The following is a 144,179-nucleotide window of genomic DNA, read 5'->3' as shown; positions in this document are numbered from 1 at the left end:
GGCACATGGGCTACTAACAGCTTACTGCGCAACATAAATGGAGTATTACTTTCTTAGCTGCAGTATACACATCTCCCTGGCATATAATTTTTGCAGCAGAATACAGGACATTTTTTATTCACCTTGTTGTGCTGTGCATACTTGAACAGGAAGGTGGCGCAGTGGTCCTTTGTGGAAAATGTTCTCATCAAAGTTTGGCATTTTCTGGATTTATGGTGCTTTCAACACAACTGGGATCTAGAGAAAAAAAAAGAATCATGATGATGTCAGTAATCTTCAGGTTGTAGCTCTAGAAAGAGGCTCAAGTTTTTTCCCAGTATCTTCCCAGTTCACAGTTGTCTTGTCAGGACCCGGTTACGAACTCGGGTCTCCGGTGTGAGAAACAGTGACTTAGCAAAACCTTGAGGCGAACTGGGGACCTCTGTCGGAAACCATATCTTGAGGAATGCCGAAGACTCGGAACACATGGTTAGTCAAGGGGACGAACCTGGCTGCCTTAGAAAACCTGTCGATGATGACTAGGATAGGAGTATTACCATGGGACGGAGGAAGGCCAGTAATAAAGTCCAACGAGATATGGGACCAGGGTCGGTGGGGAATAGATAAAGGGTGAAGGAGTCCTTGAGGGCGGAGGTGAGAAGATTTGCCCTGGCAGCACACGGGACAGGCCATGACGAAAGTGGCAACGTCTTCTTTTATGGTGGGCCACCAGAACTTTCGCTGGATGAACTCCAAGGTGTGACCTACGCCCGGGGGACAGGTGAGGCGAGAGGAGTGCCCCCACAGAAGGACCTGGGTCCTCGCTGCCTTGGGGACAAATAACTGATTGGCAGGACCTCCTTTCGGGCCCGGTTCGATAGCGTGAGCGCGTCTGGGAACTGGCTGCCTCTGGGTTCATTTTGGCTCTGTGTTTCTGTCAGGACCCGGTTACAAACTCGGGTCTCCGGTGTGAAAAACAGTCACTTAGCAAACTGAGCCACTAATAGTCGGCAGAACCCAGAAGATGAGGCAGACACAGCAGTACTTGAGACGGAAGGTTCTTCAGGCAAAAATATAAATCGACAACGTCAAAAGTACTTCCAAGAGGAAAAGGTAATCCTCTAAGTCAAAAGGTAAATCCACAAGGTGGTAGGTACAGCAGGGGAAAAGCTTCAAAAGATAATCAAAAATAAATAAACAAGAACAAAAACAGTACCACAAGAGAGTCCAACTGGAGTAACAAATGTTCACAGCGTCGCTGGGGCTGGGTGCTAACATTCAAACACAGAGCAAAGAACTGCGGAAAACTAAGGGTTTAAATACATTCAAGGGAAACGAGGCACAGGTGCAAATAATAACTGGAAACAAGGGAAAACAAAAAGGATAAAAAAAGCACAATGGGGGCACCTAGTGGCCAAAATAGGAACAATCCTGGCCAAATCCTGACATGTCTTGAACTCACTAAAGTCAGATTTTACAGTTCCGAGTTATCAGTTGTTTTGTGCGCAGTACAAATCATGCTTCATTGACCGCATGGCCAATGTTGAATGTTTATCATTTTAAACTAGGAAAAGATACCCTTAATCTTAGACTTGGGACCACACAGCCACTCCACTGAATAGCAGTGAATAGCAGTGAACTCCACTGAATGTAACTCAATGCCAGCACCCAAATGGCTTGAATTTTCTAGCTCTACCCTTAGACTTGGCGGTGACATAGTGTCCCCATGAGTGACAGAACACTGAGCCAATCACCGCGCACTTCGTATTTTCTGCTGGCTTGCCCCACCGCAACAAAAAGCACCATTTTGGAGCTGCCTTACTCAAGAAAACAAAAAGAGACCATGTTTGTATGTGGCTTTATTAATTCAATTATATATTTTATTTTACATTGTTTGCAAACTGATATGTGACAGGTATTTATGTAAAATAACATGCAAAGCAGGAAAGCACCCCCCAAAAAATTTGGGTCACCACTGGCTACATTGCTATTTTATCAAGAAACAGCAACTTTGTTGCCTCTTTTGTCAAGTAGTCTAGATACTTCGTTCCAACTCACAAAATACCTCATATATTGGTTTAACATGTCACTAATCATAGTTTAAAAACCGTTAATCATAGATTTAAATCTGGATCAGTAAATCTAAGTGGTGCAACATCTCTGATTAATTATAAACCTAGATTTACAAAACCTAGATTAGCTATAATCCTAGATTAATTTAAACCAGGTTGATGCAACCCACTTGCATATCTGCATCGTCCGCATCTCACACTATGTCTTGACTTGTACTTGTCTCGACATGTACAGGTTTAGTGTCGATTTTGTCCATCCCTCACTGGGCTTGAACCCGCAATGTTCTGTTCTCAACTATTATTATTTTCCACAAAAATAGCAAGGGACACAATTACTTTTGGGTTGCAGACCAGTGATCACGGATGGTCGCTGCTAGCGCACACACAACTAACTAGGTAGCCATTCCGCATCGGCTACACAGGTGCCCAAAGTCTTATCACCATAAAGATTTGAAGTCTCATCAACTCTCTATAGTGTGTGTCGACGATCTGTAAAGTACCATAAATGTAAAATACAGACTAACTACCTTATTCATTGTCTTTTTCGTCTTGTTCCATTGTATTCCTATGCAGTTCTGCATATGTCTTGGTATGTCACTAAAATCTGGATAATGGAGATCGATGATTCCAAATCTTGTTGTTCTAACCTCGTCCTTCCCTCATGAATTTGGGACATAGATAATTTAAATAAAATTCAAAGCATCGTTAGTGTGATTTATTACCCTTGTCAGGAGCCTCTGTAAGGATCCAAACCCCAGGTTGAAGATGATTGATATGGAGGGAGGAGAAGACAGAAATACAGGAGCAGTCTGTTGCTGTCCCTCCATCCGTCACTATGTAGAGCTTCCTACTAGCGTCCACTCGTGGATGCAATATTAGATCTATCTATATTATATTTATCTGCGATAGAATCATGACAACATAAAACCACTGTTAGTGAACTTCTGTTTTACAATATGGTATGTTAGTGGTCTTGTGACTAGTGTCAGCCCTGAGATTGGAAGGTTGAGAGTTCGTTCTCTGGCTGAATTATATCAAACACTGTAAAAATGGGACCCCATGCGTCTCTGCTTAGCACTCACCATTCCAGCTCAAGGCTACTTATCTACTTTGTTGTATACACAAACTATCAAATGCAGGATAGATGGAGAGGCAAGTTGAGTGTCTCTCCACATACAGCTTCATATCATCAAGAATGACTCATTTGACATACAGGTCATTGTTTGAAAACATCCTAGCCCAGATTTAGTTGTAGAAGCCATGTTTTGGATCACAGTACCATGGCCCAGTAAGTGCAATACCTGCACTCCGAAACTTTGCAGTATGTGCTTCATACAGAGAAAGCCCCTGCCCTCTAATCAATTAACAAGCATTTCGCTACACCCGCAATAACATCTGCTAAAACACGGGTATGTGACAAATAACATTTGCTTTGAAGACCCCCACCCTCCCCACATCAATCAAAACGAAAGGAACCCTGATGAGGCACACTATTCTTACCAAGCAGATGGAGTACAGGTATTGCACTTACTGGGCCTTGGCACGGTGATCCAAAACATAACATGGCCTCATGAGATAACAAAAACTTGTGAATTGGTTTGGTAACTCTTGAAGTTCCTTGGTTCTCCACCAAACTACTGTAGGTAAATCCACTTTTAGTTTAAAAGCACCTCAATGCTGGAATCAACTACAAAATACATTACAATTGGATGTTCTGGTACCGCTCATTTAAAATAATGATTGAATATTGGTGTTCTGCTGTATTTCAGCAAATTGGAGTTATGCCGCGGAGGCAATTATGAAATACAGCCGATGCGTTGGTGAAACTATTCATTCCGCGCAGGCTTTGTACTCAGTCATGGAGGATAAAGATTTATTAACTTTGAGTTAGTCAAAAATAAGTACCTAAACACATGTAATCCATTCCAAATTGGCCATCATAAAAACATGGGAAAGTTGAGAACTCAGGGTACCGGCCTGCCTGGATAGGCTGTATTCACACAGTACCATGTAACTTATCTGGCACAGTTAAGTGAAATATGCTTTCCATAGATCAAATTCCCCTGACGAATGATTCAATGGTCACGTACCAATGGCGTGGTATGATGAAAGATGCTGAATGCATGTGCTTCTATTTGTAAATAATTTAATAAATCAATGACTCAGATGCAAATGATTTGATACGCAAGTGCCCCTTTGGTTGCCACCATCATGAAAACTATTTGGCAGCATTCGGATTCTCTACTTTTTTCCCCCTGAAGTGTGCACTTGTAAACTCAGCAAAAAAGAAACGTCCTCTCACTGTCAACTACGTTTATTTTCAGCAAACTTAACTTGTAAATATTTGCGTGAACATAAGATTCAACAACAGACAAACTGAACAAGTTCCAGAGATGTGACTAACAGAAATGGAATAGTGTCCCTGAACAAAGTGGGGGTCAAAATCAAAAGTTAGTCAGTATATGGTGTGGCCACCAGCTGCATTAAGCACTGCATCTCCTCCTCATGGACTGCACCAGATTTGCCAGTTCTTGCTGTGAGATGTTACCACACTCTTCCACCAAGGCACCTGCAAGTCCCCAGACATTTCTGGGGGGGAATGGCCCTAGCCCTCACCCTTCGATCCAACAGTTCCCAGACGTGCTCAATGGGATTTTGATCCGGGCTCTTCGCTGGCTATGGCAGAACACTGACATTCATGTCTTGCAGAAAATCACGCACAGAACGAGCAGTATGGCTAGTGGCATTGTCATGCTGGAGGGTCATGTCAGGATGAGCCTGCAGAAAGGGTACCACATGAGGGAGGAGGATGTCTTCCCTGTAACGCACAGCATTGAGACTGCCTGCAATGACAACAAGCTCAGTCCGATGATCCTGTGACACACCACCCCAGACCATGACGGACCCTCCACCTCCAATCCACCTCTGATCCCGCTCCAGAGTACAGGCCTCAGTGTAACACATTCCTTCGAAAAATAAACGCAAATCCGACCATCAACCCTGGTGAGACAAAACCGAGACTCGTCAGTGAAGAGCAGTTTTTGCCGGTTCTGTCTGGTCTAATGACGGTGGGTTTGTGACCATAGGCGACATTGTTTCTGGTGAGGACCTGTCTTACAAAAGGCCTACAAGCCCTCAGTCCAGCCTCTCTCAGCCTATTGCGGACAGTCTGAGCACTGATGGAGGGATTGTGCGTTCCTGGTGTAACTCGGGAAGTTGTTGTTGCCATCCTGTACCCGTCTCGCAGGTGTGATGTTCAGATGTACCGATCCTGTGCAGGTGTTGTTCTGGCACTGCGAGGATGATCAGCTGTCCATTCTGTCTCCCTGTAGCGCTGTCTACGGCGTCTCACAGTACGGACATTGCAATTTATTGCCCTGGCCACATCTGCTGTCCTCATGCCTCCTTGCAGCATGGCTAAGGCATGTTCATGCAGATGAGCAGGGACCCTGGACATCTTTCTTTTTGTGTTTTTCAGGGCCAGTAGAAAGCATTCTTTATTGTCCTACGTTTTCTTAGCTCTGACCTTAATTGCCTACCGTCTGTAAACTGTTAGTATCTTAATGACCGTTCCACATGTGCATGTTCATTAATTGTTCATGGTTCATTGAACATGCATGGGAAACAGTGTTTAAACCCTTTACAATGAAGATCTGTGAAGTTATTTGGATTTTTACAAATTCTCTTTGAAAGACAGGGTCCTGAAAAAGCGACGTTTGTTTTTTCAGAGTTTATATCCCCCATTATGGATTTAAAAGGAATGGATTGGACTTTTTTATAATGATTGTGCAAAATAAAAAACTGTAAATACAACTCTACATGTGTTTATCCTCCATTACACCACTGACTACAACCGTAGGAGTTGACTATAGCACAAACAGATCTGAGAACAGGCTATCTGCCATCCCCTCTCCTGACATGACTGGGCCTTTTTCCTTCCAAAACAGCATTCGGACTGATATTTATGGAAACATACAAAGGCTTATTTCTTAATTTTACACTGGGCTACATGTCTCTTGAACTCACATTTGTATTTATTATGCATCCTGGGGGCCAGTAAAATATAACATGTTTAACTACGCAAGCCAGTTAAGAACAATTTCTTATTTACAATGACAGCCTACTCCGGCCAAACCCAAACCCAAGCTTTAAGCACCAGCTGTCAGAGCAGCTCACACAGATTACTGCACCTGTACATGACCCATCTATAATTTAGCCCAAACAACTACCTATTTTATTTATTTAGCTCCTTAGCACCCCATTATTTTGATTTCTACTTTGCACATTCTCCCACTGCAAATCTACCATTCCAGTGTTTTACTTGCTATATTGTATTTACTTTGCCACCATGGCCTTTTTTTGCCTTTACCTCCCTTATCACCTCATTTGCTCACATCGTATATAGAATTGTTTCTACTGTATATTTTGTTTTACTCCATGTGTAACTCTGTGTTGTTGTATGTGTCGAACTGCTTTGCTTTATCTTGGCCAGGTCGCAATTGTAAATGAGAACTTGTTCTCAACTTGCCTACCTGGTTAAATAAAGGTGAAAAAAAAAAATAACCTAACGACGCTGGTCAATTGTACGCCGCCCTATGGGACTCCCAATGATACAGCCTGGAATCAAACCAGTGCCTCTAGCACTGAGATGCAGTGCCTTAGACTGCTGCGCCACTTGGGAGCCAAAAATAATTAAGGCAGTTATATAAAAAAAATAACATTACAATGCATACACAGATTTAACAACACACTGTGTGCCCTCAGGACCCTACTCCACCACTAACACATATCTACAATCCAAAATCCATTCATTTAAATTCTGCCAATATTTTTTTTTTATTTGGCTTGGTCGTACCTACTTTCTTTCTTGACTTGAGTGAAATCCATAGTGTGGCAAGAAGCCCTTTCATTAATCAGTGATAATGATGACCAAGGTAACAATAGGCCATTAAAGTTTGACTCTTTATAATGGGATTCAGAAGGCTGGACCAGTTAACTCACCTTTTTGGGTATACAGATAGCCTGGCCTTGTGCCGTCAATGCAGATAACTGGTCCCCACTTTAGTAAAAGTAACCGGTCAAGTCTTACTTAAGCTTGGGTTAGCCTGTGTCTTTCCAGCCTAGAGTCAGCGTAGACTAGAATAGACGATGCAGAGACAAAGCCCATGTGATTTACCCATGCGGTAGAACACAGTCTTAACAGCATCTCCACCTGTGGTCTGTTCTCTCAGCATCCAGCCACATTTCAAATATCTCAAAGGTGACGGCAGGGGCAGAAATAAAGTCAAATTAAAGTAATGAAAGCCAGCCAAGTATTTGCCGAATCAAAGCTTCTCCATTTCTCATGTTCTTATTTTCCAATCAAGCAAATCTCAGGTGACATCGGACTGAACACCTCCAGTAATAATAATTAAAGCCGAACCCCCTTTATGAACGTGATTTATGCACTAATTGAGAGGAAGAAAGGGAGGAGAGCATATCTGTGGTGGCCTTGCTTGTTTAGAGCCAGCCCAGCAATATTGCATTGTGCATTTAGTAGCTCATAATTTGATCTGATAATGATAAATGATGGAACATTTCCAAAAGATAAAACATTACCCAGGTGCTTGTTCCAAGCGGGAACTGTAAACATCAAAATGAGATGTGGGGAATGGCCGTATTCCCAGAGCAGGGATGGGTGGGTGGGGGGACTCGCTGGATTTTTGTCAATGACTTTTTTTCGGTTCACAAGAGGGAGAATTACAACACTAAACAATGGAGTAACTTGTGGGGGAGTAGATAAGAGGCAGTAAAAGTGGACTTTGTTTGAACCAGAAGTAAAAGAGAAAGAAATTTGGGAATGTAACGGGTTGGTCTGAATGATCTGCTTAGTCAACATTACCTTCATGGTTGGCGCTTACAGAGCAAATAGCGTGAGGTAAACTGTAGTTAAGATGCAAAAGCAAGCCACGCAGACATTATTAACAAGCTCCAGGAACATTGAGTTGTGGCCGGGTCCCCTCGCAGCTCTCGGTTTGCCAGAGATGAGAGTTGAAGGGAGAGGAGGAAAGAGATGGAAGCTACAGAAGTATGACCCATCAGTCAAAACTGGAAGGGGGAAAGCATTAGATATGAGACCCTGTCGTCAACTGGTTAATTACTTTCAGCATCTTGATCACCCCTTTGTGACAGCTTGACTGTGCGCCAGTCTTGCATGTTTGTTACAGCCCCGTAATGAACGCTATGGATCGGTCCATCTCATTCCATGGAGATGAGGGGGATAGTCTGAAAAGGGGGTGTTTGAGTCGACTAAATCACTACACATACACTGACCAGGTGAAAGTTATGATCACTTATTGGTGTCACTTGTTAAATCCACTTCAATCAGTGTAGATGGAGAGAAGACTGGTTAACACTAGAATCACTAAAGAAGTCATGCCCCCATCTGTCTTTGACTTTTCCTATATAAGGCTATATAACACGTTTTAGGAGGGCATTGTCACGACTTCTACCGAAGACGGTTCCTCTCCTCGTTCAGGCGGTGTTCGGCGGTCAACGTCACCGGTCTTCTAGCCATCGCCGATCCATTTCTCATGTTCCATTTGTTTTGTCTTGTTTTCACCCTCACCTGGTTTCAAATCCCTAAATTACATGTTGTATATTTTCCCTCTGTTTTCCCCCATGTCCTTGTCGGGAATTGTTCGTTGTACGTATTGGTGCCAAGTATTATGGTGTGCAACGGGTTTTTACCCACTTTCTTTATTTTGTATGTTGGTTTTTAGAGATTGTAAACATTTATTAAATAACTCAGTTTATACCAATTTCATTCTCCTGCACCTGACTTCCCTGCCACCAGCACGCTATTTTAATGGTTTTGCCCCATTGCCCCTCCTTATCCTAACAGTAGGTCCTGCTACTCTCCTTTTTCTGACAGCTGAAAGTGCAGTGCCCAGCTGATAATTACCCCGATAATTGTATCGAAACTGAACCAAAACTAATTTCACACATATAACAGATGAAATAAATTAAGTAAAGTATGGGGAGAAAGTGGGAGAATGGGTGAGTTGATAATCACCAATTGTGCATGAAGAACAGGGTGGCCATTCTATTGTATTGATCCATTCTAATTATAAACGTTATGTACCCTATATCAGCCCATCAAAATAAGGCACATGCACAGCCGTTTTACTTCACAATGGTGCTGAAGAATTACAAGACAACAGGAACACAATAAAGGGAGACCTATGCACTACAGCCAAACAAAGGTATGTCAAAGTGTGTCAAGCAATTGAACATTACAAAAATGGTGTCAACTGAAATCGAACTGATGCCATTGCATGAAGATGCACACAACCTGACAGTAATTCACTATTTTTGACTGCTTTCATATCGACATTTACGTTATATATGATGCCATTATTGCTTTTGTACCGAGCTTCACTATTTATCAGGGGCACTTGGTGTCTTTTGACCAGGGAATTTAAAATGTTAATAAAAATAAGCTGTTACTGTGTTCCAACACATATGTTTTCTGTTTCATAGTCGTAACAAAGGCACTACACAAAAACAAAAAAAATGATACTAAAAATGGAATTTATTGATATTTTACATTTAGCCTACAGTAACAAAACTAAAGAAAATGCTATTGTGTTATTTGAAATAAAATAAAAATTGTATTTTAAATTTTACCCAAGGCCTGCATAAACACAACCAAATTATTATTTTCATATATGCTATGAATTACAGTCAAAAGCCTTAACTAGTTTCCCGGTTAATCCAAACAAGTTTCATAAAAAAATATAAGTATTTTTGCACTACAAGAATACACCAGTTTTGGATTTATACATGGCATTGTCATGCTGGAGGGTCAACAAAACAACATGTGTAAAACAAAAATAAACAATAATACTCAATTGTATGCCAGGGGGAGAAGAGGGCAGGAAAAGAGCAGAGACCAGAAGAGGAAGTAGAGAGAGGAGTTGGCTGAAAGGAAAAAGGCAGGACAGGAGGGTGAGGAGGTCAGAAGAGGAGCACATGAGGGCTTCTAAGGAGAGAAGTCCATAAAAATAAATCCCAGTTGAGGGATTCTTCCAAAATAGAGAGCGAACGGGCCAGAAAGAGATGGTACGTTGGCTTCCATGCCAAGTGTGTGTGAAGATATGTATGCTCATGTTGGAACCAGAGAGAACCATCAAAGTTCTTGGTGAGATTGAGATTCTATACAGAGGGCTTCCTCTCTTGGTGCTCTTGTCGTATCAGCTTCCAGCTTTCCTAATTGATTCAGTATACAATTGAGATCCAATCCACCTTATTATTGTTATCACCACATAAATTAATTTGACAGGTTTACTTGAATAGGGCCCATAATGTCTGCCTGTCAAATGTGCTTAAGTTTCCCAGCTACATGAAAAGGGGTGGGTGGACGGGAACGTAAACTCCTGTATTGTAAATTGTAATCCTGTTGTCGCTTGCGTTAAATCTGCACCTGCTTGTGTTAATTACACATTTTGTAAAAACCTAACACACACAATTTTCTTTGTGCTAAAGTTGCTGTCACCCCTGGGTCAATTCCACATCTCTCCCTCTATAGCTCATCCTGTGGAACCGAAGATCAACCAATGAGTCATTGTAGTGTCAAGCGGCTAAACAGTCTCCCACTGAACTGACAAGAGACACCATTAGTTTAGTTGAGATAAATGCCAGCTTCCTGACCGAAACGGCAAATCCAATTCTTGCTTACTTATTCTTCTTCACTGGTCATAGAGATCCTGTCTGAGGGTCACTGATCCCTTCCGATCCCATCTCACCTTGGTCCTGAACATCCAAACGAACCACTACTGATTAAGAATAGACCAGCTGGTAGTGGTGTAGGAAATACTCTTTTACTTCAGAATCCAGACACCTTTAATCGATTCATATACTCTCAAACAAAGTACATTGATGTTAATTTGAAGATTGCATATTATTTCAGCGGTTAGGCACAGTCCTAGATAAAACTATATTGTAACTCCAACACATATGGCATATGCTCTAAACAAAAAGGATTACAAATATTAACTTTATTTCACAAAGAAAACACATCATGACCCTATTGAGATGACCTTTCAAGGATAGCATGTTTACCTTTTGCTTTATCGCCTGGTACTCCTCTGTCTGTAATCAACAAGAAAAATATCAATAGGATTGTAAACATATCAGGTAAAATATTCAGAGCTCAGTTTGTGGTTACAAATAAGTGTACATCATACAACTCATCTCCACTTTTTCGGACGAGTTTCATACAATGCTTTTATTTTTGTCTCCGTTGTCATTCATCCGGTGTACTCTATTCCGAACACAAGCCAATGAATATGCATCCAGGACTTTCTTTCAGACTTTGTTGTGTTATGAAGGCCTTTGTTGAAACGTTAGTAAGTGTCTAGGGGCATGAGATTACTCTTTCACAAAGAGTAATCAAATATTGAATCTCCATCCTCTCATCAAGAATATAGTAGGCCAGTTATTATGCCCATTATGCTCCAAGATGTCACATCTCAGTATTTCAGAATATCCAGATAGACCCACCATGAAGAGCTACTCCTCAGGACACCCCCTACAGAGCAACCTCAACCAGCCACAAACAGAGCACCAACCCAACCTAGGTCTCACATCTATATTGCTTTCTAGCAGGTCAAAATAACTTGTCAGGTCAAATAAAAACACCCTCTGATATACCCCAAGAAACATTCCCGTTTTGTTTTAACATACCCGTAAAGCTCTTTGGTCATTGCCTAATTCAAACTGCTGGCATTTTCACACCTCTAGAAAGGCAGACTTTGTGAAAGCATGCTCGTGCTCTATGGCAGTGTGCACTGAAAGACTAAATATACCCATCTTCATCTCACTGCGTGGCCATGCACGACTCCAACACCATCAAGTTTGCAGATGACACGGTGGCGGCGGCAATGAGACAGCGTACAGGGAGGAGAATAGAAATGACTCTATATTCAGGGTAAGACAGGTAGATCTGACTAAACCAGATGTGGCCAGATACTATGGGGAGCATTCCCCATTTACACTGATTGGCCATTCATCATTTTAACTTGTCCACGATGAATACAGAGGAAAACAAAAAAATAACTTCAGGAAAAAGGAATAGGCTCTTGCCTCTCAATCGCTTTCCTTTATTTTGGTGTGGTGTTTGCCATGGCAGGTATGAGATGGGCATGTCCCAAATGGCATCCTATTCCCTACACATTCAGCAATAAAAGGTTTAGAATATTCTTTAAGCGGTACTAACGCTTGTCACTATTGGTATGCTGTAATGTATATACTTTCTACCTTTAGTTGTAGGTACATAATTGTACCCTTGCAATTCGTACCTTAGAGCCAATAGTGTACCGTAGGACAGAATTTCCCAAACTCTGTACAGGAGCCCCCACTAGGTGCACATTTAGTTTTTTTGCCCTAGCACTACAAATGCCTTTTTAGGGTACCACCACAGTGACAAAAGCTGTTTGTTTCTTTTAAGTGGCAAAAATGTACCTCTGAAAAACACTGAAGGTGTAAAACCTTATTTTCATATTTCCCAGTGTGCCTTTGACGTGAATTTTAGGGTTACCAGTACCACCCATGACAGTCTTTGTCACGTTCTGACCTTAGTTCTGTTATTATAGCTTTGTTTTATTATGGTCAGGGTGTGAGTTGGGTGGGCAGTCTGTTTTTCTATGTTGCTTTTTGAGTTTGGCCTAGTATGGTTCTCAATCAGAAGCAGCTGTCAATTGATGTCCCTGATTGAGAATCATACTTAGGCAGCCTGTATTCCCACTATATGTTGTGGGTAGTTATTTTCTGTTCTGTGTTTTGTTGCACCGTTCAGCACTTGTTTGTCTTGTATTGTTTTTGTTTAAGTATTCATTCTTTATTCAATTACAATGAATACTTACCACGCGGCACCTTGGTCCTCTCTCCCGACGACAGACGTTACAGAACTACCCACCACCAAAGGACCAAGCAGCGTGGTGAAAAGGAGGAATGCAAATGGAAGGACATCTTGAACGGCAAGGGATCCTACACTTGGGAGGAGATCCTGGCTGGAAGGGAGTCAGGAGTCAGACCTGAGCCAACTCCCCGTGCTTACCGTAAGGAGCCAAGGATGGAACCAGAGCCGGTCAGAGCGGAATTGGAGGTGAGCGAAGGGAGCGAAGCAGAGACAGTGAAGGAATACATTTTATCGCTATTTCTGACTTTTGTCATTCCTGGACTTGGTTGCAAAATGTTTGTATACTTGTAAGAGGGGCGCTGTCCTCAGATAAATCGCATGGTATGCTTTCGCCGTAAAGCCTTCTTGAAATCTGACAAAGCGGCTGGATTAACAATAAATTAATCTTTAAGCAGATGTATAACGCTTGTATTTTTTATGAATGTTTATGACTATTTTGAATTTGGCGCTCTGCAATTTCACTGGATGTTGTCGAGGTGGGTCGCTACCGGAACACTTGCGCAAGAAAGGTTAAAGACCTGGTGAATAAACACTCTTCACAGCTGCCCATGTCCCTTAATGTTGATGATTTGGTTGTTACTGACAAAAAGCACATGGCTGAGCTCTTTTAATGTCCACTTCATTAAGTCAGGACTCCTATGACTCAGCCATGCCTCCTTGCCCATCCAACATTTAATCTTCCACCCCTTCTAATATGACTATCCCTGATGCATCTCTTTTTCCGCTGTCCCGCAACAATGTTTCTCCCTGCAGCCATTCACTGAGTCCGAGGTGCTAAAGGAGCTCCTTAAACTTGACCCCCAAAAAACATCTGGGTCAGATGGCCTTTGAAGATCTTCATATGGTTGCAGTCACAAGAGTCGTCCCAGCTACACAATAAGTGTTTGTTCGATAAAGTCCCTCTTTATATCCCAAAAACTAGCGTGTTTTGTTCAGTAATCCACTGGCTCAAGGCAGTCAAAAAATGCAGACCAATACATCCTAACAGTACCGGTAAAGTTTGGCGAAACATGTCAAACGATGTTTATAATTAATCCTCAAGTTGTCTTTAATATTTCAACCGGACAATATAGTCTTCAATAGAAAGGCAAAACAATGAAGGGCGCGCCCTCGGTCACGCGCGCAAACCAACTCTTCATTCTTCCTCAGTCCACAGGCCGAAAGGTCTCATTCTTCATTTTTCAGAAAACAAGCCTGAAACAATGTCTAAAGATGGTTGACATCTCGGTCCTAACCCATTAGATACTCTATAGGCATTCAATTGAAAATATCCACATAAAAAAAATGTGGGTATTTCATAGCTTTTCACCTGCCATATAATTTCTGTTATACTCTGACATTATTTTACCATTTGGAAACTTTAGTGTGTCTTCTATCCACATCTACCAATTATTTGCATATCCTAGCTTCTGGGCCTGAGTAACAGGTAGTTTACTTTGGGCACGCTTCTCATCCAGATGTCAAAATACTGCCCCCAAGCCATAAGAAGTTAACCATTTTCCAGAACTTCTTGGGGTTAGACCCACAGAGGGAGAACTGCTCCTTAAAGTAACTTTGGCCTTCCTGGATAGCCTGAGTGCACTTATTTCTCATTTGCCTGAACAATAGCCAGTCAGCCTGAGTATGCATGTATCGAGCCTTTTGCCAAATGCAATTCTTGAGGTGGAATAACTCTAAGATTTTGGAAGAACCAGGGGCTGAACCTGTAACTACAGTGAGTCAATGCAGTTCCTGCCCATTGTATCCCCTCACGCACACGTGGTTTTGGGGGTTGCATGGCTCCAGAGGTGCAATCCTCTGACTGGGCTACTAGTTCTCTCATGGGTTGGAGCCCGTTCTGCCATTCACATTGCTCTGCCCTGGGATGTCTTCCTGCAGGCTTGAGAGAAGCCTCGGATCTCCACCATTCCCGCGGAGTACCAGGACCCCTGGGAGGTTTTCAAGAAGGCCCTCGCTACATCTCTCCCTCAACCGCACAGTCGACCTTCTCCCAGGTACTACAATGCCTCAGGGGTGGCTTTATTCCCCGATGGGTCCAGAGACCAAGAAGTGATACATTAAGGATTCTCTTGCTGCAGGGAGTATTCATCCATTTGCCTCTACCGCATGGCTCTTTGTGGAGAAGAATGCGCTGACCAACTGGCAAGTGTCTTCACTGACATTTTCACCCTCTCCCTGTCCGAGTCTAATACCAACATGTTTCAAGCAGATCATGGCTCACGTCAACACCAATATCCCAGAAACCCTAGACCCACTCCAATTTGCATACCTCACAGATGACGCAATCGCTACTGCACTCTACACTACCCTTTCACACCTAGACAAAAGGAACACCTGTGAGAATGCTATTCATTGACTACAGCTCAGCTGTCAACACCATAGATGCCCTCAACGCTCATCACTAAGCTAAGGACCCTGAGACTAAACACCTCCCTCTGCAACGGGACGCACCTAGGTGGTAAGAGTAGGTAACACATCCTCCACGCTGATCCGTAACATAAGGGCCCCTCAGGGGTACGTGCTCAGTCCCCTCCTGTACTCCCTGTTCACTCATGACTGCACGGCCAGGCGTGACTGCAACACCATCATTAAGTTTGCTGATGAGTGGTAGGCCTTATCACCAACAACAAGAGCCTATAGGAGAGGTCAGAGACTACAACTTCTCCCTCAACGTGATCAAGACTAAGGAGATGATTGTGGACTACAGAAGAGGACCGAGCACACTCCTATTCTCATCGACTGGGCTGTAGTGGAGCAGGTTGAGAGCTTCACGTTCTTTATGTCCACATCACCAACAAACTAACATGTTCAAAGCACACAAACAGTCGTGAAGAGAGCATAACAAAACCTTTCCCCCCTCAGGAGACTGAAAATATTTGGCATGGGTTCTCAGATCCTCAAGCCTCTACAGCTGCACTGTCGAGAGCATCCTGACGGGTTGCATCACTGCCTGGTATGGCACTGCTCTGCCTCCTATTTATTTATTCATTAACAAATTAGTAACAATGTCTCACCCCATGTTCAAGAATGGCCTTATTCCTCACTTTAGGGTTTGAAAACTAAGTCTCCAAAATGTCATTATTTTATTAAACAAAGCAATATTAACTCATTTAGAATTATGTAAAAGCCCCTTAAATATTCTCACAGATCTGATTTGCCCTAATGAAAACACCCCATATATTAATTTAGAATCCTCCAAATCTTGGTCATTGAATGATTTTAATATACTGTATGTGACATGAGACTCACAAGTATTGAGTTATAGGTCTTATTTTAAAAGCAAATTGAAGTTACAAGCAATAGCCTATCCATGTGTGGTAATCTACTTCAGCGCTGCTCTGAGACAAGCATAGAGACTTCTCTTGAGAAATCAGATTTGTCACTGAATCTCCATTTGGGTATTGGTTAGCCTACAATTAGTCTGTCAAATGTTAGGATTTCTTTGCTCTTCACTCAGTAACCTCATCCTACTCCCGACCGGTCACGTTGTACAGTGCCATATTTTCGGAAACGCTAAGGCCTATATTGGCTACTGTAAAATACATTTGTTTTTCTTGGAATAGAAACACCATAATATTAAGAAAAGTGGTGCATGCAAATGTATTCCCCCCCCTTTTGCTATGAAGCACCTAAATAAGATCTGGTGCAACCAATTACCTTTAGAAGTCAGTTAAATAAAGTCCACCTGTGTGCAATCTAAGTGTCAAACGACACACCTGTTTTGAAAAGCCCCAGATTCTGCAACACCACTAAGCAAGGGGCACCACCAAGCAAGCGACACCATGAAGACCAAGACGCTCTCCAAACAGGTCAGGGACAAAGTTGTGGAGAAGTACAGATCAGGGTTAGGTACTAAAAAAATATCAGGAACATTAACATACCACAGAGGACCATTATTAAACAAAATGGAAAGAATATGGCACCACAAACCTGTCAAGAGAGGGCCGCCCACAAACTCATGGACCAGGCACATAGACCAAATATAACCCTGAAGGAGCTGCAAAGCGGCAATTTGGGCATCTGTCCATAGGAACTTGCACTCCACAGAGCTGGGCTTTACAGAAGATTGGCAAGAAAAAAAAGTTGCAAACACATTTGGTGTTAGCAAAAAGGCATGTGGGAGACTCCCCAAACATACAGAAGGAACTCTGGTCAGATGAGACTAAAATGGAGATTTTTGGCCATCAAGGAAAATGCTGTGTCTGACAAACCCAACACCTCTCACCCTGAGAACATCATGTAAATTTAATTAACTTTGAAGTCAGGGCACCACAGAAAATCTTCAGATTACAAAGTTCTAATCTTCTGAATATAACTTCAGATACTTTAATATCTGATTAGTCTATTAATGAGTTATTCTTTACCGTAAGTCAGTCTCATTTCAAAAGTCGTGGAATTCTTGGTTATCGACACAAACCCAGCCTACACCATGAATCATCAATTGGCTTAATAATTTATTTACAAACTAAAGAAATGCATTAAACAGTAGATATTGGTTATTAACAATGATAGGGAAGATCCCCTAGTGGGCTAAACCGATATGACGGCTTGGTATACAAAGGAAAGGGGGTGTGGACTGAAAGGAGCGGGAAAGACAAAATGGATTCATTACACAGTCTATATTTCTATTCATTGAGATGCTAATCCTTCGCACATGAACAGCCGCTCATTTGAGAAAAATAGCAAGTATATATTTAAGCCCGCATGTCATCGTCTTCTCTGTTGGAATCCGGTCTGTCTGCTGGAGAGTTCAGCGTCTCTGGTTGCGTTTCCCCGAAGATCAAATCATTTGTGGTTAGAATGGATCTTCAGAGTACCATTCAGACATTTTCGGCGGTTGTAGGTATTCACAGCCTAGGTTTACATCATTTCTAGTTGCAGTCTAGTAATTAGTATCTAAGATTTGCTCTTAGTCTGTAGAGATCGATAGTCTCAGAGTAATCATTTCCAGCCGTGTAACCAATGCTCCACGTGGTATGGTTAAGAATTCAAAAACCATTGCAACCTTGGCTTACACCGGGGTTTGCATGGTCTGATGTGAATTTCCTCAGGAGTGGGTGTTATTCGTAAGAATAGAAAAGGCGGTTCCATGATGTCAGACCACGCCTGTGCTCACAGTGAAACTTTACAGGGAATACAATTCTCTCAAATTATAGGTTAACCTCACATCATTTCACAAATAGTGACATCTTTACTCATTCATTTTATACAAGAATTAGATCCAAACCACATAACTGAGGCACCTGTATTTCTCTTTTTCTAGGCAAGTCAGTTAAGAACAAATTCTTATTTTCAATGACAGCCTAGAAACAGTGGGTTAACTGCCTTGTTCAGGGGCAGAATGAGATTTTTCGATTCAATCTTGCAACCTTTTGGTTACTAGTCCAATGATCTAACCACTAGGCTACCTGCCACCCCATAAACAGGGTTAGGCTAACATGGCTGTATTGTCTTTCATGAGGTCACAAACATGAAACAAAATGGACCGGGTCGTAGCTGGCTTCTCCACTCACCGTTTACACATTCTACAAAATAGGAATATTGTTCCAGTCTCAAATTCTGGGGATTTAGAAATTCGGCCAAGTGAAATCCTTTGGTCACTCTGTGGTCTCTCTCTGCAAGACCAGGTGGATAGGAATTTATGGCCTGACATAACAGAACCTGGGTGTAGGAGATAGGGAAGCCACAATCTACACCCAGAAAGGGTCACGTCATGACAAACTAGTTTACTGCAGTGTCTAAATATTGATAATGAAAAGTGGAGGGAGCTCAACCAATGGGAGTCAAAGTACAGTCAAAAAACCACAATCATGATTGAAAATGAAAAGGCACCACGCGCACATAGGTTAGGCTACTATGGTGAGCGAGAGTTGCTCCTTTTGTTTTCAATAAGTATGGATTACCAATTTATTTGTACCTGCAAATCATCCTCCTAAAAGGGTAGGCTATGTCCTATAGGACTATGCAAAATGTAGCAAGTGTCTGTCAATCTTGCTGCTGCCCAGTTCAGTAGCCATACCGGCAAGATCAGGTGCTCGTGTGGTCTCAATTAAATAGAGTAAGCTATAGCCCATGTATACATGGGCGGAAAATAACGTGGCAGTTATCTTGCCAGGGAAACGTACTTCCTAAATAGGCCTCCGATTAGGCTATCGTTTTATTACATTGCCTAGTAATAGGCTTAAATATTGATCACACATTCCTCCGTCTGAAAATCTATAAAATAAAATGGTTCTAATGCAGTTCTATTATTTCAAACTTACAGTATCAGATGTTACATGAATTTATCAACATAGGCGAGATGTAAAAAATGTCACTCAATTATCAATGGTTATTTTCACGCAAGTCTGGAACACTGTTATTACCTCATTTGTTTAACTAGCAGTTTGGCCATAGTCTCCTTCGAAGCTGGCAATTTGAGAAATAACAATATGATTTAGGGTATATGTAACATGTACACTAAGAATCGTGAAGTAAGTACAGATGTGAATTTAATAAATGAACAAAACTGGCTACAACCTTTGCTGGACAACACATGACAGTATCCCCTCCTTGACACGTGACTCCAGCCGCAGGACACTGATCAGAGGGACGGTCCTGGGGACCAGGAGCGGGCTGGTCGCCTCTGCTGAGGTGCGGGAACCTGTAGAACCAGCCGAGGCATAGAAGCATGATGAGCCAACCGAGGCTTGGAAGCCTGACGAGCCGGCTGAGGTGTCCTAATAATCAGGAAGCAAGTACAGGGAGTGAAATTCAAAAAATAAACATGGCACAAGCCACGTACAGACATGAAACACTGCGACAGAGTCAATAACACCTGGGGAAAGAACCAAAGGGAGTGACAGATATAGGGGAGGTAATCAGGAAGGTGATGGAGTCCAGGTGAGTCTCATGAGGCGTCGGTGGGCATAACTATGGTGACAGGTGTGCATAATAATGAGAACTGGCGACAACGAGCGCCAGAGAGTGGGGAGTAAACATGACAGTGTATGACTGATTGTGATTATCCAAAGAGGGTTTACATGTTGGTGGTATAGATTTACTATTATGGGAGTAATTATTATTGACTATGAGAAATGTATTTTTATTTACCTTACACAATAGATTGTTCTGTCTTGTGTAAAGTTGTCAACTGTTTCTTCGCAAACAATTGTTTAGGATTTGCATTCGGTGTGAAACCAATGATAAATTACAAACTGTTGCACAGAAATGTATTTGTTTTGGCCCTCTGATTCCTAATTTCATTCCGTGTTCAAGAAATCAAGAAAAACTGTAAGATGGTCTTCAACTGCAGGATGGCTGTAAGATGTTATGCTTGCCTGCCATCTAGAGACCACGGTGTGTATTTGTGCATGGTGCGAATTACAGGGGAGCCAGGGGGGGCTCAGCTCCCCCGAATGAGACGTTAGCTCCACTAAATGTCTCTAAATAATGCTAATTCAACCACTCGTATTTGTTAAAATGCAGTGGTAAATATGTTTTACAGCGGTAAATATGAACATTTTCCAATGAAACGAACACCCCCACCTCTCTGTCATGGTTTAAACCATGTATTTCTACGGGGCGGTGCTGTCCATCCAGTAGTGCTGAATTTCGGCCTCAGCTGAGCTCCTTTAGTCATACAGTATATTTTCCTTTGTATGCATAGCTACTTCCTCAAGTTCCACTCAGGGAATCACAACCATAAATCCGCAGCATTATCATCATACTGCAGGCCCGGAACTGATAACCATCATTGACTTTGTTTTTGGCCACATCCTCACTCAAAGCATAGGCCCAATAGTACAGTTCTAGAAAATATTGTATCTATGCCAATTCAAGCTAGCCCTATGGTAATTTTCAAATACCAAGTGAGAGAACACAAACTGAGCATAGTATGCTTGTATTAGAAACTCCATCTGATCTGAAATACGACAGCTGCGACATTGGACTGATTCATGTAAATGCCAGAAGTTTGATCCCAAAAATGTGTTTTATTATAACTCTGGCCTCTCAAACCAATGTGGACATTCTGTTCATTTAATACCTCTGGCTGGTTATAGTGCTTTTTGATCTGACAGTTGGCAGAGGTGGAGGTGTCACCATATTTACAAAGGAAAACTTAAATGTTTCTGTATCTCTCACTACCTCTCTCCCAAAGCAATTAGAATGTAGTCCTAACTGTGGGCCTTGGTAAAAATGCCCAATTTACACTAGTGGGAATTTATCGCCCTCTGTCTGTGCTATTAGCCAACTCTCTGACTTGCTATCTAACTATGCTAAATCTGAATTATTAATTTTGGGTGATCTTAATCTGAATTGGTTGATGCTCATTTCTGATCTGAAAGATATCTTCATTGAGCAAAATTTTACTCCGCTGATAACTGAGCCAACTCTGCCAAACTGTAAACACCCCGAAAAATAGACTATTTTAGGTATTATTTTGACTAACGCCCCTCATAAGTATACAGCCAATCCTTCAGATGCTTGAGAAATAGATGTCTATCCCTGATTAGAAAAGCAAAACTGACATACAGTACTTCTTGAACTGTGTATCTGAGAAATGCAGCTGCCTTCTGGAAGGTAGTAAAACCTCTGAAACAAAACTCCATCCCCTCATTACACCAGCAGGTTATGACAGCCTCTGGTCACATAACAGCTAGGTTGGACATTTATGGTGCTTTTAATAACCACTTTGCCTCAGCTGGCCACCTATTTGATAAAATAGCTTCTTAATAATTCCAGCAGAGGGAGTCTTTCACTCACCTTGAGCCAGGTTGCAGAGAATGATACACATTCCTCATTTTCATTTCAGCCATTTGATGTCTATGATGTACTAAGTGCCTTATTGAAGATTGATGTAAAAAAAAATAACAAAACATTAGCCGTGGCTGACTCACTTGACCCTTTTTTGCTGTAGCTTTTTGCCCCACTTATTGCAGAATCATTAACCTATATTTTGTCTTCACAAATATTTCTGGGGTTATTCCTAAGATATGGAAAACGGCATACACAAAGGCGGAGATCCTTCCGACTTGGATAACTACCGTCCAATTGTTTAATAAAAACTATCAAACAAACAGGACACAATATGTGCTTACTGACGGCATCGAATCTAGTTTCCTCAATATTACGAAAGGCTTGCCGCAGGGGTCGTTATTGGTCTCTACGTGGATGATACAGTTATTTACTCCTGTGCCCCTTCAGTACAGCAGGCCATTCATGACCTTCAGCATGGTTTTGACTCGATTCAAAAATCGCTTACTGATTTTAAACTAGTGCTAAATGCTAATAAAACCATGTTTATGTTGTTCTCTAGGTCTAATATTGACCATGATGACCTGCGTATTTGCACATTAAAGAGAGCCCACATTGAGCGAGTTCCCATTTTACTTATGTATTGGGATTGACGATCAGCTCTATTTTAAAACACAGTGACAAGAAAGTTGAGAATTAAGATTAGTTTATTTTATAGAAATAAATTCTGCCTCACTTTGGAAAGTAGAAGGAAGATTGCTCAAGCAACGCTTCTCCCAGTACTTCATTATGGTGATACAATCCACATGCATGTGGCAGCCTCTGCTTTAAAACCTTTACGTTCAGCACTGCATTTTATCACTGCGGACAATTCTAACACATCAGTGCATTTTGTGTAGTTCTGTTAGCTGGGAGTCTTTGACCACCAGAAAGCCCCAGCATTGGCTACTTTTTGTATATAAAGCGATTCTTCAGAGACTCCCCCACTACCTCAGCTCACATATTAACTGGAGATCCAGCAATTGTCAGACCCGCTTTCTGGACTGGGTGGTTTTGGTGGTCCCGCGGGTATCCACTGAGCTGGGGTGAAATGCTCTCTGATTTTATGCCCTCAGCTCATGGAATAGCCTTCAGACCACCGTGAAATTAGACTCGCTTGTCTATATTGGACAGTTTAGATCGAGTTTAAGGGAAGTGCCTGCCAGCAACGTTCCAGAAATAGAGATGAATGGGGATCGCAATGTTGTATCTGTCCCATTATGGCGTCTTTAACTTCATCCCCAGGCTTGAACTACTGGCGCATAGAGACGGTAACAGTGTGCTGTTTGGGACTTAGGGAGTGTGGATATACTGAGTGACATGATAATCAATTCAAATTCTGAGCGTGGCTCCAAATCAAGGGGAAAAAGGGGTTTTATTTTTTATATGTACTGGCTGATCCAATAAAAACATCCTCTTCGGGGGACAAAAGTAAATTTGTTTTACATTATTGTTTTTACAGCTTTTTTGTTACACATACTGCACATATTACATACAGTGCCTTCGGAAAGTATTCAGACCCCTTGACTTTTTCCACATTTTGTTAAGTTACAGCCTTATTCTAAAATGTATTAAAGTTTTTTTCCTCATCAATCTACACACAATACCCCATAATGACAAAGCAAAAACAAGTTTTTCTCTAATTGATAACAAAAACAAAAACATTTACATAAGTATGCAGACTCTTTACTCAATACTTTGTTGAAGCATCTTTGGCAGCGATTACAGCATTGACTCTTTTGGGTATGACCCTACAAGCTCAGCTCACCTGTATTTTGGGAGTTTCTCCCATTCTTCTCTACAGATCCTCTTAAGCTCTGTCAGGTTAGATGGGGAGTGTTGATGCACAGATATTGTCAGGTCTCTCCAGAGATGTTCAATCAGGTTCAAGTCCGGTATCTGGTTGGGCCACTCAAGGACATTCGGAGACTTGTCCCGAATCCACTCCTGCATTGTCTTGGCTGTGTGCTTAGGGTTGTTGTTCTCTTGGAAGTTGAATTTTCACCCCTGTCTGAGATCCTGAGCACTATGGAGCAGGTTTTTGTCAAGGATCTCTCTGTACTTTGCTCCGATCATCTTTCCCTCGATCCTGACTACTGTCCCAGTCCCTGCCGCTGAAAAACATCCACACAGCATGACACTGCCACCCCCATGCTTCACCGTAGGGATGGTGCCAGGTTTTGTCCAGGCCTGATGCTTGGCAAGAGGCAAAAGAGTTCAATCTTGGTTTCATCAGACCAGAGAATCTTGTTTCTCATGGTCTGAGTCATTTAGGTGCCTATTGGCAAACACCAAATGGGCTGTCATATGCCTTTTACTGAGGAGTGGCTTCCATCTGGCCACTCCACCATCAAGGCCTGATTGGTGGAGTGCTGCAGAGATGGTTGTCCTTCTGGAAGATTGTCCAATCTCAACAGAGGAACTCTAGAGCTCTGTCACACTTTCCATTGGGTTCTTGGTCACCTCCCTCACCAAGGCCCTTCTACCCCAATTGCTCAGATTGGCTGGGAGGCCAGCTCTAGGAAGAGTCTTGGTGGTTCCAAACTTCTTCCAGGTAGACGGAGCGACCTTCTGGCCAGCCTTCGGATGCGCGCACACCATCCACTGCTTCCGAGTATATTACTCTCTAATGTCCAGTCTCTAGATAACAAGGTAGGCTAAATTAGGGCAAGGGTTGCTTTGCAGAGAGACATCAGGTATTGTAACATACTTTTTTTCACAGAAACATGCCTCTCTGGGGATACAGTGTTGGAGTTGGTACAGCCACCGGAATTCTTAGTGCGTCAAGCTGACAGAAATAAATATCTCTCCGGGAAAAAGAAGGGCGGGGGTGCATGTTTCATGATTAATGACTTGTGGTGTAATTGTAACAACATACAGGAACTCAAGTCCTTTTGTTCACCTGACCTAGAATTCCTCACAATCAAATGCCAACCGTAATATCTCCCAAGATAATTCTCGTTGGTTTTTGTCACAGCCGTGTATAACCCCGCTCAAGCCGATACCACGACGGCCCTTAAGGAACTTCACTGTACTCTATGCAAACTGGAAACCATATATCCTGAGACTGCATTTATTGTAGCTGGGGATTTTAACAATGCAAATTTGAGAACAAGGCTACCTAAATTCTATCAGCATATTGATTGTAGTACACGGGCTGGCAAAACACTGGATCACTGCTACTCTAACTTCCATGATGCATACAAGGCCCTCCCCCGCCCTCCTTTCAGCAAATCTGACCACGACTCCATTTTGCTTCTCCGCTCCTATAGGTAGAAACTCAAACAGGATTTACCAATGACAAATACTATTTAATGCTGGTCTGACCAATCGGAATTCACGCTTCAAGATAGTTTTGATCACGCGACTGGGACATGTTCCAGGTAGCCTCAAAGAGTAATACTGATTTATACACTGATTCGGTGAGTGAGTTTATAAGGAAGTGCATAGGAGATGTTGTACACCAGCCAAACCGGAGTAAGACATTTAAATATGTTAACTCTCGCAAGGCTGCCAGCACAGACAGCATCCCTAGCCGCAACCTCAGAGCATGGCAGACCAGCTGGTTGGTGTGTTTACGGACATATTCAATCTCTCCCTATCCCAGTCTGCTGTCCCCACATGCTTCAAGACGCCCACCATTGTTCCTGTACCCAAGAAGGCAAAGGTAACTGAACTAAATGACTCACATCTGTCATCATAAAGTGCTTTGAGAGACTAGTCAAGGATCATCTCACCTCCACTTTACTTGTCACCTTAGACCCACTGCAATTTGCATACTGCCCCAATAAGTCCACAGACGATGCAATCGCCATCACACTGCACACTAACCTATCCCATCGGGACAAGAGGAATACTAATTTAAGAATGCTGTTCATTGACTACAGCTCAGCATTCAACACCATAGTACCCTCCAACATCTCCACTTCGCTGATCCTCAACACTGGGGCCCCACAAGGGTGCATGCTCAGCCCCCTCCTGTACTCCCTGTTCACCCATGACTGCGTGGTCATGAATGCCTCCAACTCGATCATCAAGTTTGCAGATGACACAACAGTAGTAGGCTTGTTCGCCAACAACAACGAGACAGCCGATAGGGAGGAGATGAGGGCACTCAGATTGTGGTGTCAGGAAAACAACCTCTCACTCACTGTCAACAAAATAAAGGAGATGATTGTGAACTTCGGGAAACAGCAGAGGGAGCAGCCCCTTATCCACATTGACGGGACAGCAGTGGAGAAGGTGGAAAGTTTTAACTTCCTCTGCATACACATCACGGACAAACTGAAATGGTCTACCCGAGCCACTGCCTGTTCACCCCACTACCATCCTGAAGGCGAGGTCAGTACAGGTGCATCAAAGCTGGGACCGAGAGACTGAAAAATTGCTTCTATCAAGGCCATCAGACTGTTAAACATCCATCACTAACACAGAGAGTCTGCTGCCTACATACAGACTTGAAATCATTGGCCACTCTAAGAAATGGATCACTAGTCACTTTATTAATGCCACTTTAATAAATATGTTTACATATCTTGCATTATTCATACCATATGTATATACTGTATTTTATACCATATATTGCATCTTGCCTATGCCATTGCTCATCCATATATTTATATGTATATATTCTTATTCCATCTCTTTACTCGGATTTGTGAGTATTAGGTAGTTGTTGTGGAATTGTTAGATTAGTTGTTAGATGTTGCTGCACTCTCAATAACATCTGCTAACCATGTGTATGTGATTTGAATGTTGGAGGCCACTGTGTTCTCAGGAACCTTCAATGATGCACACATTTTTTGTTACGCTTCCTCAGATCTGTGCCTCGACACAATCCTGTCTCAGAGATTGATGAGGGGGGGGGAAATGATTTAATCCATTTTAGAATAAGGCTGTAATGTAACAAAATGTGGAAAAAAGTCAAGGGCTCTGAATACTTTCCAAATGCTCTGTAACTTTGGATTGAGAAAACAATCTCATATATGTTTGATTGCTGCATGTGTGACATAACTCCACCATTCCCATTCATAATATCATTCATAAATATAATACGTTTTATTATTCCATAAATTGAAATTGTAACCAGCTTCGTATGGCTTGTTTAAAAAAGGATTAGGGTTAGGGTAACCCTAGGGTAACCCTAACCCTAACCCTTTGAATTAGCCGAAAATTAGAAGGCCATTATTTAACAAAGGGTGAGCCTTTCTAAGTAATCTACTGTAGAACCAGTTCGGGTTTAAGTATAACTTAACATTTTTCAGCCCCACAAACCCATATTCAATACATAATATGGTACATTTTTCATAATTGGGTATTAGTCCAAGTGATCTTCATTGAGACAGGGATCCTGTGTCTTGTCTTCTCTCTCTCTCTCATTATTACTTACATTGTCAAAGGCTTTTCACACAATAAATATTAGATTTTTTCTTCATCTTTTATAGTTTCAAATTCTTTGTATGGAATTATAATTTGGGGAAAGAAATATTCTCTTAGGTCTGAGTATTTGTCACAGTGTAATAGGAAATGCACCTCTGTCTCTACCTTTCCCCTGGAGCAGAGTGAGCAGAGCCTGTCCTCTCTGGGCAGCCAGGTTTGTCTGTGACGACCGGTCTCTATAGCCAGACTGTGCTGGAATGTTTTGGGGTCACTTGTTTTTAGATGGTTGTACAATTTGATGGCTCTTTTTTCTATTCAAATTAGTTTTTTTTGCCCAATTCTGATCTACATGCGTTATTTGGCATTTTTCTTTGCACTTGCAAAACTCTGCATGCAGTATTTCAATTGGATGTTTGTCCCATTTGGTGAATTCATTATTAGAGAGTGGACCCCATACTTCACTGCCACAGAGCAATTGGTTCTATAACCGATTGGAACATTTTGAGCCACATTCTAATTGGAATTTCGATTTTTATGTTCTTTTTAATGGCATGGAATGCTCTTCTTGCTTCGTCTCTCAGCTCATTCACAGCCATGTGAAGGCTACCTGTGTTGCTGATATTTAGTCCTAGATATGTGTAGTTTTTGGTGTGTTCTAATAGAACTGTGTCCAAATATAACTTATATTTGTCATCCTGATTTCCAGACCTTTTTTGGAATATCATTATATATTTTTTTAGGTTAACGAGCCCAGGTCTGACAGAACCCGTGAAGACTATCTAGGTGCTGCTGTAACCCCTCTTTAGTGGGAGACCGCAGCACCAGGTCATCTGCGTACAGCTGACACTTGATTTCAGTGTTGTGTAGGGTGATACCAGGTGCTTCCGATTCTTCTAATGTTTTTGCCAATTCATTAATGTAGATGTTAAATAGTGTTGGATTTATTGGGCATCCCTGTTTCACTCCCCGTCCCTGAGAGAAGAAGTCTGTTTGCTTGTTGCCAATTTTAACCACACATTTGTTTTTAATGTACATTGATTTAATAACATCATATGTTTTCCCTCCAATACCACTTTCTATTAGTTTGAAAAAAATACCTTTGTGCCAAATTGATTCAAATGCTTTCTTGAAATCAACACAACACGAGTAGATTTTGCCTTTGTTTCGGTTTAATTGTTTGTCAATTAGAGGGTGTAAATGTGGTCTGTTGTACGATAATTTTTTAGAAATCCAACCTGGCTTCTGCTCAGGACGTTGTGTTCGTCAAGGAAATGGTGTAGTCTGCTATTTATAATAGTGCAGAGAATTTTCTCCAAGTTGCTGTTAACGCAAATTCCTCAAATTATTTGGGTCAAATTTGTCTCCATTTTTATAGATTGGTGTGATCAATCCCTGGTTCCAAATATCAGGGAAAATACCTGCAGTAGGGATAATGTTGAAGAGTTTGAGTATAGCCAATTTGAATTTCTGGTCTGTATATTTTTTCATTTAAAAAAATACCATCGGCACCACAGGCCTTTTTGGGTTGGAGAGTGCGTAGTGTTCCAATAATTCTTCTTCTGTAATTGGGGTATCCATAGGATTCTGATAGTGTTTGACTACTGATTCAAGGATTTGTAATTTTTCTTGTATATCTTTTTGTTCTGGGCTCTTTGTTATATTGCTGTAGAGGTTTGCAACTTTATTTATCCACATATCCCCATTTTGGATAGCCAATTCCTCCTGATGAGGTTTGTTTAATTTATTCCAATTCTCCCAAAAGTGGTTTGATTCTATGGATTCCTCATTTCCATCCAGCTGTTTTCTAATGTGCTGTTCCTTTTTTGTTCTTAGGGTGTGTTTGTATTGCTTCAGTGTTTCCCCATATTGAAGGCCTATATTTTTGTTGTCTGGTTCTGTGTTTTTGATTAGATATATTTCTCAATGACTTTCTTAGATTTTTGCAATCATTATCAAACCATTTTTCATTTTCTGTCATTTCTGGTTTGCTCTTATATTTCTTTAGATTAGCCAAGGAGGCTAATTTGTCAAATATAAAGTTTATGTTCCAAACTGCCAAATTTACACCTTCGTTGCTGTATGAGAATGTTAAGGCTAAAAAGTTGTCCAGTAGAGATTGTATTTTTTGGCTACTAAATGCTTTTTGGTAGATGTCTGTACTGTTTGCACTCCATTTATAGGCCTGTTCAGTACCATGTAATTTATTTGGCTGTGATGCTTCATGGTTGGATTCCGCTCTTCTCAGATACACTGTGATTTTACTGTGGTCTGAGAGAGGTGTTAGTGGGCTGACTGTGAAAGCTCTGAGAGACTCTGGGTTTACGTCAGTGAGGAAGTAGTCTACAGTGCTGCTGCCGAGGGATGAGCTGTAGGTGTACCTACCAAAAGAGTCCCCTCTCAGCCTACCATTGACTATGTACAGACCCAGTGTTCGACAGAGCTTCATGAGCTGTACTCCATTTTTGTTTTTCACTTTGTCATAGTTGTTTCTGTGGGGGTATGTGGGGAGGGAAAGGTTGTTGCTTACTGGTAGTTGTTTATCTCCATGACTGTTAATAGTGTCTAGTTCTTCTGCTGTTCTAGCATTCAGGTCTCCACAGAGCAGTACATTGCCTTGAGCCTGAAAGTTCCCCCTCTAGAATGGAGGAACTCTCTTCATTGAAGTAGGGTGATTCTGGGGGGGAATGTATGTGGCACAGAGGAAGACGTTTTTATCTGTCAAGATAGTCTCCTTGTTGATTTTTAACCAGATAAAGAATTCTCCTGTTTTGATCAATTCAATTGAATTAATTAGTTCAGATTTAAACCATTTAAGCATTCCCCCTGAGTCTCTGCACTGTCAGATTCCTTTTAATTTAGTGGATGGTAGGATTATCTCCCTATAATCTAGTGGACAGCCAGTGGAAACATCACCTCTGCACCATGTTTCCTGTAGTACTACCTTATCAACATCATCAATTTCTTTCAGGAAGTCTGGGTTCCTGCTCTTTAGCCCAAAAGCAGAGGACTTCAGTCCTTGTAAATTCCAACATGCAACGTAAAAAGATTTCATAACTTTATTTTTTTCTTTACCTTCAAAATGAGACAAACACTCACAATCCAACAAGAACTATTAAAATAGATGTTTTCAATTAAAGTAAACTTTTATTATGCAAATGTGATTTGTTTATCATTTAAGATAGCATTTGTGTCATGCCACTTGGGTGGATGTAGTGTGAAGATGGTGGAGTTATTGTGCTCATCTTACCATGACCCTCGGCCTATCACATGTGAGCATAGTAGACTCAGCATTTGTTTAATGTCACTAATTTCGTTGGTAGGGGCTGGGCCAGTTGCTCCTCTCACAGCCTGCGTAGCTCTGCCTGCTGGGCTGTGGCTCCTCCAAGTGTGGGTCTGCGGTGGGGGGCAGGGGGGTGGGAGGCCTCGTCTGGGTGGCTCTGAAGCTGGGCAGGGGTGGTCTGTGCTGCGCTGGCTGTGGTGGGCATTGAGGTTGGTGGTGCTGTGGTCGTGGCTAGGGGGTCCATGGTGCTGGTCCGGGGTGTTGTCTCGGTGATCTCGGCGGTGTGGAGATTGTCCGATGTTCCTGGGTGGAGAGGTCGGCCTGCGGTTTAAAGTGACGTCCTTGAGAGTCTTGGCAAGGATGGGGACTGTCTCCCTGTACAGGTGAACATGGTCATAGAGACAGTCCAGATTGAGAGTGGGATGGCGGGCCAGGTGTACATTGGGTCACAGGGCACAGTCCAGGGAGAGCTTGGCAATTATTCTTTGGATTGTGGCAGGGTGGAAGTCCTTCCTCTGTAGAAGGGTTGACACCACGATCCTTGAGTTGGGGAAGATTGCGGAGGCCTTCTCAATCACTCCCCGTAGTGAAGTCGCCACCCTCTCCTGCTGAGCACGCAGGTCGTTGCTTCCGGTGTGTATGATTATGTGGCTTGGCGACCGAAGATGGGCCTTATCAAGCAGCTCCATGTCACTCTGCGTTGTTGGGCACCACACCTTTCTCGTTTTGTATCTAGGGAAAAGTTTATTCCCCTGAAAAAACATCCCATTTGAGTCCATCAACAGGACGATGACAGCCAGTGTTTCATCTGGACTGGAGGGGGCAGAAGGGAGGCTGGTGGGTGTTGGAGCTGGGGTGTGGCTGGTCTGTGCCGGTGCTGCTGTCAGAGGGAGGCAGTTCTGTGGGTTGGGGAGGAGGGGTGCAGCAGGCAGGGCTGGGGAAGCCTGGCTGGTTGAGCTGGGCTCCTCTGCTGGGTGAGGGCAGGTCATAGAGTGGTGTTCTAGCTGCTCCTGCAGCCTATCCTCTGTTCTCTTTCTCTCCTGCAGCTCCCTTCTTAGTGTGGTCAGATCGTTATTACTGTTCTGCCTGTCTTTTAGGAGCTCTCTCACCTTTGTTAGATCAGCAAACTCTCTCGAGTCCGTCTCTCTCCTGCTGAACCTCTTTCAGCTGTGTTGCAAGACTGCTGTCCTGCTCTGTCCGCACCTTGGTTAGGAGCTCCTCTAAGGTGTGGTTGTCTGGTAGCTGTTTGCTCACGCTCTCCCTGAGCAGGACAACCTCCCTCTCCAGTTTGGTGAACTCATCCCTCATGGCAGCCATGGTGGTGAGGAGGGCCTGAGCCTCACTAATCTACTTGGCTGGAAAATGTTTGTATGCTTTTGTAAGCGGGCGCTGTCCTCAGCTAACTGCATAGTATGCTTTCGATGTAAAGCCTTTTTAAAAACTGACACAGCAGCTGGATTAACAAGAAGATAATCTTTAAACCGATGTATAACACTTGTATATTTTATGAATGTTCATTATGAGTATTTCTGTATTTTGAATTTGGCGCTCTGCAATTCCCCCTGGATGTTAGCCAGGTGGGACGCTAGAGAGGTTAAGCATCTCCAATCCAAAATTAAATCTAGAATTGGCTTCCTATTTCACAACAAAGCCTCCTGCACTCACCCTGCCAAACATACCCTCGTAAAACTGACTAACCTACCGATCCTCGACTTCAGCGACGTAATTTACAAAATAGCCTCACACACTCTACTCAGCAAATTGGATGTAGTCTATCACAGTTCCATCCATTTTGTCACCAAAGCCCCATATACCACCACCACTGCGACCTGTATGCTTTTGTCGGCTGGCCCTCGTTACATATTCATCGCCAGACCCAGGTTATCTTTAAGTCTTTGCTAGGTAAAGCTCCACCTTATTTCAGCTCACTTGTCACCGTAACAACACCCACCGTAGCACACGCTCCAGCAGGTATATCTCACTGGTCATCCCCAAAACCAACACCTCTTTTGGCCGCCTTTCCTTCCAGTTCTCTGCTGCCAATGACTTGAAGGAATTGCAAAAATCGCTGAAGTTGGAGACTTATATCGCCCTCAGTAACTTTAATCATCAGCTATCTGAGCAGCTCACTGATCGCTGCAGCTGTACACAACCCATCAGTAAATAGCCCATCCAACTACCTACCTCATACCCATATTGTTGTTATTTACCTTTTTTTGCTCTTTTGCACACCAGTATTTCTACTTGCACATCATCATCTGCACATCTATCACTACAGTGTTAATTTGCTAAATTGTAATTACTTCGCTACTATGGCCTATTTATTGCCTTACCTCCTCGCAACCCATCCCATTAGTGGGATCATTTTCATCAACAACCGCTGAATTGCAGAGCGCCACATTAAAAAAAAATATTTATATTCATGAAATCACAAGTGCAATATAGCAAAACACAGCTTAGCTTTTTGTTAATCTACCTGTCGTGTTAGATTTTGAAAATATGTTTTACAGTGAAAGCAATCCAAGCGTTTGTGTAAGTTTATCGATCACTAGACAAAACATTATGAACACCTAGCATCAAAGTAGCTTGGTGCCGAAAATCAGAAAAGCAAATTAAATCGCTTATCTTTGATGATCTTCGGATGTTTTCACTCACGAGACTCCCAGTTACACAATAAATGTTCCTTTTGTTCCATAAAGATTATTTTTTATATCCAAAATACCTCCATTTGTTTGTCGCGTTATGTTCAGAAATCCACAGGCTCAAGCGGTCACGAAATTGCAGATGAAAATTCCAAATAGTATCCGTAATGTCCACAGAAACATGTCAAAGGTTTTTTAAATAAATAGTCCTCAGGTTGTTTTTTAAATATATAATCGATAATATATCAACTGCGACTGTCTCTTTTTCAGTAGGAGAGGGAGAGACAATGGCTGTCCCACTCTTTGCGCAAGCAAAACTCATGCGAACACCCAGCTATCCACTGACTCGATGTTATCTTTCTCGCTCATTTTTCAAAATATAAGCCTGAAACTATGTCTAAAGACTGCTGACACCTTGAGGAAGTGATAGGAAAAGGAATCTGTTTGATATCTCTTTAAATGGAGCGAAGGCAGGCTATGGAACATGGAGCATTCAAAATAGAAGCCACTTCCTGGTTTGATTTTCCTCAGGGTTTCGCCTGCAATATCAGTTCTGTTATACTCACAGACAATATTTTGACAGTTTTGGAAACTTTAGGAGTGTTTTCTATCCTAATCTGTCAATTATATGCATATTCTAGCATCTGGGCCTGAGAAATAGGCCATTTTACTTTGGGAACGTTATTTTTGCAAACATAAAAATAGTGCCCCCTAGCTGAAAGAGGTTTAATTTGTATACACTGTATACAGATTTTTCTATTCTGTTATTGACTGCACTTTTGTTTATCCCATGTGTAACTCTGTTGTTGTTTTTTGTCGCACTGCTTTGCTTTATCTTGGCCAGGTCGCAGTTGTAAATGAGAACTTGTTCTCAACTGGCCTACCTGGTTAAATAAAGGTGGAATAAAAGAATATATATAAAAAATACACAATGTAGGTTTCCACCACAAACTGGAGCTTAGATTAAAAAAGGATAAAAATGCAGCATATGTGAGACTCGTTTCTGTAAGTATCGATGCTGGAGACGAGAAGACGGTACCGGGAGTGAACATTTTATAACCTTGGACAGGAACAGAATACGGACAGCGTCTGGACAGGGGAAACTGAAACTACAATAGTGCTGACACAGAGAGGAAACAGACAGATATAGGGAAGGCAATCAAAACGTGAAGGAATCCAGGTGAGTCCAATGAGCGCTGATGTCCGGCGCCGACAGAGATGGCCGCCTCGCTTCGCGTTCCTAGGAAACTATGCAGTTTGTTTTTTTACATTAGTACCCCAGGTCATCTTAGGTTTCATTACATACAGTCGAGAAGAACTACTGAATATAAGATCAGCGTCAACTCCCCATCAGTACGACCAAGAATATGTTTTTCACGACGCGGATCCTGTGTTCTGCCTTACAAACAGGACAACGGAGTGGATTCCATGCAGCGACCCAAAAAAACGACTCCGAAAAAGAGGGAAACGAGGCGGTCTTCGGGTTAGACTCCAGAGACGGGCACACCGTGCACCACTCCCTAGCATTCTTCTTGCCAATGTCCAGTCTCTTAACAACAAGGTTGATGAAATCCGAGCAAGGGTAGCATTCCAGAGGGACATCAGAGACTGCAACGTTCTTTGCTTCACGGAAACATGGCTCACTGGAGAGACGCTATCCGAGGCGGTGCAGCCAACGGGTTTCTCCACGCATCGCGCCGACAGAAACAAACATCTTTCTGGTAAGAAGAGGGGCGGGGGCGTATGCCTTATGGCTAACGTGACATGGTGTGATGAAAGAAACATACAGGAACTCAAATCCTTCTGTTCACCTGATTTAGAATTCCTCACAATCAAATGTAGACCGCATTATCTACCAAGAGAATTCTCTTCGATTATAATCACAGCCGTATATATCCCCCCCAAGCAGACACATCGATGGCTCTGAATGAACTTTATTTAACTCTCTGCAAACTGGAAACGATTTATCCGGAGGCTGCATTCATTGTAGCTGGGGATTTTAACAAGGCTAATCTGAAAACAAGACTCCCTAAATTTTATCAGCATATCGATTGCGCAACCAGGGGTGGAAAGACCTTGGATCATTGTTACTCTAACTTCCGCGACGCATATAAGGCCCTGCCCCGCCCCCCTTTCGGAAAAGCTGACCACGACTCCATTTTGTTGATCCCTGCCTACAGACAGAAACTAAAACAAGAGGCTCCCACGCTGAGGTCTGTCCAACGCTGGTCCGACCAAGCTGACTCCACACTCCAAGACTGCTTCCATCACGTGGACTGGGACATGTTTCGTATTGCGTCAGATAACAATATTGACGAATACGCTGATTCGGGGTGCGAGTTCATTAGAACGTGCGTTGAAGATGTCGTTCCCATAGCAACGATTAAAACATTCCCTAACCAGAAAAAGTGGATTGATGGCAGCATTCGTGTGGAACTGAAAGCGCGAACCACTGCTTTTAATCAGGGTAAGGTGTCTGGTAACATGACCGAATACAAACAGTGCAGCTATTCCTTCCGCAAGGCTATCAAACAAGCTAAGCGTCAGTACAGAGACAAAGTAGAATCTCAATTCAACGGCTCAGACACAAGAGGCATGTGGCAGGGTCTACAGTCAATCACGGACTACAGGAAGAAATCCAGCCCAGTCACGGACCAGGATGTCTTGCTCCCAGGCAGACTAAATAACTTTTTTGCCCGCTTTGAGGACAATACAGTGCCACTGACACGGCCTGCAACGAAAACATGCGGTCTCTCCTTCACTGCAGCCGAGGTGAGTAAAACATTTAAACGTGTTAACCCTCGCAAGGCTGCAGGCCCAGACGGCATCCCCAGCAGCGCCCTCAGAGAATGCGCAGACCAGCTGGCCGGTGTGTTTACGGACATATTCAATCAATCCCTATACCAGTCTGCTGTTCCCACATGCTTCAAGAGGGCCACCATTGTTCCTGTTCCCAAGAAAGCTAAGGTAACTGAGCTAAACGACTACCACCCCGTAGCCCTCACATCCGTCATCATGAAGTGCTTTGAGAGACTAGTCAAGGACCATATCACCTCCACCCTACCTGACACCCTAGACCCACTCCAATTTGCTTACCGCCCAAATAGGTCCACAGACGATGCAATCTCAACCACACTGCACACTGCCCTAACCCATCTGGACAAGAGGAATACCTATGTGAGAATGCTGTTCATCGACTACAGCTCGGCATTCAACATCATAGTACCCTCCAAGCTCGTCATCAAGCTCGAGACCCTGGGTCTCGACCCCGCCCTGTGCAACTGGGTACTGGACTTCCTGACGGGCCGCCCCCAGGTGGTGAGGGTAGGCAACAACATCTCCTCCCCGCTGATCCTCAACACTGGGGCCCCACAAGGGTGCATTCTGAGCCCTCTCCTGTACTCCCTGTTCACCCACGACTGCGTGGCCACGCACGCCTCCAACTCAATCATCAAGTTTGCGGACGACACAACAGTGGTAGGCTTGATTACCAACAACGACGAGACGGCCTACAGGGAGGAGGTGAGGGCCCTCGGAGTGTGGTGTCAGGAAAATAACCTCACACTCAACGTCAACAAAACTAAGGAGATGATTGTGGACTTCAGGAAACAGCAGAGGGAACACCCCCCTATCCACATCGATGGAACAGTAGTGGAGAGGGTAGCAAGTTAAGTTCCTCGGCATACACATCACAGACAAACTGAATTGGTCCACTCACACAGACAGCATCGTGAAGAAGGCACAGCAGCGCCTCTTCAACCTCAGGAGGCTGAAGAAATTCGGCTTGTCACCAAAAGCACTCAAACTTCTACAGATGCACAATCGAGAGCATCCTGTCGGGCTGTATCACCGACTGGTACGGCAACTGCTCCGCCCTCAACCGTAAGGCTCTCCAGAGGGTAGTGAGGTCTGCACAACGCATCACCGGGGGCAAACTACCTGCCCTCCAGGACACCTACACCACCCGATGTTACAGGAAGGCCATAAAGATCATCAAGGACATCAACCACTCGAGCCACTGCCTGTTCACCCCGCTATCATCCAGAAGGTGCATCAAAGCTGGGACCGAGAGACTGAAAAACAGCTTCTATCTCAAGGCCATCAGACTGTTAAACAGCCACCACTAACATTGAGTGGCTGCTGCCAACACACTGACAATAACACTGACTCAACTCCAGCCACTTTAATAATGGGAATTGATAGGAAATGATGTAAATGTATCACTAGCCACTTTAAACAATGCTACCTTATATAATGTTACTTACCCTACATTATTCATCTCATATGCATACGTATATACTGTACTCTATATCATCGACTGCATCCTTATGTAATACATGTATCACTAGCCACTTTAACTATGCCACTTTGTTTACATACTCATCTCATATGTATATACTGTACTCGATATCATCTACTGTATCTTGCCTATGCTGCTCTGTACCATCACTCATTCATATATCCTTATGTACATATTCTTTATCCCCTTACACTGTGTATAAGACAGTAGTTTTGGAATTGTTAGTTAGATTACTTGTTGGTTATTACTGCATTGTCGGAACTAGAAGCACAAGCATTTCGCTACACTCGCATTAACATCTGCTAACCATGTGTATGTGACAAATAAAATTTGATTTGATTTGATGGTGACAGGTGTGCGTAATGAAAAGCAGGAGCAGGCGTGACAGTATCTCCCCTAGAGGCGCCACCCGGTGTCCCACCTGGGTGAGCCTGATGGGCCGGCCGAGGCATAGGCGCTAGACAAGCCGGCTGGGGGCGTAGAAGCCAGATGAGCCGGCAGAGGCGTGGGAGACTGGCGAGCCGGCTGAGGCTTGGGAGGGCGATGGGCCGGCTGAGGCATAATGTGGGATGGGAGCCCATTGAGCTGGCTGAGGCGTAGGAGCCCGACGAGCCGGCTGAGGCGTAGGAGCCCGACGAGCCGGCTGATGCATGACGTGGGATGGGAGTCTGCCGACCCAACAGGGGCAAGCAAACCTCTCGAGCCAGCTAAGGCATGAAAGCCCGACAAGCCAGCTGAGACACTCACTGGACAGAGTAGGGAGATTTTACTTGCTAAAAAATATTAATTTCCCCTGGGCTCTGCATTAAACCCGGAGCTATACAGACCAACATGAAAGTCCTATGTTTTATTGATATCTGTTGTTCTGCTCAGCAGTGAACAGTCTGATCCCTAGCTGCAGGTACAGATGAAGTCGGAAGTTTACAAACACTTATGTTGGAGTCATTAAAACTCGTTTTTCAACCACTCCACAAATTCCTTGTTAACAAACTGTAGTTTTGGCAATTCTGTTAGGACATCTACTTTGTGCATGACACAAGTAATTTTTCCAACAACTTTTTACAGACAGATCATTTCACTGTATCACAATTCCAGTGGGTCAATGTTTACATACACTAAGTTGACTGCCTCTAAACAGCTTGGAAAATTCCAGAAAATTATGTCATGGCTTTAGAAGCTTCTGTTAGGCTAATTGAGGTCATTTGAGTCAATTGGAGGTGTACCTGTGGATGTATTTCAAGACCTACCTTCAAACTCAGTGCCTCTTTGCTTGACATTGTGGGAAAATCTAAAGAAAAAAAGACCTCAGACCAGGTCTGGTTCATCCTTGAGAGCAATTTCCAAATGCTTGAAGGTAACACGTTCATCTGTACAAACAATAGTATGCAAATATAAACACCATGGGACCACGAAGCCGTCACTCAGGAAGGAGACGTGTTCTGTCGCCTAGAGATTAATGTACTTTGGTGCGAAAAGTGCAAATCAATCCCAGAACAACAGCAAACGACCTTGTGAAGATGCTGGAGGAAACAGGTACAAAAGTATCTACAGTGGGGCAAAAACGTATTTAGTCAGCCACCAATTCTGCAAGTTCTCCCACTTAAAAAGATGAGAGAGGCCTGTAATTTTCATCATTAGGTACACTTCAACTATGGCAGACAAAATGAGAAAAGAAAATCCAGAAAAGCACATTGTAGGATTTTTTATGAATTTATTTGCAAATAATGGTGGAAAATAAGTATTTGGTCAATAACAAAAGTTTATCTCAATACTTTGTTATATACCCTTTGTTGGCAATGACAGAGGTCAAACGTTTTCTGTAAGTCTTCACAAGGTTTTCACACACTGTTAATGGTGTTTTGGCCCATTCCTCCATGCAGATCTCCTCTAGAGCAGTGATGTTTTGGGGCTGTTGCTGGGCAACACGGACTTTCAACTCCCTCCAAAGATTTTCTATGGGGTTGAGACTGGCTAGGCCACTCCAGGACCTTGAAATGCTTCTCACGAAGCCACTTCGTTGCCCGGGTGGTGTGTTTGGGATGATTGTCATGCTGAAAGACCCAGCCACGTTTCATCTTCAATGCCCTAGCTGATGGAAGGAGATTTTCACTCAAAATCTCACAATACATGGCCCCATTCATTCTTTCCTTTACATGGATCAGTCGTCCTGGTCCCTTTGCAGAAAAACAGCCCCAAAGCATGATGTTTCCACCCCCATGCTTCACAGTAGGTATGGTGATCTTTGGATGCAACTCAGCATTCTTTGTCCTCCAAACACGACGAGTTGAGCTTTTACCAAAAAGTTCTGTGACCATATGACATTCTCCCAATCCTCTTCTGGATCATCCAAATGCTTTCTAGCAAACTTCAGACGGGCCTGGACATGTACTGGCTTAACCAGGGGGACACGTCTGGCACTGCAGGATTTGAGTCCCTGGGGGCGTAGTGTGTTACTGAGGGTAGGCTTTGTTACTTTGGTCCCAGCTCTCTGCAGGTCATTCACTAGGTCCCCCAGTGTGGTTCTGGGATTTTTGCTCACTGTTCTTGTGATCATTTTGACCCCACGGGGTGAGATCTTGCATGGAGCCCCAGATCGAGGGAGATTATCAGTGGTCTTGTATGTCTTCCATTTTTGCCTAATAATTGCTCCCACAGTTGATTTCTTCAAACCAAGCTGCTTACCTATTGCAGATTCAGTCTTCCCAGCCTGGTGCAGGTCTACAATTTTGTTTCTGGTGTCCTTTGACAGCTATTTGGTCTTGGCCATAGTGGAGTTTGGAGTGAGACTGAGGTTGTGGACAGGTGACTTTTATACTAATAACAAGTTCAAACAGGTGCCATTAATACAGGTAACGAGTGGAGGACAGAGGAGCCTCTTATAGAAGAAGTTACAGGTCTGTGAGAGCCAGAAATCTTGCTTGTTTGTAGGTGACCAAATACTTATTTTACATCATAATTTGCAAATAAATTCATTATCAAAAAATCCTACAATGTGATTTTCTGGATTTTTTTGTTCTCATTTTGTCTGTCATAGTTTAAGTGTACCTATGATAAATAAGGCCTCTCTCATCTTTTTAAGTGGGAGAACTTGCACAATTGGTGGCTGACTAAATACTTTTTTGCCCCACTGTGTATCCACAGTAAAACGATTCCTATATCGACATAACCTGAAAGGCCGCTCAGCATGGAAGAAGCCACTGCTCCAAAACCACCATAAAAAAGCCAGACTACAGATTGCAACTGCACATGGGGACAAAGATCATACTTTTTGGAGAAATGTCCTCTGGTCTGATGAAACAAAAATAGAACTGTTTGGCCATAATGACCATTGTTATGTTTGGAGGAAAAAGGGAGAGGATTGCAAGCCAAAAAACTCCATCACAACTGTGAAGCACGGGGGTGGCAGCATCATGTTGTGGGGGTGCTTCGCTGCAGGAGGGACTGGTACACTTCACAAAATAGATGGCCACATGAGGAAGGACAATTATGTGGATTAATTGAAGCAACATCTCAAGACATCAGTCACAAAGGTAAAGCTTGGTCGCAAATGGGTCTTCCAAATGGACAATGACCCCAAGCATACTTCCAAATTTGTGGCAAAATGGCTTCAGGACATCAAAGTCAAGGTTTTGGAGTGGCCATCACAAAGCCCTGACCTCAATCCTATAGACATGTTTTGGGCACAACTGAAAAAGCATGTTTGAGCAAGTAGGCAGACAAACCTGACTCAGTTACATCAGCTCTGTCAGGAGGAATGGGCCAAAATTAACCCAATTTATTGTGGGAAGCTTGTGGAAGGCTACCCGAAACATTTGACACAAGTTAAACAATTTAAAAAGGCAATGGTACCAATTACTGAGTGTATGTAAACTTCTGACCCACTGGGAATGTGATGAAAGAAATAAAAGCTGAAATAAACAATTCTCTCTATTATTCTGACATTTCACATTCTTAAAATAAATTGGTGATCCTAACTGACCTAAGACATGGCATTTTTACTAGGATTAAATGTCAGGAATTATGAAAAACTGAGTTTCAATGTATTTGGCTAAGGTTTATGTAAACTTCCGACTTCAACTGTATAGGGTTAAGCAATTACTTTTGTTTGATGTAACTCGATAGTAATTTATTTGCTTTATACCCTCTTCAAAATATTTCTGCCTAGCCCTGAATAGAAAGAATTCCACTTTGAGTGAGGAGGGTATTGAATTTGTATTTCAACTGTGTCAGATGCCTAAGATTAATGCTGGACATATTCTGTCTGAAACCTGATTATGCCACATGTATCTGTTTCTCAAATTCCAGTTCTTTGGCAGCACTCTCCTTTTTGTGTGAGGCATGCTGGATTATGTGGCCCCTAAGGAAAGCCTTTAGAACCTCCCACATCCCCCCAGGTGATGGGCGGAGGGCAGATTAATGTATTTTTCAAGTCAATTTGAGCTTTAAAAAAACCTGCAGTCAACATCCAAAAGATACTGGAACTCAGCCTTAAGCCTCCACCCATGAGATGTACTTGATTTACTTAAGGGTACAAAGCAGAGATTCATATCAGCATGATCAGATACCAGAATATTCCCAATTGTGCATGAGAGGCTGGAGGAGAGGAGACGGACAGAAATTAAGAAATAGTCAATACTAGAATAAACATGATGTTGGGGAGGAGAAAAATGTATAGTCTTTTGTTGTAGGACTGAACATTCTCCACAGATCAACCAAACCTAGGGCCTTACAGAGGCTAATACCCCAACTGACCTACGTTGGCGGGAGGAACATGAGCTACTGCGGTCCAGAATGTGATCAAGAACCTGATTAACGTCTCCTCCCATTAGAATTGGATAATAACCCATCCCAGCCAGTCTGCGTTCTAGGTCCCCCAAAAAGATGGATCATCTCTTATTTGGGCATATACACTGAGTGTACAAAACATTAGGAACACCTGCTCTTAAATAAGCCCCTAAATAAGATCTGGTGCAACCAATTACCTTCAGCAGTCACATAATTAGTTAAATAAAGTCCACCTGTGTGCAATCTAAGTGTCACATGATCTCAGTATATATACACCTATTCTGAAAGGCCCCAGAGTCTGCCACACAACTAAGCAAAGGGCACCACCAAGCAACTGCACTATGAAGACCAAGGAGCTCTCCAAACAGGTCAGGGACAAAGTTGTGGGGAAGTACAGATCAGGGTTGTGTTATAAAAAATCATTAACTTTGAACACCCCAAGGCACACCATTAAATCCATTATTAAATAATGGAAAGAATATAGCACCCCAACAAACCTTCCAAGAGAGGGCTGCCCACCAAAACTCACAGACCATAGAAGGAGGGCATTAATCAGAGAGGCAACAAAGAGACCAAAGATAAGCCTGAAGGAGCTGCAAAGCTCCACAGCGGAGATTGCAGTGTCAGTCCATAGGACCACTGTAAGCCGTACACTCCACAGAGCTGGGCTTTACGGAAGAGTGGACAGAAAAAAAGCCATTGTTTAAAGAAGAAAATAAGCAAACACATTTGGTGTTCGTCAAAAGGCATGTGGGAGACTCCCCAAACATATTGAAGAAGGTACTCTGGTCAGATGAGACTAAAATTGAGCTTTTTGGCCATCAAGGAAAACGCTATGTATGGCGCAAACCCAACACATCACCCCGAGAACCCGAGAACCCTACCCAGTGAAGCATTGTGGTGGCAGCATCTCTGGGGATGTTTTTTTAAATACATTTTTTATTTTTTTATTTTTTTTTAAATCGGCAGGAACTGGGAAACTGTTCAGAATTGTAGGATGCCACTAAATACAGGGAAAATCTTGAGGGAAACCTGTTTGTCTTCCAGAGATTTGAGACTGGGACAGAGGTTCACCTTCCAGCAGAACAATGACCCGAAGCATACTACTAAAGCAACACTCGAGTGGTTTAAGGGGAAACATTTAAATGTATTGGAATGGCCTAGTCAAAGCCCAGATCTCAATCCAATTGAGAATCTGTGGTATGACTTAAAGATGTATGTACACCAGTGGAACCCATCCAACTTGAAGGAGCTGGAGCAGTTTTGCCTTGAAGAATGGGCAAAAATGCCAGTGGCTAGATGTGCCAAGCTTATAGAGACATACCCCAAGAGACATGCAGCTAATTGCTGCAAAAGGTGGCTCTACAAAGTATTGACTTGGGGGGGTGAATAGTTATGCACACTCAAGTTCTGTTTTTTGTCTTATTTCTTGTTTTTCACAATATAACCTATTTTGCATCTTCAAAGTGGTAGGCATATTGTGTAACTCAAATGATACAAACCCCCCCCAAAAATCCATTTTAATTCCTGATTGTAAGGCAACAAAATAGGAAAAATGCCAAGTGGGTGAATGCTTTTGCAAGCCACTGTAAGTAGCATAGTTTTAATATTTTATTCCAAGAAACACTACATTTCTATATACAAAAAAGGAGTCTAGTTGAGGCCTACTTACAGCAAATATGTTCTTGGGCACAACATGGACATCTATAAATTCTCTGTTCTTCCATGTGGAGTCCATGTGATTCCTTCTTCCAGCCACTTATTTTTTTATGGAACTACAACTTCCGTTTAAGAACTAAACGGATTCAAACCTTGATTTTCAAGCAGATTTAAGACAGGACTGAGAAAGACCCCTTAGGAACACTCATCGCCATTCTGGTGTGTCTTTGGCATTACAATGTGTGTACAGTCTGGACAAGACTCAGTTTGTTAATGCAATATTCGCCCAGAAATTTATCGAGCTTTGATTGGTTCTGTCAAATGTTTTTTTTTCTTCTGGCGGTTGCAACCTCTTTCTTTGAATTCGAAAATCCAACAGTTGTAATGGAAGGGGGGCAGCACTCAGACCCTGTGTGTGGGTGTTTGAGTGAGAAAGACACAGAGGCTAATCAACCATTAAAAGCGGAGCCCCCTTCACTAACGAGACATCATGCCGACAATATCAAAGAGCCTTTCCAGACTATGAATTCAGGAAGACTATGAGTTGTGTCAGCCAGACTAATTGCCATCTACTACACTGAAAACCTGACCATGTTGTATGCTAAACCAGAAGTATCAACTAGATGACACCATTCTCACATAAGATAAAGGTGCAGTGTTACTGACACACCTAGTGTCAAATGATTCAACAATAGATAATGTGTACGAATCAAATAATAACAGTTTCTATTTAATTGTGAATCTCCACTGAAGATGGATCCTAGACAATAAATGGCGGTTGACATTGTTTTGTGCTATATACATGGGATGTATACTTTGTGTGGGCTGCTCCTCTATGTGCATTTGAGCACGTACCCTACATTTTAATCTTGTTCTTTTTCGAGAATATAATTTACATTCCCCTTACATATTTTAATTGTTTATGAATAGAAAGTATTGAAATTGAGGCGTGAGAGGAATACATATTTGGTTGTGTTACCTATCCTAGTCTAAGCCTTTTTGGTAAAACAACGGGATAAGTCTAAGGTGGAAATTTGCCATTAGCTGTAGCAAGTGAGTGGTAGTGCATTGGTGAGAAGAATTTCACCAAATACAGTCAAACTCCAAAATCACAGTACAACTCCTTTAGCAGCGTCATCGGTCTGCATTCATGAATCGTTGACAACCTCCTGAGGCTAGTTAGTAGCAGATTCTATAGCTGTGTATTCTTTACGCCTGTTGGGTCTTTGTCACTGATAAATTAGGCCAATAAGTGAAAATATACATCTATAGGTAGAGCATTATTGGATGAACTGAGGACACATTTACATTATAACATGAAAGAAGTAGACTAAGTTTACAGCATTTGAAACACAATATATTATTTAGCATTTGTAACCACAGTGAGGTTAGGATTTGGAGGAATGTGAGTAATTAATGCATTAGTGTTCCTGCTTCACCCACTAGGAGTGTCTCTTTGTATAGTATTTCTCTAGTTGTTTAATGGAGATTTAAGTGACACAAACATCAGCACGGGTCATCGTTAAACTTAATTATTGTTTACATAATAGGCTACAAGAGGACCACAATGACTTCTTGACCATAATAAGTCAAGAGGAAACAAGTCTTCTGACATTTTTGTGGACAGTAATATTTGTATATGTTGCCTGGTGTAACATTTTTATGTATTTTAAATTGTCAAATCAAATACAAAACCCTGATTGGTCAGCTGACTTTGAATTACAGTTGATATGGAGAGGGGTGGCTAAAGGTACTCACTGAGATATAATAGGTGGTGGATGATAGTTGTATTTTTTTTTTTCTACAACTTCTTTAAAAAGACCCATGGAGGTTCAAACACAAAACAGTATGTCACCAAAGGGTGATTTCCCTGCCCTATGCTTACCACTTGTATATTTATTTTACATCACTGAATCTACAGAAAGACTCAGCAAAAACATGTAGCCCTAAACAGTAGCAGTATGATAGAACAAGTGTTATTGCCTTCCCTTGTTTGTTAGGGCTTGTTGTAACATAGTTCATAAAAAAGTAAGTACCTCAGTCACATTTTTCCAGCACTATTGTTAGATTATCTTGACTTGCAGACTGCCCATCCCAAATGCTTTCAATTCAGTCAATTATTGTCTCAAATCATTTTTGAAGGCTCCTCTTGTCATTTCCATGTAGGCTATCAATGAATTACACAAATGCTCTTAAAATCAGACTTCATGCTTTTTGTAATGACTTGTATGTTATTCTATAGCCGCCCACTAATGCCAATGTCACTAGCTATGTTTCCATTAACTTAGGTAGCCTAGTGGTCAGAGCGTTGGGCCAGTAACCGAAAGGTTGCTGGAACGAATCTGCAAGCTGACAATGTAAATATCTGTTCTGCCACTGAACAAGGCAGTTAAACCCACTGTTCCCCGGTAGCCCGTCATTGTAAATAAGAATGTGTCTTAACTGACTTGCCTAGTTAAATAAAAATAAAATAACTTGTCCAGTGATTTCTTGTGGACATTTAACAAGTTTGATTCGAAAAAAAGATGTGACAATTGCCTGCTACGGTGTGTTTCCATTGAACTGTCTTGTGTCGATAAAAACAGCTGGACGTAATGACGTCACACCTATATAAAAAAACACTTTTTTGCAAAAACCTAGTGTTGAATAAAAATTAAGTGGTTGAAGTGTTTACATTATCCATAGCAAATCTGAAATAATTGGATGGTGAAACAACCAGAAAGCAAGGCGAAGCAATTCAGGCATTCTTGAAAGACAGGACAATCCTTCTCCTGCAATGAAACATTATTTGTGACCCGATTCAGGAAACTAGGCATATGTCGCAAGTCAGGACTTCACAGGAGCGCCGTTTGAACGTAAAAAATATTTTTTGAATCAATATGCGTTCTCGAACGTGACCTTTCGTGTGCCTTAATATCAAACTTGTTTGCCATCCGTAAATACAATTGTTAAATTACGAGCCTAATTGGTTAAGCCACAGAAAAAGGGAGCAACCTTCCAGCTAGCCATGATTGGCTGAGATAATGAGTGGGCTGGACATGCCGAGAGATGAGTTTGGATTGGTCTACCACAAAGCACGCGTCTGTCTATCGGAGCTGGTCATTATGTTTAGGTAATCGTGTCGATCGCTGCTTTAACTTTTTTTTATTGTGTAGTAAAACTGCATAAACCTAATGTTGAGTTAAAGTGTACAGTTGGCTGGTTGACTCGCTAGCTAACGTTATGTGAATGCTCTCCACTTTCTGGAGGACCGAGTTTTGAAATCAGTGGAATTCGAGTATTATAGCTAAGGAGATGGAGAAAACACCAGATTTACATCTGGATTACATCGTCAAACTAAGGCAACCATGCATGGCATCAGACAGGAGACACGCCCAACTATGATGTATACTACTGGTAAGATTCAGATGCTACATGTTTCTAATTTTGACAGGAAGTGGTTTCATTACAAGTGTACTGTTAGCTCGCTAACGTTAGCTGGCTGGGTCGCGAGCTACCGTTATGTGTATGAGCTTATTCTTCGTATCTCAGACACATTTGCTTGACTAGTTATAGCCATAGAACCTGGTTGGTTTGCTGCCTGCAGATTCACGCAGGGTAGTAACGTCATGAGATATTATTATGATTATGGTCCATTGTTTAGCTAGCTAACTAGCTACATGTCTTAACAACTGTGTTGACTTCAAAATCGGGGGTGTGAACTAGGTTTCTATTCAAGCGTTGATCGACATGGTAATGGCTCCATCATGGTCTGGGGCGGTGTGTCACAGCATCATTGGACTGAGCGCGTTGTCGTTGCAGGCAATCTCAATACTGTGCGTTACAGGGAAGACATCCTCCTCCCTCATGTGGTACCCTTCCTGCAGGCTCATCCTGACATGACCCTCGAGCATGACAATGCCACTGGCCATACTGCTCGTTCTGTGCGTGATTTCCTGCAAGACAGGAATGTTAGTGTTCTGCCATGGCCAGCAAAGAGCCCGGATCTCAATCCCATCGTGCACGTCTGGGACCTTTTGGATCGGAGGGTGAGGGCTAGGGCCCTTCCCCCCAGAAATGTCTGGGGACTTGCAGGTGCCTTGGTGGGCAACAACATTTCCTCAGAGTTTCCCACTTGTAATTCTGATTTGGAGGGTCGTTTCAAGTCGAACTTCCCAGTCGGAACTAGGAACTTCCAATAACTCTGATAGCATGTGAACACAGCATGAGCTCCCACATGCTGACCTCTGACACCACCTACTAAGGAAATTACCTCAGTAACATCATTTTCGGCAGTTAAATGCAACAATAATTAGTCTATAATTAATTAATCACTATAATTAGTCTAAAGGCATGATAGCTGTACTTTAGTTTATGGTTTCCATAGCTTGTTGGTCATTAGCCAATCAGCGTTTCTCAACGAGTTCAACGCATCTGAATGCATCCATCTGGTATTTAGGACTTCACAACTGGTAAATTCCCACCACCCACTTGGTTACGAACGGAGCATTATAGTTAAGCAAAGTAATGACCTAACATGCCCTGCTTACCTTCAACATTTTTCGGCAAATATAATTTATAAAAAATAAAAATAAACACTTTCCATCAATTTGTAGCAGGAAAGAAAGTTAGACAAAAGAAAAATCCACCTCTGTTGAACGGATAAAGATTTTGTAGATCTTTAGAACAGTTCTCCTATAGTTGCCGTTTACATTACCTACTGTTCACATGTCGCGACGTTGCTTTTGTGGAATAAACAATGTCAATGGAAGGAAACCTGTCTATGGTAAAACTACACTTACCAGACGGCAACAAAATCGAGGTTTCAGATGATTGGCTGAAGCTGCCCACTCCCCCTCGAATATGGCTGCAGTGACTCTGAAGACGTTATGCGATCTTCTGACATCACTATTGGATGCGAAGTGTCTTCCTTTGATACTTTTAAGACGATAAACATCGATTTCCACAACTACATTTAATTTATGCGATGGCTTTTCATGCCAGCAAGTGCTGCCGCATTGTACTGTGCAACCATTACGTTGTCAAGGCCCTGTCAACGCAGCACATGAAACTATTTGCGCCAAGCTCAACAGCCAAAATGCTGCGGTTCTATTCCAGTGATACGCAAGAAGAAAATGAACTTCAACTCGTAACTCTTGCACACTCAATTGCAGCTGTCACCGTAACGACACAGGTAAGAAAGTACACCTATAACGGCTGCCCAGGCTAGTAAGAAAGGCATTACCAACATTTCAAACTATTTAAGTTATAACGCACGTTCTTGCTAGCTGTCAAACTTACCAGTGGCGAGTTCAGCATGTAAATATTGGTGGGGCAACAACATCAAAGTGTGATGCATGCCAGCAATGCCACTACACTAAAACCATACATGAATTGTCACCATTATAGTGCAAACGGTGCCTACATAAAGGTGTCCCAAAATCTTAGCACTGCTACATCTGGCTATCAGCCTTGTCTGGCAGCAAAACAGTTCATTCAGCCACATTTACTGACTTAAAAAACATGGCTGACTTGCTTAAGCATGTGGTTTCTAATGACATTTAAGATGTACAAACTATGGCATTAGGGGACGACAAGCTGATGAGGCAATCCGTCATTTCGATTAAGACATTAATTAGCGAGTTAGAACGGACGTAGTCAATGTAACTTTGATTACGCACAATAGACTGACTTGGAAGGTGATTTCCAACAGTCAAAGTCCAGCAATAAGATGTTCATATTTCTGTAAACTCTACATAAATACGGGGTTCCACGCGAACATCGTCATATTCAACAGCGTTTAAGAATTATTACCATCAAGTGTCATCTTGTGATCAAGCCATCAATGTTTTGTGATTATAGGTATCGGAAAAATATTAGCAAACGGGTCAGAAATGAGCATGTTTGACATTTCAGTGGATATACTCATAACAGCTTTTTGATAAACGCCTTAGCAAAAAAATATTTCGGCATACGGTCCCCAGTTATCGGCCACCTTACAATTTTGCTCAATTACAATATATCTGTTTAATTGTGTTCAAAAAGGATAAACCAACCTCGTACTTGAAGTGTTTATTTAGATTGTTGGCTAGCTTTCCGGCTTGCATTGTCAATTTTTAATTAATTGCGTAGCCCGGTGCGCCCTCCTCTGGACTCTTAAATGGTTCTTCACCAACATATTGCTTTCAACACAACATATTGTGTTGTTACAAAATGTCTCATTTGTTTTACATATTAATGTTGGTTTGAGAAAGTAGATAACAGTTTAATACTAAAATAAACACGAGTTTAAATAAATACAACTTCAGTCGTGATTTGACAAACAATTAAACCTCTGTTGGAGTTTGTTGCAGAGATGCACTTGGAAAGGAAAGGAAGAAATACACAAGATGGGTTGAATAAATATATATTATTTTAGACATGTATTTTTTAAACAAAGACATTTCATATGAAAACAAACAATTACATCTTGACCTCCATCCCTTTATTGTCACAAAAATCACAAAAATCCAGCTCCACCTCTAGGTCCCACAGCACACACCTGCAGTGGAACCAGTACTGGCAGAAGTCACAGCACACACCTGCAGTGGAACCAGTACTGGCAGAAGTCACAGCACACACCTGCAGTGGAACCAGTACTGGCAGAAGTCACAGCACACACCTGCAGTGGAACCAGTACTGGCAGAAGTCACAGCACACACCTGCAGTGGAACCAGTACTGGCAGAAGTCACAGCACACACCTGCAGTGGAACCAGTACTGGCAGAAGTCACAGCACACACCTGCAGTGGAACCAGTACTGGCAGAAGTCACAGCACACACCTGCAGTGGAACCAGTACTGTCAGAAGTCACAGCACACACCTGCAGTGGAACCAGTACTGGCAGAAGTCACAGCACACACCTGCAGTGGAACTAGTACTGGCAGAAGTCACAGCACACACCTGCAGTGGAACTAGTACTGGCAGAAGTCACAGCACACACCTGCAGTGGAACCAGTGTTGGCAGAAGTCACAGCACACCCATGGAACCTCGGACTTACACTCTTGCGGGGAGTTGTAGGTGGATCACGCTCCCCGCAGTGAGCACAGCAGGTGGTGTCTTCTTTAATTTGGAGAAAAAAACACACATTAAATTGATTGGTTCTGCAAAATGTAGAAGTACTACAGCAACAATAGTAATTGATATACAGTGGGGCAAAAAAGTATTTAGTCAGCCACCAAATATGCAAGTTCTCCCACTTAAAAAGATGAGAGGTACACTTCAACTATGACAGACAAAATGAGAAAATCACATTGTAGGATTTTTAATACATTTATTTGCAAATTATGGTGGCAAGTAAGTATTTCGTCACCTACAAACAAGCAAGATTGCTGGCTCTCACAGACCTGTAGCTTCTTCTTTAAGAGGCTCTTCTGTCCCCCACTCGTTACCTGTATTAATGGCACCTGTTTGAACTTTTACATCACACACATTGAGAACAGTCAGTCCAGCATTCTACATACATAAACACATAGAACACCAACTACCTGCGTATTTTGTATTTCATCAGCCTCTGTCTGGTGAAGGGAAACCCATGGCTGACGCAGTAGATGCAGTACTGCACCAGAGAATTTTCATCCTCTGGTGCAAGCAATCTGGGTGGTCCACTGCGACAACCATGGGTCACCCGGCCACTCAGCCAGTCCGCCAGGGTCTGACGAGGTACACCATGCACCTTGAAAAAATTCACGTACACGTGGTAATCTCCTAAAAACAAAAGATGCCTAACCTTGGTAGCCTGGCAGATAGCCATCCCTGCCCCGCCGTCCTCCGTGGCATGGTACATGTCCACCTCGCTCCACTGCTTCGTCTTGACTTTCTCCATGCAGTGGTGGTAAACACGTCGCTAAATAACTTGGCAAACTATACACATTTTAGAAAGATTAACTCAATCTGAATATGTTTAAACATTTTACATTTCAGAGCTACGGCATTGAAAGGAACATTTTCACAATAACTGAAAGTGTACCCACTTTTTAAAAATATCTGTATGAAAATTAGTGTTCCAATAAATTTAATATTGATGTAACATTTGACTCAATACTGCCTCTATGTAGCAGTTGTAAGATTAAACATAGCCTACAGTGATAGGTGTCAAAGTTAATGGTTCGAAGTTCCAAATACACCCATTCAGCATCGTTTACACCCTCTTAAGCTTTAGCCCCACACATCTCTTTAAGGATTCACATGTGAGGCCATGTGCCAAACAGTGAGTAGTGTAGTAAACAACCATAGATTTCAAGACTAAAAGTGGTAAAAGTAGTAGCCTACAATAAGGTAGAAATACACTAGCTAGCCCTTGGCCTGTATTCTAATCTGACTTTTGTGCAGGTTATGTTGTTCTTCACATTACCGTCTTTTGTAAACACACACGATATCAGGTAAAAACTAAGTGCCAATGCAAGTAGAGAAAGAACAAAATAATATATAGTATGCACAAGAAGAATATCAGTGATGCTGGTGATAGACGAGGTAGTTATATGCATACAATATGGGGTAAAGTGGCTGAGCAGCAGGAAAAAAAATTGTAGCAGCAATGTGTGTGTGTGTGTGTGTGTGTGTTAGTCATGTGCATAGAGGCACTGCAGATAGTCCGGATGACTGCGAACTTGCTCCAAGTGATCAACTGGTCCTTCCACACCGAGGATGAATAAGGGAATCTATATTCGGAGAGCCTGTTTTTGTCTTCCACATGACTTTGGTCTAGGCCATGTAATGTCCATGGGCTCTTCGTCGCAAAACTACCTGATCTTCGCAAAAAGATACGTTTGTCAGGTTGTGTCCAGTCCAGGTGGTGCTTGTACAGGCAGACCATCTATGGGAGGAAGGAGCATTGACACTGTAAAACAGGAAAATAGACGAAGACATTACAACCTTGCATAACATCAATTGACCTCCCTAGTGTAGATAATAAGAATAACCTCATACAATGCAAGGAAAATGATATTCAACTGAAGTGCTGGTACTGCTTGAACTGTGGCAGTGGCCTGAAGTACAGAGTCAGGTGTTGTTGCCAGCCATAGCTTTCCACCAGCACTATACCATCCTCCTGTCCAACCAGCTGTGGGATGTGTGGAGGAAATTAATATTCATTACATACTGTACTGTTTAATTAGACATACTATGCTGTTTTTTACGTAAACATTGTCCATTGATATGCTAGTATTTGTTTTACTAATAAATATAATTGTATTTGTAACATGAGCTGAATACAACAGGTCTTGATAAAAACTGGTCTTGTGTGACAGTCATAAATCTGAGCGTACAGATTTATAAGCCGCTTTGGGGCGTCCTGTGTTTACACTCTGCAGGAATTTAGCTGTGTTGGAATTACCGGGAGGAACACAGAATGGTGCCCATATCAGCTATCTTGATCTGCACAGATGAGTTAATATGTGAAAGTTACATATTTAAAAAAAAATATGCCTTTTCAGCGGAATGTTGTCGAGGGGTTCCGCAAGTGGCTGAAGTGAATTTTGGTCCATTCCTCCTGACATCTGGTGTAACTGAGTCGGGTTTGTAGGCTTCCTTGCTCGCACACACTTTTTCAGTTCTGCCCACAAATTTTCTATAGGATTGAGGTCAGGGCTTTGTGATGACCACTCCAATACCTTGACTTTGTTGTCCTTAAGCCATTTTGCCACAACTTTGGAAGTATACTTGGGGTCATCGTCCATTTAGAAGACCCATTTGCATCCCATCTTTAACTTCCTGACTGATGTCTTGAGATGATGCTTCAATATATCCACATAATTGCCCTTCCTCATGATGGCATATCATTTGTGAAATGCACCAGTCCCTCCTGCAGCAAAGCACCCCCACAACATGATTCTGCCACCCCCGTGCTTCACGGTTGGGATGGTGTTCTTCGACTTGCAATCCTCCCCCTTTTTCCCCCAAACATAACAATGGTCATTATGGCCAAACAGTAAAATGTTTGTTTTATCAGACCAGAGGACATTTCTCCAAAAAGTATTTTCTTTGTCCCCATGTGCAGTTGCAATCTGGCTTTTTTTCTGGTGGTTTTGGAGCATTGACTTCTTCCTTGCTGAGCGGCCTTTCAGATTATGTCGATATAGGACTAATGTTTGCTGTGGATGTAGATACTTTTGTACCGGTTTCCTCCAGCATCTTCACAAGGTCCTTTGCTGCTGTTCTGGGATTGATTTGCACTTTTCACACCAAAGTACGTCCATCTCTAGGAGACAGAACGCGTTTCCTTCCTGAGTGGTATGACGGCTGTGTGGTTCCATGGTGTTTATACTTGCGCACTATTGTTTGTACAGATGAACGTGGTACCTTCGGGCGTTTTGTAAATTGCTCCCACAAGGACTCAAATTATGTCAATTAGCCTATCAGAAGCTTCTAACGACATGACATAATTTTCTGGAGTTTTCCAAGCTGTTTAAAGGCACAGTCAACTTAGTGTATGTTAACTTCTGACCCACTGGAATTGTGATACAGTGAATTATAAGTGAAACAATCTGTCTGTAAACAATTGTTGGAAAAATTACTTTTCATGTACAAAGTAGATGTCCTAACCGACTTGCCAAAACTACAGTTTGTTAACAAGAAATATGTGGAGTGGTTGAAACACTTGGAGTCATTAAAACTAGTTCATGTAAACTTCCGACTTCAGTTGTAAATGTGGTATTTCTTTTTTTATATATACAATTGCAAACATTTCTAGACCTGTTTTTGCTTTGTAATTATCGGGTATTGTGTGGAGATTGAAGGGGGGGAACCATGTAAATAATTTTTGAATAAGGCTGTAACCTAACAAAGTGGAAAAAGTCAAGGGGTCTGAATACTTTCTCCAATGCCCTGTGTACGGGTAATAGGCTAGCTACATTTTCAAATTTTGTCAGTTTTCATTGCAAGTTAAAGTGTACTCTTAGCTAACTAGCAAACTTTAGCTTGCTGACTCTCCAGCTAAATGTACGTGTATGATCTGTGTAGTAATATTGTTTGAATCAGAAAGACATTTGCATTGCTAGTTATAGTTTGCTAACATTGAACCTTTTTGGTTAACTTTAGCTACCTGCATATTCATACTACAGCTATGGCAGTGTTTGTTTTGACAGTAGTATGATTTGGGATTATGTTGGTTCTTTGTTTAGCTAGCTAGATGTCTAAACAAAAGACTCCACTTCGCCAGATGACTACATGACCTATCAAGTTGCTCGATGTGTTTCTGGGGGTGATTACGGCCATCTATTGTATTTCATGACATGTGTACATGTCTAAACAATAGTGACCCATCCACTTAGCTAGAGGGGTTGGTTATAGCATTTCCTTCACATGACCCATCAATGTAAACAAGTGTGTCGGGTAAGCGTCATCTAAAATGTTTTTATCTGGACACTTTTTTGTTTGTTTTTCATATTGCTACTATGCAAGTAACCATTTCACTGTACCGTTTACACATTCTGTATTGTGTGCATGTGACAAACTTTTTATTTGATGTGTGTGTTTACCAGAGATGGTAATGTGGAAAAACAACGTGACCTGTTCCAAAGTCAGATTAGGATATATGCCAAGGACTAGATAAAGTGTATTTTTACCTGGAGTGTTACCACTTTTAGTCTTAATCTTTGGTTGTTTACGAAACTACTCGGCCTCACGTGAATCCTTAAAGAGATGGTTGGGGCTAAGGTTAATGCTGAATGGGTGTAGACAAAGAAGAGCTCCCCAGTAGATGTACCAAAATATTCAAGGGCCATTTTTTCAAAAGTGGGGTTGATCAACTTTCAAAGCAGAATTTTATATACCCATTACTTACTTACTTACTTACGTACCTCTCTAATTTTATCCAACGTAAAGAACACTTTCAAATTTTGCTACCAAGGCGGTCGGTCACAAATAGTGAAGAGAACAGGTCCAAAAAATGTACCTCTGTGGTGCACTTCAAGAAATTCAGACTTAACCCCGAACTAAGATAATAATGAAACCAAGAACAGGTGTCAACTAAGGCCTATCGTGGATAATTTATTCAGTCAACTAGCATGATCAAAAGCTTTGGACAGGTCCTCAAACAAAAAAGCACATTTCATTTGAGTGTTTAAAGCATTGACAAGATCATTAACTACTAATGCGGTTTCTGTAATGGTGCTATGCCAAGGCCTTTACCCCTGATTTTGGTTTACATTCAAAATGCATTTCTCAGATAGAGAATCTTCGCTTGAGAATGAAGACCTGAAATGGGTTGATAAGGATTACAATCACTACAGTCCCCGCTTCCAATGTGGCAGCATGAGCTAATTTCCATAATTTTGGAACATTTCCTGATAATAATGCTAAATAAAAAAGAAGACCAGGATCCAATTGTTCGGCCCCTGTGGATTTCTTGTCTATTGCTAGCAATGCATTCAGGACTTATTTTTTTGTTAATAACTTTTCATAGAAAAGCTTTGAATATCATTTCTGATCATTAAGCACATTTCCCCTATCAGCTACCAGCCCAATCATTGTGAATAAGCTTAGTTATTAAAGTTATTTCAGAGAGAGCCTGCTGAAATAAAGTGGTGACTAAATGTATCAATGATGTCATTTTTTTCCATAATGAGGCCAGTGTCCAAGTAAATTTTTTGTGGCAGAGGAGGAGGAAGTAAAACCCTTCAGGGATTTGAGTTTATTCCCAGAATTTAGTATGGTTCCCATTACTATCTGAAAGAGCGGTTACATAATAATTCAATTTACATGAGCTAAATCAGGTTCAGGGATAGCTGAAATACAATTAAGGTCACTAAAATAAAGAATGTAAAAAAAATAAAAAGAACATTTTGATTTTAAAGACTTATATTTGTGTATTCTCACATCTCTAACACAAGGAACTGGGCCATGGCTACTATTGGGCGACGACACCAGTAGAAACATTTTGTTAATATAAGATCAATCAGAGTTGACTTTGAAGGAGCTCCAAGGTTGGAACTTGTAGGCTTAGTCACCCGCTGGGTTAGGTTTAGATCATTACACATGTTTTAGATTGTCTAAAGCCTGCATTTCCTAATCATATTTTAGGTCATCCCAGACAATAACTTCGGATTTAGTCAAATAACTTGTTTCTTAACTCCTCAAGTGCACAAAGGTTAGCCAAGGGAGGACGGTAGACCACTATAACAGTTATGGATACATGTTTCTCCAGACAAAGGCTTAAAGATAATAGCTCAAAGTTTTGGGCGAGGGAAATGGATTTCAGCTATGAGACAGAGAAACTATTTTGTATAAAAATTGGCACTCCACCATCTCTACCCTGTATGTCAGCTCTGAACACATGATAACCCTCAATATTGATATCAGAGTCCAGAATGTCCCCTGAGATCCATGTTTCAGTCAATGCCAGAATGTCTGGATTTTGATGTAATCCAGTTTAGGAAGTAAACTCCTAATGTTCAGATGCATCAACACAAGTCTTTACGAAGTCCCATGGAAACTCCAACACAAACAAGCTATGTTCACTAAAAGGGCTTGACATTAACTTTGTTAGCCACTTGTCTTTTGGACTGAGTGGGACAAGATCAAGTCTCTTGTCCCAAAAGAAACACAATTTTTACATCATTTTGAAAAGATGCCACTTTACATACTAAAATGAATTATTTTTTACCACCGAGCGTGACAAAGATGTAGGCTACACTATGTCTATTGTCTTCTTTGCATATTCAAGCCTGTCTCAAAATGCAACTCTCCTTTTAAGGCTCTCCTGGAGGATGGTTGGCCATCCTTGGTAGCCTATAAAATATCGCAACCTAAAAAAATATAACCAAATACTTTTTGTCATTATAAAATATTCCCTCCACGGCTCGGAATTAAGGATGTCATGTCATCCCTGGGACGATTAAAATAAATGTCTATGGTGTAACAAAAGATTCGGGGGCAGTTCTGGGATGACCGATCCAAAATTCATACAACCATTGTACATAATAATAATTTAAAAATCAATGAGGCTGATGCAACAGAAAATACCCATTAGAAATTAAGAGAATGGAGATCTAAAGATGCATTAACTTCTTGCAGATTAGTGGGACGCTACTGTCCCATTTCGATAATTTCCGGTGAAATTTGCAGAGTGCCAGATTCAAATTAAATTACTATAATTATTTACAGTGGGGCAAAAAGTATTTAGTCAGCCACCAATTGTGCAAGTTCTCCCACTTAAAAAGATGAGAGGCCTGTAATTTATCATAGGTACACTTTAACTATGACAGACAAAATTAGAAAAAGAAATCCAGAAAATCACATTGTAGGATTTTTAATGAATTTATTTGCAAATTATGGTGGAAAATAAGTATTTGGTCAATAACAAAAGTGTATCTCAATACTTTGTTATATACCCTTTGTTGGCAATGACAGATGTCAAACGTTTTCTGTAAGTCTTCACAAGGTTTTCACACACTGTTGCTGGTATTTTGGCCCATTCCTCCATGCAGATCTACTCTAGAGCAGTGATGTTTTGGGTCTGTTGCTGGGTAACATGGACTTTCAACTCCCTCCAAAGATTTTCTATGGGGTTGAGATCTGGAGACTGGCTAGGCCACTCCAGGACCTTGAAATGCTTCTTACGAAGCCACTCCTTCGTTGCCCGGGCGGTGTGTTTGGGATCATTGTCATGCTGAAAGACCCAGCCACGTTTCATCTTCAATGCCCTTGCTGATGGAAGGAGGTTTTCACTCAAAATCTCACGATACATGGCCCCATTCATACTTTCCTTTACGCGGATCAGTCGTCCTGGTCCCTTTGCAGAAAAACAGCCCTAAAGCATGATGTTTCCACCCCCATGCTTCACAGTAGGTATGGTGTTCTTTGGATGCAACTCAGCATTCTTTGTCCTCCAAACGAAAAAGTTCTATTTTGGTTTCATCTGACCATATGACATTCTCCCAATCTTCTTCTGGATCATCCAAATGCTCTCTAGCAAACTTCAGACGGGCCTGGACATGTACTGGCTTAAGCAGGGGGACACGTCTGGCACTGCAGGATTTGAGTCCCTGGCGGCGTAGTGTGTTTCTGATGGTAGGCTTTGTTAATTTGGTCCCAGCTCTCTGCAGGTCATTCACTAGGTCCCCCCGTGTGGTTCTGAGATTTTTGCTCACCGTTCTTGTGATCATTTTGACCCCACGGGGTGAGATCTTGCGTGGAGCCCCAGATCGAGGGAGATTATCAGTGGTCTTGTATGTCTTCCATTTCCTAATAATTGCTCCCACAGTTGATTTCTTCAAACCAAGCTGCTTACCTATTGCAGATTCAGTCTTCCCAGCCTGGTGCAGGTCTACAATTTTGTTTCTGGTGTCCTTTGACAGCTATTTGGTCTTGGCCATAGTGGAGTTTGGAGTGTGACTGTTTGAGGTTGTGGACAGGTGTCTTTTATACTGATAACAAGTTCAAACAGGTGCCATTAATACAGGTAACGAGTGGAGGACAGAGGAGCCTCTTAAATAAGAAGTTACAGGTCTGTGAGAGACAAACATCTTGCTTGTTTGTAGGTGACCAAATACTTATTTTCTACCATAATTTGCAAATAAATTCATAAAAAATCCTACAATGTGTTTTTCTGGATTCTTTTTCTCATTTTGTCTGTCATAGTTGAAGTGTACCTATGATGAAAATTACAGGCCTCATCTTTTTAAGTGGGAGAACTTGCACAATTGGTGGCTGACTAAATACTTTTTTGCCCCACTGTATCTGGAGAACATAGACATTCAGCCAGAGAGACTAGCTGAATCCCTGATTTTTGTATTATTGCTGCTTTGCTCCCACATGAGGAACAGTGCCTCGACCATGTTGTTCCATACACACCTCTGCATTTTCACTTATTTTCTCCCCTATGAAAAATATACTACCATCAACTTGCCAGGTTGTCATTGTAAATAAGATGTTGCTCTTAATTGACCTGCCAGGTTTACTAAAGGTAAAAGAAACAAAACTGAGTAAAGGGACAATGTTGCATGCTGATTTCATTATCCTGTACGCAGTCACTAGGCAACCATGTTTTTGTTTACCTGCATTTCCAAATGCTGTCTTTTTAGCATTTGGTGCCCAAAAATGCAATATTATATTTACATTTTCGGACATGACACGGAAAAAATGCTTTGTCTAATTCAATGAAGTGAGCCTACTTTAAGATGATTTGGACATGAAGCACAGAAAATGCTGGCTAAGTAAGCCTCCTTAAGGATGTTTGCTCATGGTTTCTTTTGTCTTTTATTGTTATTGTCCAGGGGGAGGCTGTCCCAGGGGGCCGGAGGCGAAGTTTAAACCAGGACGTTCTACCCTTCTCTGCCTTCCTGAGAGGCGACTTTTGTCGAAGGCACAGCTACCTGCGCGTCTCCATGATGGAGGAATGCAACCTTCGCTGTAAGCATTTTGAACAATAGAGACATTTAACAAAAATTATTCAATTTCTCGCCAATAGTGGTGATTAATCTCTGTCACATTAACTTTGGTCTTTCATTCATGAGAACTGTCCTGCATTTGTAATTCACCCCTTACCCCCTGAAAGAATCAGATAAACAAAATGCTAGCCTAATAGCTCCGTCTTGCCTTCCGATAGCCTAGGTCAGGGATAGGCAACTTTGATAGGGGTAGGGACACAAAATTTGATCTCATCATGAGGGGCGCAGTTGCTCTGCTGATGCACAAGTAGGGCTGTGGCAGTCACGATATTTCGTCAACCAGTGATTGTCAAGCAAATAACTGTTCTCTTCGTGGTAATTGACTGTTAATTAACAAACTAATTTAGCACTTTCTCATATTCCAAACAGTCTGGAACAGTTGTGGGATGCGATAGATCCCAAATTAATACAACCACTAGCACCCAAAAAAAAATTGTATGCAATGTGGCTGACGGCTATTTCTTCACATTATAAGTGTAGCAATGCGCACATGGTAGTAGGCGATAAGCGCAAATGTTCTATTAGCAGAAAACACTATCAAAAGTGACCGCAAATGCAATTATGCATGTAATACTTTTATTTTAAAGGTGCATTGTTATGGTGAAAATTGTCTTCCCCAAACTTGAAACTCGTGCTGCTTATATATGCCAGTTAGGCTCTACACCCCTTGTAAAGGCGATTAATATGCTTAATTTTAAGAAGTTATTTGGCCACTTTAGTGTCTATGGGCTAGGCTACATGAGGTGTGTGACCACGATTTCTTTTTTTAAAGGCATCGTTTCTTATGCTAGGCATCATTCACAAGTGATAATATATAATTCACAAGTGATAGGCTAATATTATCGACCATCAGACTATTCTTGACTTAATCTTGTCTTTACGTATACTAAATAATGTGTGAATTTTTTAACATTTAGAATGGACCATTATCATGCACCTGTATCGAAACAAGGGCGCGGGAAAAAATACATGTAATCTATGCGAATGGAGGACCCTTTTCCCGTAGTTTATTTTCATGCCAGTCAGGTAGTCTATACTCCTGTTTTAGATATAAGCAATGTGCTTGATATTAGGAGAGTTTAGAAATAAATATAGTAGGCCTTTAAAAAGCTGATCCTCCTCTTTTCAGTAGAGGCCATCATTGTTTTCTTGCACAATTGCATAGCCTGAAGTGATTGATTAGATTTTTGAGCACATTTGCATCAACATCAGTGTGATTAGAGGGACAATAAAGTGCTGAGTACCAGGCAGTTAGCAAGTTTGGTAGACTAATGACCATCAGCAGCATCAGAGCTTGGAGAAGCCTAATTATTTGACTAAACGATCACATGGAATTTGACTGCCTTCATGACTAGTGGTGGTAGTATGGTCACCGCAACAGCCCTACGCACAACCAAATGTTTAAATTGCACCTTGTATATTCTAACTCGCAACAGTAAGTTGAGACCCCGATTGAGTTCCAAATAGTTTTTATTATTTTGGTGGAAATTCATTCGAGGGCCTTAAAGGGGCCAGGCTGCCAGGTGCTCATCCCTGGCCTAGGGTGACCTGTCCACTATATCCTTTCAGATCTATGCAAGTGCCTAGGATAAGGTGTAGGGATATGTTTGAAATTGGTTGCATTGTGAGGTAGTGGCAGTTTACGTTTTCCTTTGCATAATATGTGACTGACTGGCTCAAGTCGGTAAACAAGTCGGTAAACACAAAAACGACAGCCTGTGTGACATCAGCAGCCTGGTGGTCCAGAATAGCATAACTTGTGTATTTTAACACCAATAATGAATTTAGTCTACAGTATGTCAATCTAGCAAACCAGGTGACTAAAAGCAACTTCTAAACAATGTTTTGGTTCGTTTCTAGCTTGCTAGCCAGTTCAAATAATGATCATATAGCTGACAACGTCTTTACAGGAAAATAAACTCACAACAATATCATTATTTACAAGTTATTTGTGAGATAATTACAAAAATAATTTACGGTTGTGAGTGAGACGAAATAAAAGCAAGGCTTTCTTCTTCTTTTAGAACTTGGATACCAGTTGGCCTACTGTTATATCCTAATTCGACTTTGGTGCAGGTCATGTTCTTCACATTAGCATCTCTGGTAAACACTCCTAATATCAAATCAAAGTGTATTTGTCACATGCACAGGATACAGAAGGTATCTAGCTAACAGTACACTTTAACGAAAACAACAATTTAAAAACTTTTAATATCTGAAAATGTAGCTAGTCTCTCTTACCCATATACATGGATGATCGAATGCTTCTCCCTCTGTCACGGATGCCATTGTTGCCCTTATTTTAAAAAAATATGTAATCCAGTGTTTTATACAACAGACTTCTGTGTTCTCTTTTCGACTCCCTCCGCATATTTGCAATCAAACTGCATAATTTTCTCCATCTACTTAGCTATCATACTCCCACTGATTTCAAAACTTGGTCCTCCAGAAAGTGGAGAGCAACACTTTTGCAGTTCTTCATGATATCTTAAAAAAAACAGCCACGTTAGGATTACCTACACATACTGAGCAGCTCATGTTCTAGGCGGAAGTGTGCTACATTGCAGACCAATCCAAACTCCTATCTCAGCATGTTCAGCCCATCTATTATCTCAGCCAATCATGGCCAGCGGGAAGGTTCCTGACGTTTTCCATGGTGTTAAAAAGAAAAATACTATTGCAACCTCTTTGCAATAAGGAATTGAGACCAAAAGCTTAAGAGAAGTTCCAAGTGTTTAATACCGAGGATGTCGTCAGCTGAGTGCATCCATTTAGAAAGTTCACAACACATCTTCTACTCTTCCATCCTTTAGGTGTCACCTCCACAGCTATACATTTATGACCCCAATGAGTTTGCCATATCTCCCCCGTGGAATGTCCATGGTCCTCTCTTGTCCTGAGCCAGACCCTGCTGTCTGATCGTAGGCAATTTCCTAATTTGATTCGGTCAACCTTTCCAAATTAGCTTGCACACAGTTTAATGGCCTAAACTCTATTAATACTCACAGTAATCATTCACTAAACAGGATACAAACAAACTACAGTTTAACTTGGATTCTGTTAAAATGTAACATGTTTCATCAGTGGCTAAACCAACGAAGCTTGTAATTTAACTATTTTATTCATATTTACAGATGGCATAGAAGTGTATTATTAAGGCACATGAAAGTTCACATGTTCCAAAAGGTATTTCTGCAGCAAAATGCATTTTGATAAAAACAAAAAAAGTTTTGCATTCAAATGGCTCTCCTGTGAAGTAGTGACGCGTGACGTACGCCTAGTTTCCTGAAACGTCACAAATCAAATCTTATTTGTCACATACATGGTTAGCAGATGTTAATGCGAGTGTAGCGAAATGCTTGTGCTTCTAGTTCCGACCATGCAGTAATATCTAACAAGTAACCTAACAATTTCACAACTACCTTATACACACAAGTGTAAAGTAATTTATAACAATATGTACATAAAAAATATATGAATGAGCGATGGCCGAACGGCAGTAGATGGTATAGAGTACAGTATATACATATGAGATGAGTAATGTATGGTATGGTATGTAAACATTATATGAAGTGGCATTGTTTAAAGTTGTTAGTGATACATTTTTTCATACATTTGTCAATATTAAAAGTGGCTAGAGATGAGTCAATATTTTGGCAGCAGCCACTCAATGTTAGTGATGACTGTTTAACAGGTTGATGGCCTTGAGAGAGAAGCTGTTTTTCAGTCTCTCGGTCCCTGCTTTGATGCACCTGCACTGACCTCGCCTTCTGGATGATAGCGGGGTGAACAGGCAGTGGCTCAGGTGGTTATTGTCCTTGATGATCTTTTTGGCCTTCCTGTGACATCGGGTGGTGTAGGTGTCCTGGAGGGCAGGTCGTTTTCCCCCGGTGATGTGTTGTGTAGACGTCACTACCCTCTGGAGAGCCTTAAGGTTGTGGGTGGAGCAGTTGCCGTACCAGGCAAAAATATGTTCAAATGGCTCTCCTGTGAAGTAGTGACGCACGTCGTATGCCTAGTTTCCTGAAACGAGTCAAATTTAGCTTAGATTACTTGTTAGATATTACTGCATGGTCAGAACTAGAAGCACAAGCATTTCGCTACACTCACATTAACCATGTGTATGTGACAAATACAATTTGATTTGATATACACTACCGGTCAAGTTTTAGAACACCTACTCGTTCAAGGGTTTTTCTTTATTTGTACTATTTTCTACAGTGTAGAATAATAGTGAAGACACCAAAACTATGAAATAACACATGGAATCATATAGTAACCCAAAAAAGTGTTAAACAAATCAAAATATATTTGAGATTCTTCAAATAGCCACCATTTGCCTGGATGACAGCTTTTCACACTCTTGGCATTCACACTCTCAACCAGCTTCATGAGGTAGTTACCTGGAATGCATTTCAATTAACAGGTGTGGCTTGTTCATTTGTGGAATTGATTTCCTTAATGCGTTTGGGCCATTGTGTTGTGACAAGGGGGGGGTGTACTGAAGATAGCCCTATTTGGTAATAGACCAAGTCCATATTATGGTAAGAACAGCTCAAATAAGCAAAGGGAAATGACAGTCCATCATTACTTTAAGACATGAAGGTCAGTCAATACGGAAAATTTCAAGAACTTTTCTTCAAGATCGGTAGCAAAAACCATCAGGTGCTAGATGAAACTGGCTCTCATGAGGACTGTCACAGGAATGGAAGGCCCAGAGTTATCTCTGCTGAAGAGGATAAGTTAATTTGAGTTAACAGCCTCAGAAATTGCAGCCCAAATTAATGCTTCACAGAGTTCAAGTAACAGACACATCTCAACATCAACTGTTCAGAGGAGAATGTGTGAATCAGGCCTTCATGATCCAAGTGCTGCAAAGAAACCACTACTAAAGGATACCAATAAGAAGAAAATACTTGTTTGGGCCAAGAAAACACAAGCAATGGATATTAGACGGGTGGAAATGTGTCCTTTTAGTATGGAATCCAAATTGGACATTTTTGGTTCCAACCGCCATGTCTTTGTGAGACGCAGTGTGGGGTAACGGATGATCTCCGCATGTGTATATCCCACTGTAAAGCATGGAGGAGAAGATGTTATGGTGTGGGGGTGCTTTGCTGCTGACACGGTCTGTGATTTATTTAGAATTCAAGGCACACTTAACCAGCATGACTACCACAGCATTCTGCAGCGATATGTCATCCCATCTGGTTTGTGCTTAGTCCCACTATCATTTGTTTTTCAACAGGGCAATGACCCAACCACCTCCAGGCTGCATAAGGGCTATTTTACCAAGGAGAGTGATGGAAGACTGCATCAGATGACCTGGCCTCCACAATCACCCAACTTCAACCCAATTGAGATGGTTTGTGATTAGTTGGACCGCATTGTGAATGAAAAGCAGCTAAGAAGTGTTCAGCATATGCTGGAACTCCTTCAAGACTGTTGGAGATTATGCCAAGAGTGTGCAAAGCTGTCATCAAGGTGAAGGGTGGCTACTTTGACGAATCTCAAATATATAAGATATATTTTGATTTGTTTAACACTTTTTTTTTTTTTTGTTACTTCATGATTCCTTATCTGTTATTTCATAGTTTTGATGTCTTCACAATTTTTCTACAATTTAGGACATAGTAACAATAAAGAAGACCCTTGAATGAGTAGGTGTGTCCAAACTTTTGACTGGTACTGTTTGCGTACGGTTCTTTCTTCTCTCTCTCTCTCTCTCTCTCTCTCTCGCTCTCTCGCTCTCTCGCTCTCGCTCTCTCTCTCTCGCTGGCTCTCTCTTGCGCTGGCTCGCCTGCTTTTTCTCTTTGCTAATGATGCAAGTGCGTCTTCAGTCTGTTGCGTGTGGAATATGCTAGCCTATTCATTGATAGGCCTTACTTTACTGAAGTTGTGAGAGCCAATAAATTGAGAGATACATTATTCCGTTGTGGGATACAGCTTTAACCCTGGCAATTTGACTAACACTTGCAATGGCTGCCTGGTATTGTGATACAATTTCCATGGAAATTGTGAATGATCTATCAACTGATGCTAGATTGCCATGGTAATGTTACATGTTCATTCAGATGATGCTAACTCAAGCAATGGAATGTATTTTGTCATGTCAGTTGAGTCAACAAATCACAGCACAGATAATCCTTCATTTACTTCCTGGCATGGATTCACTCACAATGGTTGCCAGTCCACCCATTCTACCATCATTGACTTGAAAGGGGACGCCTGTTCTATTCATTCTATGTCTAAGTGTTCTGGTTGGGATGGCGTCCATGTGGACACAGCTCACCAGTTTAGTTTAGTTTAGTTTATTAGGATACCCATTAGCTACTGCACATAAAGCAGCTACTCTTCCTGGGATCAACATAAAATGTACAGATACAGGATAAAGTACAGAACGGTAATAGACAAGAACAACATAAGATATTACATTAAATAACGATTTCTACAAAGTGCATTTGGAAAGTCTGTAGACCCTTTTCCACATTTTGTTACGTTACAGCCTTATTTTAAAATGGATCAAATTAAACATCCTCATCAATCTACACACAAATGCCTATAATGACAAAGTGAAAAACATGTTTTTAGACATTTTTGCACATATGTAAATAAGGTATTTAAGTTTTTTATTTAAGTATTCAGACCCTTTGCTATGAGACTGAAAATTGAGCTCAGGTGCACCCTGTTTCCATTGATCATCCTTGAGATGTTTTTACAACTTGACTGGAGTCCACCTATGGTAAATTTAAATTGATTGGACATGCTTTGGAAAAGCACACGTCTATATAAGGTCCCACAGTTGACAGTGCATGTCAGAGCAAAAACCAAGCCATGAGGTCAAAGTAATTGTCCGTAGAGCTCCGAGACAGGATTGTGTCGAGGCACAGATCTGTGGAAGAGTACAAAAAAATGTATGCAGCATTGAAGGTCTCCAAGAACACAGTGGCCTCCATCATTCTTAAATGGAAGAAGTTTGGAACCACCAAGACTCTTCCTAGAGGCGACCGCCCGGACAAACTGTGCAATCGGGGGAGAAGGGCCTTGGTCATGGAGGTGACCAAGAACGGGCTCTTCTCGATCTTAACTTAAAGAACATATTCTGGGCGTTCTGCCAGATTTTCCTATGGAAGGGGCCCTCTCTTGACCAGACACAGGCAGGAAGGATTGTTATGACAGAAGATAAGATGCACAAAGTCAATTTCATTAATTACAGCTGAGTGGGACTATCATTTGTTTTTCAACAAGACAAATCAAGTCTAATTTTATTTGTCACATGTGCCGACTACAACAGGTGTAGACCTTACCGTGAAATGCTTACTTACAAGCCTTTAACAAACAATGCAGTTCAAGAAATAGAGTTAAGAAAATATTTACTAAATAAACTAAAGTAAAAGCTTTTAATTAAACAAGAAAATTACATAACAATAACGAGGCTATATACAGGGGGTACCGGTTAGTCAAAAAGTAATTTGTACATGTAGGTCAGGGTCAGCGAGTAGCAGCAGCGTAAAAACAAAAGGGGGGTCAATGTAAATTTTCCGGGTGGCCATTTCATTAATTGTTCAGCAGTCTTATGGAGCCTTTTGGTCCTAGACTTGGCGTTCCTGTACCACTTGCCGTTCGGTAGCAGAGAGAACAGTCTGACTTGGGTGACTGGAGTGAAGAAGCCGGATGTGGAGGTCCTTTACATCCCTGTTAGTGAGAATGTCTCCTTTACCAAGATAATCCATCCACTTGACAGGTGTGGCATATCAAGAAGCTGATTAAGCAGCACGATCATTACACAGGTGCACTTTCTGCTGGGGACAAAAGGCCTCTCTAAAATATGCAGTTTTGTCAAATGCCACAGATGTTTTGAGGGAGCATTTAAATTGTTCATGCTGAATAGTAATGTCCACCAAAGTTGTTGCCAGGGAATTTAAGGTTAATTTATTTACCATAAGCCACCTCCAACGTTGTTAATGATGAAACAAACACTTCTGCCTTCCTGTCCGCACAATGGATAGAGAACCCCGCTGGCGGAATGGACGGGGACAATATATCCGGAGAGAGCCATGATTCTGTAAAACAGAGTATGTTAGTGTCTCTGGAAGGAGATCCTTACCCTGAACTCGTCTACTTTATTGTCCAGGGACTGAACGCTAGCGGCTAATATACTCTGACTGACTACGGCCCCACTCCTTCTGCATCTTTTCCGGCATCAGTGTTTTGGTGCAGCCCCTGAGATGAATAGCACTGCCTTGGGAAGTTCAAACAAAGGACCTAATACAGGGAAGTTTCATTTCTGCTCTAATTTAGGGTGGAGAACCGCTGATCTAATATCCAAAAGTTTATTTCTGACTAGGTAACAATACATTATTTTCTCAGAACGTTGTAAGAAAGTGCACACAAAAAAGATTTGCTAGGAGCTAGAAACAGGCCGACCATGTCTGTCGGCGCCATGTTGTATGCATTTGGACGTTGTGTTGACATTGTTTGCTGAAGTTTGTTTTTGCACTCATAAGTTTCCTAATCAGGAACAATTAGAAAAGCATACAAGACGATGTCTAATCCGGGTTCGAGGTCGAGATCATGCCCCCAGTCATGCGGTTATACTGTTTCTTTGAAAGATACTCATGATTTATGTGTAGTTTTTCTCAACTTGGAACATGCTTAGGAAGCCTTCGCTCGAACGATAGGCAGAGTTGCAAAGAAAAAGCCATATCTCAGACTGGCCAATAAAAATAATATAAGATGGGCAAAAGAACACAGACACTGGACAGAGGAACTCTGCCTAGAAGGCCAGCATCCCGGAGTTGCCTCTTCACTGTTGAGGTTGAGACTGGTGTTTTGCGGGTACTATTTAATGAAGCTGCCAGTTGAGGACTTGTGAAGCATCTGTTTCACAAACTAGACACTCTAATGTACTTGTCCTCTTACTCAGTTGTGCACCGGGGCCTCCCACTCCTCTTTCAATTCTGGTTAGAGACCGTTTGCTCTGTTCTGTGAAGGGAGTGGTACACAGCGTTGTACGAGATCTTCTGTTTCTTGGCAATTTCTCACATGGAGTAGCCTTAATTTCTCAGAACAAGAATAGACTGAGTTTCAGAAGAAAGTCCTTTTGTTTCTGGCCATTTTGAGCCTGTAATCAAACCCACAGATGCTGATGCTCCAGATACTCAACTAGTCTAAAGAAGGCCAGTTTTATTGCTTCTTTAATTCAGGACAACAGTTTTCAACTGTGCTAACATAATTGCATAAGAGTTTTCTAATGATTTTCTAATGTTTATGTATAAGCGATTTTAGAATAAGGCTGTAACATAACAAAATGTGGAAAATGTCAAGGGGTCTGAATAGTTTCCTGAATTCACTGTGTGTGAGAAGAGTCCAGTAGGAGGGAGTCAGTGCAAAACAGGGTAAATGCTAATAGTCCAGGTAACCTTTTGATGAACTGTTTAGCAGTCTTATGGCTTGGGGGTAGAAACTGCTCAGGAAACTTTGTCCCAGACTTGGCGCTCCGGTACTGCTTGCCATGCTGTAGCAGACTGAACAGTCTATGGCTGGGGTCTTTGACAATTTTCCGGGCCTTCCTCTGACACCACCTGTTAGAGGTCCTGGATGGCAGGGAGCTCAGCCCCAGTTAATATAGTGGGCCATCCGCACCACCCTCTGTAGCACTTTGCCAAGCAGTTGCCATTTCAAGTGGTGATGCAGCCAGTTTGAGATGCTCTCAATGGAAGTTCACTAGGCAGCATGCCGTGTGCGCAATACCCGGACTGCCACATCTGGCGGGGTCAAGTCTGGGTAGTCTGCCATGGTTTTGTTTAATATCCGTTGGGATCGACTTGGGGCGTGATTTTATTCCCCATAGTTTATTGTACTGACGTTGACTGAACGTAATGTTTTGAGTAACTACTGTTCCCTGAAGGAGGGAAATGAGGTACAACACCTATTTGGCCCCGCACCGCCTATTCCTGGGCTCGGTGAAGAGTGGAATTAAATTGAGGGAATTAATCCGAGCCTCTCGCTTATCACCTGTGGAAGGCGGGGCTTCCAGGGAGGCTCAGATTTCATTGGTCTTGTCAGCTGTGGTCTTAGCTCCTTCAACCAAGTGTGCGACTCCCCATAGTATGTTGTACCTCTTTTCCCTCCTTCAGGGAACAGTAGTTAGTCATAACATTACATTTTGGTCGCACACTGATTAAGATTTCAAACAAGGTGAAATTGTTATCTCTTTCGTTTCTCTCTCTCCTGACTCATCTCGCCTTCCTTTAAAAAAAAAATAATCTCCAGACCCATGATCCTCATCGGTGGGTGGTGCGGCTGTACATAACACTCACGCACTCGCTTTCTCCCTCTCTCCTAATCTTGTCCCATCAGTCCATTTTGATTTGAATTTGATCAAGTGAACCAATAGAAATGTACCAGAGAGCTCATATAATGTATTTTTACTCCTATGAGTAAATTGGAACTTTGTAAATTAACTGAAAAGGTGCATACCACCACCTATTGTGCTGGAGTGTGTAAAGTCTAAACAGGTATAAAGCCAAGGTAGGTGATTTGGTTAATTGGCTAAACCATCCTGGTGACCTGGATATAATTCTGTTATCCTTAACTCATTAGCATGTCCCACCCAATTGACTACTTCAAAATGGTGCCTATGTTGTCAAAGAAGTGGAGATGTGCATCTCTATGAGTTGTGTTTTCAGCTACATTGTATTCTTCTGGCATGCAAAATGGGAAACATTGCTCTTCTGCTTGGATAGAGGCCTTTTTGACCTTTAAGTCATGTGGTAACTTTTAAAATAAAATCACTAACACTGATTGAATTACAATAATGACAATGCATTACCATATTACAATGCTGTTTGAGTATATGTTAGTTGCCTTCCTAAACCTTCATCATAATTTCTTCCCTGTCTCTCAGGCACCACAGCCAAAAGGCCTCTGTCCCTGCCCAAGACCAGAATCTTCCAGGGGTCCTCTCCCCCTCTCTCCTATGTCCCCCATCCTAGAGTCCTCACCTCAGCTATGACCCTCCAACAGTACCACTCCAGAAGCGGGGGTGGCCAACCCAGTAAGGATGTATCATGCCTTTCAGGCTACACTGTTTCAACAGTGCAGCCTGGTGTCAGCAGCTCGGGAACCCACCAGTGTGGAAGAATCCCTCAGTGGTCCCATATTGTCAAAAGAAGCCGTTACGGGGGTGACAGTGCCTCTAGTGTAGCCCCCCGCAGCAAATATGGGAACGGTGATTTACTGGCAACCCACAGTTATCAAACCAAAGCTTCTGGTTCTGACACACACACAAATGTATTGAGTCACAATGACACAGACTGCCTCAAGTACACAGTTACCAGGGGTCCAAACTTAATAAAGAATTCCTCTACAAGGACCTCCGGGATTCCTTCCCTTTGCACACTACTGAAAAACGCCAAAACAGGGCCCCTCCTAGGCCAGCATAGCATAAGGCTGTGCCACAGACAAACCTCCAGAGATGTCCCACAAGCCAAACTCAAACAACCCACACAGGAGCACTTTGTGGCGGATGCAAATTCCTCTCACTACCTTAAGCCAGACAACCCCACTACCGCCCAACTGACACACACTGACGCCCAAGGCCGGGCCTCCATGGTGGATGTGGGCAGCAAGTCTCCCACACGGCGAAGCGCCACAGCCACAGCTACCGTTCATCTGGGCCCCACCACTTTCGGCCTGCTCCGTGACAACCAGTTAGCTAAGGGCGACGCACTAGCCGTAGCGCAACTAGCGGGAATCATGGCCGCCAAGCAGACTAGCGCCCTCATCCCGCTCTGCCACCCGCTGCCCTTAGACCATATCTCCGTCACCTTCAACCTCGACGCCAGCCGACTCGCAGCCGTTGTCACGGCGACTGCCCACACCACAGGCCGCACCGGTGTGGAGATGGAGGCCCTGACGGCAGTCACGGTGGCGGCGTTGACGCTTTACGACATGTGCAAGGCGGTGAGTCATGACATCACCGTTACGGACGTCAAACTGGTCAGTAAGACAGGCGGGAAGAGGGACTTCCACCGTGAACCCTGACTTCTAACCCCTGCCCAAAACCTGATTTCCACACTGCACCAGGTTTGGGAGTCAATACTTTATTCAGATAAGTTTAACTCAGGAGACTTCCTGAATTGAAATTGGAATCTCCTTTCCGACCCCCTAATCTCTGATCACAGAGGATCAAGAAATGCCTCACTGTAAGTCCTCGACTGATTTAAGTTTCCATAACCTATGTGAATCAAATCAGCGTGACGATGGCACTGTTTGCCTGGTAGGCCGTGCAACGACTTGCTGATAGTATTGGTCCTTCCATTGTACCAGATAACAGGGCATGGGTACGATCAGAAATGCTTTACTCTGGCTATCTGTACTGTACATTGTGTTAAATATCAGTCGCACACTCTCCCTTAACATATTAAATGTAGGAAATGTAAAATTGCAGTTTTGCTTTATTTTATAGTTTGTTTTTTAAAATCTGGGGCATCATTTATGAAATGTTCTTACACACAGATTTAGATTGTGAATTGTTTGTACGTTGAAATCCATCACAACATTGATTCATAAACCTTAAACTTGATGTGAAAAAAATATTTAATTTGATTTTTTTTATTAAAGGGTGATTTATTAATGAAACATGCTTGTGTGATTCCTACACCATTAACAATGCTTATACATTTTATAAATTGTCACTCCATACATTTTTTTTATGATTGTGTGCTGAAATTTAGTATAAAACTTAGCTAACTTTGAGAGCCCTTGTATGTACTAAGAAAGTGTTAAAATGGTAATTGCATAATAATGGCCTAGTAACACTGCACAATTCATATTGGAACAGTTATTTCTGTATACCAGAAATAACTAGTTTGTTAGTGAATGCCAGGTGGAAATGGTAACAATATCAACAACATGGTAAGTACAGTGCCTTCGGAAAGTATTCAGACCCCTTGACTTTTTCCACATTTTGTTAGGTTACAGCCCTATAAAATCAAATTGTTTTTTTCCCCTCATTGATCGACACACAATACCCCATTATGACAAAGTAGAAACAGGTTTTTTGAATTTTGGGGCAAATGTATTAAAAATAAAACACGGAAATATACATTTACATAAGTATTCAGACTCTTTACTCCGTACTTTGTTGAAGCAACTTCAGCAGTGATTATAGCCTCGAGTCTTCTTGGGTATGATGCTACAAGCTTGGCACACCTGTATTTGGGGTGTTTCTCCCATTCTTTGCAGATCCTCTCAAGCCTTGTCAGGTTGGATGGGGAGAATTTCTGCAAAGCTATTTTCAGGTCTCTTTAGAGATGTTAGATCGGGCTCAAGTCCGGGCTCTGGCTGGGCCACTCAAGGACATTGAGACTTGTCCCGAAGCCACACCTGCGTTGTCTTGGCTGTGTGCTTAGGGTCGTTATCCTGTTGGAAGTTTGAACCTTCGCCCCTGTCTGAGGCCCTGAGTGCTCTGGAGCAGGATTTCATCAAGTATCTCTCTCTGTACTTTGCTCCGTTCGTCTTTGCCTCGGTCCTGACTAGTCTCCCAGTCCCTGCCACTGAAAAACATCCCCACAGCATGATGCTGCCACCACCATACTTCCCCGTAGGGATGGTGCCAGGTTTCCTCCAGACGTGACGCTTGGCATTCAGGCCAAAGAGTTCAATCTTGTTTCCCATGGTTTGAGAGACTTTAGGTAAAAGCGGGCTGTCATGTGCCTTTTACTGAGGAGTGGCTTCCATCTGACCACTTTACCATAAAGGCCTGATTGGTGGAGTGCTACAGAGATGGTTGCCCTTCTGGAAGGTTCTCCCATCTTCACAGAGGAGCTCTGTCAGTGTGACCATCAGGTTCTTGGTCACCTTCCTGACCAAGACCCTTCTCCTCTGATTGCTAAGTTTGTCCAGGCGGTCACCTCTAGGAAGAGTCTTGGTGGTTCCAAACTTCCATTTAAGAATGATGGAGGCCATGTTCTTGGAGACCTTCAATGCTGCATACACAATTCCTCTGACCTCATTGCTTGATTTTTGCTCTGACATGTACTGTCAACTGTGGGATCTTATATAGACAGGTGTGTGCTTTTCCAAAACATGTCCAATCAATTGAATTTACCACAGGTTACTGCCAATCAAGTTGTAGAAACATCTCAAGGATGATTAATGGAAACAGGATGCACCTGAGCTCAATATCGAGTCTCATAGCAAAGGGTCTGAATACTTATGTAAATAAGGTATGTTTTTCTAAAAAAACTGTTTTCGTTTTGTCATTATAGGGTATTGTGTGTAGATTTGATTTAATCTATTTCAGAATAAGGCTGTGACGTAACAATGTGGAAAGTCTAGGGGTCTGAATACTTTCCGAAGGCACTGTAAATGCATTAGTTGAAAAATGATTTCTCTACTGCAATAGCCCTTATGCACATTCCATGACTGAACGTTATAAGCACACTTCCTACCGGTGAGGCAATTTCCAGTGGCGCATACTATAGAACTGAAGTCAGTCTAGTTGTTATCGACAATATAGCATTACTACCACTGTCACATTTATTACTAGGTGTCTTCAGGAATTGCCTCAAATTAATATTAATGATGTACATCAAATTGGTAAATCAGCCTCAGGTTCAAGATGTATATATGAAGTTACATAGACAACTATGAAGGTCTGTACCAAGTCAGTGACCGATATAGCTAGCTACAATCATATTAGCTAGATAGCTAATTTAACTAGCTAGCTAGTTACTTTATAAAATTATGTAAAGTTGGCAGAATCTACCGGAATGTGTGTATTTTCGTTAGCTTGCTTAAAAATTATGCCTGCTAGATATATTTGCTAGCTAAAAATAATGGTTATTCATGTCTTCTACACAGTATCTAACAAAAATACTTTGACGGGAGATCACCTGCCTGTCACAGGTCCTTGAGGAAGAGTGAAAAACCACACAGCATGAGAGTAGGCTAAGGTTATAGATAGCTACTAGGGACCTTGTTAAATATATCCTGTGGGACACTGTCATCATGGTCAAAATGTGTTGGAGACAGTGTCAACTTTTAATCTTATCATTAGATATTAATGATGGGTCCCAATCCCAATTTAGAATTGCCCATTTAACATGTTATTTAGTAAAGATATGTTGACGCATTCCTGTATAGTTAAATGAGCCCCTAGTTAAGAAGACTACTATGTTTGTTATTTATGGGCCACATCATTCTTGTTTCTCACTTCAGTCTTTCATCACACGTATCTTCAAAGGTGGTGTTAAAGCACTCCGTACCAGTGATAGTGGTCCAGAGCCACTGCTCCTGTGCTGCAGGAAGTGCTCTGTGCATTCATCCGGTGGCCCTTCTTTACCAGACAGCGCACTACTCTCAACTAAACATTCCTGCTGCACAGACACAGAACAGCGTTGGCACAAGCCAATAATACTAGTGAGTCTATCAATATCCATAAAAAATGCACCTGAAAAGTATTCAGCCTATGTAACAGTAAATCATTGTTAATTAGGGTGTGAAGCCAGGTCTGGTTGATGGGATAGAGTTCTGTCAACCTACTAACTCGTGTGCTGATGGAATAAGGTAAGTTGGAGATTCAGCTTGCACTGGCAGTGTGATGTCCTATAAACTTCCACAGCCAAAGACCTGTGAAATTGTGAAGATAGCCCCTTCTCCACCAATACTTCCATTAGATGGCTACATGCTACAGGCTTCTCAGTGTGCTCATGTCCTTAGCCATCAGGAGCAGTTCCACGTCAAGGCATTAGAAACAACTTATGAGATGTCACACAAAGTCGAGGTTGCTACAATGGAGCAGAGCAGCAGCCCAGAATTGCATCAGCTCAGGAAAATGAGAATAACATCCTGTCGTTTCCGAGAGGTTTTCCATGTCCGGGGAGAGACCTCAGCTGACTGCCTGGCTGAGCGGATGCTAAAGGGATCTGGTATTCAGACCACGGAGATGAAGAGGGAGCTACCCATGGAGCCACTGGCTGTACAGGAGTACTGCACACTGAATAATGTTAACTTCTTTCTGTGAGGCTTCGTAGTGCATTCAGATGCCCCGTGGTTAGGATCCTCTCCAGATTGCATCATATTTGATCCCAGTGTGAGACCACTCTTTGGAATCTTAGAGGTCAAGTCCCCAAATTTACCAAGTTATGCAGACTACCCTTACCTGAAGATACATAATGGAGAGCTGAAGTTGAAGAGATCTCATGCTTACTATTGGCAGGTGCAAGGTCAAATCTTTCTCACAGGTTGTAGCTGGTGTGACTGTCATCTGTGCACAGGAGGACATCCTAGTTGAAAGTATATATAAAGATATACAAGTTTCAAAAAACCATAAAAGAGAAAGAAGGTTGACCACTTATTTTTACCACTACTTGCAGAAGTGTCTCTCGCACCTGAATGGATCCCCTGCATGGGTGCCAAGTTTATTGGTATCATGAAAAATACGTTGTGATGTTATTGTGAAAACTACAGTAGAATAGATTTGTTTAAAAAAATGTTTTTATGCGAATGTTCAACAGTTCAGTTATTCAATCTTGCATTCTGGCTATTCTGTGTTAACTTGCTTTCGTTCCCCCACCCCTAAACTCATTGCCTAATCAAAGACAATACAAGCTCCACACAAACTGATATTCACTACAACACAAATGATTGATACATGTCATAGATAAACAAATAATGATTTTGCTGCTAGCAAATAAACACATGCACAGTTACACTGGTTTGGCCCATGCTCTGACCAATGGTCCGTTTCGATAGTTGACCAACAGGCACAAATAATTGGTTGATGCTGCCTGAGATGGTCAGGGCGATGACTGTGTCAAACAGCTTGTGCTCCTTTACTCTGCGGATCATTCTTTCAACATGCACTCTCAGCCTGGCAATGGATTGGGTCTCCCTAATCTCATGCGCTGGTATCTGTGTGCGTCTTGACAGAAAGGCTGGCCGGTGGACCTTGCTTGGAACAATGTCATCTACGAGAAAGCCCTTATCCACCATAATGGCCATGTCAGGGATGAGTAAGGAAATAATTCCAGACTGCTTGAAGATCACCTTGTCACTCACAGATCCAGAATACAACGACGACACGAGTGACCGCTCCATGTGGTAACATTCCCAACATGCTCTTAAAGGTAAAGTGTGACTTGTAGGAATAATACACATCACACTGCAGTAGTAGTGAAGATGGTGTCTGGCTGCGGAGTTCAGTGCAGTTGATCACTACCTGGGTGTCTGGATAGTCCTTGAACTCAGGTGGCAGGTGGGCTTTGATCGTTTCCTTGGGGATCCATATCCGTACTGATTTATTTTTATTTCACCTTTATTTAACCAGGTAGGCCAGTTGAGGACAAGTTCTCATTTACAGCTGAAGCCTGGCCAAGATGAAGCAAAGCAGTGTGACAAAAACAACACAGATTTACACATGGATTAACAAACGTACAGTCAATAACACTATAGAAAAATCTATATACAGTCTGTGTCACGGTCTGACCATCGTTCGTATGTGTTTTCCCTGTTTTAGTGTTGGTCAGGACGTGAGCTGGGTGGGCATTCTATGTTGTGTGTCTGGTTTGTCTATTTCTATGTTTGGCCTGATATGGTTCTCAATCAGAGGCAGGTGTTAGTCATTGTCTCTGATTGGGAACCATATTTAGGTAGCCTGTTTTGTGTTGGGTTTTGTGGGTGATTGTCCTTAGTGTCTTGATGGCCTTGGTCTGTGTGTATGTGCACCAGTATTAGGCTGTTTCGGTTTTCGTTACGTTTATTGTTTTTGTAGTGTTTTGTATTTAGATTCGTGTTACGTTTGTTGAATAAACATGGATCGCAATCTACACTCTGCATTTTGGTCCGATCCTTGCTACACCTCTTCGTCAGAGGAGGAGATAGAAGAGAACCGTTACAGTCTGTGCAAATGTAGTAAGATTAGGGAGGTAAGGCAATAAATAGTCCATAGTGGCGAAATAATTACAATTTAGCATTAACACGAGTGATAGATGTGCAGATGATGATGTGCAAGTAGAGATACTGGGGTGAAAAAGGGCAAAAATAAATAACAATATGGGGGTGGGGTAGTTGGGTGGGTTACTTACAGATGTACAGGTGCAGTGATCGGTAAGCTGCTCTGACAGCTGATTCTTAAAGTCAGTGAGGGAGATATACAGTTGAAGTCGGATGTTTACATACACCTTAGCTAAATACATTTAAACTCAGTTTTTCACAATTCCTAACATTTAATCTTAGTAAAAAATTCCCTGTCTTAGGTCAGTTAGGATCCCCATTTTATTTTAAGAATATGAAATGGCAGAATAATAGAGTGATTTTTATTTATTTCATCACATTCCCGGTGTGTCAGAAGTTTACATGCACTCAATTAGTATTTGGTAGAATTGCCTTTGAAATTGTTTAACTTGGGTCAAACGTTCCGGGTAGCCTTCCACAAGCTTACCACAATAAGTTGGGTGAATTTTTCGCCCATTCCCCCTGACAGAGCTGGTGTAACTGAGTCAGGTTTGTAGGCCTCCTTGCTCGTACACACTTTTTCAGTTCTTCCCACAAATTTTCTATGGGATTGAGGTCAGGGCTTTGTGATGGTCACTCCAATACCTTGACTTTGTTGTTCTTAAGCCATTTTGCAACAACTTTGGAAGTGTGCTTGGGGTCATTGTCCATTTGGAAGACCCATTAGCATCCCATCTTTAACTTCCTGACTGATGTCTTGAGATGTTGCTTCAATATATCCACATAATTGCCCTTCCTCATGAAGCCATCTATTTTGACAAGTGCACCAGTCCCTCCTGCAGCAAAGCACCCACACAACATGATGCTGCCACCCCCGTGCATCATGGTTGGGATGGTGTTCTTCGACTTGTAACGCTCCCCCTTTTTCCTATATCATTATGATGGTCATTATGGCCCAACAGTTCTATTTTTGTTTCATCAGACCAGAGGACATTTCCATGTGCAGTTGTAAACCGTAGTCTGGCTTTTTTATGGCGGTTTTGGCTTCTTTCATGCTGAGCGGCCTTGTCGATATAGGACTTATTTTACTGTCGCTATAGATACTTTTGTACCTGTTTCCTCCAGCACTTTTTGCACCGAAGTACGTTCATCTCTAGGAGACAGCACAGCAGTGGTATGACGGCTGCGTGGTCCCATGGTGTTTATACTTGCGTACTATTGTTTGTACAGGTGAACGTGGTACCTTAAGGCGTTTGGAAACTGCTCCCAAGGATGAACCAGACTTGTGGAGATCTACACAATCTCCACATCTTTGCTGATTTCTTTTGCTTTTCCCATGATGTCAAGCAAAGAGGCACTGAGTTTGAAGGTAGGCCTTGAAACACATCCACAGGTATACTTCCAATTGACTCAAATTATGTCAATTAGCCTATCAGAAGCTTCTAAAGCCATGATGGAATTTTCTGGAATTTTCCAAGCTGTTTAAAGGCACAGTCAACTTAGTGTATCTAAACTACTGACCCACTGAAATTGTGATACAGTGAAATATAAGTGAAATAATCTGTCTAACAATTGTTTGAAACATTACTTGTGTCATGCACAAAGTAGATGTCCTAAACGACTTGCCAAAACTATAGTTTGTTAACAAGAAGTTTGTGGAGTGATTGAAAAACAAGTTTTAATGACGACAACCTAAGTGTATGTAAACTTCCAACTTCAACTGTGAGTCCTCAGCTAAAGTGATTTTTGCAATTCGTTCCAGTCATTAGCAACAGAGAACTGGAAGGAAAGGTGGACAAAGTAGGAGTTGGCTTTGGGGATGATCAGTGAAATATACCTGCTGAGGTGCGTGCTACGGGTGGGTGTTGTTATGTTGACAAATGAGCTGAGATAAGGCGGGGCTTTACCTATCAAAGACTTAGATGACCTGGAGCCAGTGGGTTTGGCGACGAATATGAAGCGAGGGCCAGCCAACGAGAGCATACAGATCGCAGTGGTGAGTAGTATATGGGGCTTTGGTGACAAAACGGATGGCACTGTGATGGACTACATGTTGGAGTGTTGGAGGCTACTTTGTAAATGACATCACCAAAGTCAAGGATCAGTAGGATAGTCAGTTTTACTAGGATATGTTTAGCAGCATGAGTGAAGGAGGCTTTGTTGCAAACTAGGAAGCCGATTCTAGATTTAATTTTGGATTGGAGATGCTTAATGTTCGTCTGGAAGGAGAGTTTACAGTCTAACCAGACACCTAGGTATTTGTAGTCCATATATTCAGAACCGTCCAGAGTAGTGATGCTAGTCGGGCGGGCGGGTGCGGGCAGCAAACGGTTGAAAAGCATGCGTTAAGTTTTACTAGCGTTGAAGAGCAGTTGGAGGCCATGGAAGGAGTGTTGTATGGCATTGAAGCTCGTCTGGAGGTTAGTTAACAGTGTCCAAAGAAGGGCCAGAAGTATACAGAATTGTGTCGTATGCGTAGAGGTGGATCAGAGAATCACCAGCAGCAAGAGCGACATCATTGATGTATACAGAGAGGAGAGTCGGCCCGAGAATTGAACCCTGTGGCACCCCCATAGAGACTGCCAGCGGTCCGGACAACAGACCCGCCGATTTGACACACTGAACTCTGTCTGAGAAGTAGTTGGTGAACCAGACGAGGCAGTCATTAGAGAACCCAAGGCTGTTGAGTCTGCCGATAAGAATGCGGTGATTGACAGTCGAAAGCCTTGGCCAGGTCGATGAAGACTGCTGCACAGTACTGTCTTTTATCAATGGTGGTTATGATATCGTTTAGGACCTTGAGTGTGGCTGAGGTGCACCCATGACCAGCTCGGAAACCAGATTGCATAGCGGAGAAGGTATGGTGGGATTCGAAATGGTCGGTTTTCTGTTTTGTTAACTTGGCTTTCGAAGACTTTAGAAATGCAGGGAAGGATAGATATACAGTGGGGCAAAAAAAGTATTTAGTCAGCCACCAATTGTGCAAGTTCTCCCACTTAAAAAGATGAGAGGCCTGTAATTTTCATCATAGGTACACTTCAATTATGACAGACAAAATGAGAAGAAAAAAATCCAGAAAATCACATTGTAGAATTTTTAAAGAATTTATTTGCAAATTATGGTGGAAAATAAGTATTTGGTCACCTACAAACAAGCAAGATTTCTGGTTCTCACAGACCTGTAACTTCTTTTTTAAGAGGCACCTCTGTCCTCCACTCGTTACCTGTATTAATGGCACCTGTTTGAACTTGTTATCAGTATAGAAGACACCTGTCCACAACCTCAGTCACACTCCAAACTCCACTATGGCCAAGACCAAAGAGCTGTCAAAGGACACCAGAAACAAAATTGTAGACCTGCACCAGGCTGGGAAGACTGAATCTACAATAGGTAAGCAGCTTGGTTTGAAGAAATCAACTGTGGGAGCAAGTATTAGAAAATGGAAGACATACAAGACCACTGATAATCTCCCTCGATCTGGGGCTCCACGCAAGATCTCACCCCGTGGGGTCAAAATGATCACAAGAACGGTGAGCAAAAATCCCAGAACCACACGGGGGGACCTAGTGAATGACCTGCAGAGAGCTGGGACCAAAGTAACAAAGCCTACCATCAGTAACACACTACGCCGCCAGGGACTCAAATCCTGCAGTGCCAGTACATGTGCAGGCCCGTCTGAAGTTTGCTAGAGAGCATTTGGATGATCCAGAAGAAGATTGGGAGAATGTCATATGGACAGATGAAACCAAAATATAACTTTTTGGTAAAAACTCAATTTGTCGTGTTTGGAGGACAAAGAATGCTGAGTTGCATCCAAAGAACACCATACCTACTGTGAAACATGGGGGTGGAAACATCATGCTTTGGGGCTGTTTTTCTGCAAAGGGACCAGGACGACTGATCCGTGTAAAGGAAAGAATGAGTGAGACCATGTATCGTGAGATTTTGAGTGAAAACCTCCTTCCATCAGCAAGGGAATTGAAGATGAAACGTGGCTGGGTCTTTCAGCATGACAATGATTCCCAAACACACCGCCCGGGCAACGAAGGAGTGGCTTCGTAGGAAACATTTCAAGGTCCTGGAGTGGCCTAGCCAGTCTCCAGATCTCAAGCCCCTAGAAAATCTTTGGAGGGAGTTGAAAGTCCGTGTTGCCCAGCAACAGCCCCAATACATCACTGCTCTAGAGGAGATCTGCATGGAGGAATGGGCCAAAATACCAGCAACATTGTGAAGACTTACAGAAGACATTTGACCTCTGTCATTGCCAACAAAGGGTATATAACAAACTATTGAGAAACTTTTGCTATTGACCAAATATTTATTTTCCACCATAATTTGAAAATAAATTCATTAAAAATCCTACCGGCGCCGACAGAGATGGCCGCCTCGCTTCGCGTTCCTAGGAAACTATGCAGTTTTTTGTTTTTTTATGTGTTATGTCTTACATTGGTACTCCAGGTCATATTAGGTTTCATTACATACAGTCGAGAAGAACTACTGAATATAAGAGCAGCGTCAACTCACCATCAGTACGACCAAGAATAGGACTTTCGCGAAGCGGATCCTGTGTTCTGCCTTTCACCCAGGACAACGGAATGGATCCCAGCCGGCGACCCAAAAAAACGACTTCATAAAAGGGGGAAACAAAGCGGTCTTCTGGTCAGGCTCCGGAGACGGCGACATCGTGCGCCACTCCCTAGCATTCTACTCGCCAATGTCCAGTCTCTTGACAACATGGTTGATGAAATCCGAGCAAGGGTTCTTTGCTTCACGGAAACATGGCTCACTGGAGAGACGCTATCGGAGTCGGTGCAGCCAGCTGGTTTCTCCACGCATCGCGCCGACAGAAACAAACATCTTTCTGGTAAGAAGAGGGGCAGAGGCGGGGGCGTATGCTTCATGTGACGTGGTGTGGCCACAGCATCATACAGGAACTCAAGTCCTTCTGTTCACCTGATTTAGAATTCCTCACAATCAAATGTCGACCGCATTATCTACCAAGGGAATTCTCTTCGATTATTATTTTTTATTTTTTTATTTTACCTTTATTTAACCAGGCAAGTCAGTTAAGAACACATTCTTATTTTCAATGACGGCCTGGGAACAGTGGGTTAACTGCCTGTTCAGGGACAGAACGACAGATTTGTACCTTGTCAGCTCGGGGGTTTGAACTCGCAACTTTCCGGTTACTAGTCCAACGCTCTAACCACTAGGCTACGCTGCCGCCCACAGCCCTATATATTCCCCCCCAAGCAGACACATCGATGGCTCTGAACAAACTTTATTTGACTCTTTGCAAACTGGAATCCATATATCCTGTGGCTGCATTCATTGTAGCTTATCGCATATCGATTGCACAACCAGGGCTGGAAAAACCTTGGATCATTGTTATTCTAACTTCCGCGACGCATATAAGGCCCTGCCCCGCTCTCCTTTCGGAAAAGCTGACCACGACTCCATTTTGTTGATCCCTGCCTACAGACAGAAACTAAAACAAGAAGCTCCCGCGCTGAGGTCTGTTCAACGCTGGTCCGACCAGTCTGATTCCACACTCGAAGACTGCTTCCATCACGTGGACTGGGATATGTTTCGTATTGCATCAAACAACAACATTGACGAATACGCTGATTCGGTGAGCGAGTTCATTAGAACTTTCGTTGAAGATGTCGATCCCATAGCAACGATTAAAACATTCCCAAACCAGAAACCGTGGATTGATGGCAGCATTCGAGTGAAACTGAAAGCGCGAACCACTGCTTTTAATCAGGGCAAGGTGACCGGAAACATGACCTATACAAACAGTGTAGCTATTCCCTCCGCAAGGCAATCAAACAAGCTAAGCGTCAGTATAGAGACGAAGTAGAATCTCAATTCAACGGCTCAGACACAAGAGGTATGTGGCAGGGTCTACAGTCAATCACATAATACAAAAAGAAAACCAGCCCTGTCACGGACCAGGATGTCTTGCTCCCAGGCAGACTAAATAACTTTTTTGCCCGCTTTGAGGACAATACAGTGCCACTGACACGGCCTGCAACCAAAACATGCGGACTCTCCTTCACTGCAGCCACGTGAGGAAAACATTTAAACGTATTAACCCTCGCAAGGCTGCAGGCCCAGACGGCATCCCCAGCTGCGCCCTCAGAGCATGCGCAGACCAGCTGGCTGGTGTGTTTAAGGACATATTTAATCAATCCCTATCCCAGTCTGTTGTTCCCACATGCTTCAAGAGGGCCACCATTGTTCCTGCTCCCAAGAAAGCTAAGGTAACGGAGCTAAACGACTACCGCCCTGTAGCACTCACTTCCGTCGTCATGAAGTGCTTTGAGAGACTAGTCAAGGACCATATCACCTCCACCCTACCTGACACCCTAAACCCACTCCAAATTGCTTACCGCCCAAATAGGTCCACAGACGATGCAATCTCAATACACTGCACACTGCCCTAACCCATCTGGACAAGAGGAATACCTATGTGGGCAAGTTGTTGTTGCTGCGAGGGGTGCAGAGCTGTTGGCCGGGGTAGGGGGTAGCCAGGTGGAAAGCATGGCCAGCCGTAGAAAAATGCTTATTGAAATTCTCAATTATAGTAGATTTATTGGTGTTGACAGTGTTTCCTAGCCTCAGTGCAGTGGGCAGCTGGGAGGAGGTGCTCTTATTCTCCATGGACTTTACAGTGTCACAAAACTTTTTGGAATTTTTGCTACAGGATGCAAATTTGTTTGAAAAAGCTAGCCTTTGCTTTCTTAACTGCCTGTGTATATTGGTTCCTAACTTCCTTGAAAAGTTGCATATTGCGGGGGCATTCGATGCTACTGCATTACGCCACCGGTTGTTTTTGTGCTGGTCAAGGGCAATCAAGTCTGGAGTGAACCAAGGGCTATAGCTGTTCTTAATTCTACATTTTTTTTGAATGGGCATGCTCCACTCTGATCTGTAGCTTGGTTTCATGGGGGAATCCCAGGCTTTTGCCCTCCATGAATCTGCTCACATGTCTCCCTCAGGATATGTGACCCGATTCAGGAAACTAGGCGTATGTTGCAAGTCACGACTTCACAGGAGAGCTGTTTAAACATTTATAAAAATCTTTTTTTTGTCAGAAATGCCTTCTCGAACATGTAAACTTTCATGTGCTTTTTTTATCAAAGTTTTATGCCATCTGTAAATATGAATACAATTGTTAAATTATGAGCCTAGTTGGTTCAACCACAGAAGGTCAACAACCTTCCCGCTAGCCATGATTGGCTGAGATAATGAGTGGGCTGGACATGCCGAGAGATGAGTTTGGATTGGTCTGCCATATAGCATGCGTCTGTCTATTGGAGCTGGTCAGTATTTCTAGGTAATCGTGTCAAATGTGGCTTTTTTTATGTATAGTGTAGTAAAAGTGCATAAGCCTAATGACAAGTTAAAGTGTACTATTAGCTAGTTAACATTAGCTGACTTGCTCGCTAGCTAATGTTATGCGTATGCTCTCCACTTTCTGCAGGACCAAGTTTTGAAAGTGGAATTTGAGTATGATAGCTAAGGAGATGGAGAAAACACCAGTCTAATTACGTTGTGCATGGCATCAGACAGGAGACCGTCCAACCATGATGTATCCTGGTAAGATAGTCTAGCTAGCTACATTTTCAGATATTACACATTTCTAATTTCGACAGTGGTTTCATTTCAAGTGTACTGGTAATGTTAGCTAGCTATGTGTATGATCTTATTCTTCGTATCTCAGACATATTTGCTTGACTAGTTATAGCCATAGAACCTGGTTGGTTAGCTACCTGCAGATTCATGCAGGGTAGTAATGTTATGAGTTGGGAGTTATGGTCCATTGTTTAGCTAGCTAGCTGCATGTCTTAACTTTTCATTTCAAGTGTACTGTTCGCTAGCTAACGTTATCTGGCTGGCTCTCTTACTGACATTATGTCATGCGTTGGGATTCATTGTTTACCTATCTAGCTACATTTCTTACAAGACACTCGTCTTAGTGTGCCAGAGCGCAGAATAACTGATTCAATTTTGAACGCTCAAAGCCCGTTGAGTAAACGTTGGCAACAAAGCGCAATTCAGTTGTTGCCAGCAGCACAGTTAGTCACCAACGCTATGGATAACATGAAAAAAGCCTAACCAGCTCTGCTAGGGCAAGTAAAATGGTTAGAGTGGGGTGTTCTCTCATTATGTGTCTGGAAGTAGCTAGCCAATGTTAGCCAGTTAGTTTGGGTGCTTGACGTCGGTGTGAAGTAACAGCTTTCGGAACAGCCCTACTTTTTGGCCAGAGCGTCCAGTGTGCGCTCTGAATTTACAAACGGAACAATCTGACAGCACAGTTGCAATCACCAACGCTCTGGACAACATACTGTAACAGCCTAACCAGCTTTGCTACGGCGAGTAAGGTTCAGTGAGTTGTTCTCTCTCTCTCTCTCTGGTGTCTTGAAGTAGCTGGCAAGTTAGTTCAGAACAGTTGGATCAACCCTTAAAGAGATGGGTGGGGCTAAGGCTTAAGAGAGTGTGAACAATGCTGAATGGGTGTAGACAAAGAAGGGCTCTTCAATAGTACTACCAAAACATTGAAAGACGGTTTTCTCAAAAGCGAGTTTACAAGTTGATCAACTTTCAAAGCAGAATTACTTTGCCATTGTTTCCTCAAATGCAGCGTATTACCGTTTTGTAGCTCTGAGTCTCTACTTTTATCCAAAATAAAAAACAGAAATTAAAATGTTAAGGGGTTTAAGTATATCTGCGAGGGACTACTCTCATGCGAGTGCGTTTTTGTGTATTTTGAATGTACAACATTTGTGCATTTTTACATGTTTATTTTATAAGTCTAAGGCCTAGATTAAATCAGATCAAGCATTAACCGGCGATAGCCGACACCCACATAACTGATGTTTTGGTGGTGTCAGAGGGGGCAGCAGGTCTTGTGATCGTTGTCATCTAAAAATGAAGATGCTCAATTTTAAAATCATTCAACAAAATTATGAGGATTTCTATCATCCTAATTGAGGTGTAGATTACATCTCAGTGTTTGAACTTGTAAACAACGCTGCGTGGGATATATCTTAATGCGACTCCATGCAGCCAATGGCGATGTCCGCTCTAGGTATAATGTCGGGAGTCATGTGAATTTGACAGCTCTAACGCAGTTCCACCTCGGACACCGTCAAAACATTGGCTAACTTCCAGATATCCACACATATGCAGCCTTTGACTTGCCTACTGCTGAAATATTAGAAATATGTATCTCAATGTATTTTCATATGACAAGGTTTGAAAAGGATTTGCCAGTAGATTGTCGACTTGATTCATGATGATGACTGTTAGCCTGCTAGATAAGATTTTTTAAAGTATGATGTCCTTGATCAGTCCAATCAAAGCTACTGTAGATATAATGTGATGTGACTTCATTTTATCTGTGGCCAATGACCTTGAGCCTTCTTGGATGGGCACTTCTAATGCAACTCTATGGCAGCACCTAAAGGGGCTTGAATTTTCCAGCTCTACCCTTAGATTTTGAAGTGACGTAGTGTCCCCATGAGTGACAGAACACTGAGCCATTCACGGCAAAGAATATTACCAACCCATACGCTACGCGGTTTCCGCTGGCTGCCCCACCAACACAGAAAGCACTGAGCTAGACTGAAACACCTGCATTTTGGAGCTTCCTTACTCAAGAAAGCAACAATTGTTTTGTATGTGGCTTTATTAACACAATGATTTATTTTGATATTGTTTGCAAACTGATATGTGTTTTTTTTTTTTTGGGGGGGGGGGCAAAACAGGTGGGGATCTGCTCCACTTGCCCTGAATGACAGGTCGCCACTGCCTGTGGTTTATTATGGGCTAATAACCTAAACTGTTACCTTCATTTTTATAAAGTGTACCTTAATGTAAAAAAATATATAATTGAGTTATTTTTTTGTCCCGGTTTAGCTTGGGTTTGAAGGAAGAGTCTTGGCTTTCCGTGTCTGAGGATGCAGATGTGTCCTGTAATTGTGATCTTGTCACCACGGCAACCAACAGTATCATACCCATCATGTCTTTGGTCAAAAATGTACCTTCATCCTCCCAACTCTGGGCCACATAACCGAGCACACACAAACACACTAAATACTTGACACACAGAAAAATTTGTACATAAATACTCTGACACACACATTGCCACACACGCATGCACAACAATGCACACACAACTCCCTGTCGAACATAGATTTTCACTACCACTTACACACTCTGCTGAGTTCTTTGAGGTAATTAGCGCCAGCTATTAGTCATGGAGACTTTATGATGGGGAGAGAGGAGGAAAGTGCAGGGAGTGCAGAAATAGAGTGGAGTGGACTGGATCCTCCTTTCCTCATCTCCTTTACTTAATGACTGTGTATCGGTGAAAAAGCTACATAGTCATCCACCATATTATTGTCATTACATTTTGTATCATTATCATATCAATATTACCACTGCAACTTTATTTATTTCACATCGTTCAAGAGTTTTCAGATTAGCCGTCATGAAGCAAAGAAACAAGACAAGAAGGAATCACTTGCTAAAACAATTACTAAAATAATTTGGACACTTGTGGGAACATATTAAGACATGGGGTGCTACTGGTGAGAGTCATGGGACTCCTTTAGTACAGTCCTTGTCCTGGAGAGCAACATTGGTGTGCAAGCTTTTGTTCCAGCCCAGCAGTAAAATGCTTTACTCAATTGATCAACTAGTCTAGAAAACTCTTATAAAGATGCAAGACACTAATAATAATGAAACCAAACTCAAGGACCTTAATTATAATAGAAACCCAAAACAAACCCCTCCTGAATTCTTCATTTTTGGTACATCCCATGTTCCCTCAACTCTCGGGAACAGCACCTTTAGTGAGGAGCCATAGGCTTCCTGAATGACTGAACCAAATTCTGCCCCACAATGGCACCTTAGCTAGCGACCGCTGCCCTGTAACTGATTCCTTCTCCCGTTAAGCCAACATTCCCGACAGCTTGTCAAACAGTTGTCCCAAGGCTCAACCCTGATGCTCTGCTCCCCTTCCCCCCTGCTCTCTGCCCTGTGCCCAGCTAGCCTGTCAAATCTTCAGTGTGAGTTTATATTAGCTAGGAATGTAAGTTATGTCGAGAGGTGGTTGTATGTTATAGTGGTTAAGACTTTGGTCTGGTGACCCTAACATTGTAAATTCAAATCCCAGGTTGGATGTAATAATCAGAGGTGTATATTTCTTGTAAGCACTTCACTAGAATCAGATCTCCCAATCCAAGAAGTGATGTCACTTCTAAAAGAAGAAAACGGACCTTGAATCAGTGGTTAGGGTAAACTACCATCTACAAACTAAACAATGTTGTTGTGTCCCTTTAAAAGCTTTTATCTTAAATTGTCCTACTATGTGACTAGCTGTATCATTAGGGTGTGTAAATGTGGATAATTCACATCTGCCCCATGATCTCTTGCATTTAACAGCCATAATCTATTATATTACTGTACTACATACTCCGATAAGCAAACCACACGTGCACACAACCCATCTCTCTGGATTGTAAACTGTCATGGTCAAAACATATTGATACAATGTAGCTAAGATGGGGAGTTTTCTGTCCATAATAAAGTGTTTCTCTGCCTTAACAAAAGTATCAACAAGGCAGGTCCTACAGGCCCTAGTTTTGTCTCACCTGGACTACTGTTCAGTCGTGTGCTCAGGTGCCTCAAAGAGGGACTTGGGAAAATTACAATTGGCCCTTAAATGTACATGGAGAGCTAACAATAATATACGTGTCAATCTCTCCTGGCTCAAAGTGGAGGAGAGATTCACTTCATCACTATGTTTTTGTAAGAAGTGTTGACATGCTGAATGCACTGAGGTGTCTGTTTTTAAACTACTAGCACACAGCTCACCCATGCATACCCCACGGCTGGCATTACACATCTGGCTAAAAGACAACTGTAGCTCTGCTGGAGTCACTTATTGATAACTTTGACACCTTCTGGAAACAGAAGATACTCTAGTGGAATGAGTCCATCCAAATAATTTTGGTTCCTGGACTCTGTCCACACATTTCAAGGCTGTGTTAAAACAATGACTGGTAAATGATCCAAGACCAGCTCAGTTAATCCCTACCATTGTGACAATGAGTCGTCATAATGCTGCATCAAATGTACATGATCTTAGGGGCATTGGCAAACACAATGTAAGTAATTTAATGTTTGTACCCCTAAATGCACCAAATAGAGCTGTTTATCCTACAGCTATTGTAAGCAGTAATCATGAGCCTATAAACCAGAGTTACACTGTTTGCACTGAGGCAGTGTGAAATAGTAGGGAGACCACTTAGTGCAGGGTGAGCTGCATAAAGTGTACCTCTGATAAGCTTCCCAGTAAAGCATTAAAAACAAATAAGCAACCCAGAAAAGTGCTAAAAATAGCCCATATTAACATATGTAGCCTAAGAAACAAGGTCCATGAAGTCAATAACTTGCTTGTAACAGATGACATTCATATTTTGATTATCTCTGAAACTCACGAAGACAATACTTTTGATACAGTGGTAGCAATACATGGTTATAACAGAAATAACAGAAATGCCAACGGAGGAGGTGTTGCGGTCTATATTCAGAACCACTTTCCTGAAAAGCTTAGAGACGATCTAATGTTGAAGTAATATGGCTACAGGTTCACCTGCCTCACCTGAAGCCCATTCTTGTGGGAAGCTGCTATAGACCACCAAGTGCTAACAGTCCGTATCTGGATAATATGTGATATGAACAGGGAAGTATATTTTCTGGGTCATTTAAATATTGACTGGCTATCATCAAGCTGCCCACTCAGGAAAAAACTTTAATGTGTAACCAGTGCCTGCAACCTGGATCAGGTTGTCAGTCAACCTACCAGGGTAGTTACAAACAGCACAATAATTAAATAATCAACATGTATTGATCACATCTTTACTAATGCTGCATATTTGCTTTAAAGCAGTATCCTAATCCAAAGTATGTAGTGATCACAATATAATAGCCATATCTAGGAAAACCAAAGTTCCAAAGGCTGGGTCTAATATAGTGTATAAAAGATCATACAATACGTTTTAAAGTGATTCATATGTTGATGTAAATAATACAGTTGAAGTCGGAAGTTTGCATACACTTAGGTTGGAGTCATAACTTGTTTTTCAACGACTCCACAAATTTCTTGTTAACAAACTATAGTTTTGGCAAGTCGTTCAGGACATCTACTTTGTGCATGACACAAGTAATTTTTCCAACAATTGTTTGCAGACAGATTATTTCACTTATAATTCACTGTATCACAATTCCAGTGGGTCAGAAGTTTAAGGCTAATTGACATCATTTGAGTCAATTGGCGGTACCTGTGGATGTATTTGAAGGCCTACCTTCAAACTCGGTGCCTCTTTGCTGGACATCCATGGGAAAATCAAAACAAATCTGCCAAGACCTCAGAAAAAAGATTGTAGACCTTGCCATTTTACCCTCTGAATGGCACACCTACACGATCCATGTCTCAATTGTCTCAAGGCTTAAAAATCATTTTTTGACCTGTCTCCTCCCATTTATCTACACTGATTGAAATGGATTTAACAGATGACATCAACAAGGGATTATAGCTTTCACCTAGATTCACCTGGTCAGTCTATGGCATGGCAAGAGCAGGTGCTCCTAATGTTTTGTATACTCAGTGTATAGCTCACTATGGGATGATCATAAATAAATTGTCCCTCCTTAGAAAAAAGTCAATATATCAAGTTTCAGTTTGATAGGGTGTGTCAGAACACATGACTTGTATGTTTCCACAAGAATGAGGTGTGTCTGTCTGTCTGTAAACACTATGCCTTGAGGTTGGGTTTTCCTAAAGCAATGACAATGATTTACCCAAGCATTAGGTAAGGGTGTTCACTCTGCAACAAGGCTAAACCCTTCTCAGTGTTAATGGAGAAGGTTGCTGAAATTGTTCATTAGTGAAGCCTTGATACAAAGTTGCCCATAGCTTTCATTACGCTGGGAAACAGACTGGATAAGTAATTCATTTTTTACTTCTCCTTAGATTCTAAAATCTTGACATTATTGACAAAACATCTGTGGCCCTAGTGCCCACATCATTTCTCCCTGGACAATGGCTTTGCACTGTAAATCATTAACACGACTCTTATTGACAAAGGACCTTTCACTGTTTACATTATTACATCATTCCTTGCCAGTTCGGCCAAACACTTTGGTATGTGTGTTGGAACGCAGTGGCTGCATGTCCCCTCATTAGATTAGCTGTTTTATATTGAGAATTTTTTGGGACATGTAAAGAATTTATCATACTTTCACCTTTCATCAGTCAATGTGTTTTTCCTCTTACCTCAACCTAGATTAACCGGTTTGGCACCCTTTTTTATTTACATTCACAGGTGTGTGAAGACTGAAAACAAAACTCCTTTTTCTCCTCATTTGTATCTTTGGGACTCTTTTGGAATTACAGCTTTTTTTTGGAAGTGTTAAACTGACATAAACTTCATGTCATGATGAAGTCCACAAAGGATTTATTGGAGTTTCTGGACCTGAGTCATCTGTCCACAGATGAGGAATTGGCAATCCGACAGGTGCTTCAGCGAGATGACAACCTCAGGAAGCGAGAGACTGGACGCATACGGTAATACATTTTTGGCCTTGGTAGCAATAAATGTCTTGATATTGTTGGTTCGAATACATGCTGAGAGTGAACATTCCCTATTTCATGATAGTTAATGTCAAATCAAATTTTATTTGTCACATACACATGGTTAGCAGATGTTAATGCGAGTGTAGCGAAATGCTTGTGCTTCTAGTTCCGACAATGCAGTAATAACCAACAAGTAATCTAACTAACAATTTCAAAACTACTGTCTTATACACAGTGTAAGGGGATAAAGAATATGTACATAAAGATATATGAATGAGTGATGGTACAGAGCGGCATAGGCAAGATACAGTAGATGGTATTGAGTACAGTATATACATATGAGATGAGTATGTAAACAAAGTGGCATAGTTAAAGTGGCTAGTGATACATGTATTACATAGGGATGCAGTAGATGATATAGAGTACAGTATATACGTATGCATATGAGATGAATAATGTAGGGTATGTAACATTATATTAGGTAGCATTGTTTAAAGTGGCTAGTGATATATTTTACATCATTGCCCATCAATTCCCATTATTAAAGTGGCTGGAGTTGAGTCAGTGTGTTTGCAGCAGCCACTCAATGTTAGTGGTGGCTGTTTAACAGTCTGATGGCCTTGAGATAGAAGCTGTTTTTCAGTCTCTCGGTCCCAGCTTTGATGCACATGTACTGACCTCACCTTCTGGATGATAGCGGGGTGAACAGGCAGTGGCTCGGGTGGTTGTTGTCCTTGATGATCTTTATGGCCTTCCTGTAACATCGGGTGGTGTAGGTGTCCTGGAGGGCAGGTAGTTTGCCCCCGGTGATGCGTTGTGCAGACCTCACTACCCTCTGGTAGTGAGGTCACTGATGTTCGGACACTGATGTTCAGTGATTAGGCCTGGCTCACAGTCGGCATTCCAAAGGTGTTTGATGGGGTTGAAGTCAGGGCTCTGTGCAGGCCAGTCAAGTTCTTCCACATCTACTGTATGGACCTCGCTTTGTGCACGGGGGCATTGTCATGCTGAAGCAGGAAAGGGCCTTCGCTAAACTGTTTCCACAAAGTTGGAAGCACAGAATCGTCATTGTATGCTGTAGCTATAAGATTTCCCTTCACTGGAACTAAGGGGCCTAGCCGAACTATGAAAAACAGCCCCAGACCAGGTAGTGTTCTCCTGGCATCCTCCAAACCCAGATTAGCCGGTCTGACTTCCAGATGGTTAAGCGCAATTCATCACTCCAGAGAACGTGTTTCCAGTGCTCCAGAGTCCAATGGCGGTAAGCTTTAGATCACTCCAGCTGACTCTTGGCATTGCGCATGGGGATCTTAGGCTGCTCTGCCATGGAAACCCATGTCATGAAGCTCCCGACGAACAGTTCTGGTGATGATGTTGCATCCTGAGGAAGTATGCATTCAAATATAAATACAGCATAGGCCTAGGCTACATAGCAGAGTTGGGGTCAATTCCCATTTCAATTCCAGTCATTTGAGGAAGTACAATGAAATTCCAATTCCAATTCTCTTCAGTGAGTGTTGCAACCGAGGACAGACAATCTTTTACGCGTTATGCACTTCAGCACTTGACCGTTCTATTCTGTGAGCTTGTGTGTCCAACCACTTCGTGGCTGAGCCGTTGTTGCTCCTAGACGTTTCCACTTCACAATAACAGCATTTACAGTTGACCAGGGCAGCTCTAGCAGGGCAGATATTTGACGTACTGACTTGTTGGAAAGGTGGTATCCTATGATGCCACGCTGAAAGTCACTGAGCTCTTCAGTATGAGACATTCTACTGCCAATGTGAGTCTATGGAAATTGCAGGGCTGTGTGTTTGATTTTATACCCCTGTCAGCCACGGGTGTGGCTGAAATAGCAGAAAGCAAACTTTTGTATATACAGTACATTCAGAAAGCATTCAGACCCATTGACTTTTCCCACCCGTATTTGGGGAGTTTCTCCCATTTCTCTCTTCAGATCCTCTCAAGCTATTTCAGGTCTCTCCAGGGTTCAAGTCTGGGCTCTGGCTGGGCTATTCAAGGACATTCAGATACTTTTCCCAAAGTTCCTCTGTTGTCTTGGCTGTGTGCTTTATCCAGTTGGAAGGTGAACCTTCGCATCAGCCTGGGGGTCCTGAGTGCTCTGGAGCAGGTTTTCATCAAGGATCTCTCTGAACTTTGCTCCGTTCATCTTTCCCTTAATCCTGACTAGTGTCCCCAGTCCCTGCCGATGGAAAAACATCCCACAGCATGATGCTGCCACCACCATGCTTCATTGTAGGGATGATACAAGGTTTCCTCCAGATGTGACGCTTGGCATTCAGACCAAAGGGTTCAATCTTGATTTTCATGGTCTTAGAGTCCTTTAGGTGCATTTTGGCAAACTAGAAGCAGGCTGTCTTGTGTCTTTTGCTGTGGAGTGGTTTCCATCTGGCCTCTCTACCATAAATGCCTGATTGGTGCTGTATTGCAGAGATGTTTGTCCTTCTGGAAGGTTCTTTCATCTCCACAGAGGAACTCTGGAGCTCTGTCAGAGTGACCATTGGGTTATTGTTCACGTCCCTGAACAAGGCCCTTTTCCCCCGATTGCTCAGTTTGGCCTGGCGAACAGCTCTAGCAAGATTCTTGATGGTTCCAATCTTCTTCCATTTAAGAATAATGGAGGCCAATGTGTTCTTGGGACCTTACAGTTGAAGTCGGAAGTTTACATACACTTATGTAGGAGTCATTAAAACTCGTTTTTCAACCACTCCACAAATGTCTTGTTAACAAACTATAGTTTTGGCTAGTCGGTTAGGACATCTACTTTGTGCATGACACAAGTCATTTTTCCATCAATTGTTTACAGACAGATTATTTCACTTATAATTCACTGTATCACCATTCCAGTGGGTCAGAAGTTTACATACACTACATTTACTGTGCCTTTTAAACAGCTTGGACAATTCCAGAAAATGATGTCATGGCTTTAGAAGCTTCTGATAGGCTAATTGACTCAGTGTCTCTTTGCTTGACATCATGGGAAAATCAAAAGAAATCAGCCAAGACATCAGAAAAAAGATTGTAGACCTCCGCAAGTCTGGTTCATCCTTGGGAGCAATTTCCAAACGCCTTCAGGTACCACGTTCATCTGTACAAACAATAATACGCAAGTATAAACACCATGGGACCATGCAGACGTCATACCTCTCAGGAAGGAGACGTGTGCTGTCTCCTAGAGATGAACGTACTTTGGTGCGAGAAGTGCAAATCAATCTCAGAACAACAGCAAAGGACCTTGTGAAGATGCTGGAGGAAACGGGTACAAAAGTATCTACATCCACAGTAAAACGAGTCCTATATCGACTTACCCTGAGAGTCCGCTCAGCATTGAAGAAGCCACTGCTCCAAAACCGCCATAAAAAAAGCCAGACTACGGTTTGCAACTGCTTTTTGGAGAAATGTCCTCTGGTCTGATGAAACAAAAATATAACTGTTTTGCCATAATGACCACCATTTATGTTTGGAGGAAAAAGGGGGATGCTTGCAAGCCGAAGAACACCATCCCAACCGTGAAGCACGGGGGTGGCAGCATCATGTTGTTGGGGTGCTTTGCTGCAGGAAGGACTGGTGCACTTCACAAAATAGATGGCATCATGAGGAAAGGACATTTATGTGGATATATTGAAGAAACATCTCAAGACATCAGTCAGGAAGTTAAAGCTTGGTTGCAAATGCGTCTTCCAAATGAACAATGACCCCAAGCATACTTCCAAAGTTGTGGCAAAATGGCCTAAGGACAACAAAGTCAAGGTATTGGAGTAGCCATCACAAAGCCCTGACCTCAATCCTATAGAACATTTGTGGGCAGAACTGAAAAAGCATGTGAGCAAGGAGGCCTACAAACCTGACTCAGTTACATCAGCTCTGTCAGGAGGAATGGGCCAGAATTCACACAATTTATTGTGGGAAGCTTGTGGAAGGCTACCCGAAACGTTTGACCCAAGTTAAACAATTTAAAGACAATGCTACCAAATACTAATTGAGTGTATGTAAACTTCTGACTCACTAGGATTGTGATGAATATGACATTATTCTGACATTTCACATTCTTAAAATAAAGTGGTGATCCTAACTGACCTAAAACAGGGACCTTTTACTAGGATTAAATGTCAGGAATTGGGAAAAACTAAGTTTAAATGTATTTGGCTAACGTGTATGTAAACTTCCTTCTTCAACTGTATAAAGTCAGGTGTGTGCCTTTCCAAATCTTGTAAAATCAATTGAATTTACAACAGGTGTACATCCTGGAAACGAGTCTGGAAATGAGTCTTGTAGCAAAGGGTCTGAATGCTTATGTAAATAATGTATTTCTGTTTATAAAGCTTTTTTAATTTGCAAAAAAAGTTTAAAAGCTGTGTTTGCTTCGTCATGATGGAATATTGTGTGTAGATTGATGAGAATTATATAGATTTTTAATCATTTTTAGAATAAAGTTGTAACGTAACAAAATGTGGAGAAAGTCAAGGGGTTTGAATAATTTCTGAATGCACTGTATAGTGTATCTCAATGCAGTTAAATACATATTTGGAATTATACTTAACAAAAATAAAAACGCAAGATGTAGTGTTGGTCCCATGTTTCATGAGCTGAAATAAGGTTCAGATCTGTTCCATACTCACATTTGTTTACCTCCCTCTTACTGAGCATTTATCCTTTGCCAAGATAATCATCCACCTGACAGGTGTGGCATATCAAGAAGCTGATTAAACAGCTTGATCATTACACAGGTGCACCTTGTGCTGAGGACAAATAAGAGGCCAGTTTTGTCACATAACACAATGCCACAGAAGTCTCAAGTTTTGAGTGAGCATGCAAATAGCAATGCTGACTGCAGGAATGTCAACCAGAGTTGATGCCAGATAATGTAGTTATTTTCTCTACCTTAAGCCTCCAACGTCGTTTTAGATAATTTGGCAGAACGTCCAACAGGCCTCAAAATTGTAGACCAAGTGTAACCACACCAGCCCAGCACATCCACATCCAGTTTCTTCACCTGCTTGATCATCTGAGACCAGCCACCCGGACAGCTGATGAAACTGAGGAGTATTTCTGTCTGTAATAAAGCCCTTTTGTGGTGGAAAAACGAATTCTGATTGGCTGAGCCTGGCTCCCCAGTGGATGGGCCTATGCCCTCCCAGGCCCACCCATTGCTGTGCCCATGCCCAGTCATGGGAAATCTGTAGATTAGGACCTAAAGAATTGATTTCAATTGACTGATTTCCTTATATGAACTGTAACTCAGTAAAATTGTTCAAATTGTTGGATGTTGTGTTTATATTTTTGTTCAGTATAGATTACTTGAAATTAGTACTGTTCACCTGTTATATTTAGCCCTTCAGCCCAAATTTAAGAGCTGATTTGAACATATAAAACATCTACATATTTGACAAGATTTGCAATGCAGTGGATTCATGTTAATAGAGGCCAACATTTTTGTTGGAATATTTACTAAAATAATCAGGCTTTTCATTTACTACTTTTCCATCTACTTTATTGTCTATTGGTGGCAGTCGTCTGCAAATCTCCATTCCTGACCCTAAAAAGCTCAAAGTTATGACCGGGGAGTGGTTTGAAGAGCTCCGGACTCGTCGCTATGGACGACAGTCAGACGTGGCAGAAGTTCTCAGGTCTTCAATGAGGAGAAAGAAGCCAACAGGTATAGATTTTGTACCGATTACCATGAATTAATCAGTTAAATAATTATACTCTCAATCAAGAATAATTCGTATTTTCCATATTCTGACTTTAACTCCTTTGTCAGTCATCTCCCACTGTCACTCTTCAGAGAGAAGGATAAAGACTAGTTATATTATTCATACAGAGGGATGGTCTGACCGAAGATAAATAATCTGAGTGATCATTGTCTGCTTCTTAGTCTTTAGGACTAGCACTTTCAGCGATGTCGGACAAAGAGAAAACAAAGAAGGAGAAAAGGAGAATAAGGACCCTCAAACCAAGGCTTCTGAGATGTAAGTTTATTCTCAGAGTAGCCTACAATATCTACATTTCTGGTCACACAGGGAATACAAACATACACATTGCAGAGGCTTAAGCATTGAACAGTGAATTGCTATCTCCTAATAGAAGAGAAATGTGTTACAAGAGCAAACTTCTGGCAATAAATGCTTCAGAAGACTTCTGTGCTGGTATTACATAATTATGCTTCATGGCTTGGTTTTTCTATGCCACAGAATAACTTACTGTTACTGCAAGGTATTATCAAATCAAATTATATTTGTCACATGCTCCGAATACAACAGGGAAATCCTTACTTACAAGCCCTTAACCAACAGCAGTTTTAAGAAAATAGAGTTAAGAAAATATTTATGAAATACACTAAAGTAAAAAGTTACAAATAAATAAAATAACAATAATGAGGCTATATACAGGGGGTACAGGTACCAAGTAAATGTGCGGGGGTACAGGCTAGTCGAGGTCATTTGTACATGTAGGTAGGGTTAAAGGGACTGTGCATTGATAATAGCGAGTAGCAGCATTGTAAAAACAAGAGGGGGGGGGGTCAACGCAAATAGCTCAGATGGCCATTAGATTTATTTTACTCAATGATTCGTTTTAGCTTAGAAAACAAGGAATTACTGTATTGGTCCACGCAATTCTATTACTGTATCTATGCATGCAACTCACTAAATAAATCACTTGGCTTACAACTCCTTACAATCTCTCTTTTCCACTCATAGCCAGACACCAGACACAAGTTTCCTCAACCTATCTTTTTGTGAAAAGGTATTTTTAAATTTCATTATTATTTGAGACAAAACTTTCTTTCACTTTAATCAAAGAGTTGATACATAATAACACAATTGTGATCCTCAGGCTAACCAGGAACTTAGCAATGAGGAAAGCACTGGGGATACTGGTGAGTATGAAATATTTAGCAGCTGTGGAAGGATCCACCGAACCCTATCCCGACAGGCCAACCGTAAACTAAACTTGAACTTTTCATTTATTACAGACAACACCACTGTTGATGTTCCTGAATGGAAACATCCACTCTACAGGTCTCATGAGGGGCCTGCTAGTGAGGAAAAATGTACCAACCCATTTACATCTCAAAATCAAGAGATGCCATACTCTAGCACAACTGACACTGTCCACCAATCACCAGACAGGAAACCTGGACAAGAAAACAAGACAGAATCTGCTTATATTGCCAATGTCGTTCTTGAGTCGCAGCTCGGTCCTATCAACGTATCTAGTCCCGGCCCTCAAACCAAACCAACAACCAAATCCCTGGACACTATTGTGAATCTGAAGTCTAGCAGAAAGCTGGTGTTTCCCGCTGAGATAAAGGATGATCCAGAGAAGAACAGCTCTGTAATGTATGTAGAGCCCTATGTATGGACACAACCAGAGTTCAAAAGTAGTGTCATAGAGGCCGAGCCAAAAGACACAGAGATTGCCATAGGAACAACTAAAACAATAGTGATATTGCCTAGAGTTGACACACATAATAGGTCAGAGGATAGCACCATTGGTTTTGATGTTGAGCATTCAGAGCATGAGTCTCTCACTACTCTGTCTTTTGAGATCTCGCCACAGAGCAACCACATAAGGCCAAAGCCAAAAGAGGTCAACTTTACCCATGGAAAGACAAATACCGCAGGGACTCCACCTAGTGGTGACACTCTGACCCAATCAGAAGATAAGTTCAACAACAGGAGACCTGATGATGTAGTTTCAGAACGTGTGGGGCCTCATAGCATGCAATCTTCAGAGGTCAAGTATGAGAAAGAGCAATTTCAGCTTGAATATGAAGATATGCTGGTGCTGGAATATGTTAGGCTAAACCGAGATGTTTCAACAGACAGCCAAGAACTTCAAACAGACCAAAACCACAGTGAAATGCTATCATTTGAGGATACATACTCTCTCCAGAGAAATGACCCTTTGCCTACCATTAAGTCATTCAAATGTGTAGAGAAACCTCAGTACTTGCTCCAAGAGGGACCACAGGACATACTCACCATAGACAAACATGTTCCTGTTGATGAATCATCTATCTTCAAAGAGGCCAGACCCAGGAAGGACCTAGTTTGTTCAGAGGAATCTCTACCATTTGCTGTTCATGTTCAAGATGAAGTCATCATTTCTAGCAATCTCCATACATCAAAGGAGGACACTGGTGAGGACAAAGAGAAGGAAGTGTCAAAGTTTAGAAATTATTCTCTCTCACAGACTGCAATTGTTGGTGGCATGAAACATGGAACAAAGATGGACCATAGGGTTTCTCCAGGAGATTTTGATGAAGAAAATAAACAAGAACAGATGGATGTAAAGAAGTCTACTGAATCTCTAAGCAAAGCAGTGGATGGGCAGACATGTGTTACTTTAGATGGAGAAGGGGTAGATATATTTAAGGAAAGGAATACTTTGGAGTCCAAGCTGTCTCCAAATGGAGACTTTCAAAAAGTGAATCAGAAGACTGGAAAATGTCTCATTCCCACAATAGTGGTCAATTCCTCTGAATCCCCAGTGACAGATGACACTGAAGGTAAGAGGTCTCTCTGTTTTGCAGTTTAAACTTTGGTATGGAGCTCTCTGTTATTTTTCAGTTTCACATGCCACAACATGTTGCGATGCTTTTGTTAGCCGAACTAACATGATAAAATTAAATCCTGATCTCGTGATTTCAAATATTTTGCCTTCATAACTGTGTTTGTGCTTGCTATTGAAGGTCAACTCTTAAGTCAATACATTGTTAGAAAGGAGGCTCAGAATGAAAGTACTTTACAGTGTTTCCTCGTTTGCAACACAGCTTCAAGCTATGACATTTGAGGAGTGTCATGACACACCTTTGACTTATAAAAAAATAGATATATATATACAGTCCCAGTCAAAAGTTTGGACACCTACTCATTCAAGGATTTTCCTTTATTTTCTTCAGGGGTTCCTCAATTAAAAGTTTTGAGATTATGCCGTGGGAATTTGTGGTTTAGAATGTTACCCTACATGACTGCTTCATTGCTCCAGACAACCACACGGGGGAGTTAGAGCACTGATTATGCTCTTGGTTCCCAATGCACTAATGTGTCTATACCTGACAATGAATGAGCAATATAAACCAAATAAAAACGGATAATTGTGCACAACTTCAAAATTGAATTTCAATGAACTGAATGATGAGGAAGGTTATTCTAAGAGAAACAAAAATGTTATCTAATTATATTGCAGTTAGTTCTCTGTGGTTATCCTGACCTGGATGCCATGGATACAGTATTATAGTCTCTAAAATGAGCAATACTCCCACTGTCTCTTGCGCATGTCATTATCCTTTCATAATGCATCCTTATTTACAAAGCGATTATTATTATTATTATTAGATATACTCACAGACCAGATTTGCCCTACCAAAAAATGCCCCTTAGATATTATTTTAGAATCCTCCAATCCTCTAAATGTAATTATTGGCGGAGAGACATAGATTGCAAAATAGTTGGGAAGTGATTCCATGGCATGGAATTGACACGCAATTTTCTGTTCCACCTGAAAGCCCTAACAGACAAATGCATTCTCTTCGTCTCCCACACGCACTTTAAACATTTGGATAATAAAGCATTTAAAGGCTGACATTTAGAATCCTCCAATCCTCTAAATGTAATTATTGGCAGAGAGTCACGTCATTGGCGGAGATTCAGGCGGAGAATGACCTGCTAAATTATTTGAGCAAAGAAAATGACATTTTATTTGGAATGGCAATGATACTTATCACTTACTTAACTAAATTGTTGGGAAGAGATTTTTAACTCAAACTCATGCACCCGCGAAATGGCAGATAAAGCATATACTGTACAGGATTCCTTGATAAAAATACAAAATTAATGGAAGAGGCAAGTGGAAGGGGGAAAAATGTTTTCGAACACTTGTTTTTCACAAGGGCTATTAGCAGGACAATAGACACGATGTGGTCCCCAAAAAACCTCTGACATAGGGTCCAGCATATCTCCAAATAATGAATTTGAATTTCTCTGTTTAAGTAGTATTTTGATACTTTGTGCAATGCAATTGATCAGCATGAAAAACTTTGTGGGTGGGGCCTCCCAAGTGGCTCAGCAGACAAAGACACTGCATCGCAGTGTAAACTGCGTTGCTACAGATGCTGGTTCTATACCCGTGCTGGCCGTGACTGGGAGACCCATGAGGGGACGTACAATTGGCCCAGCGTTGTCCATGTTAAGGGAGGGTTTGGCCGGACGGGATGTCCTTGTCCAAAAAAAAGGTACACTTTAACTTAATTCATGATGAGAGAGAATGCAGGAGACAGTCAACTAACAACAGCAGGCAGTGGACCATTTTGTGCTGCTGAAACGTAAAGCTGCAACCGCAGTGGAATCAATAGGAGATGAACAGTGCCTGGTGCGGAAAATCTAGCTAACTTGTTATGCAAGTGTTGCACACCAACAGATGGAGAAGACCTACACCAGTCGAGCAATTCAATAATCAATCATCATTTTAATTTGACTTCACAAAGAACAAGAGGGCTTAATTTGAGTCTATTTCCTTGGAGCCTAGACCTATATAAAATAACTTAACTGGCTGAGGGTAGGCTATGAGGCTTAACAGCCAAATAGAAGCAGGATTTTTTTTATTAGGCCTACTTACAATTGCAACTCGTCAAAAATATTGCATCTTACATAAAACAATAATTTAACGAAAAAAAGTGTTGGTGTCGGGATAGCTAGCTCTGTAACGACAGAACAAACAGAACATACTGTCAGCTTGAAATGTAAATATCCCTGGATAAGCTCTCACAATAATATTAGTATTTACTAAATACAGTCATATAGGCCACTAAGTTACTTATTCAATGAGAAAAGTTGCCTTTCCCCTCGGACACAATCTTGTGGATGTTTGGTTTGATGGATGGATGTGATTTTGATGTGCAGGCAGTCCTTGATTGACTTACGTGAAAGCCGGTTCCTGTCATGACTCTATATTGCGCTCATAAAGGAAAATGAGGACTCACAGGTGTAAGTCAATCCAAACATTGTTAGCACATAAAATGCAAGTTTCTTTATTGTATTGTATTCCTCTGAGCATGCCACCCACAACGCACACAGGGACTCGGCACTCCTGAGCGCATCCCTGATTTGGCTCGATGTCTGGAATTCAATCAACTCAGTTTTTATTGTTGCCTTATCCAGCGAAGATATTGTTTTCTTAGCAAGGGAGGAAAATTCTCCACCCGGGCGGACTGTGAGAGGATAACGTACAAACGCAATGATATCCTTGGGCATGCTGTAGTCTTCAAATCTGGTGGATAAGTTGTCCATGCTTGATGGAATCTTCCATCACCTCCGTGACAATGCTGCAGCCTGGTCCCTCAGCCTGTCATTTCTTCAGTGTGCTGAAGTGCAGTGCAGTCCAAATCGAACAACTCAAGCTTCCTAGGAAAGGCCTCAAATTTCTCCACCATGTCCACAGCTGTTTCCCCCTTCCTTGTAACTGCAGATTTATTCCGCAAAAAAAGCTGTGGTTGCAGCTTGCAGTTAACGATTCAATGTTTCTGCTTCGGGCCTCTGTATGGGGCGGGAAGGCCACTGAAAGTTTAATGCTTAGATTCATAATTACGTCTGAGATTGCAAATAATTCAAACAGCGATATTTTCATTGCAAATAAGACACACTGGCTTGGCATTGGGAAAAGATGGAGCGATGAACGCATATCTCTCTGTACATTCTTCACTGAAACTTCGATTTTCATACTCTACCTTTCTTCTTGGTACGTTTTGAGAGCGACCTTTTATCTTGCTATTAAGCAAATTGTTCTGAACAAATGTTGACTTGTGTAGCCTACAATAAGCTACGTACTGTAGACGTGTTTTTCCCCACCAATCATGCACAGAGACAAAAAATAATAATTGAATAGAGGCATAGTGATGTTATGAGCGTAATCAGATCAACATTATTATCTTATTGTCACTGAATTTATTATGTACTAATCATATGTGTTAAATATGTAGTGTAGGACAATTAATTGTGCTAATATTATATATATATTATGTTCTGGCCAGCTGAGTATTGTCTCAGAAAAATATTGTCCTGGGGCCAAACCTAGTTGACGAACCCTGATATACAATATGTGTTACAGAGCCTTTCCATAAGTCCACTTAAGTTTCTTCAACTGTCTTCTGATTGATTAGAGCGATGTTGATGTTGTACTGTGATGCCAGCAGATTCCAGACTGCATTTGCCAGTCGCTCATCATCTTCAACCATCAGTGAGTTGGTTTTAATAGTCTCGCTGGAAATGGAATACAATGTAAAAATGTGCAGCATACAGTAAAGACCAACAGTCTCTATTTATTTAAACATTATTTTTAGCATTATTAGACCTACTTTACAGTATTGTAGCCTACTGTACCTGTTAATTTTCCTGGACTTTGACGTTTGGCGTAACACAGGCGAATAGCACTGTCCGTGACCATAATTCCCAAGTCTAACAGTATTTTACCGACATGTTTAATTATTCAAGGCTCCTTTCTCTGTGGTGGAGTTCTTTTAAGATTTCTTAATGGAACACCCAAAGTCATCCAATTGTTATAATAGAATTTGAAACAATAGCCTACACACGTGTGGTCAACGATTTCAGCACTGTTTTATGATTCTCTGAGACAAGCATGGGGACTGGTCTTGATAAATCAATTAGATTTTTATTTTCAGTGAATCTCTGTTTAGGTATTGGTTAGCCTACAATTAGAGTGTGGAAACGGTCACGTTGTACAGCGCCATATTTTCCTAAAGGAAACCCTGAGTTTTTTTTTTTTTCTTCTTGGAATAGAAAAAAACCCATAATATTAATAATATTAATTCAATTCTTTAGTACCGCCAATATCACAAAGTTACATGCTTCCCAAAGATGCCCCCTGCTGGTCGACCTAGCACTAACTAGCTTTAATGGCAACAAAGGCTGAATAACATGCCATAAAATTCTGTGGCAGCCCACAAGGTGTGCTGCAACTTTTACAGGAAGAACCACTGTACTTTGAAGAATCTCAAATATAAAATATATTCTGATTTGTTTGACACTTTTTTTGGTTACTACATGATTACATGTGTTATTTTATAGTTTAAGTCTTCACTATTATTCTACAATGTAGAAAATAGTAAAAATAAAGAAAATCCCTTGAATGAGTTGGTGTGTTCAAACTTTTGACTGGTACTGTATATATATATACACACAGTACATTCGGAATGTGTTCAGACACCTTCCTTTTTTCCAGATTTTGTTACATTACAGCCTTATTCTAAAATTGATTAAATGAAACAATTTTCTCATCAATCTACACACAATACCCCATAATGACAAAGCAAAAACAGTTTTTTTGAAATGTTTGCAAATCTATTAAAATTAAAAACAGAAATACCTTATTTAGTTAAGTATTCAGACCATTTGCGATGAGACTCTAAATTGATCTGAGGTGCATCCTGTTTCCATTGATCATCCATGAGATGTTTCTACAACTTGATTGGCGTCCACCTGTGGTAAATTCAATTAATTGGACATGATTTGGAAAGTCACACACATTTCTGTATAAGTTCCCACAGTTGAAAGTGCATGACAGATCAAAAACCAAGCCATTAGGTCGAAGGAATAGTTCGTAGGTCTCCGAGGCAGGATTGTGTCGTGGCACAGATCTGGGGAAGGGTACCAACAAATGCTGTGGCGATGTTTTTCAGCGACAGGGACTGGGAGACTAGTCAGGATCGAGGGAAAGATGAACGGAGCAAAGTACAATCAATCACATTTATTTATAAATCCCTTTTTACATCAGTAGACGTCACAAAGTGCAATACCGAAAACCAGCCTAAAACCTCAAACGGCAAGCATTGCAGATGTAGAAGCACGGTGGCTAGGAAAAAGTCCCTAGAAAGGCAGGAACTTGGGAAGAAACCTAGAGAGGAATGAGGCTCATTGGCCAGTCCTCTTCTTTCTGTGCCAGGTAGAGATTATAATAGTACATGGCCATTTAAGGCCAGATTGTTCTTCAAGATGTTCAAACATTCATAGATGACTAGCAGGGTCAAATAATAATCACAGTGGTTGTAGATGGTGCAACAGGTGGTGCAACCTGAGGAGTAAATGTCAGTTGGCTTTTCATATCTGAGCATTCAGAGGTTGAGAAAGCAGGTGCGGTAGAGAGAGAGAGTCGAAAACAACAAGTCGGTGAACAGGTCAGGGTTCCCTAGAAGCAGGCAGAACAGTTGAAACTGGAGCAGCAGCACCAGGTGGACTGTGGACAGCCAGGAGTCATAAGGCCAGGTAGACCTGAGGCATGATCCTAGGGCTTTGGTCCTTTGAGAGGGAGAGAGAGAATTAGAAGGAACAAACTTAAATTCATACAGGACATCAGATACACCAGATATAACAAACAGATCCTAGCCCCCCGGCACATAGAATATTGCAGCATAGATATTGGAGACTGAGACGGGTGGGTCAGGGGACACTGGAGCCCGGTCCGATGATACCCTCACAGGCAGGATATAACCCCCACCCACTTTGCCAAAGCACAGCCCCCACACCACTAGAGGGATATGAACAGACTACCAACTTACTACCCTGAGACAAGGCTGAATACACCCCACAAAGTTCTCCACTGCACGAGCCCGGGTGGCGCAAACCCAGACACGATGATCACGTCTGTGACTCAACCCTCCTAGGGACGGCATGGAAGAGCACTAGTAAGCCAGTCACTCAGCCCCCGTAATAGGGTCAGAGGCAAAGAATCCCAGTGGAGAAAGGGAAGCCGGCCAGGCAGAGACGGCAAGGGCAGTTTGTCGCTCCAGTGCCTTGCTGTTCACCTTCGCACCCCTGGGCCTGACTACACTCAATCATAGGACCTACAGAAGAGATGAGTCTTCAGTAAAGACTTAAAGATTGAGACCGAGTCTGCATCTCTCACATGGATAGGCAGATCATTCCATAAAAATTTTGCTCTATAGGAGAAAGCCCTGCCTCCAGCTGTATAAATTCTAGGGACAATAAGGAGGCCTGCGTCTTGTGACTGTGGGATCCACAGGGGATCCACAGGGATATGCGGGATCCACAGGGATATGGTCACTAGTGTAACCAGGAGGAGAGGCCTCATTTAACACAGTAAATTCATCTGGCTTGAGCCATGTTTCAGTTAGGCCAATCACATCAAGATTATGGTCAGTGATTAGTTCATTGAATGCATTGGAATTATTTAAGTAACCCTATTTTGAGATTTGAGATATCGCAATCTCTTTCAATAATGACAGGAATGGAGGTCTTCATTCCAGTGAGATTACGAAGGTGAACACCGCCATGTTTTGTTTTGCTCAACCTAGATTGAGGCACAGACACGGTCCCGATGGGGGATAGCTGAGCTGACTACACTGACTGTGCTAGTGGCAGACTCCACTAAGGTCTCATTGTGAAGCTAGAGGAGTTAGAGCCCTGTCTATGTTCATAGATGATAAGATGAGAGCACCCCTCCAGCTAGGATGGAGTCCATCACTCCTCAGAAGGCCAGGCTTGCTCCTTTTTATGGGTGAGTCCCAGAAAGAGGGAGGGGCAGAAAACAATATTCAACCAGCGATTGAGTTGTGAGTGTCAGCTGTAGAGCTCATCACTTCCCCTAAGAGACAATTATTCAATGCTGACACATCTTTGTAGCTGATTTACACACTGAAGCTATGTTGAGCTTGGTGACCTCTAACTGTTTCATCCTAACATTGATGCCGACGTTGTAAAACAATATCCCTATACTCTCTACATTCGCCAGTTTTAGCCTTAGCCAGCACCATCTTCAGATTAGGTTTTATGTTTGATAGCTCTGCCCCCTGGTAGACAGTGTATGATCGCTGGATAATTATTTTAAAGTCTAATACTCGTTGCTTAACGGGGAGAACCAGTTGAAAGTTTCTGTCGGCTGAATGAGCGACACCTGTTGAGTATGCCAACAACATTTATTTCCAGGAGCCTTGAGAAAATTGTCCAGCTGCGAGGACTGTGAGGGGGAGATTTATACTACCATCTGTACTTACTGGTGGCACACATGTTGTTTCATCCTTTCCTACACTTAAATTGTCCTTGCCTAATGATTGCATCTGAAGCTGTGCTTGCAACTCACCTATCCTCACCATAAGGAGATAGTTCTCATGTATAGTATGAGTACAGTGACTGCTATTAGATGGCATAGTGTTAATGTTACTACTTAGCTTCTGCCGATGGAGGTCCTGTAGAACCATGTCCAGATAAAGCGTACGGGGTGAAAAAGTTGAATGAAAAAACAAAGACTTTGGTAAATGTATTAAAAGTAAAAACTGAAAAGTCTGGCTGATAGCCAAGTAGCAACAAACAGAACAACAGCACTGAGATGAGTCCGGAAGTTGAGAGCCTTGATGAAAACCTGCTCCAGACCTCAAACTGGGGTGAAGGTTCACCTTCCAACAGGTCAATGACCCTAAGCACACTGCCAAGACAACACATTAGTGGCTTTGGGACAAGTCTCTGAATGTCCTGAATGCCCAGCCAGAGCCCGGTCTTGAACATGTTCAAACACCTCTGGAGAGACCTGAAAATAGCTGTGCAGCGACGCTCCCCATCCAACCTGACAGAGCTTGAGAGGATCTGCAGAGAAGAATGGGAAAAACTCCCCAAATACAGGTGTGCCAAGCTTGTAGCGTCATACCCAAGATGACTCAAGGCCAAAGGCTCTTCAACAAAGTACTGAATAAAGGGTCTGCATGGTTATGTAAATTTTGTTTTTTATATGATTTATACATTTGCAATAATTTCTAAAACTGTTTTTGCTATGTCATTATGGGGTATTGTGTGTAGATTGATGAGATAACAAAATATGGAAAAAGTCAAGGGGTCTGAATACTTTCCGAATGTACTGTATTTGACACTTCGCATCTGCAGATGTTTTCCATCAAGGAAGTTCACATGCCAATTGAGGAAACCAAATGACAAAGGGTTGTTTTTGTCTGTTTTTTTTCTGGCTTAGAGCACCCAGCTACGTCTCAGAAACCCCCTTCAGAGGTTGTTACACCTATGGACACCTGGGAGGTTAGACATTAAAATACATTTTCAACAAAACAGATTAATAAATGCATTTTTAGACTGTTTATGTACATATTCTGAATAATGGCTTTCACTTGTGGGAGTTTAGTAGTACTGACATATAAACAACCAGAAAGATGGATGTTTTCATTCTTTAAAACATGCACGCACACACTCTGATGCCTTTTTCATTCATGTGCATTAAATTGTCTAAATACATGTTGCACTTTTGAAAAAATATTATCACATACATGCACACACCGGCTGATGGCTTTCATATTCCTTCCTTGACTTTTACTCGAACTCTGACCCTCTTCAGGATGAGGGTCTGGACTCAGATGATGACTGCAGCTCTGTCTCCAGCTATGGGTCTGACTTCTCTGCAAGAAGAGGTTATGGCTCCATTGCTTTGGGCCTCACTGGGGTAGGACCATTTTATGGACAGTTACCATAAAGCTACCAGTTTCAACAACATACTGTAGTTGTTTTGGAAGATGTGGCTTGAATAGCAAGATATTAGCTGTCCCGTGAAATATTTGTTAGAAAAAATATTCTATTTTATTCATCTTTCTTTTTCCTTTCTCTGAACATCAAAGGTGATAATTGTGCAAAAATACAATCACTGTATGCCTTTTCAAAATACTTGACACAGCTCTTGATTTTGCAGTTCATAATTGCATCATGTTTTAAACTATTGCAATGATTACTTAAACCCCCCCCCCCCCCCCCCCCCCCCAAATGATTGTTTTATTTACACTTTTCCCCAAAAAGTTGTGAAATACTGATAGTGAGGCTTAAACCTTTTTTTTCAAACGCATACTCTTGATACTATTTGAAAGGAAACAGTTTGAAGTTTGCGGAAATGTGAAATGAATGTAGGAGAACACATTAGATCTGGTAAAGATCAAAAACATGCATTTTTCCCCTTCATCCTTGAAATGCAAGAGAAACGGTCACAATGTACTGTTCTTAGGTTAGGCGCAATCTCGATTTTGGCCACTAGATCGCGGCAGTGCACCTGCAAAGTTTTGGACTGATTGCATTTTTGTTCAGAATGTTCTATCAAGACTGCCCAAATGTGCCTAATTGGTTTATTAATACATTTTCAAGTTCATAACTGAGCACTCCCCTCAAACAATAGCATGGTATTCTTTCACTGTAATAGCTACTGTTAATTGGACAGTGCAGTTAGATTAACAAGAATTTAAGCTTTCTGTCCATATCACATATGTCTATGTACTGGGAAATGTTCTTGTTACTTACAACCGGGGGGAGGCATCGATCGTGTAAAGGTTAATATGGTTGTGTTTGGTAATCCTTCCATTTCCAAAATGACGTCTGAAGAACATAACATGCTTTGTCTCCAAATGAGTAGCTTTGAAATGTCCCGTTCCTGTACTCTTTTTGTCAGCGCACTGGCAGTCTTCTGAGTGTGTACAGTGAGGCGGGGGACTTTGGGAGTGTGACTGTCCAGGGGGCAGTGGAGTTCTCGCTAAGGTACAGAAATGCAGAGGAGCTGATCGTCACAGTGGAGCAGTGTCAGGACCTTGCCTACGCCAACCCTCGCAAGCAGCGCACTGACCCGTAATCTCAACACACCACGCATGCATGCACATAGACAAACAAATTCAGACCAATATTATAGTAGTTAAAACAGGTGTTTTAAAGATACACTATGCAGAAATTGTTCTGCCATTTCCTGGTTGCTAAAATTCTAATAGTTAGCCTAATTTCAATTTATGTGACCAAACAAGCAAGTATAGTGCAGAGAATTATTTACCATCTAATCTGCTGTGAAATATATTTTTCATAACCCAATATATTGTATTTTCAGCTGTTTGCACAAAACTTAAGACCCAAAAACGAGAAATAGTGCACATAGAACAGATGTACGGCTTCTTAGACTTGCTTTCAATGAGAATTGACATTGATCTATAACTTAAATTTCTATGTGAATTTGGTCAAGTCACCCAAAAAGTTACATATTGCATCTTTAATTGGGGTTTCCAGAACCTACAACAGGTTTAAAAAAATAAATATGAGCCAAATAATAAGTATTCAGTAGAGTATTAGATCAGTTTATGTTAAATATTTTTAAGGGGTTAGAATGGGAAAGGACCTTTTTAAACTATGGTCATTGCTGTGTAGAATACAAGATGACTCGTCTCCCATGGCATCAATACTATAAGTTGTTCACTATTGTACAACTTGATGTTAGAAAGTAGTCTATGGGCCAGGAGAAACTGTAATCCAACTATGAGACCCTACAAACTTCACCTAACTTTAGCCACAACAACCTAACAATCAATGGAAGTTATGGGGGCATGTGAGACAAATCACCTTTAAGTAACATCAAACCAAATATGGAGTTGATTTGATTTCAGGTAATTTTGACATTATCATTTTTTTTACATGCTCACATGTCCCCATCACATCCATTGATTGCTAGCTCGTGGTGGCTGAAATTTGTAGTGGTTGTTTTAAAGAAAACTTAAGTTTATTTTAGCCCATAGACTACTTTCAGGGTGAGGAACTATCTTACATCATATTGTAAAATAGTGAACTACTCCTTTAACAGCATAACTCCTGTTTCCTGTGCAGATATGTGAAGACCTACCTCCACCCTGACAAATCCCGCCATAGCAAGAAGAAGACCTCCATCAAGAAACGCACAATTAACCCAGTGTTTGGTGGAGAGACACTGAAAGTAGGTTTTACCATGTTGTGAGTGCTTTCTGTATATTTTATGAATTAATTTAGCATGAAAATGTACTTGGGAAAGGTACACATCTCTTAGCCTAGTCATTGTTTATTTTTCACGCTAATACAATTACTTTATTTGCAACCAAATCTGAGTTTCCCCACCCAACGTGGCTGACTGAAATACGCATGCACATTTGGTGCAGAACCATATGTTATGCGTGTGTACAGTGACATGAGAATATTCCACATTGTTCTTGTTCACCCACACCAGAAGTGATCAGGACACGCAGGTTGAAATATCAAAGCAAACTCTGAACCAATTCTATTAATTTGGGGACAGGTCAAAAAGCTTTTAACATTTATGGCACTTTAGCTAGCTAGCTTGCTGTTGCTAGTTCATTTGTCCTGGTATATAAATATTGTATGTTATTTTACCTGAAATGCACAAGGTCCTCTACTCCACAAGTAATCCGCAGATAAAACGGTAAACCGAATTTGTTTCTTGTCACCTCCCCTCCTTCCTCCAGAGTGTGGACGTCAGGCTCATCTTTCAATCACCCACGTGGGTATATATGCTCCTAAAAACCAATGAGGAGATGGGAGAGGTCGGACTTGCAGTGCTTTGAGTGTCACAAATAGAACCCATTTGTATTTTAGTGCCAGGCCTCGCTGAGGCACGCGAGCGGTGTGGGTGCAATGATTGAATAACATGTATGTGTACATTTTATTTTGCAATGCTCGCGCACATGTTAGGGTCCTGCATTTTGTTATTTTCTACCCCACATTTCCATCATCCCACCTCAAGGGGCCAATATAGCACCTTCTCACATTACGTGTGAAATAATTGTCACGTGTGCGTACCATAATCATTATCCAATTAGTCCAAAGTAAGATCCCATTATTAAGTTAACTGACTTCAAATTAAATGTTTGCTGACACTCACAGATCTGTTTTCATCAGCAGCCTGCGCTTTAATGCACCAAAATATAAGCCTCAGGACATTATCAGCATAAATATTTAATTACGTATTGATTGCGTGTTTTAGAAAACTATTTTTAGGTATGATTATGTTTAGATTTTTTTTTACCCTACTTGTTCAAGTCCAACTTTTTCTGAATGAGTTGGGAGGCACATCTAGCTGAGTTTTTAATCACTAAAATACTGTTTATTTTACTATGGCCCTTTTTCACTATGACCCTTCACCTCAAATCAAATCACATTTTATTGGTCACATATACATATTTAGCAGATGTTATTACGGGTGTAGCGAAATGCTTGTGTTCTTTGCTCCAACAGTGCAGTAGTATCTAACAATTCACAACAATACACAGATCTAAAATTTAAATAATGTATTTAAGAAATATATACATATTAGGACAAACAATGGTCGGAGTGGCATTGACTAAATACAGTAGAATAGAATACAGTATATACTGTACATATGACTTGAGTCAAGCAGTGTGTAAATATTATTGTGTAAATAATATTATAAATATAGTGCTCCATTATTAAAGTGGCCAGTGATTACATGTCATCTGATGAAGGCGCACATGGGCCTATTTATATAATGAATATGAATTCGGAGGGCAGAAATGATTAAATATTAAAGCATTAGACCTCTCACTAAAGGCGTCAGTCATACAAAAGATACTAAAATCCGAACTGGTTTTGCAGCACGCAGATTCCAGATTGCCGATCGCTCATCATCTTCAATAGTCTCACTGGGAATGGAATACCACAGTAGATGCTGTGTTTTTGGTTGATTGCCAGGCGGCATTGGCGGAGAGTCAGGCAGAGAGCGACCTGTTTAAATTATATGAGCAAAAAAATATTCAATTTTATTTGGAATGGCAAGCCAGACAAATTTAAAAGGGCCTCACCCTATGTTCAACAATGGCCTATTTTCCTTTATTCAGATTACAACCGCTCACTTTCGGTAATTTGAAAACAAAATAATCTCCAAAATATTGTTATTTTTTTAAACAAGGACTTGAAAATGAGATTGTAAACTCTGAAAACAACGTTTCCAGTCCGAGAATGAGAATGGTAAATGACTGTAATTAATCCATCCACCCATTATGGGCTATTAGCAGGACAATAGACTCTTGCCAAGAAGAAGGGTAAGGGGGGAGAATTGTATCGTTACGGATGAATATTTTCAGGTGATAACAAACCAGTTCCATCGGGTTAAAATGAGGAAACCTACATGTAGAGATGAAAGTTTGATATACTGTAGACCTTGCTTGGTGGTTCCCCTTGCTAAGTGGTGTTGCATACTCTGGAGCCTTTCAGAACAGGTGTATATTTACTGAGATCATGTAACAGATCATGTGACACTTAGATTGCACACAGGTGTACATTATTTAACTAATTATGTGACTTCTGAAGGTAATTGGTTGCACCAGATCTTATTTAAGGGCTTCATAGCAAAGGGTATGAATACAGTTGAAGTCAGAAGTTTACATACACTTAGGTTGGAAACATTAAAAGTCGTTTTTCAACCACTCCACAAATTTCTCGTTAAAACATCTCTAGGGTAGGGGGCACTATTTTTGCCTTAGAATGAAAAGCGTGCCCAAAGTAAACTGCCTGCTACTCAGGCCCAGAAGCTAGGATATGCATATAATTTGGTAGATTTGGATAGAAAACACTCTAAAGTTTCAAACTGTTAAAATAATGTCTGTGGGTATAACAGAACTGATTTGGCAATCGAAAACCTGAGATTTTTCTGATGAATTCTTTTACAGTATCCATTGACTTAGGACTCAAACTGCACTTCTTAGGGCTTCCTAGATGTCAACAGTCTTTAGAAATAGTTTCAGGCTTGTATTCTGAAAAATGAGGGAGTAAGAGCACTCTGAATGAGTGGACACCGCAGTGGCCCAGAGATTTTTCATGCGAGAGGCCTTTCTTGTTTACTTTTTATATTGACGAAGTTATTGTCCGGTTCAAATATTATTGATGTTTTTAGTCTAAAAACAACCTGAGGATTGATTATAAACATCGTTTGACATGTTTCTACGAACTTTACGGATACTGTTTGGATTTTTCGTCTGCCTGTTCTGACTGCGTTTGAGCCTGTGGGTTACTAAACAAAATGGATACTATTTGGATATTAACAGGGACTTTATCGAACAAAACAAACATTTATTGAGTAAATGGGAGTCTTGTGAGTGCACCGATATGAAGATCATCAAAGGTAAGTGATTAATTTTATCACTATTTCTGAATTGTGTAACTCTTCTATTTGGCTGGTTACTGTTTGTAATGATTTGTCTGCTGGGCGCTGTTCTCAGATAATCGCATGGTATGCTTTTGCCATCAAGCCTTTTTGAAATCTGACACCGGGGTTGGATTAACAAGAAGTGAATCTTTAAACCGATGTATAACAGTTGTATGTTTTATGAATTTAGTATTTCAGGTTTTGAATTTGGTGCTCTGCAATTTCACTGGATGTTGGCCAGGTGGGACGATACCGTCCCAAGTCCCCTGGAGAGGTTTAACAATCTACAGTTTTGGCAAGTCGGTTAGGACATCTACTTTGTGCATGACACAAGTAATTTTTCCAACAATTGTTTACAAACAGATTATTTCACTTGTAACTCACTGTATCACAATTCCAGTGGGTCAGAAGTTTACATACACTAAGTTGACTGTGCCTAAACAGCTTGGAAAATTCCAGAAAATCATGTCATGGCTTTAGAAGCTTCTGATAGGCTAATTGGCATGATTTGAGTCAATTGGAGGTTTACCTGTGGATGTATCTCAAGGCCTACCTTCAAACTCAGTGCCTCTTTGCTTGACATCATGGGAAAATCAAAAGAAATCAGCCAAGACCTCAGAAAAATTATTGTAGACCTCCACAAGTCTGGTTCCTTGGGAGCAATTTCCAAATGCCTAAAGGTACCACGTTCATCTGTACAAACAATAGTATGCAAGTATAAACACCATGGGACCACGCAGCTGTCATACCGCTCAGGAATTGTCCAAAATGTTGTATTCAAAATTTAGACTAGTACTATATGTGTAGAGTGTGTGACCTAGCATTTGTGTGCGTATATGCATGTCTGTACCTGTTTGTGTGTTTCTTTTAACAGTCCTCGCTGTTCCATAAGGTGTATTATTATCTTTGTTTAATTTCATATCTAGAGCATTCCTACTGAGGATAGTGCCCTAAACAAAACACACTAAGTTGATAACTACATGATACGTCTACAACTGTAAGGCACTAGCTTCGGACAGTCTACAGGGATGGCTTATTGACCTCTTGGGAGAAACTGGTGAGCACGGTAGCTGTAGAGTTTTGACTCTCATCATGGGTATGGGCTAGTACCCCCCCCCCCCCCCTTTGTGTCTTGGGACCCCCATCAGTGGTCGGTGTTGGTGTCCGAGGCACAAACACAAATGTCTGTCACACCCTGACCATAGAGATCTTTTTATTCTCTGTGTTTGGTTGGTCAGGGTGTGACCCGGGTGGGAAACTTGGGTTTTCTGTGTTTCTATGTTTTGGCCTGGTATGGTTCTCAATCAGGGACAGCTGTCTATCGTTGTCTCGGATTGGGAATCATACTTAGGAAGCCTTTTTTCCTTTTGGATTTTGTGGGTAGTTGTCTTTGTTAGTGGCCTGTATAGCCCTAGTAAGCTTCACGTTCGTTTTTGTTGTTTCTTGTTTTGTTGTCGACATTTATAATAAAGAGAAATGTACGCCTACCACGCTGCACCTTGGTCCGGTCATTTCCACGATTTTGACGGCGATGGTGACAATGTCGAATCCTTTGCACGAGTTGTCAGCAGCCGCATTGGTAGTAGATTGGCTGTAACCTTTCAACCAAATCTCCTGGTGTTTGTGCTTTAAAATGCTCAGTGGTTGTCGAGGCCTGTCAGTCACCACAGCGTACGCATGTGCCAACCGTTCCAGTACCTGCGAACTGAGACTAGGATATCTGGCTGTAATATCACATAGTGTTTCACCAGTGCGGTTCATCGGGTCAGTTGCGAGACTGATGCTGTTAGTTTCATTTTGAGGGGTTTCAGTCCGCTTTAAAGAGAAAATTGTATCATCGGAAGCAGAGTACACTCTGCACGTCGATGCTTTTATTCCTGAGACGGCCGCAGTCTTACGGAAGTGTCCGACAGACAAGAGAAGTTAATCTCAGCTACAGTATCGGACGACTCCAAGGAGATGGGAAGTTGCTCATTCACAGAGACTGCTGGCTCGAAATCATGAAAATAATGGTCAATCAGGTTTGCCGATTGAATGTGACGAGATATTGTAATATGTCCTGAGGTCAGATTCTGCACCAAGAGGTTTCGAAATGTCTTTTTCCCAAGGGGTGCTGTCGACAGACACACCTCGTTGATGACTTCGTAGTACCTAGCATTAGGAGACAGTGTGGTCAGTGGAGACGTCACTGTGACCATGGTTAGTTTCCTTTCCATTATTGGGAGTAAACTATCCAAGTCTGCTCCGAGTAGCAGGGGTTCAGATTCGAGGCTGGTAACATACACAGGGTGAACAAGCGATACGTCCTGGAAGTGTAGTTTCAGCATGAGTCTCAATGTGAGAGGTGAGGTAGTCTGAGTGAAACCTCAGTGTAGTGTCGCATTGGTCCCTTTTTAACCAATGTTTAGTTGGCTTCAAATACCTTTTTCATTGAACAATGTTTGAGAGATGAGCGACACTGTCGAGCCTGAATCAATTAGCGCAGGAGGTTAAGCAGTCAGGACTGTTTCCAGGTACGGCCTGTTTGAGTTGCGTTTAGTGGTCATATTCCCCACAAGCTGGAGTGGTCGTTCGCAACGACGTGATGTCATTTCTGTTCAAGGTTAAAAAAAACTGATTTCCTTATCAGGTTTTGAGTGGAATTGGCTCGTGAAGTTTTTTCTTCACAACCTTGTTATCAGAGTCTATAGACAAAGCTTGTGGGCTTGTTCCTTGATCGAGCAGGCCCTGGACAGGGTCTTGAGTGAGAGCGGAAGTCATTTGATTTTTAACCTTTCTAGTGCAGGGGTTCCGCCTCGACAACATTCTGCTGAAAAGGCAGCGCCCGAAATTCAAATGTTTTTTTTTTTAAATATGAAACTTTCACACATTAACTCTCCATCTTGTGTAACAAGTGTCATATTGTGTTAGTCTGCTTGGGACCTGTTGTCATCGTATTAAGTTTATAATCAATAACCTATACAGTGTGTGTGTCCTATGTTATCATTTAGTTGGTTAGTTAATAAATAATCAAATCAATTTGTGTGGTACGGAATGATCAGCGAGACTCGGATTTGTGCAGATTCAGTCTGCGACGTTCAGAATGAAACTGATATGAGGAAACAATTAATTAGTGACTGTTATGATATCTATATATTCTTGAGTTAATTCGGGAGACGTTAACACATTAAACAATTTTTCCCTTGGTGCCCCAAATTCCTAATGAGTTAATTGTTACATGATTAATTTAAGATAATAACAATTAAACATAGTAGGTAATTATTTGATGAATAACAGTCATCTGATTAATGATAGTCACGTTGTTGTTTGAACGAAACTGACTTCTCTCCATCTCTCACGTTTTCTGAGAGATGGAGACCAACAGTGTATTTCTTTGTTACTGCGTGTTCCGGTAAACATCACAGAAATTAACTGATTACGGGTGAGCGTGAGACATCATTATTAAACCCCCGTTCCCTTAAAGGGGACTCCGTGGTGCTTGGAACTGACATTCCTGTACAAGTAAGGCTAACTTTTCACTAGATGCTAAGCTAACAAAGGGAGAGCAGCCATTTTTCCTTTGTTCACAGGGCGACACCCTGTGCCATGGGAAATGGAAGTTCCGCCTCCTTGCGACTCCCGTTCGATTTCAGATTTCTGCTATCAGTGATCCCTAGGTGGTGAGTACTAATCCAGTATTGACGGAAGTCCCTCCTCTGCTAGAATCCCTTGTGAGTTCAGCTTTCAGGGGTAAGTGACCCCTGGTTGTAAAGAATCACCTATATATATATATATATATATATATATATATATATATATATATATATATATATATATATATATATATATATATATATATTGGTGAGAAAAATATATTTTTAAAAACATTCCATTGAGGTCCAACGTCATCTCACATTTTGTGAAAGTGGTTACTCTTCTGATATCCAGCCATTCTCAATGGATTAAATATCGTTGTCTCATTCAATTTAACAAGGATGTTAAATTGCTGAACATACCTTTTCAGGTAGATCATTTGGGTGAGGTCCAAATTGATGTGTTTCAACCAATGAGGCATTTTAAACTTTTCCACATTAACCTAGATACAGCAACGATTTCAGGTTAATTAAAGTTGAAGTCCCAGATAGCCTGTACAGGTCTTTAACATTGATTAATCAAGCAAATGTGCTTTTTCATTCACATCCTAATCCCACATTGCTGATCCAGTATCGATGGCTCATTAACATGTTTAAATAGATAAGAGTTTTTGCAGCTTCCAACGACTCAAAACCCAAACTTATTATTATTTATTTTTTCATTCTCATCCACTGGGTTCCCAGTCCCCTGCTAATTATCGAACCCTCACTCATAAAAGGATTGGTCGCTGACCTCGGCAGCAATACAAACCCCAACTATGCCATTAGTGGAAAAACAGCTGAAATGAAGACAAACGCTCTCCAAAATCAAGCATCGGGCGCAGGCCTTGTAAGGTTCTCTCCAGTTTAGCTCTGATGTATCAGAATCAGAGATTGGCATTGGTCCAGGACCACAGTGCATGGCTGAAGCACAAGCAAGAAGTGGTTGATATGAAGGGATAGGTGGAGAGAACCCGGGAAACTAATGACAACAGCAGAAAACAAAAATATTCTGCTAGCCGAAGAACTGCAGTTGAAAACTGAACAATTAAAAGTAATTGCAAAAACGTATTACAATGAACAAGCGCAAACTCTTCAACAAAATTGTCTTCTACAGGAACAACTCGATTTAGCCAAAACTAAATATGATTAAATTTACGCCAAACTAGATGACTCTGAAGAGCTAGCTAAAAACAAGGGTGAGCAACTTGATGCCCTGCAAGCAGTTTTGATGAACATTTCTCAAAGAAATAATGTTCTAGTCCAAATGCTGCAGACAAAAGACGATCAGTTAATGAACACAATGACCAAGTTAGATGACAAATCAACAGAACTCATTGAAGTCACTGACCAAATTAATGATGCGAGACCTCAGGTGATGAGGATGGAAATATAGATTTCTAAGCAAGCGGGGGAAATCTCATCACTGAATCTCTCACTCTGTACTCAAGTCCTCTACCTGCAAACCATAACAGTTAAATATGAGGCCGAACGGAGCAAGTGTGACACTCACGTGTCTGAAATAAGTACTCTAAGTGCCCAAATGGACTCTGCTATGCACATAAAACCACCTTCTTAGGTACCATCTGGAGGAATTCCAGAACAGTCACCTGCTGCAGCGTGACTACCCAACCAGGCAACCGAGCTCGGTACACAAAGGAGTGAAGACGAAAAAAGGTCTGACTTTGCCTCCCTCAGGTGTTCCTCAGTCTTCTCCTCTTGGCCATTCGGCATATAGTAATATGGAGCCTCTTTTCCAACAAAGCCAAAGTTTGGCTTCTCCTCTTGGACTTTCGGCACCAGTTTCCTCACAGGATGAAGCCAACCCTCTCTGCCCACTTGGCACAGAACGCCCTGACAAACTCGTAAAAAACTTCCACACTTTTGACCCCATTCCAGGTAAGCCAAACGACACTGAGACTTTCCTAGCAGACAGAGAGGACGCCTTAGATGGCTACCCGAACACTACGGGTTCTGGCAGGCTTTACCTGTTGAAGATAACGTCGAATAGACATGTGACAAGGTTCATTCGAAAAACTACTATACTAAACTTGGCACGGCTTTGAAAATATAATTCAGTGGTCTACAACTCGTAAACACGACAGCTCGCTGGCTAACACTGTCAAACAAGCATGGAATGAACACCCTCAAGCTTAGGCATCCTTCAACTTCCTTTGGCCTCCTCACTGAAACAGGAATGGAAGAGCTGATACCATTCAAACAAATGTTTCTGTCGAAAATGTATCCCAACTTCATTACCTACTTGGGCCCTACAGCCCACATTGGTTTGCCAATCTCAGAACTCAGAGCTTGCAAGCGTAGCTTTTGAGGCATCAAAGGTGCAAAGCGCTGAGTGTCCTGACACATTGGTTTTGAAGTTTGAACAGGAGCATCCACTCCAGTTAGTGTGCATTATCAGGTGTTGGAGCATTGAGAGATGACGCACAACAATGATTTCTACCACAAAACCACAATACCAATACACACTGCGGTCAAAATAATGGTAAAGAACTTTGCCATCAAAACGACTACCGCTACAATCGACCCGATTGCTACGTTCCTGCACCCAACCCACACAAAGTGTCAGAGCACAAGGGCAACAAAGGGTTCAACGATGATCAAAATGTTGACCGATTCTCTCTCAACGTTTTACTACATGAATTTAGAGAAAAGGGAAAGAGTTAAGTCACTATGACTAGACGTGGAATTGCTGGACAATAGGTCCGACAGAATTAAGACCCTTAGCAAGGACGTTAACCTTTTTGGGATAGGGAGCAGCATTTTCACTTTTGGATGAATAGCGTGCCCAGAGTGAACTGCCTCCTACTCTGTCCCATATGCTAATATATGCATATAAAACACTCTGCAGTTTCTAAAACTGTTTAAATGATGTCTGTGAGTATAGCAGAACTCATATGGCAGGCGAAAACCTGAGAAAAATCCAACCAGGAAGAGGGACATTGAGGTTTGTGGTTTTTCAAAGCTTGGCCTACCGAATACACATTGAGATATAGATGAGGTTGCACTTCCTACGGCTTCCATATGGATGAGGTTGCACTTCCTACGGCTTCCACTAGATGTCACCTGTCTTTTGAAACTTGAATGAGGATTCTGCTATGAAGGAGGGGCTCATGAGACCTCTGAGTCAGTGGTCTGGCCTTGGGCTCATGACGCGTGCTCCCGACGGAGTTACCTCGCGTTCCAGTGCTTTTTCTGAAGACAAAGGAATTCTCCGGTTGGAACATTATTGATGTTTTATGTTAAAAACATCCTAACGATTGATTCCATACATCGTTTGACATGTTTCTAAAGGACTGTAATCGAACTTTGAGTTTTTGTCTGGATGAAGTCCCTGCGCCTCATGAAGATGGATTACTGGGCTGAACACGCTAACAACAAGTGGCTATTTGGACATAAATGATGGAACTTTATGGAACAAATCAGACATTTATTGTCGAACTGGGATTCCTGGGAGTTCCTTCTGATGAAGATCATCAAAGGTAAGTGAATATTTATGGTGTTGTTTCTAACTTTGTTGATTCCAAAATGGCTGTTTTTGACTGAACGTCATTCCCAAATTATGCTTTTTCCGTAAAGTGTTTTTGAAATCTGACACAGCGGTTGCATTAAGGAGAAGTCTATCTTTAATTCTGTGAATAACACTAGTATCTTTTATCAATGTTTATTATGAGTATTGCTGAAAAATCACCGGATGTTTTGGAATCAAAACATTACTGCACGTAAGTGTAACGGATGTGAAATGGCTAGCTAGTTAGCGGTGTTCGCGCTAAATAGCGTTTCAATCGGTGACGTCACTTGCTCTGAGACCTTGAAGTAGTAGTTCCCCTTGCTCTGCAAGGGCCGCGGCTTTTGTGGTGCGATGGGTAACGATGCTTCGAGGGTGACTGTTGTTGATGTGTGCAGAGGGTCCCTGGTTCGCGCCCGGGTATGGGCGAGGAGACGGTCTAAAGTTATACTGTTACATAAAGGCGCCAATGTAAACTGAGATTTTTGCATATAAATATGCACATTATCGAACAAAACATACATGTATTGTGTAACATCATGTCCTATGAGTGTCATCTGATGAAGATCATCAAAGGTTAGTGATTAATTTGATCCATATTTCTGCTTTTTTGTGACTATCAGATTTCACACACCAGCTGTTATTGACAAATAGACAATGACCACTATCCCTTGTCTTACTGGAGGTGGCTGTTCTGTCTTGCCGATGCACGGAAAAACCAGCCAACAGTATATTTTCTATGTCGACGTTCATCCACGACCCTGTGAAACACAAGATATTACAGTTTCTAATATCCCGTTAATAGGATAGTCTCGAGCTCATCCAGATTATTCTAAAATGATTGCATGCTGGCCAATAGGACGGATGGTAGAGGCGGGTTATCCACTCGCCGACAGATTCTCACAAGACACCTGGATCTGTGTACCCTGTTTCGGGTCTCTTCATGTGAATGACGTGGGGTTTGGGCCTGGTCCGGTATCAGCAGTAAATCCTTTGCGTCTTTTTTTGTCTATCACATCTGAAAATGTTGTTGTCCTTATCCATAATCAAATTATTCAGCCAGGTCTGTGAGATAACCAGAAGGTAAATAGCTCATCAAAACCACTAGATGGCAGTAGATTAACTTCTTGCGTCGAGCAATCCCGTATCCGGGAGCGTAATCATAGCCTCAAGCTCATTACCATAACGCAACGTTGACTATTCATGACAATCGCAAATGAAATGAAAGAAATATATTCACTCACAAGCTTAGCCTTTTGTTAACAACACTGTCAGCTCAGATTTTCATAATGCTTTTAAACCATAGCTACACAAGCATTTGTGTAAGAGTATTGATAGCTAGCATAGCATTAAGCCTTCCATTCAGCAGGCAACATTTTCACAAAAACAAGAAAAGCATTCAAATAAAATAATTTACCTTTGAAGAACTTCGGATGTTTTCAATGAGGAGACTCTGTTAGATAGCAAATGTTCATTTTTTTCCAAAAAGATTATTTGTGTAGGAGAAATCGCTCTGTTTTGTTCATCACGTTTGGCTAAGAAAAACCCCAGAAAATTCAGTCATTACAACGCCAAATTAACTCCTTTAATATAGCGTGACCAGCATATTCCTATCATTGCTGTTGCCATCTAAACTCAGCAAAAAAATAAATGTCCTTTCACTGTCAACTGCGTTTATTTTCAACAAACTTAACATGTGTAAATATTTGTATGACCATAACAAGATTCAACAACTGAGACATAAACTGAACAAGTTCCACCGACATGTGACTAACATAAATGGAATAATGTATCCCTGAACAAAAGTAACAGTCAGTATCTGGTGTGGCTGCATTATGTACTGCAGTGCATCTCCTCCTCATGGACTGCACCAAATTTGCTAGTTCTTGCTGTGAGATGTTAACCCACTCTTCCACCAAGGCACCTGCAAGTCACCAGACATTTCTGGGGGGAATGGCCCTAGCCCTCACCCTCCGATCCCAGACATGCTTAATGGTATTGAGATCTGGGCTCTTCGCTGGCCATGGCAGAACACTGACATTCCTGTATTGCAGGAAATCACGCACAGAACGAGCAGTATGGCTGGTGGCATTGTCATGCTGTAGGGTCATGTCAGGATGAGCCTGCAGGAAGGGTACCACATGAGGGAGGAGGATGTCTTCCCTGTAATGCACAGAGTTGAGATTGCCTGCAATGACAACAAGCTCAGTCCGATGATGCTGTGACACACCGCCCCAGACCATGACGAACCCTCCACCTCAAAATCGATCCCGCTCCAGAGTACAGGCCTCGGTGTAACGCTCATTCCTTCGACGATAAATGCAAATCCGACCATCACCCCTGGTGAGACAACACCCCGACTTTTTGCCAGTCCGGTCTGGTCCTGCTACAGTGGGTTTGTGCCCATAGGCAACGTTGTTGCCGGTACTGTCTGGTGAGGACCTGCCTTACAACAGACATTCCAGCCTCTCTCAGCCTACTGCGGACAGTCTGAGCACTGATGAAGGGATTGTTCATTCCTGGTGTAACTCGTGGGCAGTTGTTGTGCCATCCTGTACCTGTCCCGCAGGTGTGATGTTCGGGTGCACCAATCCTGTGCAGGTGTTACGCATGGTCTGCCACTGCGAGGACGATCAGCTGTCTGTCCTGCCTCCCATTGCAATTTGATGCACTGGCCACATCTGCAGTCCTCATGCCTAAGGCACTTTCACGCAGATGGGCAGGGACCCTGGGCATCTTTCTTTTTGGTGTCTTTAGTGTCCTAAGTTTTCATAACTGTCACCTTAATTGCCTACCATCTGTAAGCTGTTACAGGCTGACTGCACCGCTCGCATCGCATTTTGATGGAAACGTCTCTGGTGGGGAAATACAGATTTTATGCGGATTTTAGAATATTAGCATGAAAATCTGAAACCAATTGCATGGAAACCTATCTAGTAACAGATCATTTTTATTTTATTATAATGCTGCATTCATAACAAGTGGGACACTTTGAAAATACTAGGTGTAACCTGGAAGCAACAGGTTTTGTGCATTTACATGCTCTGAGCTAACGCAGATTGGCTAATGGCAAACAAGCTGCGACAACCATAAACTATTATAGTGTTAAAAAAACATGCAATAAATTTATTTTGATAAATAATGTTTTGTTGTTGCATTTAACTGTCAAATTCTGTTACCGAGGTTATTTCCTTAGTAGTTGAGTTCATCATGTGCTAGAAGTCAGATCTCAGGGATGACGAGTTTCCCACTAGTAATTACGAGTTGGACGGGCTTTCAAGTGGATTATATCCTCGTATTTACGAATTTACAAGATGTTATAAACGCAGCTTATCCTCTTAACACTTAATCTTTTATTTCATATTTTTTTTGTACAGTACAAGATGACGATGGATGATCTGAAAGGCAGGACACTGAACCTTTCTGTGTGGCACAATGACTCCAGAGGGAGAAATGTCTTTCTGGGGCAGGTAGACATTGACCTTAAGACCTGGGACTGGGGGCATGAGACCCTTACCTGGTACAACCTACAGCCCAAGGTAAATAGCATTTACTGTATAAAAGTTGTGCAATTTATACAGAAAGAAACACCACAAGGCAGCTTGGTACATTGCCTCCAGGGCGTTGAGGTCAATCCCATTTTAATGTAGTCTTTTCAGGTGGATTTGAAATGTAATTAATGACAAAATGCACCATTACTTTCAAAGAGGATTATTTTCATTTAAATCTCAATTCACTTTCTGAATTTCCTGAATAGCCTGCTTATTTGTCCCACCACTGACCTGAGCAGGTCTTTGATAAGGAGGAGTTTCCTGGAAATAAACCACAACACAAATATTATTGTAGAACATGTGATAAAATGCAGCTGGACACCACCTCTCCCTCCCTGACCAACATTGGCCCTCATATGGAGATTAAATGCTATGTGCAGTAAGAGACGATTTCATACTTTATTGGTCCCCAAGGATAGATTAGTTTGTCGACCTGACAAACCCACAATAAGAACAAAAAAATATCACAAGACATTAAGAACAACTATTGGAAATAACATACGTTTGTAAATGTTTTGGAAACAAAAATCAGTAAGAGCAACACTCAATTATAAATGCCTGTGTGTTAAGTTATCATCCACTTGTTTTTATTTGCAGAATCCTGGCGTTCAGGACTCTCCTGAATATCATGGACTGTTGACAGTAGCACTGAAATATATTCCCCCTGGCTCAACAGGTACTGATATGATATGCCTGTCTCTTTCATGAATGGGATAGCATTATGGTATGATAGAAAAAATGACAACTAATTCATGTTTAAATCACTTTACTGATCCAAAACATTAAAAAAATATATATGTATATAGTACCAGTCAAAAGTTTGGACACACCTACTCATTCAAGGGTTTTTCTTTATTTTTAGTATTTTCTACATTGTAGAATAATAGTGAAGACATCCAAACTATTAAATAACACATATGTGATCAATGATTAACTGAAAATGTTAAACATATCAAAATATATTTGATATTTTAGAATCTTCAAAGTAGCCAGCCTTTGCCTTGATGACAGCTTTGCACACTCTTGGCCTTCTCTCAACCGACTTCACCTGGAATGCTTTTCCAACTTGAAGGAGTTCCCACATATGCTGAGCATTTGTTGTCTACTTTTCCTTCACTTTGCGGTCCAACTCATCCCAAACCATCTCAATTGGGTTGAGGGCGGGTGATTGTGGAGGCGAGGTCATCTGATGCAGCACTCCATCAATCGCCTTCTTGGTCAAACCGGTCTAATGTCCATCACTCATGTTTCTTGGCCCAAGCAATCTCTTCTTCTTATTGGTGTCCTTTAGTAGTGGTTTCTTTGCAGCAGTTCGGCCATGAAGGCCTGATTCACGCAGTCTCCTCTGAACAGTTGATGTTGAGATGTGTCTGTTACTTAAACTCTGTGAAGCATTTATTTGGGCTGCAATTTCTGAGGCTGGTAACTGTAACGAACTTATCCTCAGCAGCAGAGGTAACTCTGTGTCTTCCTTTCCTGTGGTGGTCCTCGTAAGAGCCAGTTTCATCATAGCGCTTGATGGTTTTTGCGACTGCACTTGAGGAGACTTTAAAAGTTCTGGAAATGTTATGGATTGACTGACCTGCATGTCTAAAAGTAATGATGGACTGTTGTTTCTATTTGCTTATTTGAGCTGTTCTTGTCATAATATGGACTTGGTCTTTTACAAAATAGGGCTATCTTCTGTATACCACCCCTACCTTGTCACAACACAAATGATTGGCTCAAACGTATTAAGGAAAGAAATTCCCCAAATGAACTTTTAACTAGGCAGACCTGTTAATTGATATGCATTCCAGGTGACTACCTCATGAAGCTGGTTGAGAGAATGTGAAGAGTGTGGAAAGCTGTCATCAAGCAAAGTGTAGCTATTTGATGAATCTCAAATATATTTTGATTTGTTTAACATGTTTGTTTACTTCAATGATTCCATGTGTGTCATTTCATAGTATTGATGTCTTCACTATTATTCTACAATGTAGAAAATAGTACAAATAAAGAAAAACCTCTTTAATGAGTTGGTGTGTCCAAACTTTTGACAGGGACTGTATGTTTAACCTTTATTTTAGGCACGTCAACAAGACATGTAGTGCACATTTTGCAGACCTCAATCAATTAGTGTCATAAAACAATTATCCATTTTTCTTACTAAACCGCTTCCTCCCCTAGCAATTTCACAATCTACAAAAATACAATATCACACTTATCTCACAATCTACAATTATGGTGCCACTCTGCACACACAAGCTTGTTAGCTAGCTAGCGCAAAGGACATTCAAAGTTTCCTTCATAGAAGCTGCTCCTCCTTTGTATAATTCTGTGGACCTAATTCACATGGCATAATGTGATGCCCAGCACTTCAAGCCTCCTTCTCAACCCGCTCTTACTGTCTCCCCACCCGCAACATTTTAGTTACATCTTGCACCATAGGCTACACATAATCAAAGGTTGATTTCACAGTTAAAAAAGGAACAGAAACGAACAATATAAACCGGTACTTTTTTGGGGTTCAAACCGGTCAGAACAGAGTAACGAAACCAAACCGATTGAATTATTTTTTGGTTACAACCCCTGAAGAAGACTAGATTAGTCAATAGTCATGTAGTACATATTGAAAGACGTGGGACACTGAATTAGCTCTCTGATCATCAATATTGGATATTGTGCCTCTTCTTGCAGGGGTTGACAAGATTAACTCAGGGGAGGTCCATGTGTGGCTGAAGGAGGCCAGAGAGCTGCGTAAGCTAAAGCCTCAGGGTGTCGACTCCTTTGTGAAGTGGTGAGTAGAAGACAGGTTTAATAGAATGGCGTCTGAGGCATGTATGGTAACATACACAAGTTTAGCGGGTGTAGCAAAATGCTTGTGTTTCTAGCTCTGACAGTGCAGTAATATCTGACAAGTAATATCTAACAATAACACAACATATACCCAATACATACAAATCTAGTAAAGGAATAGAATTAAGAAAATAAAAATATACGGACAAGCGATGTCAGAGCGGCATTGAATGAGATACAGTAGAATAGTATAGGATAACGCAATTTCATATGAGATAGGTAATGAAAGATATGTGGACATTATTAAAGTGACTGGTGTTCCATTTATTAAAGTGGCCAGTGATTTTAAAGTCTATGTATATACAGTTGAAAACAGAAGTTTACATACACTTAGGTTGGAGTCATTAAAACTAGTTTTTCAACCACTCCGCAAATTTCTTGTTAATAAACTATAGTTTTGGCAAGTCGGTTAGGACATCTACTTTGTGCATGACACAAGTCATTTTTCCAACAATTGTTTACAGACAGATTATTTCACTTATAATTCACTGTATCACAATTCCAGTGGGTCAGTTTACATACACTGAGATGACTGTGCCTTTAAACAGCTTGGAAAATTGCAGAAAATTATGTCATGGCTTTAGAAGCTTCTGATAGGCTAATTGACATAATTTGAGTCAATTGGAGGGCAAGGCCTACCTTCAAACTCAGTGCCTCTTTGCTTGACATCATGGGAAAATCAAAAGAAATCAGCCAAAAACTCAGAAAACAATTGTAGTTCTCCACAAGGCTGGTTCATCCTTGGGAGCAATTTCCAAACTCCTGAAGGTACCATGCTCATCTCAACAATAGTACGCAAGTATAAACACCATGGGACCACACAGCCGTCATACCGCTCAGGAAGGAGATGCAGTCTGTCTCCTAGAGATGAACGTACTTTGGTGCAAAAACTGCCAATCAATCCCAGAACAACAGCAAAGGGCCTTGTGAAGATGCTGGAGGAAACGGGTACTAAAGAATCTATATCCACAGTAAAACGAGTCCTATATCGACATAACCTGAAAGGCCGCTCAGCAAGGCAGAAGCCACTGCTCAAAAACTGCCATAAAAAAAGCCAGACTACGGTTTGCAACTGCACATGGCGACAAAGATCATACATTTTGGAGAAATGTCCTCTGGTCTGCGGAAACAAAAATAGAACTGTTTGGCCATAATGACCATCGTTATGTTTGGAGGAAAAAGGGGGCGACTTGCAACCCAAAGAACACCATCATATCCGTGAAGCACAGGGGTGGCAGCATCATGTTGTGGGGGTGCTTTGCTGCAGGAGGGACTAGTGCACTTCACAAAATAGATGGCATTATGAGAAGGAAAAATACGTGGATATATTGAAGCAACATCTCAAGACATCAGTCAGGAAGTTAAAGCTTGGTCGCAAATGGGTCTTCCAAGTGGACAATAACCCCATGCATACTTCCAAAGTTGTGGCAAAATGGCTTCAGGACAACAAAGTCAAGGTATTGGAGTGGCCATCACAAATCCCTGACCTCAATCCTATAGAACATTTGTGGGCAGAACTGAAAAAGCGTGTGCGAGCAAGGAGGCCTACAAACCTGACTCAGTTACACCAGCATTGTCAGGAGGAATGGGCCAAAATTCACCCAACTTATTGATGGAATCTTATGGAAGGCTACCCGAAACGTGTGACCCAAGTTAAACAATTGAAAGGCAATGCTACCAAATACTAACTGAGTGTATGTAAACTTCTGACCCACTGGGAATGTGATGAAAGAAATAAAAGCTGAAATAAATCCTTCTCTCTCTCTATTATTCTGACATTTCACATTCTTAAAATAAATTGGTGATCTTAACTGACCTAAAACAGGGAATTTGTACTAGGATTAAATGTCAGCAATTGTGAAACGGAGTTGAAATGTATTTGGATAAGGTGTATGTAAACTTCTGACTTAAACTGCATTTTTAAATGTTTAATTTGACCCCTTTTTCTCCCCATTTTTCGTGGTATCCAATTGTTAGTAGTTACTATCTTGTCTCATCGCTACAACTCCCATACGGGCTCGGGAGAGACGAAGGTCGAAAGCCATGCGTCCTCCGAAACACAACCCAACCATGCTGCACTGCTTCTTAACACAGTGCGCATCCAACCCGGAAGCCAGCCGCACCAATGTGTCGGAGGAAACATTGTGCACCTGGCGACATGGTTAGCGTGCACTGCGCACGGCCCGCCACAGGAGTCGCTAGTGCGCGATGAAACAAGGATATCCCTACCGGCCAAACCCTCTCTAACCCGGACAACCTCCCGGTCGCGGCCGGCTGCGACAGAGCCTGGGCGTTAACCCAGAGTCTCTGGTGGCACAGCCACCACTGCGCTGTCCGGGAGGCCTAACTGTATTTTATAATGTTTAAAAAATTCTGGGCTAACAATTTTTTGAAATAATACATTAATAATAAAAAACGAAATACTGCAGTTTCCTCAGAGCAAGAAGCTAGGCAGCCTGTCGATGCCATTTTCACGACTCTCCATATTTTGTCTCAATTAATACTTTAAATGTATTTATTTTACCTTTTATTTTGACAGGGAGTCATGCTGAGACCAAGGGCACTTTTGTAGGCGAGCCCTATAATTACAAAAATATACACATCAATACCAAAGTGAAATGTAAACCAGAGATAGAAAACAAACACATTATTCAGGAAAAAGGTTCTCAATCAACCATCTGAATTTACTCAATGCCATCCTGGATTAAATAGGCTAAATGATCAATGGGTGAGTGAATTATCTTCACTTTATGCCCTACAATTTGCAAACACTCTGATGTGACCATCATGTCAATACCACCAGGAGCTTGGTCTCTCTCTGCAACTGCATTTGTACCAATCTCAAACGCAAGTGGGCCTACACTTGATGTCATACTTCTAAAATATCAAACTTTTGAATGACTCCGCTCGTTTATTGACAATGGTGCTGGCTCCGCCAAGCCCTCACACATTGGGCAACAGGTACATTGTTATGCTTTTATTGTTGGTCTCTGGTAATGTGCGACCAAACCCTGGGCCTGTAGATGCCCTGCAATCTCTACCGACTCCCTATGATTTTCGAAAACAGAGCAGGTTTTGGCCTCTGTTATTCTCAGAAGTCTATTTCCAAAAATAGACATGATTAGAATATGGGGCAATATGACAAATGCAAAACTGGGTAATCAACAGAGCAGTTTTATTCATAAAACCTCCAGCAACCAGAACCACAAACAAATGGTTACAAAACCCATTGCGCACCAGAGAAAACGTGCACTTACAATAAACAATTCCGCACAAAGACATGGGGGGGAAAAGAGGGTTAAATACACAACATATCACGAGGGAAATTGAGACCAGGTGTGTGACAAGACAAAACAAATGGAACATGAAAGTGGATCGATGATGGCTAAAAGACCGGCGACGCCGAGCACCGTCCGAACAAAGAGAGGAACCGACTTGTGACAGTACCCCCCCCCTTGACGCACGGCTCCAGCAGCGCGCTGGCACCGGCCTCGGGGACGACCCAGAGGGCGAGGAGCAGGGTGATCCGGACGGAGACCGTAGAACTCCTGCAGCATTGAAGGGTCCAACACGTCCTCGACTGGAAGCCCAGCAGCTTTCGTCCGGACCACACCCCTCCCACTCCACGAGGTACTGAAGTTCCCTCACCCGATGCCTCGAATCCAGTATGGATTGAATGAAGTATGTCGGGGCCCCCTCGATGTCCAGAGGGGGCAGAGGAACCTCTCGCATCTCAGACTCCAGGAAAGGAGACCAGCCACCACTGGCCTGAAGAGAGACGCATGGAACGAGGGGTTAATACGGTAATCGGGGGAAAGCTGTAACCTGTAACAAACCTCGTTCACTCTCCTCAGGACTTTAAATGGCCCTACAAACCGCAGGCCAAGCTTCCGGCAGGGCGGGCGTAGGGGCAGGTTTCAGGTCGAGAGCCAGACCCGGTCCCCCGGTGCGAACACCGCCTGCTCAATGTCCGCGTCCAGCTCGCACACCACCAGTGTTACCAGGCAGGAAGCCGGAAGTATGGGAGTATTATGCATGGGCTGCTCCTCTCTGTCATACAGCCGGGACAGTGCATCTGCTTTCACGTTCTGGGAGCCTGGTCTGTAGGACCAGGGTGATAACAAAACGGGTGAAAAACATGGCCCACCTTGCCTGACGAGTGTTCAGTCTCCTCGCTGCCTGGATGTACTCCAGATTGTGGTGGTCTGTCCAGATGACAAAAGGGTGTTTAGCCCCCTCAAGCCAATGTCTCCACGCCTTCAAGGCCTTGACGACAGCCAACAGCTCCCAGTCCCCCACGTCGAGAGTAAGGCACAGGGGCGGAGCTTCGGTGGCGTACCCGAGCGCTGAGAGAGCACAGCTCCTATCCCAGCCTTGGACGCATTCACCTCAACTATGAACACCAAAGAGAGATCCGGATCGGCCAACATGGGAGCCGAGGTAAACAGAGCCCTCAGGTGACCAAAAGCCCTGTCCGCCTCAGCCGACCACTGCAAATGTACCGGGCCCCCCTTCAGCAGTGAGGTAATGGAAGCTGCTACCTGACCAAATCCCCGGATAAACCTCCGGTAGTAGTTGGCAAACCCTAAGAAAAAAATGCACAGGATTGAAATAGTCTACAATCCATGCTTCATCTAGATATGTTAGTGCCAATAAATACATGTAAAATATTGATGGAGGTTACAGAGGAGTGTAAATGTTTTTTTTTTTCATGTTGTATTGTTGTATTTTAATTCTAATGTATTGATTGTTGCTGCCTTCTTGGCCAGATCTCCCTTGAAAAAGACACTCTGGGTCTCAATGGGCTTTTCCTTGTTAAAACCTCACTAGGGTATGTGGCACGCTAGCGTCCCACATGGCCAACATTCAGTGAAATTGCAGAGCGCTAAATTCAAATACAGAAGTACCCTATATAAAAATTCAGAAAACATACAAGTATTTTTACATAGGTTTAAAGATTAACTTCTTGTGAATCCAACCATGGTGTCAGATTTAAAAAATGTTTTACGGCGAAAGCATTCCTTACGATTATTTTAGAACCTCGCCCTGCAGACAAATCATTACAAACAGTAACCAACCAAGTAGAAGAGTTACACAAGTCAGAAATAGAGAGAAAATGTAATCACTTACCTTTGATGATCTTCATATGGTTGCACTCAGAAGACAGTAATTTACTCAATAAATGTTTGTTTTGTTCGATAAAGTCTCTCTTTATATCCAAAAACCTCCGTTTGTGCGTTTTCTTCAGTAATCCACAGGCTCAAACGCAGTCACAACAGGCAGACAAAAAAAATCCAAATTGTATCCGTAAAGTTCATAGAAACATGTCAAACGATGTTTATATTCAAGCCTCAGGTTGTTTTTAGCCTAAATAATCGATAATATTTCAACCGGACAATAATGTCGTCAATATAAAAGGTAAACAAGAAAGGCACTCTCTCGGTCGCATGCATGAAAAACCTCTGTGACACTGCAGGGTCCACTCATTCAGACTGCTCTTACTCTGTTATTTTTCAGAATACAAGCCTGAAACCATTTCTAAAGACTGTTGACATCTAGTGGAAGGCATAGGAACTGCAAATTGAGTCCTAAGTCAATGGATACTGTAATGGCATTGAATAGAAAACTACAAAACAAATATTAATCTTGAGTGGATTTTTCTCAGGTTTTCGCCTGCCAAATCAGTTCTGTTATACTCAGACACTATTTTAACAGTTTTGGAAACTTTAGAGTGTTTTCTATCCAAATCTACCATATGCATATCCTATCTTCTGGGCCTGAGTAGCAGGCAGTTTAATTTGGCACGCTTTTCATCCAAAATTCCGAATGCTGCCCCCTACCCTAAAGAAGTTAAATAAAGGTTTGAGATTATTCCAAGTGTAAGGTGTAAAAAAACAAAGCTCATTTACCTAATAGTAGAAAGCAGATCATTCAATCGACGTTCCTACCGGTCCTAGATGATGGAGATCCATATGAATGCAGCTGCCACTTCACTAAAGCCATTAGATGCGGTTTACCATAGTGTACTACGTTTTATTACAGGTGACAGGTTTAGTACACATCACTGCATTCTCTACCAAAAGAGCTGACCCCCTTTGATGTCACGTAGCTCCATTCATTGCTTACATTTTATTTATAAAGCTCTTTTTCAAAAACAACCACTGTACCCAACATCATTGTTAACCTTTAGACGTATGAGTTACCATACCCGGTCTCAGGGATGGCTAACTCTGGGAAAGTCCTTCGGTCTCTACAGAGTTAGAAAGCGAGAGGCATTATTTTTTCTTCTTTTTTCTTTTTGCTTCTTAATGAACTTAATGATTGCATTTTCTACGTCAGTTACATGTTGCCTGACACAAGCAAGAAGAGTCGTCAGAAGACACGGGTGGTGAAGAAGAGCCTAAAGCCTGTGTATAACCACGCCATGGTGTATGACGGTTTCCGTGCCGGAGAGGTCAGAGAGGCTTGCTGCGAGCTGACTGTGTGGGACCACAACAAACTCTCCAATCAGTTCCTGGGAGGGGTGCGCCTCAGTCTGGGCACAGGTGATTGTTAAACACCATTTTGTCATGATGCTACTTGTGCTTTACTCATGCTTGACAAATGTCTGTGATAGTACGTTTGTAAATTTGTTACGAAAGGTAATCAATTTCCATGGCTGAAGCACTAAAAACATAGTTAACAACTGAAAAAATAAAGTATGAGATGCTACCATAGTTCGCCTTTGATTTCGGTATAGAAGTTGTTCACTCAATATTTTGCAATGGCTTACTTTGCTGAAATTCCTTACTTTTCTGTTTGATTCCAGGACAAAGCTATGGCAAAAACGTGAACTGGATGGAATCTGTCAATGAGGAAATTCAACTTTGGGAAAATATGCTATCAAGTCCAGATGCTTGGGTGGAGGGTGAGATCCCCCTTCGTTCCTCTATGACCCCGAGGAAGTAGAATAAATCAGTGCCGGCAGCGCAGCGGTAGTGGTAGAGTCGAACATGCGCATATTTCCATGAGCAACACTTTTCAACTTTCTACCCTCTTCAACTGTACCCCATAATCTACATTCTAACTTGACTAATTACTGCTCAGAACCTTTTTCTTGTGATAGATAGTCTTGATTGTGATTAATAAAAGTATAAAGAATTAGAATTGCAATGCATATTTTTTTCTGTGTATTTTTTTAATTCACTTATACTTTACTTACAAGTACCAGTCAAAAGTTTGGAAACATCTACTCATTCCAGGGTTTTTCTTAATGTTTTCTATTTTCTACATTGTAGAATAATAGTGAAGATATCACAACTATGACATTTTTATTTTACCTTTATTTAACTAGGCAAGTCAGTTAAGAACAAATTCTTATTTACAGTGACGGCCTGTTCAGGGGCAAAACAACATTTTTACCTTGTCAGCTCAGGGATTCAATTTAGCAAACTTTCGGTTACTGGCCCAATGCTCTAACCACTAGGCTACCTGTCACCCCAAAACATAACACATATGGAATCATGTAGTAACCAAAAAAGTGTTCATATATTGAAGATTCTTCAAAGGAGCCACCCTTTGCCTTGATGACACTCTTAGCATTCTCTCAACCAGCTTCACCTGGAATGCTTTTCCAACAGTCTTGAAGGAGTTCCCACATATGCTGAGCACTTGTTGGCTGCTTTTCCTTCACTCTGCAGTCCAACTCATCCCAAACCATCTCAATTGGGTTGAGGTTGGGTGATTGTGGAGGCGAGGTCATCTGATGCAGCACTCCAGCAGTCTCCTTCTTGGTCAAATAGCCCTTACACAGCCTGGAGGTGTGTTGGGTCCTTGTCCCGATGAAAAACAAATGATTGTGGGACTAATTGCAAACTTTATTGGATGGCGTATTGCTGCAGAATGCTGTGGTAGCCTTGCATGTTGTGTGCCTTGAATTCTAAATAAATCACAGACGGTGTCACCAGCAAAGCACCCCCTCACCATCACACCTCCTCCATGCTTTTGGGTGGGAACCACACATACAGAGATAAACCGATCACCTTCTCTGCATCTCACATAAACACTGCAGTTGGAACCAAAAATCTCTAATATGGACTCATCAGACCAAACGACAGATTTCCACCGGTCTAATGTCCATTGCTTGTGTTACTTGGCCCAAGCAAGTCTCTTCTTGTTATTGGTGTCCTTTAGTAGTGGTTTCTTTACCGAAATTAGACTATGAAGGCCTGATTCACGAAGTCTCCTCTGAACAGTTGATGTTGAGATGTGTCTGTTACTTGAACTCTGTGAAGCATTTATTTGGACTGCAATTTCTGAGGCTGGTAATTGTAATGAACTTTTGCTCTGCAGCAGAGGTAACTCTGGGTCTTCCTTTCCTGTGGCGGTCCTCATGAGAGACAGGTTCGTCATAGTGCTTGATGGGTTTTGCGACTGCATTTGAAGAAATGTTTCATATTGAATGACCTTCATATCTTTAAGGGACTGTCTTTTCTCTTTGCTTATTTGAGTTGTTCTTGCCATAATATGGACTTGGTCTTTTACCAAATAGACGTATCTTCTGTATACCACCCCTACCTTTTCACAACACAACTGATTGGCTCAAACGCATTTAGAAGGAAAGAAATACCACAAATTAACCTTTAACAAGGCAGGCCTGTTAATTGAAATAAATTCCAGATGACTACCTCATGAAGCTGGTTGAGAGAATGCCAAGAATGTACCAAGCTGTCATCAAGGCAAAGGGTGGCTATTTTGAAGAATCTCAAATCTCAAATATATTTTCCTTTGATAAACACTTTTTTGGTTACTACATGATTCCATATGTGTTATTTCATAGTTTCGATGTCTTCAATATTATTCTACGATGTAGAAAATAGTAAAAAATAAAAACCCTTGAATAAGTAGTTGTGTCAACTTTTATCCGGTACTGTATATCTTGTAATTTCCCAGGGAGTGTGTCTGTTTTCAAATTATGTAAATTGTCAGGGGAATTGCAAGATGATGTTATAATGCTTGTATTGCATTATAATGGTTGATTTATTCAACAGAATAGAGTATTCTGTTAATTATTCTGTGTGTGTTCTGCTGAGGATGGGCCTCTGAGACGGACAGAGGCGATTTACGATGTCTTTGGGTGATCAAACCTAAAGATCATTCCAGAGATCATGAGTTAATGTTTCTGCTCTATAACCGTACAAGGGAGAGATGGTTCTAGTTTAACCACCACAAAGTGTCAAAATAAAGTTATGTTTGTAAAATGGTCACCGGCTTTATTTACCTTTTTTGTACGGTACTGCATAATACATTATTGTTAAAATCTAGTGCTGACTGAACTAATGTGGGACAAGGGCAGAATTGTGCTGACTTTACACGGAACATTGCGAGACAGAATCTGGGACCAGGATGACATTGTTTCACAGGATGAAAGAAAGGTCAATTGGATAACAAAGCAAGCACTCTATCATGTAGTAAGTGTCTTCCTTTATGTGCAATCAGTTAATGCATTACCCTGTTTATCTCTCAATACCACAAGGATGATTGATGCAAATGAAGTTTGTTCTAGTGCTGTAGGTTGGTTATCTTGGAATTCAGCATGTCACGGTCTTCCTCCTCTTTATCTGAAGAGGAGAGGCGAGAAGGATCGGAGGACCAAAATGCGGCGTGGTATGTGTTCATGATGAATATTTAATTAAAGAAAGTACTGAACACTGAATACAAAAAACAAACAAATAACGACCGTGAAGCTATCATAAGGACTGTGCTGAGACAAGCAACTAACATAGACAATCACCCACAAACAAACAGTGAAACCCAGGCTACCTAAGTATGATTCTCAATCAGAGACAACTAATGACACCTGCCTCTGATTGAGAACCATACTAGGCCGAAACATAGAAATCCCCAAATCATAGAAAAACAAACATAGACTGCCCACCCCAACTCATGCCCTGACCATACTAAATAATGACAAAAACAACAGAAATAAAGATCAGAACGTGACACAGCAGGTAATAATTCTTCAAGTCATTACATAATGTATTGAGTGTATTTTCCAATTCTGGGGTTCATTTGACTAACGGTGTATATTAATATTTCAGCGTTAGTGTATTGGTTTATGGCAGCCATCTTTGATTATTTTTTATTTTTTTTAATCTGTTTGTGTAAATGATTTAAATCTCAGTTTGTATACTCAACATTGGCATTCCAAAATACTTCAAAACACATTCACAGCTGTAATACGCTGAAAGATCAACTTGTACCAAAATGATACGAAGAGACGAGTATGGAGAAGGGAAGGAGCTGATCGTGATCCGAAGCATACCACCTCATCTGTGAAGCATGGCTTGGGCATGTATGACTGCCAATGGACCTGGTTCCATATATTGTATTTATTGATGACATGAATTCAGAAGTGTTTAGGCCTATATTATCTGCTCAGATTCAGCCAAATGCTTCATAAATCATTGGATGGTGCTTCACAGTGCAGATGGACAATGACCTGAGCATACTGTAAATGCAACCCAATACTTTTTTAAGTCAAAGAAGTGGATTGTTCTGCAATGGCCAAGTCAATCACCTGACCTGAATCCACTTGAGAATGCATTTCACTTGCTGAAGGTAAAATACCACAAGAACAAGCAGGAACTGAAGACAGCTGCAGTAAAGGCCTGGCAGAGCATCACCAGGGAAGAAACCCAGCATATGGTTGAATGTCACCATGTAGCAAAAAAAATGCTCCATTGTCAAATTCATGTTGATGAGAGGAATCACTTGAAGCCATTGCGGTCTGGTCAGTTCTTTCAGTTTTGCTCAAAGGATTGTGTTGTTAGCGTTAGCAAATTATGTTATTCTTCAATAACACAAACTCCAAAGAGAATCGGGGGAGAAAATAGGTTTATTCAGAGAGGACAAATCAAGATGTTATGCTGGGAGTCAGATGTTCAGTCTCCCTGTCCGAAGCTTTCCCCCCAGAATAAAGGAACAGGATGCAATTTATAACCCCTCCACCCTAGCCTGGGGTTGTCCAATCAGAAGTCCTTGCCACATGGCCAAATAACAAGTATCTCACTCCAGACTCATTGTACAGACCAATGAAAATGTGGCCCACGTAGAACACGTTGCTCTGAGTTCAGGAGTGACATTCCACAGATTCTAACAGATGTTGAACTGAAACCCAACTCCTATTACCATTCCATATTGACCATTAGTACTCTCACTTTTAGTTTAGTCCTCTCAAACTCTCATACTCTGCGTTGTGTAGTTATCTTCAAAATATTCTTACATTGGTGTCTGCCTCCATTTCAGAAACGCCTGCCTTGGGGGAGGGACAGGGCCAGAGCACGAAGCACTGCCCCACACAAGTTGTAGTCTTCCAGAGACTGGAAAAATGTTTCAGCTTATATATTTAGCAATGAATCCACTGGTAGGAGCATTGCTGAAAGAAGTCCAATGTCTCTATCGAACAAGGACAACCATATCTTCACGCACAAAAATGTATAATGCGAACAATATCACATAGAGCCTTCACGAAATGCCACAAATAGGACAAAATGTACGACGAGACGGCCTACAGGGAGGAGGTGAGGGCCCTCGGAGTGTGGTGTCAGGAAAATAACCTCACTCAACGTCAACAAAACTAAGGAGATCAAATCAAAATCAAATCAAATTTTATTTGTCACATACACATGGTTAGCAGATGGTAATGCGAGTGTAGCGAAATGCTTGTGCTTCTAGTTCCGACAATGCAGTAATAATCCAACAAGTAATCTAACTAACAATTCCAAAAAAAACTACTGTCTTATACACAGTGTAAGGGGATAAAGAATATGTACATAAAGATATATGAATGAGTGATGGTACAGAGCAGCTTAGGCAAGATACAGTAGATGGTATCGAGTACAGTATATACATATGAGATGAGTATGTAAACAAAGTGGCATAGTTAAAGTGGCTAGTGATACATGTATTACATAAGGATGCAGTAGATGATATAGAGTACAGTATATACGTATACATATGAGATTAATAATGTAGGGTATGTAAACATTATATTAGGTAGCATTGTTTAAAGTGGCTAGTGATATATTTTACATCATTGCCCATCAATTCCCATCAATTCCCTCTGGAGAGCCTTACGGTTGTGGGCGGAGCAGTTGCCGTGCCAGGCGGTGATACAGCCCGCCAGGATGCTCTCGATTGTGCTTTTGGTGACAAGCCGAATTTCTTCATATGATTGTGGACTTCAGGAAACAGCAGAGGGAACACCCCCCTATCCACATCGATGGAACAGTAGTGGAGAGGGTAGCAAGTTTTAAGTTCCTCGGCATACACATCACAGACAAACTGAATTGGTCCACCCACACAGACAGCATCGTGAAGAAGGCGCAGCAGCGCCTCTTCAACCTCAGGAGGCTGAAGAAATTCGGCTTGTCACCAAAAGCACTCACAAACTTCTACAGATGCACAATCGAGAGCATCCTGGCAGGCTGTATCACCGCCTGGTACGGCACCTGCTCCGCCCACAACCGTAAGGCTCTCCAGAGGGTAGTGAGGTCTGCAAAACGCATCACCGGGGGCAAACTACCTGCCCTCCAGGACACTTACACCAACCGATGTTACAGGAAGGCCATAAAGATCATCAAGGACAACAACCACCCGAGCCACTGCCTGTTCACCCCGCTATCATCCAGAAGGCGAGGTCAGTACAGGTGCATCAAAGCTGGGACCGAGAGACTGAAAAACAGCTTCTATCTCAAGGCCATCAGACTGTTAAACAGCCACCACTAACATTGAGTGGCTGCTGCCAACACACTGACTCAACTCCAGCCACTTTAATAATGGGAATTGATGGGAAATGATGTAAAATATATCACTAGCCACTTTAAACAATGCTACCTAATATAATGTTTACATACCCTACATTATTAATCTCATATGTATACGTATATACTGTACTCTATATCATCTACTGCATCTTTATGTAATACATGTATCACTAGCCACTTTAACTATGCCACTTTGTTTACATACTCATCTCATATGTATATACAGTGCCTTGCGAAAGTATTCGGCCCCCTTGAACTTTGCGACCTTTTGCCACATCTCTGGCTTCAAACATAAAGATATAAAACTGTATTTTTTTGTGAAGAATCAACAACAAGTGGGACACAATCATGACGTCGAACGACATTTATTGGATATTTCAAACTTTTTAAACAAATCAAAAACTGAAAAATTGGGCGTGCAAAATTATTCAGCCCCTTTACTTTCAGTGCAGCAAACTCTCTCCAGAAGTTCAGTGAGGATCTCTGAATGATCCAATGTTGACCTAAATGACTAATGATGATAAATACAATCCACCTGTGTGTAATCAAGTCTCCGTATAAATGCACCTGCACTGTGATAGTCTCAGAGGTCCGTTAAAAGCGCAGAGAGCATCATGAAGAACAAGGAACACACCAGGCAGGTCCGAGATACTGTTGTGAAGAAGTTTAAAGCCGGATTTAGATACAAAAAGATTTCCCAAGCTTTAAACATCCCAAGGAGCACTGTGCAAGCGATAATATTGAAATGGAAGGAGTATCAGACCACTGCAAATCTACCAAGACCTGGCCGTCCCTCTAAACTTTCAGCTCATACAAGGAGAAGACTGATCAGAGATGCAGCCAAGAGGCCCATGATCACTCTGGATGAACTGCAGAGATCTACAGCTGAGGTGGGAGACTCTGTCCATAGGACAACAATCAGTCGTATATTGCACAAATCTGGCCTTTATGGAAGAGTGGCAAGAAGAAAGCCATTTCTTAAAGATATCCATAAAAAGTGTCAGTTTAAAGTTTGCCACAAGCCACCTGGGAGACACACCAAACATGTGGAAGAAGGTGCTCTGGTCAGATGAAACCAAAATTGAACTTTTTGGCAACAATGCAAAATGTTATGTTTGGCGTAAAAGCAACACAGCTCATCAGGAACACACCATCCCCACTGTCAAACATGGTGGTGGCAGCATCATGGTTTGGGCCTGCTTTTCTTCAGCAGGGACAGGGAAGATGGTTAAAATTGATGGGAAGATGGATGGAGCCAAATACAGGACCATTCTGGAAGAAAACCTGATGGAGTCTGCAAAAGACCTGAGACTGGGACGGAGATTTGTCTTCCAACAAGACAATGATCCAAAACATAAAGCAAAATCTACAATGGAATGGTTCAAAAATAAACATATCCAGGTGTTAGAATGGCCAAGTCAAAGTCCAGACCTGAATCCAATCGAGAATCTGTGGAAAGAACTGAAAACTGCTGTTCACAAATGCTCTCCATCCAACCTCACTGAGCTCGAGCTGTTTTGCAAGGAGGAATGGGAAAAAATGTCAGTCTCTCGATGTGCAAAACTGATAGAGACATACCCCAAGCGACTTACAGCTGTAATCGCAGCAAAAGGTGGCGCTACAAAGTATTAACTTAAGGGGGCTGAATAATTTTGCACGCCCAATTTTTCAGTCTTTGATTTGTTAAAAAAGTTTTAAATATCCAATAAATGTCGTTCCACTTCATGATTGTGTCCCACTTGTTGTTGATTCTTCACAAAAAATACAGTTTTATATCTTTATGTTTGAAGCCTGAAATGTGGCAAAAGGTCGCAAAGTTCAAGGGGGCCGAATACTTTCGCAAGGCACTGTACTGTACTCGATACCATCTACTGTATCTTGCCTATGCCGCTCTGTACCATCACTCATTCACATATCTTTATGTACATATTCTTTATCCCCTTACACTTGTGTGTATAAGACAGTAGTTTTGGAATTGTTAGTTAGATTACTTGTTGG

At 41.7% G+C, this 144,179-nt stretch overlaps 2 protein-coding genes and 1 long non-coding RNA gene across 3 annotated transcripts; 2 read left to right on the top strand and 1 right to left on the bottom strand.

Annotated features, from left to right (window-relative positions):
• The first annotated feature begins 48,629 nt into the window (after positions 1-48,629).
• Positions 48,630-72,882, top strand: mocs1 (molybdenum cofactor synthesis 1). The gene is made up of 3 exons (XM_020470361.2): positions 48,630-49,004; positions 60,064-60,199; positions 71,147-72,882. The coding sequence occupies exons 1-3, from the start codon at positions 48,798-48,800 to the stop codon at positions 72,283-72,285; spliced, it is 1,482 nt and encodes a 493-aa protein (XP_020325950.1). The 5' UTR covers positions 48,630-48,797; the 3' UTR covers positions 72,286-72,882.
• On the bottom strand, positions 50,201-53,118 carry LOC116353383 (uncharacterized). Its single transcript, XR_004202798.1, has 2 exons — positions 51,196-53,118; positions 50,201-50,911 (listed from the first exon to the last, which is right to left on the bottom strand). It is a non-coding gene; the product is annotated as an uncharacterized LOC116353383 (long non-coding RNA).
• Positions 72,883-85,540: 12,658 nt separating the features above from the next.
• On the top strand, positions 85,541-136,531 carry si:ch211-266g18.6 (synaptotagmin-like protein 2). The gene is made up of 16 exons (XM_020470369.2): positions 85,541-85,806; positions 92,604-92,845; positions 98,386-98,531; positions 98,751-98,844; positions 99,574-99,619; positions 99,710-99,752; positions 99,849-101,387; positions 109,868-109,929; positions 110,243-110,347; positions 111,335-111,507; positions 112,525-112,630; positions 126,364-126,525; positions 127,135-127,213; positions 129,217-129,316; positions 135,715-135,920; positions 136,184-136,531. Exons 2-16 carry the CDS (start codon positions 92,715-92,717, stop codon positions 136,321-136,323), a joined length of 3,132 nt encoding a protein of 1,043 aa, XP_020325958.1. The 5' UTR covers positions 85,541-85,806; positions 92,604-92,714; the 3' UTR covers positions 136,324-136,531.
• Positions 136,532-144,179: the final 7,648 nt, after the last annotated feature.

The sequence above is a fragment of the Oncorhynchus kisutch genome, linkage group LG14, assembly GCF_002021735.2.
Source record: "Oncorhynchus kisutch isolate 150728-3 linkage group LG14, Okis_V2, whole genome shotgun sequence".
In the NCBI taxonomy this organism is placed as follows: Eukaryota; Metazoa; Chordata; class Actinopteri; order Salmoniformes; family Salmonidae; genus Oncorhynchus; species Oncorhynchus kisutch.
Note: the sequence above shows the minus strand (reverse complement) of the source record. Positions and strands in the feature narration are given on the sequence as shown.

Coding starts and splice junctions, on each gene's coding strand:
- mocs1 (XM_020470361.2), top strand. CDS start 48,798: ATGGCTTTTCATGCCAGCAAGTGCTGCCGCATTGTACTGTGCAACCAT. Junction 49,005..60,063: donor CTGTCACCGTAACGACACAG/GTAAGAAAGTAC, acceptor GTTATTGTCCAG/GGGGAGGCTGTCCCAGGGGG. Junction 60,200..71,146: donor GGAGGAATGCAACCTTCGCT/GTAAGCATTTTG, acceptor CCTGTCTCTCAG/GCACCACAGCCAAAAGGCCT.
- si:ch211-266g18.6 (XM_020470369.2), top strand. CDS start 92,715: ATGATGAAGTCCACAAAGGATTTATTGGAGTTTCTGGACCTGAGTCAT. Junction 98,845..99,573: donor CAAACCAAGGCTTCTGAGAT/GTAAGTTTATTC, acceptor TTCCACTCATAG/CCAGACACCAGACACAAGTT. Junction 110,348..111,334: donor TTGCTTTGGGCCTCACTGGG/GTAGGACCATTT, acceptor TCTTTTTGTCAG/CGCACTGGCAGTCTTCTGAG.